The sequence below is a fragment of the Panthera onca genome, chromosome C2, assembly GCF_046562875.1.
Source record: "Panthera onca isolate mPanOnc1 chromosome C2, mPanOnc1 haplotype 2, whole genome shotgun sequence".
Taxonomy (NCBI): domain Eukaryota; kingdom Metazoa; phylum Chordata; class Mammalia; order Carnivora; family Felidae; genus Panthera; species Panthera onca.
In genome coordinates, this window is record NC_138347.1 from 28,228,032 (window position 1) to 28,372,210 (window position 144,179).

The 144,179-nt window shown below is 38.9% G+C and overlaps 3 long non-coding RNA genes across 4 annotated transcripts; 1 reads left to right on the forward strand and 2 right to left on the reverse strand.

Annotated features, from left to right (window-relative positions):
* Window positions 1–6,471: 6,471 nt before the first annotated feature.
* LOC132683870 (uncharacterized) lies at window positions 6,472–15,116 on the reverse strand. Its single transcript, XR_009612429.3, has 3 exons — window positions 14,935–15,116; window positions 14,243–14,386; window positions 6,472–6,825 (listed from the first exon to the last, which is right to left on the reverse strand). It is a non-coding gene; the product is annotated as an uncharacterized LOC132683870 (long non-coding RNA).
* Window positions 15,117–18,261: 3,145 nt separating this feature from the next.
* On the reverse strand, window positions 18,262–72,243 carry LOC132683869 (uncharacterized). 2 transcript variants are annotated; one of them, XR_013557753.1, is made up of 5 exons: window positions 72,104–72,243; window positions 70,190–70,479; window positions 34,093–34,384; window positions 19,445–19,517; window positions 18,262–18,660 (listed from the first exon to the last, which is right to left on the reverse strand). It is a non-coding gene; the product is annotated as an uncharacterized LOC132683869 (long non-coding RNA). The 2 variants fall into 2 exon arrangements; XR_009612428.2 differs by having other exon boundaries at window positions 70,055–70,479.
* Window positions 72,244–72,335: 92 nt separating this feature from the next.
* On the forward strand, window positions 72,336–81,106 carry LOC144617352 (uncharacterized). Its single transcript, XR_013557754.2, has 3 exons — window positions 72,336–72,582; window positions 72,663–72,787; window positions 80,671–81,106. It is a non-coding gene; the product is annotated as an uncharacterized LOC144617352 (long non-coding RNA).
* Window positions 81,107–144,179: the final 63,073 nt, after the last annotated feature.

Below are 144,179 nucleotides of genomic sequence, written 5' to 3' on the forward strand. Positions count from 1 at the left end.
GTCATTGAAGGAATTCTACACCGCTATTTCAGTTTTCTTTATTATTTTTAGCCACATTTGATTCCCTCTCTTGTGACCTCCCAAGTTTGCATTACTACATAGTACTGTGTTGAGACTCCAGAATACAAGGGGACAATTGTCACATTTCCTACAATCAAGCCTGCCAGGAACTTGAATGTCAAAGACACCTTCATCCCATGTGAGGTGGATAGTCAGGGTGCATTCTGGAATGCTACAACTCCATCTTTTCTGGGGTCTTTTAACATGCAGCACTAAGAAATCTCTTACAGTTAAAACAGCATGGGTCCCAAACTACAAGGTTATAAATATCTTTAAGACCACCCATCCCTTTCATTAGCAAGAAGGGATAATATCTCTATGACAGATTAAAAACACACCCACATTGAACTTCCCTTCACAGAATTACTGGTCCAACCCTTGGATTTTTTTCTGACTTCCCTCTCACTTTTCAACTTACATTACTTCCTTTCTGAAGCCTTTTTTTTTTCACACTGACCTAGTGCAGAGGAGTGATCTTATTTTAATGGGAATAAAAATAGTGTCCCTCTCCAAAGCAAAGCTGGTAAGTGTTGATAAGTGATGTCTTTCCCTCCCTTCTCTCCCTGTTTTATTTCTTAATGTATATTTCCATTTCATCCCCTCCATTCTCACTCTCTCAAAGCCTCTCTCACATTTTGTTTTATATCACACCTTTAATACAGATTCCATAAGCATCATGTCACTAAACAATAGTCACCTAACTTTTGGAATAGGGACTCCACACACTCAGAAGCCATCTAGCACTTGCCAGAATAAGGGTACATAGTACTTCTTGATGGTACCAGGTTTACACTAAGCAAAAACATCAAGGAATCCAAGGTCTCCAATGGCCAGATGGATCCCTTTCTGCTTGAAGGATCATCCTGGTGGGAATACAAACAATTGAGATGATAATGACCCTGTCCTCACAGCCTTTACAATTTAATCAGGAGAGAGAATCATGCAGAAAGTACAGTTACAAAGGCAACCAGATGTCAGAGGATAAAGTCCAACCTCCTCAGACTTTACACAAGCCCTTTGGGATATAAACCTCTGTGCCTCTGAAGCCTCCTCTGTGACTAATCCTGACCCAAGTTCCTGTGTTCTCAAGGGCATCAAGACCCTTCCTGCTTCTACACTTTGTATCTGTATCTCCTTCACTTGGAGAGCCACCCGCTCCCTCATTGGCCTGACAAGCTCCTTCTTCTCATTTCAGATTCAGATCTGTCACCTTCTTTGGTGAGTCTTCCTTATTTACCTAGGTAATGCAACACATTTCACCATTTATCTCTTTGCCCATGGGGGCAGGCTGGAACTCCATTCTTACTGTCTCCAGCATTTAGTCTGGCCCCTACTAGGTGTTTAATGAGGGTTAGGTATTAAAGTAGCCAGAAGCACAACAGAGTAATTAAATGCTTATGTTCTGCTTTTAGATAAATCTGAGTTCACATTCAACCCTATACTTATTACTTAGGTGACCTTATGGAATTGCCTGAAACTTCAGTTTTCTCCTCTATAAAAGAAATAATATCTGTATCAGAAAGCTGTTACTATGGCAAAAAGTGACATGTGAAGGAATGCGGTGAGACTTGGAAAATGGAAGTTAATATTGTCATTATTTTTAAATAGCTTAAATCTAATATAGTTAAATTTCACATACCTATGAATAAAGTAAAATTTCATATATTTGTATTGAGGATGTAATGAATAGGAAGAGGATGGGTCACATGTAAATAAACCAAGTCAGAGTTTCTGGAGGAAGGGGATTTTAAACTTTAATGGTGTCATGCAAATGGAGGTCATGGAATGAAGGGGAAAAATTACTGGAGGTAAAAATAATGATACCAGGAGTAGATAAGTAACATTGAAACATATTGAAGGAGAGTATGTTGAGAAATAATAATAATGCTGAGAAATAATGGTGAGAAAATGACCAAGGTGGAACATGGTCCCCAGTGAAAGCTCTTGAGTCATGAAATGAAGTGAGTTTTGACGATTTCAAACACAGTTACGTATAGGTTCTATTGAATCAGGAAGAAATTTGAAGGCAGAGAGAACAAATAAAAGACCATAGTATCCGGGAACCCCATGTGGATGCCAAAGGGTTGTCCCTAACAAATGCTAAATGAGTTCACGTTGGCGATTTTGGGTGGAGGGTTTTTCACACTTGCTGACGAAAAGCCACTTATTGACTGAAGTTGAAGCAACCAGAAAAACAGTTTTATTTGAGAATGCCTCCAAGTGAGTTAATGGCCAATCCCAAGGGGAGGAGAGTAAGCACTTTTCAAGCATTTGCTGATCAAGACTTTTGCATATCTGAGCTCCTGCACATCAAAGAGGACTGCCCGCTGGGTTTGCTTACCCCTTTAACTAAGTCCTTGAATTTAAGGACAGAAGTTCCTATAAATGGAGAATTTCCAATAGTCAGAAATTACATTCAGACCAGTATAGCAGTTCTTCCTGTTAGAAAATGGCACAGCTGGTGTTATTAATCAAGCAAAAATACTGCCCACCTAGAACCCAGTGACCTTCACCGGGTGGTTGCAAAATTGGCAGGTTTCAGATTTCAAATGAGAACTGCCTCCTAGCTATCCTGAAAGACTGGGATCCAAAGGTCAGAAGTTCCTTTACCAAGAGGTCAGGTCACTAGGGTCGGGATGTCCAGGGCTGTGTCCCAAAGGTCAGAATGCTCTGCCAACAAGACTTCAACCAGAGTGTGGAACTGGAAGAAACCCATGCGTGAGGGTGTAGCAAGAGAAAGATCAATAGGCTGATTTGCCAAGGTTAAAGAAATATGGGCCATGGAATCTGGCAAACCTAAATGTGTTGGGAAACATGCCTTTAAGTTTAAGTTGGGTTCATAAGAATTTGACTTATTTCAGAGCAATAAATGTGTGCTGGTCTTATCTAAAGACCAAGGTGTCAATTTTATTGCTTGTTGCACACAGTCATGACCACTGGTGCCATTTTGAGATGATTATATTCGTTAGAAGCTGATGACATTAAGACTGGGGTGCCGACAATTTCCTAGCGTTGTGTGCCATGTATTTACAGAGATCAAAATGAGGCATTAACGACCTCACGGTATTACCTTTAAATATGTATAAAGTACATTTTAAGCAGTTTATGCCTGAGTTTTTAGTTGTGTTTACCTTTCTTTCCAAGTTATTTTGAAGGGAAAAAAAATAAAGTATCAATAAAGTATCTTAATTTTAGGTCTTTTTTATTTCACTTCATATTTTATTGTGAAAGCTGTAGCACCAATAGATTGGATAAAGACAATAATTTGGAATAACTCATTAAAATAGCCAAACGAAAATTTACAAGAAAAAAATACCACATGTATACCACATTTTTCACTTAAGACACACAAGTCCAAGAAAGCGGTTATTATGAAAACCTTGTATTTTGTTCTGTGCTTTTTAATTCACAGAACATTTTAATATATATCGTTCCATTTGATACCCACTAGGCACCAAATATAATATATAAGTAATCAAGTTAATTGTGAAAAATTTTGGTATTAAATGGCGCTTGGACAAGTTAAAGACAATGAACTATAGTTCCCTTTTTGGCATGTGATTTCAATTAGCTCTAATAAGATTATTTTATCCAATGTGCATTGTGTAAAAAATAAATTCATATGACCTAATGTCATTAAAATGTTATCATCTTTGGCTCTTCTCTCCTCTGGAATGTGCTAGGCATCATGCAGAATATTGCAAGTTTGCATAATACAGAACGGCCGCATAAATGTTGAGATGTAATTCTGTTGTCTTTTCAAGATATACTGCAGCACGACTAATGACTATACATCTCAGCTTTAGCAAGATCCAATTTTCTCTTCTAAACTAAAAAGTCACTCCCAAGATTTAGGCTTTCGTTTGACAAAATCGTTCCCTTAAAAATACAGAAGAAACGCCAAGACTGTAAACTAACAAAAATGTGTGGCGACAGACAGTTGGTGCCTCATAATGCACTGGTGTTTCATTAATCACTGTCACAAAGTGTACATTCCGATGTGTATGTGACTTCCAGGGTAATATATTGAGTAGTGAAAGTTGCATGTGATGATCAATTTAGTATTTCAGGACAAGGGGAAAAGTTTGTATTTGTAAGGACGGATAATACCTGATCAGATATTAAGATAATGTTCTTATCTTGACAGTCCCTTCTCCAAATGACCTGGAAGACTCCTAAAATCCAGGCTGTTATCCTAAGAAACATGTTTAAAATACTTCCCTTTAGTCAGATTCTGAGGTTTCTTGGGAGTAGAACCAAACATTTGATAAGTACCTTTGTTTTGTTTCAAAATCTCTTTTGGGGTCAGATGTCTCCACTCATAATGTTTAATTCACTTGAGATAATGTGCCACCAAAGCATTTATCATGATTATGGTGTTTAACCCAAATTAGTGAGTGAAAGGATTTAAAATGATATCATTTGCTAGAAATTTGTGGGATTTTTCTTAAAGAAAGAAGTCTAACTCAGCCAATCAAATACATTCAATGTTCTCCTAAACTCATATTTAATCTTACATACATTTAAATTGTTTCATCTTCTTAAAGTAAGTTCTTAACTTTTCAACTAAGTAAATCTTCCCCAGAGGTAAAATCCCAATTCAGTGCCCATTTCTCTTAGGAAGTCTTACCTAACTGCTCACTTCCACTTAAAATATAGTTTGTACCACCTGTATTAATCATATTTCACTAGTTTATGTATATGTCACATATGTTGGTCATGCTTCCCCAACTAGATCTTAATTCATAAAGGAGAACAAGGAAGAGAATCAGTGCTAATTGACCTGTTATAAACAATGGAATGTGCTACGTATTTTGTATATGTGATCCCAGATTACAAGATCAAGGTTTTACACTTCTTGTTGAATTCCAAAATACAGGGCAAAACTGGTATTCAAGAAATGCTTGTTCATTTAAAATCAGTCTTTAAAGTTATTTCCTCCCAAAGATGTTATTAATGCTAGTTCATTCTATTAGCCATTAGTAAAGGTCTTTCTAAGATTAGCCAATTTTCATATTCATAAGAATTTTAGTCTCATTTTTATAAAAGCTAACAACTCAGAGGAGGTATCATGAAGTGAGACAACGACAATAACTTTAATGTGTTTTATGATCTTTTTCTCTTCCTTCCGTCCCTTTCAAGGACTTAATGTGGAAGAAACCGTTTACGACACATTCTCAACACAACTGTTAAATTATAAACTCTTGACTAAAAATGCCTGGGTTCAAATTCTGACTCCACCATCATGAGCAAATTATTTAAACAGTGTACAGCCAGTTTCCTTTATCTGTAAAGTAGAGATAACAGCACATTGTCAGAGGTCTCTGTGAGGATTAAATAAGATATTGTGTACCAAATGGCTGGCCCTTAATAAGCACTCAATAAATATTAACTATTTTGTATTGTTACAAATTGTCTTTCCTCATTTCCCCATCTAAAGACTTGAGGAAAATAAAATCACACCTTATCCAAATAAGTGAGTGAAAATGTAATAAATACCTCAGATGCTTCATTCTCATCAAGCTAATATGAAAAATGGAGTGAGGGGCACCTGGGTGGCTCAGTTGATTAAATATCAGACTCTTGATTTCAGCTCAGTTCATGATCTCATAGTTGTGACATCGAGCCCGAGTTGGGCACTGTACTGAGTATGGAGCCTGCTTGAGATTCTCTCTCTCTCTCTCTCTCTCTCTCTCTCTCTCTTTCTCTCTGTCTCCCTGTGCCCATCTCCCTCACCTGTGCTCTCTCCCTCTCTCTAAATAAATTAAAAAAAAATAATGGAGTGAGGTAAAGTTTATCAGACCAAAGATTAAACTTATACAGTATATGTCAACTTATCCCATACCTCACTTTGATCCTCTTGTCTGATATAACCTATTTCTCATACTTGGTTCACTCTGGTCCAATTTACTAATATAGATAAATCACTCATATGAACGTTCCCCACCATTGTCTCATTCCTGCTTGCTGAAGAGGATTTGACATTTCTTTCTGAGTGTCTCCCAATGCCTTCTGCCATCTGAGGAAAAGCCTCTTTTTCCAGATTGTTTCTTCTGAACTTCTGTCATGCACATTCAGAAGCAAAGTGGTAGAAATAAAACAAACAAACAAACAAAAACAGGGCCCAGACTGGGTCTGGGGAAAGCTCTCAGGAAGCTTCAGAAATGAGAAACATGGGGGAAACCGCAGTGTGTGAAACTAGAGTAAAACTGGATTTAAAAAGTCATGCCGTAGACTTGTGTTCTCTTTGTGGTGTTCTAGAAAGAGAAATAAAGATATTTGATTATTTTGAAATGACTTTTTAGTTTCTGAGTTTTTCTTTAACGACGGTACATTCTGAGACTGGACCACAGGCTTCATGGCTTTATAACTATTACCCAAGTTAAGCGCATGGCTAAAACTTACCATAAAGTGTAGGAAGAAAAATTTGAGGGCACACATTGTTGTAGTCATGTAATAAGACGATTCACGTTGCTCAGCTTGGCTAAATAGCTTTCAGCCCTGGGCTCAAGCAAGCAGCAATCAATCACTCCTCTCCACCATCTTAAACAGCTGCATTCACTGAGTCACTTTATCCATCTGCATGTTTAATTTTTCGTACAAATTTCAAAAACACTTAATATTTCTCTTCCTTTGTATTTCAGCTCACGTGTTTCTGCTTCTGTATATTTAAGATGATCTTTAAATCCATAAGCACTTTTGGGAAGGTAGTCTTTTTCCACAGCAATCATTATTAGCCTTTTGAGTCTTGAGAATAAATGGTTCCTAAGAAACACACACAGAGTATAGGTGCATTATCATCTTGAGAATTCTAAACTGGATGTCTCCCCATTCTCCTTCTAGTGCTTTCTCCACAAATCCTGCAGTTCATTATCCTAAAAATGAATTTGATTGCTAAAGGGTAGCAGACTATGCCACCTCAAAATATGCCAGTTTGGTATAAAGATTGTTTTGAGCTGAGGGCAATTGAGAAAAAGCAGATACAAGAAAAGCTCTATGCCCTCCCCCTATTTATCTAAAAGCAGGACATAAATTGTAAATATGTCTCTCCTCTCCTCCCCACCAGGAAGGACAGAAGTTAATCACTAGAGACAACTCTAGATCCTTATCAGCCCAGAGATGGCACCAGATGAACCCACATAACAAATGTGTCCAACTAGCCTTTATCTTCCATTAGTTCCCCAATACATTTGCCTTCCCCCAATATGCTTCCCTAAAAGCCCAAAGTTGTTTGTCCTTTGTCTTGTCATTTCTCCAAAAATGCATTGTTCTTCTGGTAAGATGTCATATAAGCCCAAGCTCTAATCACCCCTTTGAGTTACTCATCCCTGGGTACTTCCACGTGTAAGCACACATGAATACACTTCTCTTTGCTTTTCTCTTGTTATTCTTTTGTTAGTCCAATTTACAAGGCCTCAGCCAGTGAAACTAAGCTAGGTAGAGGGAAAAGTTTTCCTCCCCGACATCACCATACTCATGCTTAAAACCCCTGTTGGCTTCCTATACTTATGGAATAACCCATCTCTGCAGATGACCCTTCACAATGAGCCCCAACCTGTCTCCCCAACCACTCTTTTCCAGCACTTTCTGTAGGGGGCCACACAAAACTTTTCCCTACTGCTTGAAGACACTTTACCTGGAAACTGGGGAGGAGCTGCTCTCATATAAACTGTTTCTTGTTTCTAAAATGTTCTTCTGGGAAAATGTATACTGCTAATTACGCATGACTCACTCAACACTTGACTCAGTTCAAGTGTCCTGTCAGTGGTGGCTTTTCCTCAACTTCTCCAGGTAGTGTTAATATTCCTGGGGCACCAATTTTTTATTATCTCCTTTAACCATGACAAGAACCAAAGAGAAATTCTTATTAGCCTCATTGTACAAATAATAAACTGGGACTATAGAATGTAAAGGACTTGTTTTGAGGGTACAACTGGCAAATTTGCCCCATTGCCCCCACAGCCAAGGAGCTGTCCCTCCTCTGTGCTCTTGTAAATTTCTTTTGCAGTCTTTAGCAGGAAGTATTGAAAATATCTATCTCAGTCTGTTTCCTCTGCAGTTCTAACTGGATTCCTTCCTGAAGTTAAGACGTCCATAGTCCCAGGACTACCTATAGTTTTTGGTGTTCATCTGTTTCTTGAGGCAGTGCAGCAATCAATCAATGAAACCTTTTCTAATTGAAGAACGAAAGGAAACATGAGCTGATAGTTTAATGAGCACCTATGCTATTTACCAGGCATTATGCTGATTCTACAAAGCTCATTCAAACTATTTAATGAGTTTTATCAAAAGTCCACTTTTCTATCAAAACTTATTTATATTACATAAAATATAACACAAATTTCTAACACTTTAACCAGATGAAGTAAATCTGCTAAACTTTCAGGAATTAGAGGCTTGCTTAGGACTTATTATGCAAATTGTTGAAGATGCATTTCTTATGTGTTAATAAAGAACAAAATCAGTGAAAGCCAACTAAGAACCAGAGCAAAAAAAGTGCATTCAATTTGTTCTCTTTACACAGATGTAAACCCATCAGCCTCCATTTCTTTTTCATTTATTCACGTAGTGGCAGTAAACAGGCAACCCAGTCTTCTGTGTGTTCTGTTGTATTTTAGGCTCCTTTGGTGACAAGTGGAAGACCAGTTCAACCAGCCTAAGCGAAAAGGAGATTTAATTATAAGAATTCAAGAGGGTCTCACAAATTCTACCCCTCTAAAGGAATTGGACTCAGAAATAAAAGCTGCTAGGCAGTGACTCTCTCTCCCTCTCTCTCTCTCTCTCTCTCTCTCCATGGTCTCTTATCTCCACAATTCTCTTTGCTGGTTTCCATCATTGCTTTTTGTCATTTCTCTGTTTCTCTTTCTACATAGTGGAAGATGGATAGCTCACCCAGGGATATTTTACATGTTGTGTGTCTCTAGCCATGTTTATAGACTAATGAGATGCCTCTGAGAATCAGTTTCTTAGAGAATCTGATTGGCTCAGCATGGTCAGGTGTCCATTCTGGGCCAGTTGCTAGCAGTCAAAGCAACACACACAAAGAAAGAATAACCTAGGGGTGAATTTCTCAGAGAAAACGAGTCAGTGTTAACTGAGCAGATGCCGCAATAATTGTCCATTCCATACATGTTCTTATCCAGCTTTCTTCTGGCACGGAAACCAGTTAGAATGTCTGTATGTTACAATTTTGCCAAATACTCAAAATACACAACATTGAGGCATCAATTTCTCAATTTGTAGTAGATTCAATCCTAAAAATTTAGACCACTATTTTCTAGCCACTATAAAATCATTAGGAATGATTGAATCCATACCTTATCTGGTTGTTAGGTAATTGTCTCCACTTTCCCAAGTAGATGGATGTTTTCAGTTCAATGTAACTACAACTAAAGAAAATGTGCGGAGGAAATGTCTTTTCTTATTACATTATAATCGTGTTTGTGTCATAACAGAGTGGCTAAATGAAAGGGACATACTCAAATCACTGCAGGACCAAATTAGCAAATTGAATAGTTTTGGTGTGTTCACAGAATAACCGATTAAACCATGTATCCTCGAGAGAGGGTTTCCAATACACAGAAACATCGAATAGGAGGGGCCTCTGCTCTGAAGATGTAATTGGACATGGATGAAGGGGTAAGTCAGAAAATGCTCACCTAAATCCCTCCCTAATTTTGCCTAGTTCAAAATGATTAGCCCCTCGCCTTTAAATACAGAAATAAGTATTATCGACTTATTGTTTTTCACAAAAGTAAATTTGTATAAATAAAATTGCTCCCCAAATTACCAAGTTTCCAGTCTCCAAATCACCACAATTGCTGACGAATAACTCCTATGACTAGGCAATAAACTGAGTGCACGATGTCATCTCCGCCCCCGCCCCCCCCCCCCCCCCCCCCCGGCCATTGAAATGACAGTAAGGTGTTTAAAAGAGAATGAATTGGTAACATCATAAATGGGGGGTTATAGAAAGTGCAAGAGGTGGCCTAATTAGGAAATGAAAGCAGATGGGGATCGCAGGGAAGTGTACCCCCAGGGTGAAGGAAGCCACACACTCAACGGTAATATACACTTGTTGAAGAATGCTGTATTTCAGGGAGGACCCTTCTTAGGTGAAGTTCTGGAAAAACTCTAAAGAATCAACAGATTAGAGGGAAGCAAAGGGCTGTGGAATAATGCCAGTCAGTGTCTAACCAGAAAAATAAAAACCTTGGGGCACCTGGGTGGCTCAGTCAGTTAAGCATTCAACTCTTGATTTTTGGCTTAGGTCATGAGCTCCCGGTTTGCGGGTTCAAACCCTGCATCAGACTCCGGCTGACAGTGTGGAGCCTGCTTGGGACTGTCTCACCCTCTCTCTGCCCCTCCCCTGCTTTTGCACTCTCTCTCTCTCTCAAACACAAACAAACAAACAAACAAGAAAAACCTTAAAATGAATATAATAAAAGGGGTGGGTTTTCTCTGCCTGGAATTGTGTGGCAATTAAAGAAAACCTTTAAAAGTTATCCTAAACTAGAGAAATCAACTGCTACAGAGAATGGGTTATCCTGATCATGGGAAGAACTGGAAATGCCCAAGATCTTGAGACGGTGATGCAACTCAGAGATTGGCAATTGCAGTAAGCCTCTACCATCCCCAAGGGCTAGAAGAGCCAAAGGACAAGGGAGTGTTAACAGAGCCCAAAGCTATCGCCTTCTAGCAGAAGTTGAAATGGCCGCAAGCCTGCGCAGTTGAAGCTGAGACCATAGAAGAAAGGACGGATTGGCAGGAGAGGTATGAAGAAGGCACTGCCACTTCTGCAAATTCTGCCTGCGATACTACAGCTGCCTGGGACACACAAACAGTGATAAATACCCTGGTTTCTCTTTTTCTTCCCACCCTCCAGTCTTCCACCTGTACTTTCAGCTGGAGGAATCTATCCAATTGACAAGGAAGCCTAAGAAATAAGGCTCAGGTGCCTGGGTAGCTCAGTTGGTTAAATGTCCAACTCTTGGTTTCAGCTCAGGTCGTGATCTCATAGTTCGTGAGTTTGAGTCCCGCATGGGGCTCTGTGCTGACAGTACAGAGCCTGCTTAAGATTCTCTCTCTCCCCTTCTCTCTTTGCCCCTCCCCCACTTGTTCCCTCTCTCTCTGTCTCTCTCTCAAAATAAGTAAATAAACTTAAAAATTAAAAAAAAAGAAAAAGAAGTAAGGCTTCTGTTCTGTGGAGCAGGGCAGGAGGAGACTGAGGAATACCTTTGAGATCATATAGCCATATGGCAATCTAGGGACAGTTTTCAGGTAAATGCTTTCCAAAGGAACTAACTCCCTAACAAGACAGAATTCGGGACCCCAGTGGGAGTTAATACCCTAGAGCAAAGCCTCGTTCTCATTATTATTTTTTTCCAGGAGTGGGGAGGAGGTCTACCCCTAAATGGTAAAGTGCACCTGCTGTTTTTTACACACACAAAATTCCTGGCAGAGAAAACCCTCCCCTGTTATTACATTCATTAATTGAACCTTTTACTCACAACTTCGAGTGGACAAACCGAAGAATACTACTTATTTGAGGAAAACCAGGGGGTCAAAAAAAGGGGGCTTGAACAGAAGCAAGTGACCCCTGAGAAACAAATAATCCATGGAATGGAATTAGTCTTTCAGAGAGATTCAAGAATATGTTGCTCACAAAAAAATAAATAAATAAAATAAAACCAAAAACCAAAACCAAACAAACAAACAAAAAAAACCCTAGCACATCAAGAAGAGATCACTATGAAAAAATACACAAATAGAAAATGAGCATTCTTGGAAATTAGATGTACGAATGGCAAATTTTTAAAAATAATATAAGTCAAAATAATTCTAATTTGAAACCCAGTGCCAAAGCCTCAAAGATTAAATATATAGGTTATATATGTTGAACGGTAAACTGAGGCACATTAAAATTTACACTACTTTCTTTGCACAGACATCCATTCAAATTAGGCAGCACCGAACAAAGTTAAGAGTGTTCCCCTGACAAGCTGGGAAAGGCTTTTGCAGATGGAAGCAAAGTAAGGGAATTATTTGATTGGCTACCGCTTAATCAGTTGCCCAATTTGTGGAAGCCTAGTTGGATGTTTGCGATTAGATGTTCTTAAGTTTCATTTTCTCGGATTCAAGTTCATTGACCCTGACTTAGGTTTCAGTGTGTTATACAGGCTACCGAGATCTTAGACCACCTCAGTTTAAGTTTCCTTGTACATATGTGATTAATATATATGTAGCTTTGTATAGAAATTTATACATGTAATATATTTAAATGCATATAAAATGCATGTTAATTTATAATATATAACTTTTTAAGATATACTTTGTGTTATATATTATATATATTTGTATTATATATTATACATATATATGTAAAGAAAAATTAATAGACATGGAGACTTAATCAAGAGGTTCAATATCCTAAGAGAAATTCCCAACAAAGAGAACAGAAGTGGGAGACATTAAGCAGGAGGCAGAGAAGAAGAAGCAAATTTGCAGGAGCTCAAGAAATGCCCGAGTGCCAACTGGGCATAGGATGAGGTATTCATATCTATACCAACAGGAACTAGTTATATCCTTCAGCGTTCTCAGTCTGAGGACAATTAAAAATGTGAGGGTATAAAATAAAGACATTTTTGAACACACAATGAGTTATCTTCATTTACCTTTTCTTATAAAAAAAAAAACCAGCTGTGGTTTCTTTTCAAAACAACAGAAAAGAAATTGAAAAAAGGGAAGCCATGAGATCCAAGAAATAGTACACCCAACACAGAACTACAGTGAAAAGAGACTCCTTCAAAGCAGGCTCTGTGGAAAGTGAGAAGAAACAATGGTCAAACTTGGCAAATGAATATGGAAGGTTTTAACCACAATGTTTTCATGTTGACATATAATGCAGCTAAAAGGCAGGATCTTTGTGGGGCTGAAATAAAGGTTTATGCTGCCTCTTTAAATAAACGAAAGTAACAGAAAATTAGAAACTCAAGGAAGATCAAAGAACTCTATAAGGAAGCCTTGGACTAAATATGAAGAAAGGTGCGATGTGGAATAACTTTGAGGTCCTCATGGAGTGGAAGGAAAGAGATCCACTTGACCTTCATGATTAAAGTGGCCCATGTTTAGTGAGATAAAATTATATCATTCTACCATGTTCCATGGTGGTTAATAATTGCTGCAATTAGAATATTGAAAACACTTATTGGGTCTGAATTCTAGCCTATAAAGTATAGATAAATGGTTAAATATTTAATTAATTATAACGGTAATGCAGAATTTAAATAGTACGAATTTGGTCAGTGTAAAAATAATGACATAGTTTACAGAGCTAAGTAAGTATAGAGAAAAAGTAGGAAAAATTGTGTAAAGAAGCACTAATGTTTCTATCTTAATAATGGGACCTACGGAGTAATGAATATCGATTTTGATGAATAAAACATGAAGTTTAGTAATCATGTGACAAAAATTTAAGGGGCGGAAGTCCACTGGAAGTTAAGAGAGTATAAGTTAGCTAATTCGTCAGCTTCCATATAGAAAAATAAATATTTTAAGGTATAAATTTGAGGGTTGATAATTGTTAAATAATTTTAAGCGGTTAGTGTAAAATAGAGGTATGAATGTGCAGTTTAGCACAGGAGTTCCAAGTTGATGGCCCATAAGCTAATTCTGCAAGAATCCATTTTTGTTGTTGTTGTTTATTTCCCATATAATGTTTGTAAAACTTGAGAAGCTTAACCAAAACATTCAGATTTCTAATTTATCTTAAAAAAAAAAAAAAGAATGTAAGAAAGATCTAGCAACACTGAAATTGCATTCCTCCGTGGGAGCAATCGGCCAGAGCTAGCAAACAGGCTTCCCTTAGATGGAGCCTGTGCTATGCCTTTGGCAACATTCTACAGGCTTCCAGGTATGTTACTTATGCCCTGCTTTCTTTGTTTACACCAACTGCCTAGCTTCTGTGAGAGTGAAATCTTTGACCCCTCACTGAGAGTTACAGAGTTAAATATCGGAAGAGTTATACCTGTCTCAAGGTTGGTACCTCTGGGGAAATGAGATCAAGGGTGGAAAGATTTTAGTTTGGGAGATAATAATCTTTCATTTAAGGACAGTTTTAACCAGCTCTTTTATTTCTATGTCTATTTGTCCATGTATTTCTATGTCTATGCCTATATCTTACCTGGCTCTAGTCTGGCCACAGACTGAGTCAGAGATAATAAAATTTCAGAAGAAAATGAAGAGACCTTATGCTTATTGAAGGGTCAACTATAAGTAGGAAGATGGCTTTCAAGGCAATGGTTCAGTATCTGGGGGTTCACAGATACTATAAAAAATAAAACAAAAAAAAATTAGAACAACCTATCTGCCTAGTGGAAGTAATATACTGTTTCTCTGATTTTGCTTGTGGCCAACTGTTAACTCTCACAAATAACCATGTGCCCCTCTACATTTCCCAGCCGTCCTTGTAGGATGTTGCAATTATGTGACTAGACTCTAGCCGACAGGATGTGGGCAGATGTGATGTAAGCCGCTCCCAAACCTGGCCCATAAACTCTTCCCAAGCAATCTTACATATGTCTTTCCCTTCCTCAGCAATTTGGAAGCCAGGTGTTCAAGATGTCTCAGCTGCAAGACAGAGGGAGCCTATCTGACCCATATTGGACTGTGATGTGAACAAGAAATAAGCCTTGTTGTGTTAAGCAATTGAGATTTGGGGATTGACTGTTCCAGTAGTTATTGTTAATTACCTAAACCAGTGACTCTCAAACTTAGCATGTTTCAAAATCACTAGAAGAGCTTGTTACAATACAAACTGCTCACAGGTGACTTAATATGAAGTCTCCTACATATTAGCATTGAAGCAATACTTACAATAACATGAGTCCACTGAAATGAAGACGTAGGATGAATGGATGATGCCAGATTTCCGAGATCAGCATAATGGTGCTTGTATCTACACTGAGGTGTTACAGGCAGTCTGGAACATGATGACTTCAAGTTACCATGAAGCACAATTTCAATTACAGCATAATTATGATCTGGGAAACCAGAAGGCAGATGGATCAGCCTCCTGTGAGGTCACCTCTGTTAGGGAAAAGCCCAGGTCAGACTACAGGTGAAAAGTATAGAAGAGAAAATGTAAGCAGACACTGCAAACACATACCACGGGGAAGTCACATATTGGAGTCATGATCAGTGTCACAACCTCATACCTACATGTCAATCTCTAACAGTTCCAAACAGGACCTTTTCATTTCTGACTAGGAGCAATCATAAAAAGTTTCCTGCCAGGGGAAGGAAAATACCCAATAGGAATCCCATGATTTTATGTCAAGAACACTGGCAGAAAACAAATGAATTTCTAATGACCTAGGAGCGACAGACTCAACCTTAGAGGTTAAAAGCAGTGATTAGACAAAATTCAATTTTCTTCTTTTCTTTTTTCAGATATACAAAATGTGCACCTATGCGGTGGGTATTTCTACAGTACTTTTCACAACATTGATTTGATTATGTTGCCTAATTTGTCACTGTTCCTTCCCAAAAAGATAGTTTTCCATCAGCCTCTTCAATAACTTCATATTCTTCTTGGATCCCCTGCCATGAGCCACACAGGCTAGTCTTTCTACTTATACAGAGAGATAATAAAACTCATTTTTCTTTTTGTCTTTGACTTACTAATATTTAATTTGTTAATTATCTCACCATAATATGATAATAAATTATCCATGTTTTCCAGACACTACTTTTTCTGTTTCATTTCTTTCCCTTGGTTTCTTGCATAGATCTGATCACAGAAATTCCTGCTTGGACAATGCTGTTAATATTCTTGAGGAGAACTTTGTTACTGCAAGTTATTAATGGAGAGTCAAATGAGAACGGTATGATTACACTATTTGATTTTTCCCATTCTATTTGCAATCCAATGGGATATTCACTCTTGATGTTATTAACTCTTCACATTTAAATTTTAATCCTCATTTATAAGCCATCTGTTGTCCTTAACTCTACAGGTCAAAAAAAAAAAAAAAGAAATTAGATTTTCCTCTGTCCTCTTGAGAAATGTGACTACAGGAAATGATGAGCAAAAATGAATTTTATTGCAGTCTTGACATTCAAAAATTTTAAATGTCTCAAAATATTCAGAAAAAGGTAGCCTTTAATTCTACTTCATTCATACTGTCTTCACAATAAGTATTATTAACCATCTGCTCTCTACAAAGCTTTGTGCTAGGTGTTGAGGAAGATCCAAACATCAACGAGACACAATCTCCTGTATCTTCTTAGAACTTAAAAGTAATATACACTCATAAGTAGTGATGGTCTTGATAGTAAATGTTAAAGTCTTTAAGAAAAGGAGAACTTAAAAGCTATATATCAGAAGGTAGATTATTTGGAAGAGGAATCAGTGACAGTTGCATGGACATCTGCACTAGTTCTTGAAGAATTGTAGGATAGTGATTGTACAGGAAGAAAGTGTAGATGGGAGAAGGCAGTACTATATGGAGCATGTTTGGGAATGGGGTAACTTCGGAGGAGGCTATCAAGACAGCATAGGGTATCATTAGGAATAAGGTTGACAAGAGGCAAACTGGTACCAGATTACAGATGTTTAAATGTAACATTCAGGAATTTAGAAGTCACCCTGTGGTCCTGAAGGGCGTGACAGAGTGTATGAGAGTGGCAGTTTTGTTTTCAGAAGATTGATCTGGTAACAGGCATGTAAAATCTGAAAATGAGATTCAAGAGATATTGGTGGAAGAGAAATTGTGTGGGTCAAGCAGACAGAGAAATCAAAGATGACTCTGAAGTTGAGAGCCTGACTGACTGGGTGGGTGGTGACTACGCGCAGCAAAAAGCAAGTCAGAAGAAGCAGCTTGTCTGGGGAAAGGTGTTACTACAGAATAGCTGAGTTGAAAATGCCGGTTGGGAACCCAGACAAGGCCAGTGCAGAAATAGAGCTGAAGCTTGAAAGAGGGCTGGTTGTTAGTGTTGAAGATTTGGAAAGAGATTAAGACCAAGGGAGGGGAGAGGCAGTAATTAAAATCACCGAATGAAAGAATATGGTGACAGAAACGTAGAGAGCTAATAATTATCTGGGACTAGCATTACCCGATTTACTTCATTCACTCACACTAAATTCAGAACAGCTCCTAGAACCTCCATCATAGAGAGAACGGTCAACAATGTTGAATGTTACAGTAAAAGGTAGATCTGTGGATTTCTGTTTGCATTTGTGATTAAAGTCATGATTCTGAGAATCTACATAAGCAGTCTTTTTATTTCCTCCCGTCAAGTGTAGAATTTGGCAGTTAGGTAGGTCATTTGACATAGTCAGAAATCTAACTGGGTAACTCCTAACTCACCTAACTGGAGTTTGAATCATTCATTTGGATTTTCTAGAAGTGAACACATTGTTTTCTAACTCTGTGTCTTCTGGCTACACTCTAAGCTCCTTAAAGGTAGGGCTTGGGTCTTGCAAGGGCAAGGCCCTTGAAGGAAGCTTGATACTTGCTTTTGTTACGTATAGTAGTAGAATAAAAATTGGCCTCTACTCTGTGAAATCTTCAGCCATTTGCAGGAGTAATTAAGAATAAAAGAAGAGAACCAAGGATTCAGCATAATGTGTGTGCCAGGACCAGTAGAATGCTAAAGAATGGAGAGTTAACAAAGGTAAAGATGACCCTCGAATTTAACAGGAAGTCAGACTTCCCCTAGCTACTGGAAAGACATTCTTTATGGATTAAAAAATAACTATTATTTTCAATTTACAAATGAGTTTATAGAGGCAGACAGGTTAAGTCACTTCTGGAAGATCCTAATGTGTCAGCAGGAAATCAAAGCCTGAAGTTCAGAACTTGCTTACCACTAAAGGGCTCTGAGCTGTAACCTAATAGAGAGGTTCCAAACTTTCCTAAAACTTCGCTTCTCAGGTCATGGGTCGTTATGCTTTTCCCCCCGAGGTTAGTTTTACATGAAGAATTCAGGGGAAACCTGCACTGTTAAGTGACAGAGAATTACAAATGCTATTATCTTTTTAGAAATCATATGGGGCTTCCTTTCTCAAAGCTGAAGTGGGAATAATCCATGGGAAGATAAAACATCCTCCCCACTACCATCCTCCTCCAAAATAAACATTTACTGCATAATGAACAAATGTGGGACAAATACATTTACTTGCAAAATGATGAAGGCGATTGTTGCTTCCCTTGGAAGAGGTTTATTAGATATTGGTTGAAAAGGTTCATCTCTTGAATAATAACCAGGCATAAACTGTGTCCATGTTACCGTGCAGCTTCTTTTCATTTTTAGCCTCACTGCAATCTTGAAAGAGGGCAGGGAAGAGTTAACCTAAGGCCCAGACAGTCCCCTGCTGATCTGTAATGAGTGAGAGCTGAAGCTGAATGTCAATAGCTCCTTGTGAACTTGGGTAACCCAGCTGAGCCCTCTGCTTGCCAGAGCTGGAGGAGGTAATCAGCTTGACCTGTGTGACCTTCCTGAGGCTGTGCTCTGTCCTGCATCGAGAAGCTTCTTTGCATATGATTCCTACATGCTACTCAGTTGAACTTCTTTTAGGAGAACTGATCCTGAGTCAGCCTTAAGAGGAAACAAAATATAAATTAGTCAATGCTGGTTGCAGGTTGCACAATATAGTAGATGCTTTAAAAAAAAAAAGGTAATAGGAACACATCCTGGAAACCTCAAAAAGATTTCCAGGAACAGCTATGACATCTGCCCTTCCAGCGTTATTAAAATAAATTGAAGGTTATGTAACAGTTCTATCAGCACTTCAGATTTCTTGTGGAGTTGTGTTTCATCAAGTGCTTTCACCTTTCTGGGTTTGGTAAGTGGATTTACTTTTGTTTTATTGTTTACTCATCACTGTTTTCATTGCATAGTCCCAAGGATACCGTACACACAGGGTTTACAGTATAGACTCTAAGTATACTTCATAAGATTTTCTTTGAATTTCTAACAGCATTTTGTCCTTATTCTGTTCAATAAATGAAACTTGAACAATAATTCAACTTCTATCTGGGTCTAAATATGCTGTTATTAGAAGAATATTATTCACTGAGAGAATGAATGTAATTCTGCTGCTAAACTGCATAACTTACATAACCATATCGAAAATGGCACAGTACTTCCCATAAAAGTAAGAGCGATTTGAATCACAAAGATTAACCTATCATAGACTATACAAATCCATACGTAAGTCCCATAACAAATACAGAGTTTATATTCCCAAGAAAATGGGGCTTAAATGTAACAAAAATGTTCAGTTAACTTATGCTCATAGGGGTGTCCAAGTATTCCAAATCAAAGGCACATTATTCCTCGAGGAGCTAGAAGCTTTACTCCTACCCTAAAGCAAACTTACCTCCAAGTATATCTATTATGCATATTCAGTCTTTAGAACTGAGGAATCCTTCATCATGACAAATGAATTTTGCCTGGAAAAAATAAATGTGTAAGCTGTAGTTTTCCCTAGTTTTTATAATAATGAAGTTTAAAATTCTTAGTAAAGAATTGCTCCAGAAAGGTGATATCTTTATCAAATACAATCAGCCACCGTCATAACTTTGCAGGTTAAAGGAACGCAGAAGATACTGCTGCTGGGTGGGCAAAGGAAGCCAGTAAAGTGGGAAGTCACAATCTGTCGTCAAATATTGTAAAATACTTTGTCGCCTTCTTTGGACAAATGCACATGGTGAAACTGTGGGATGGGGGGGAGAAAAAAGCCTCCAAACAGTTCTATATTAAGCTTAACATTATACTCTCAGCTTGGTCCTAAGAGAAACAACACAATTATGAACCCTCAGATGAGCCGAGGCAACAGATGATAAAGATTACTTGAGGGAAATGACACCTATATTTTTGACCAAAACTGTCAAACACACACACACACAGAAAAACTACATAACCACTGCACTTTACCCAGACTTGCCCATTTCTGGCTCAAGCGTCGTGTTCACTGACAGCTTGCACATCTCTGGATAAATATCTTAAGAGGACAATTCCCAAAGGAGGTTGATTTTTCAAAACACATGCCACGTGCCCAAGTAAATCATGTATTGAGACTGGACTCTGACAGCCAACTTAAACGAATGAAATATATTTTCCTTGCCGATTTTTAAAAGCTTGTCAAGATTGGCTTGCATGATAACTCGTTATTTTAAGCAAAGTCTAAATTTGTATATAGAGTTGGCCTCTAGAAAGTATCACGTTTGTTTTGCCCCTAGAATATTTTCTTATTACAAAGATGTGTGGAATTAATCTCTGTGAAAGTAAATGTAAAAAGCAAATCTTCTTTATCTCATGGAATCGCATTATAACTGCACAGGAGCACTTCGCTGCTTTATTTGGAGTGACGTTTTTTGCTCCCCTGTCCCATGTCACCAGCTCTACCACCCACACCTCCCTGAAGGGAGAAGAGCTCTGTCAAAAGACTGCCTGGTAAATCAAAGAGCGCTTCGTGGACAGTCATACTGTGTGTTGCACCAGAATGAGCCCTAGTTATGCAGCATTCTCCAAATGACTTTCTGCTGGCTCTCTTTTCAATCAAATGCCTGATACCTGAAATGAATGAGGAGACTTCGGAAATTGCTCCAGTAGCTAGGTTAAGCTAAACAAATACACTTAAGTTTTGCCTAGTTCCATAGTTCTATAGCCAAATGTGATTTGCACAGATTAGCTGCCAAAATATACTTTTCAAGCGATCTTTACTGAGCTCACAAACATGACCATTGTGCTAGGTACTAAGCAACATGAAGACTGATAATGCTACCATCCCTCAGACATTTTTAAGGGCCGTACATGATGGAGACTCTGTCACACTCTGTGATGAGTAAGGGGAAAGAAAGACAATTAAGATAAGATGTCCAATCTACAGGAGTTTCCACTCAAGCAAGAGGAAAAGAGAAGTAATAATTATAATAAATTGTACACAAACCATAAAAGAATTATAAGTCATGTACTGAGTACCCAAAGATGGGAGAAGTCGTTGTTGTTGTCTGTTTGTTTTTTCTGAGCCACTCAGCAGAGGTGGCCTGAGTGAGGCCTTCAAAGATGGCTTTGAACTAGGAACTGGAGATGCCCAATGCTACTTGAGGATCCATATATTAGTAGGTAGCCCACTACTGGAAGTGCTGAGACTCACCCTGGGTAAAGGGGAAGAACAACAAAAGCTAGAAGACAGGGCAACCAATTTTTATACTGTGTTTATTATGAAAGATTCCTAACATTCACAAAAGGGAGAGAATAATAAAATGATCCCTCAAATAAATGCCCATCACCCACATTTAAAGATTATCAAATTGGTGGCACATTTGTTTTATCTACTTGTTTTCTTTTCTTCCTGAGTTTTTAAAAAAAAAATTTAAGTGTTTTTTATTTATTCTTGAGAGAGAGAGAGAGAGAGAGAGAGAGAGAGAGAAAGCATGAGCGGGGGAGAAGCAGAGCAAGAGAGGGACACAGAATCCAAAGCAGGCTCCAAGCTCTGAGCTAGTAGCACAGAGCCCAATGCAGGGCTCGAACTCACAAGCCATGAGACTGTCACCTGAGCTGAAGTCGGACGCTCAACTGACTTAGCCACCCAGATGCCCCTCTTCCTGAGTTTTTTGGGTTTTTTTTATTTTTATTTTTTATTTTTTTACCATTTATTTATTTTTGAGACAGAGAGAGACAGAGCATGAACGGGGGAGGGGCAGAGAGAGAGAGGGAGACACAGAATCGGAAGCAGGCTCCAGGCTCTGAGCCATCAGCCCAGAGCCTGACGCGGGGCTCGAACTCACAGACCGCGAGATCGTGACCTGAGCCGAAGTCGGACGCTCAACCGACTGAGCCACCCAGGAGCCCCTTCCTGAGTTTTTTAAAAAGGATATCCCAGACAGCTATAAGTTCACCTCTTCTGATTTCAATATGTGTCTCTAAAATGAATGGGCATTATCTTATATAATCACAATGCGGTTATCATGAACAAAATTAGTGATAATTCTGAAGTATCACCTAATAGTAGGGCCATATTAAATTTCCCAATTTTCCTCAAAACTGTCTTTTTACATGGCTAATATTAAGTTGGTGATGGGTTTTGTTTTCTTAAGCTCAAATGCCATCCCATGGAGTTGGGTAGTATCTCATAGGCAGTGGGATTTGCTGGAGGGCCTGGACTATTTCTAAATCCTTATTGAATTGCCCTGTACCTAGCACAGTTCCCAGCCCAGGATTAACCCTACACAAATGTTTGCTGAACTGCACTGACTTGAACTGAATAAAGCTTTTAAGTAGATTGGCATCTCATCAATACTCAGTTTTAACACAGTGTTAGTGGCACTAGGAAGGGGCATTGGAAAGCCTGTCCTCACAAAAACTCTGTACGCTCAAGGAGGTGGTAAGACATGTGGTCAAATTGTAGGTGTCAAAGTCCTACAAACCATAAACTGGAACTTCATAGAACAGAAATTTCTCAGTTTATAGATTTTCTGAAATGACAAGTCTTTGTGCCTTCTGGGTAGAGGCCATACTTTACTTACCCTTGCATACCTGAATAGACTAATATCCGAACAAACTAATATCAAAGATAGATGTTCCTCAACCAGACCAAAATATTTCCTTCTGATGATTAAAATTTTAAAAATATTTCTTTCAACAATATTTCGGGTGGGTTTTTCTTGGACTAGCCTGTGTATTCTTAGTACCTAAGTTAAGAAACCACCTGAAGAGAGAGAACTCTATCCAGGAAGAATGGTACTGATCACTGTAGCAAAGTTTCATTGCCTTATACTTTGACACACACTTATACATTTCTTATCCCATTGTTTTGCTTTGTTACTCACAATTAGTGGAATATTTGAATAGTATTGTCTAACATTTAATAGGTAAGTAAACTGAGGTCCAGAGTAAGGGAGTGCTGTAGTCAAGGCCTTGAAGCTATTTATTGGTGGAGGCAATTTGAAGTCAAGTCTTTGGATACCAAGAACAGCGCTGGTGGTTTCATGTTTCAACAATTTTCTTGATTTTAATTTTCCATTCTTAGCATTGTTTTGATTTCAACTGTTCGATGGCACCAAATCTATTGAGCAGAAGAAGCTGGAAGGCAGCGAAGGCTCCCTGTCTTTGTGGGTGAAACAAATAAATAAACTTTAAGCAGTTTGGAGTATCTTTGATAGCTGACAATGTCCTCTTCATATAATTTTTATAGATTCTTCAGGATCCATTATTATTTTTGAAGCTCTCTTCCAAGAAATAAACAGAATCCTATTTCCCCAATACAGTAGGCCTCTACTTGTAATTAGTGATGTGTTTAATTTGTTCATAGTATCCATAATATATGTATTATATGAATAGATAATCAGATATTAATACTGCATTGACTTGACATTAAATTTTACTATGAAAATCTTTATAAGATCGGGTTATAGTATTAAAATAAAATGCAGAGAGCAACAATTAGTTCTGGTTCAGTTATTCCATGGCAAATTATCTTCAATTATTATGAATAAATGTATATGGATCTTGCATTATTAATATACAAACTATGAGTTCTGCATTCAGCTTTGTATTGTTGTTCCTTGTATGACATCCATTTTGGTCAGCTCGTATTCTTATTTCCAGTGCTACCTGAGTTTCCAATTTTTAAAAAAAATTTCCCTTGAGGTATTTTATTTTAGAAGGTTTTCCCAATTTTTGAAAATGGAATTGTTTTGCACAAGTACCTGTAGAAAAGACTGTGTAATTGTCAAGTGCTGTGATTTCTAAAACCTAAAGAGATTGGTGTAAGATATGAATAAAGATTATTTTGGATTTTCTTTTATCTAAAAAGCCCTAGAAATTTAATTGTAAGATCAATTGTCTCCACTTATGAGTCAAGTCTGCTTATGGGGGCTATATTTAGTTCCAAAATCTCATTGCAGAAGCTTCTGATTGAGATCACACTCTGTATTTTCACACAGTGATTTCTCAGGACACTCCACCGAGATAGGTGCTAATTTCTATTCTTCTTCATTTCCTACAAGTGGAATTAGAGTGAGAATGTTCAACCAGCCTTTTTTTTTTTTTTTCCTTTTAAATTAACTTTTAGCACTTGGAACATTCTTGGAAATGAAGGAAATTCATCCACCTAGATCAGGGAGGTGTGCAGATTTACAAGACTGAAGTTTTTTTCCTCATTTTGTTACAGGATTTGTTACTGATGGGTACCAGGGGAGATGTCCATTGACACTGAAAATATTCTTTAAGGAAGGGGAAGGATGGATGCTATTTAACTTATCAGAGTTGTTGCATTTTGAAACAAAAGAAAAGATTTTCTAGAAGAGTGGAGTTAAGTTGTACACAAAACGTATATTATACACAGTATGGGGGGGAGGGTCCTCTGGTAAGGTTCAGGCAGTAGGAAGTTTATCTTACAAAAAAGATGGTATTTGGGAGGGATGCTGAGAGGCTTACAGTGACTATGTTTCATCTCTTTCTGTCTTGACCACAGCACTGAACCAGAGGCCTTGCATAAAGTAGGTGTTCAATTAAAGCTTGCTGCATGAATAAATGCATGAGCCCAGGTTTATTCTGAAAGAAAATTTACATTCATATGACATAGTATCTATTGGAAGCTCTCAATTTCAACCCCTATCTCCTCTGGATATCTAGAAGATGCCAGTGTGAGCTTTCTAAAATGCAAACCTGGTCCTGTCATTCTTTTCGGTGATCACCTTCAGTGGCTCCCATTTGCCCATAAGAATCAACCCGAATCTCACAGCGTGACATGGGAAACCCTTGCCTGGGACTCCAGCTTCATCTCTTACTCCCCCTTCCCCACATTCCACCTCCCGCCCCTGCAAATAAATTAGATGCATTGACTTGTATTCTCTTTCTGTGTTTTCGTGTATGCTGTTCCCAGCTTTCATATTTTTAAGGTACCTGGCTAATCACTACCTATCTTTTAGTGTCAGTTCAAAGCTCACCTCTTCTGAGAAGGTCTCCCTGAAACCCTACTTCCTACGGCCTGGCTGTCTGTCTAGCTATGGAGAAGGTTCTCTGTATCCAGTGGGGTTCTCCATATCTAGTGCGGCTTCCTGTCCTGGGTCTCTCCCTGATTTGCTCTCTGAATAACCCAGGTCTTTTCACCTTTAAATTCAAGGCACTCGGCATTATAATACCAGGTATACAGTAGGAGCTCAAACATGTTGGAGAAAAAAAAAAGGGAGCATGGGAAAGAGAAAAAGGAAGAATGTGAGAAGGTGGGGGAAGGGAAGGAGGAAGGGAGAGGGGGAAAAAATTACTATTTGTTCAGACCATTTTTCTAGGCTCTCTAAGCCAGAAATGAGCTCTAAGTGGAAAACAATGCCCAAAATTAAAACAAACAAACAAACAAACAAACAAAACTTCTAAACATAAAACATACATTTTAAAGAATTAGCTCTTATATTTTGTAACTTGTTCATAAGGCTTAAAAGCAATAGTTTTGATACAATTCCTCTTGAGTGGCTACATGAGTTAAAAAACAAAAGCAATAATTTTCTCATTAAAGCCTGCACTTTGAAATCAAAGAAAGCATAATTATTTTCAAGTTTATTTGACTCCGATGTTAAGACATAAAAACAATTCAGAAATAACCGAATTCTCACTCTAAAATAGTTTGCTTAAATACCAAGTAAAAAGTCAATTAGTTTGCAGTATCCGGTGTGTTTTGGGGTCATGAGATCAGTCCATTTTACTTCCTCTTTAACATGGGCTGGAGGCTCTTAACTATTTATGGATTTCACTGATCAGCAGGCTCGGCGAAACTCCAAGTAGCTCCGTATTTTAATAGAAGTGGGGTTTTCTTTAAACAGGGGTGCATTTAAAAAGAACTTCAGATAGGTTTGAATATTTTCCTTTATGATATGTAAACGTGCTATCATTTTGAGAAAAATACGCAAAACTAGTCTTGCTAATTATAAAATCTAACACTACAATATGAATTCCTAAGGAAAAATTAAGACCTGGTGCTGGGCGTGGGGCGAGAGCATGCGCAAAACACTGAACACTGGCAGACTGTGAGTAGATGACCCCATTTGCTCCTCACGCACACTCCTACCCGTCTCCAAACTGCCGAGATTATCAGAGACCTCAACAAAACAAACAAACAAACACATACACTGTACAGGGCCGAGAGGATTGGGGTTTGACTTTAAATGTGCCGGTGAAGGTAAAACTCCTTGGACTGATTGTTCATGTATGACAATCTTGCTTTGGTTCTAATACTGCCCTTCACCCCTTTGCCACCTGTCCGCTTACAAACATTGAGCCCGGCAGTCGGGAAATCTGCCTATCTCTCAGATGAAGAAACCCTGCCCAAATCCATCCAGCCCAAGGCTGTTCAGTGCAGAACAGCAAGGCTACGGCAAAACTGAGAACCCAGGCCCTGGATTCCCAGTTGGTCGGACCACTAGACCACATTGCACCATCGGAGCAAAGACAAACATGAATTGTTCCAGGGCCGCCTCTGTTTGTTTATGAATGTGTTTGCAGCCGTTCTGAAGCTCTGTTGTCCTCATTTCTCTTTCCTGTTTGCAATTTGTAAGCATTTCTGTCTTCCTTTCCCCTTACCTAACCTATTTCTATGATACCTAACCTATTTCTATGATCACTTTCATTCTTCTGTTTTAAATGGATTATGGAGCAAGTGAAGAATAAACTAGAACCCAGTAACAGGTTCTGGTTGTCTGGACGTTTCTACCAGGGCATTGATACCTATCTTTCTACGGATGTTGTTAAGGAAGTGCATCAGTACCAAAGAGTATCTTACAAAACAAATAAAAAAATAAAAGGTGCTTAGAGCAAAAAGCAATCTCCAACTTTCTCTACACTTTGTGAGTCAAAGAAACTCAAGGCAGTGAGGAGGTGATGGAAGTTAGATCATCGATTATGCTTCTTTTAACCCAAATGCAATGGTGAATTTACCCAAACTTATAATGATGTAAATGAAACCTTTATTTTCAAAGTACCTATTTAAACACACAGGGTGTATCCAGTATCTGGAAAGATAGACCCACAGGCAATTTGCAGCTTAAAAAAACATGACCAATGAGACAAAACTGAAAAGCCTCGAAATAAAGTAGGGGGAAAAAATTTAGCACATCATGATTGCTAACACTTGAGGGAAAAGCAGACACGTTTTAGAGGAGGTCAAGAAGGTAGACAAATTGCTGTTGAACTTTGAACTTGAACCCTAAGCGTCCAAGAGATTTTCAGCTTAGGACACTGGTTTTATTTATATCTAATTTCATCTGACTTTATTCCTTGATAAAGGAATTACAGGTTTATCTGAACACTGTAATTAAAAGCCATGGTCAGGTCAATATTGGGCTCATGAATGTAACGAATATATAATATTTCTATCAGAAATCAAAAACATTCTCGTAAAGGCAAAATTGTTTTCTCTAGTCTGTAAATCTTAGAGCACTTTTCTTATTCTCTCTTGGTTTCTAAGGTCTCTTTCTATTTCTCTTGGTTTCAAAATCTGTGTTTCTGGCCTTGAACCCAGGAGCACGTGAGGAGGGCCGCTCAGTCATTGAAGCATCCATCTGGTCACCATGACAAACTGGTCCTATAACTAATAGAGCCGGACCCCTAGGTCTTTGCCCTTGTGTACCTGTAATCTGTGGCTAGTGGCTTCAGCCTGGGCTGAGTGGCAGCAGACAGCCACAGTGACCTCTTATGAGTAACCTGGCCAATAGCCCTGACCCAAGGGTGGGGCTGGAGCATTTCAGTCACGTCCATTGCCTAATCCTCCCAACTCCAGCAGAACCTAAAAGAAGCAGGAATGGGGATGACTCTTACCTCAAAAATGGGTGTAGAAGGAAGAAGGAATATGGCCAAGTAGCCCTAGGGGGTTAGAGGTTCCTGGCCTCCATGTCTTCCCTCTTGGGACAGGCAGGACACTTCAGCTCTAACCGATGGTTAAAGAGGATAAGACCTTTGGAACTGGGAGCTAATGGCCAGATTATTCATTTGTCTTAAAGGAAACAATTTAATTAGGAGCTAAACCACTCCTGATATCCACTCCTGAGAGGAAAGGGGCTCTCAGGATCCCTAGGAACAGAAAGAAGAATGAAATTCCACAGTTGGTTAAAGATTTTAGGAAGCCAGTGCTCCCTGTGACACACCCTGGTTATGATAAAATTGTCAGCCTAATTCCTTGTAGTGGGAAAGCTAGAAAGAGACCAGAGAGCAGTATGCTGGTTTACTAATTCCCATGAGAAGTTTTTGGTCCCTTTCATGTTCCTGATGGCTCCCTGAAATATTTTCACAGTTTGGTCTTTGATGATCTTATCTGGTCCTGGAGAGAAGTCCCAACAATTGCACATAAAAGAAATCTCATGAAACCTTGCTATCATAGAATATTCTTTTGTGTCCTGGTGTCCTTGGTGTTTGGAATCCCAGTAACTACACAATTATGAGCAGAAATTCCCCCACTCAAATTATCCTGGTCATGGCCGTCCAGAATGGACACACCTGGAAGAACCAGCTAGTAGAGCTCTGAGTTCTCAGTGGGCATGAAGAGAAATAGAGAGACAGTGCTATTTTGCTAACAGAATTCCCCTGAGGCTCACTTCTTGGTGACTTCCAGCAGACCTCTATCAAATTCTCTGATGTAGCTACCCAGCCCAATTCCTTGATGTCACATATGGTCTGGAGGAAGCTAGTGCTATCCCAAATAAAAGGGGAGGAAGATTCACTTATTCATCCCCTTGACTCAAATGCCTAAAGAAAGAAGAAGCCCTTCTAAGGTCGTAACCCCATTCCGTCTTTGCTTTCTCCTCTTCCCTGGGCTTCAGCTCCATTTCCAAATAAAGACAAGTTGGAGAATCTGGTACTTTTTCATTTCTTTCCTAGAATCTAAGGACATGAAGAACCCATAGAGACTGATTAACTGCTTGTTCAATTAATTCATTTATTCATTCATCCATTTAGCAGGCATCTCTTTAGGACTTGCTTTACCGTAGGCACTTTTGGGGGGGGGGGGGGGAGGAGTGTGTTGAAAATGCAAAGACAAAAAATATCAGTTTTTGCCCTGGAGAAGCTCATATCCAGTGCCGGAGGCAGATATGGAAACAAATGCTTTGGGTGTGGCTCATGACTCACCAACTGAGGTGTATGTGCAATAAACATCATGTGTCTGTTTTTTCGTTTGTTTGCTTGTTTTGTTAAGGAGATTAAATGCTACTCTGAACTCTCATCTTACAGAGCATCTGAGAGGTTCAATTTCAGTCATCACTGAGGATCCCTTCCTGCTTTGTCCCTCTGTCACGCAAAGGTCCTGTGGTTTTTTTTTAGCCCAGAGCATGTGAGGAGATCCCCTGCAATCTGTCCACACAGACTATCCTGGATGCCCATGGTCTAAGCCTGGCTGGTTGCTTCAGGTCTAGAAGCCCCATTACTTCCATGATACAGATAGGCTACTGGATCCTTGAGGACCTGGGAGCCAGATCCCTAAGACCAGGTTCTTAGATATGAAGGTAGCCACCCCTTCCCAAAATGTGGTTCTGCTATCTTGTAGAGGCCCTGCCAAGGTCCTGCTGCCCATAACACCATCCAGCTTTGCTCTCTTCCTTGTCTGGGGGCATAGTTTTCTCTGTCTCCCCCATCTGTATTTTCTCTACCCTCACCCTAACAGAATCTGCTCCAGGAGATGATATGTTCAAGGAATGAATAAAAAGTAAGAACTTAGAGATTATTCTGCCCCTGAAACCCAAGAGTGAGTGTCTCCTCAACTGTTCTGACCGTGGCTCATAGCCTCATCCTAGTCCAAGGCCAGTATCAGAGTATAAGCTTGAGTAAGTGATGCAGGAAGGGAGTAGCTACCTGTGGAGCATTTGGGACTCAGAGAAGTTGATGTTTCCTTGAAATATGCAAGGGCACGGGGATGGTATCTGGGGTCAAAGAACAGAATGTGGAAAATAAACAGAGATAAAAGAGCCTTGTGTATTCCAGCCAAGGTGAAAATACTTCTGTAGCTAGTGAGTGTGTCTACACGTGTATGTGTGTGTATGTGTGTGTGTATGTGGTGGGGGTGATAACAAGAAACGAGGCTAGAAAAAAAGGTTGTGACTAAATTCTTATGGTAAGTAAGGGGGTTTTCAAGGTGAGTTTCTAAGGTAAATAGTTTAGGGTCATTGCCTACACTACAGTATAGAGGGGAATCCGTGAACTTTGGAAGCTGTCAGCTGTAGCTTGAAATCCAAGCTCCAATGTTCTCCTGCCATCTGGCCTTGGGCAAGCCATTTAACCTGTGCTTCGATTTCTATGATCTGTCAAATGGGCATAGATGATGGTAACATCTACTTTCAAGGTTTTTTTGTGTGTGTGTGAGAATTGAACAAGACAGCATATGTAAAGCATCTGCATAGTCCTAGGCACATAGAAGTATTAAATAAATGTTAGCCCAGTAATATTACACTTGTAAAATTATTTTTATGCCACTAGATTCACAGCAACATGGAGAGGTAGGGCTGGCATGTATTACAGTACCATCAGGCAGCTTATAGAAGCATCCAGGGATCAGAATTTAAAGTGCTCATTGGACCAAACATACTGGCAGACATAAGATTTCATGTGACATTATGGATGACAATGGCCCCAAAGGTCAGAAGAGATGTACTTCAGGAGCAGCAGGTGGAGGGTGACGGAGGTGATGATTTCACCAGTGGAAAGGCAGTGTCTGGCACCCAGACACTACCCAAGTTGTTTTGAGATTCCCCAAAAGAACATGATAAAAACAAAAATGAGCAATCAAAAGATGGCAAGTGGTGTCTTCGTTTCCAAGGTCTGCTGTAACAAAGTACCACAAGTCAGATTTAAAACAGTAGGAACTGGGTGGCTCAGTCGGTGAAGCATCTGACTTCAGCTCAGGTCATGATCTCGCAGTTCGTGAGTTCGAGCCCCATGTCAGGCTCTGTGCTGACAGCTCAGAGCCTGGAGCCTGCTTTGGATTCTGTGTCTCCTTCTCTCTCTGCCCCTACCCCACTCACACTCTCTCTCTTTCTCAAAAATTAACATTTAAAAAAAATAGAAATGTATTCTCTCACAGCTCTGAGGGCTAAAAGTCCAATATTGAGTTGCCAAGAGGACCATGCTTCCTCTGAAATCCCGGGTAGAATCCTTTCGTGCCTCTTCCTAGCTTCTGGTGGGAGCCAACAATTCCTGGGACACCATGGATTGCCTCTATTGTTACATGGTGTTCCCCCGTGTGTCTGTCTCCATGTCTTTTTTCTTCTTCTTCTTTTAACGTTTATTTCTTTTTGAGGGAGGGAGAGCATGAGCAGAGAAGGTGCAGAGAAAGAGGGAGGACAGAGGATCTGAAGTGGGCTCCATGCTGACAGCACACAGCCCAATGCGGGGCTCAGACTCAGGAACTGTGAGATCATGACCTGAGCCAAAGTCAGATGCTTAACCAACTAATCCACCCAGGCACTCTTCTTTTCTTCTTCTTGTCATGACCTCAGTCATATTGGATTAAAGGTCCACCTGCTTCATAGAACCTCACTTTAACTTACGTCTTCATCATGTCTACAAAGACTTTTCCAAATAAGATCACATTCACAGATGCCAGGGCTGAGGACTTCAACAAATCTTTTTGGGGAACATAATTCAACCTACAAGTGATGTTATGGAAAGAGAACTGGGCTGAGAGCTGTGTCTGTGGTAAAGTTACCTCTTGGGGGGTCAGGTGTATATTTGTGAAATTAGGAGTGGCTCTAAAATGCTGTGATTGTCTGAGCCTCTCTTGATCCTAAAAATGAAATACATCTAGAGGCAAAAACTGAAGTAACTAATTGAAACCGTGTGTTCAAATCAAAACTGCAGTTTGAGGAACCAGGGATTACATAACTAATAACCTAAGCCCTTACTGACCCTGGCTACATTAGGAAGCAGTGCTTATGAAAGAATGCACTTCATTTGAACAATTTCTTCAGTCGGGCAGAGGATAGATTTTCTTGTGTAACTGACATTTCCCACTCCTCCCTTAAAATGTGCTTTGGTAAATACATTTGAAAGAAACAAATGAAGTGCAAGAAAATTTAATTTACTCTCTAAATCTCATCTTCCTATACAATGGAAGTATAGGAATTGTGAGTGTTGGAATAAAACTGTTTTCAACCCCCCCCCCCACCTTAGGTTAATTGTGAAACAAAGACCACTGAAGACCTTCCACTCATCATTTACATCTGCCTTCTCACCTTCCTTAACTTTCATCCCCGATTACAGTAATATATACATAATATATATATGTAGTTTTCTCAGTAGTACAACTGATGCGTGGGTCATGTTTTCCAGTGTGATTTTTGTCCTCCGAACATGCCACATTGTAATGGAATCTTGCCTATTGATATCCAGCCAACAATTCCCACATCATATTTTCTCATCATTACATGTTTTATGATTTGATTGTATATTTGAAGGGGCAACTGCTAGGATTCTATCTTGGGTTGACACTTACCCAATCTTCCTAATAAGGATATAAAAGTTTGGTAGATCTTAAAAGGTAGTTCAAATGGGAAGAGAATTCTTTTAGGGGGATAGTTTGAGAAGAGACTTAGGGGCTGAAGAACATAGCACATTTTTGAAGGAAATTGTTTTATTTCATTAGTGATCTAGTCTCAGATGAGCCTGTAAAAGGCATGGTGGGCCCCAATTACAAAAGGGCTTTGTCTGCAAGACTGAGAATGTTGGAATTTATTCTTTAGGCAGCAAAGAGCCCATGAAAGTTTTGGGGAAGGTGGCTAACATTTGAGTGTTTTAGGAGGCTATCCTGTTAGCAACACAGAAGGTGGGCTGGTGAGGGAGAATCTGCATTTGCAGAGACCATCTGTGAGGTCATTACAAAAGTCATAGCAAGAGGTAATTCCAGCCCGCACCAAGCTAGTGATGTTGGGAGAGAAATGGAAGGTATAGATATAAGAGACAGGGCAGACCCAGAAACAATTGGTCATTGGCACGAAAGTGGGACTTCTGGTCCTAGCAAACGGAGGAATGATGTGACCCCATGATGTGACCATGAATGTGTGAGAAGGACTGTGTTCTATTTTGGACGTGTTGAGTTTGAGGTGACTTCAGGACAACCCAGTGAAGATGTTCCCTGGGAAGCATGAGGTCACTATCTCTGCTCTGGCATGTTTATAAAGAAGAATCCCAAGGGCACAGACTACAGCTCAGTGTCCTTTGCTGAATTCAGATGCCCTGCACTGTGTTTACTGAACACGTAGGGGTCACACAGAAAATCCAGGTTGATCTTTACACAGCATTTTTCATCGAACATGCAAGAAAGTCATTAGCAACTCCACCTATCTATTCAGCCATAGATGTAGAAAACTTGTAGTTCTAACATTCTTAGTGTAGCAACTTTTGAACAGGACATCCTTCTAAAATCAGCTTTTTACTGGGGAGTGAAAAGTGATGCAGGAATAGCCTGAAGTCATGTGTTCCATATCCCAAGAAATGGGAGTCGATTTCAGAAGCCTGAACTCCCAGATGCCTACTTTCATCAGGTTACTTTTTTTTTTTCCTTTGGTAGTTGATATATTAACATTATACATTACAGTAGTTTCAAGGATCCTGTTTGAGAAGAATGATGAGAAAAAGTGTTTTTTACCCATAAAATGGTGGTAGGAGGATGGGGGGAGAGAAGGGTGGGTTAGATGCCAAAAGCGATCATGTGTTCTAGATATGCCCTTGGTTGGTATGCTCATAAAAATAATTTACAGGGGGAAAGTTGACATGGGGCCACTTTGTGTCCTTACAAGCAGTGCCTTTTGACTTCAGTCAAGAGAAACAAAAATATGAATAGGGCAGAGGTAAAGAAACAACATGACATGCTGACATGTGGAGACGCAGCACCAAAAACAGTTATCTTGCCCCATTTGACAAAGGAAGTTCATTTGCTTTTCTGTCCACTCAGGCAGGATGGAATTGGAGAAGGTATTCTGCACCAGAAGCCAGGATCTCTGGGTTCCAGTTCTGACTGTGCCCCTAAAGAGAAGTTCTGCTACTCACCTTGGGTAAATCACGTCACCCTCTGCATGGTGGCAGTTTGGCTATAATTTTCTCTCCTTCACTCGTCACCTTCTCCATTGATTCTCCAACCCTTCAACCTTCTTTAAGTAATCACTCATGAGATACATAAAATACCTCTGTATTTTTGGATGTTGTATATTTCCTACTGAGAGAAGCTCCTCTTCTTGTGGCGAATAATGAAAATTACAAGTGCCTGGCTCATTTGTGTCAAGATGATATGAGGAAACTGAAGGTCACTCTCAGCATACTTTACCATGCCTCCCAGGCATTGCTGATAAGAAAAAGACAGAAGGACAAAGACAAAATTAACTTTTAATTTCCCATCCAAGCTACAACTAACAGAAACAGAGAGACGGGGAAGACTGTCTTCTAATATACAAGGGAGAATTATATATTAAATATCTTATCTGATTTAACTTATCAGAGATAACCAAGCATGCGACTATTTAAATCTATATTTATAGGGAAGGTCTCTAGCTCTGAGCTCCAATAAATTTCAGTGACACATTTTCATATCTAGTATCAGTCCAAAAATCTTTTGGCCCTAAATTAGATGAATAAATAAACAAATCAGATACATTAATTTTCTCTTTGGAGTAGTTTTCTTTCCAAGCAATCACTCAAGTTATTTACATGCTGATAGAAGACATTACTTAACATAATGAGTAATTTTCTCACTCTGCAAGGTATTAGCCACCAAACAGGCTTCAGTAATTTTTTTTTTAATTCTATAGCCTCACCAGGTATCTTAGTAAAGAACCTGATTTTTTTTTTGTATCTGACTTATTTTATGAAATTGGATCAATAATTATGACAGCTAAAGCATTAGCCATATAAGCCACCAGACAGTATGTCGAGGATATATATTAACTATGGGCAATGAATTAATTTTGCAGAATACCCAACCCATAAATGAGCTATGAAGCTTAAAGAAAAGGACTAGCACTTTCAAATGATAGATTTCAAGACAATTTTTGTGTGAGGTCTTCTTATAGAAACTTTTCATCTTCGCAAAGCGTGTCTTAATTCCACCCATTTTATGACCGCAAGCAAGGCACATCCTTGGCTTCAAAAAAGTCCAATTCAGCAACAAAGTTTAAACATATATATAAATGAATTAATTATCACTTTATTGCTTACAGATTTATTCTTTATTTTACAAATGTACAGTTTACTCTATTGCATTTAAGTCTAATCTGATTTCTATAATAATGATTGCTCAGAAGCCCATTTATTGTATAAAACAGGTTTTACATTTGCTCTAACGTTTTCAATACTCAGGATTCCTACTGAATAGCAATGCACCACTCAAGAAATATGTACGATACCAGCTTTAGATTTGACAAGCTCTGAAACAGGCAAAGGAATAAGCATTCCTCCAAAGACAGTAGTCAAAAGCTACATAATAATTCTACTTTATCCTAAGTCAGTGCAGTGTAGGAATTCACAATGAAACAAGAACTCCAAGGGAAATAATAATCTTGGACTCTATAGTCCAGGCAGTATACATAGCACATACAATCTGACTATCCAGAGTTTCAATCTTCAAACTTCCCCTTTGCTGAGAGAACGTTAAATATTCTTTTAGAAGTCCTAGGCTTAGTCTTAAACAGTAGAAATAGAGGTGATATTTAAACAGAGAACTATGCGAGGAATTAAAAGTATTTTCATTTTATGTTTAAACAAGGTGTGTAGGTTTCTGAAGCATGGACTTTTACAAAATAACATTTAAAATTGTTATTAGTGGTAATAGTCCATCGTAGAAAATAACAGATAAGCAAAAAGAGTAAAATAAATGTCGTCCATAGTTCCAAAATTACTAATATACATACATTCTAAGTTGAGTTGTGTCCTCCCAAAATTCAAATGTTGAGGTCCTAACCCCCAGTACCTGAGAATGTTCCCTTCTTTGAGGTAGTCTTTACAGACACAGTCAAGTTAAAGTGAGGGTATTAGATTGGGTCCTAATCCAACAAGACTTCTCCAAAAAGGAGAAATTTGGTCACAGACCTACTGCACATAGGAGGAAGGCAATGTGGAGAGATATAGATAAAAAACACTGCCTACAAACCAGTGAGACAGGCCTAGAACAGATCCTTCCCTCCCAGCCCTCACAAGGAACCAGTCTTGCTGACACATTAATTTTGGACCTATAGTCTCCAGAACTGTAAGACAACAAACTTACGTTGTTGAAGCCACCTGGTCCGTGGAGCTTTGTTATCGGCAGCTCTAGAAAACTAATACACTGTTCATCTTTTTGCTGAGTATATATATATATATATATATACACACACAGACACACATACATACATGCATACACACATATGTATAAATATTTTTGAGTTGATATAATAATTTAATACTGTTTTATAATTTTTTTTCATTTTACATGTAGGAACATCTCCCTATGTCTTAAGATATACTGATGATGATGATGATGATGATGATGATGTTGATGATGAAAAGGTTAACTTTGAACGAATATTTATTAGGAACCAGGCACTGTTCTAAGTATTTTAAGTCTACTATTTTAATCTTTATGGCTTCCAGAAGAACATAATTCTTATTGACTATATAGTATTCCATTATATGAACATATCTAGATATTTGAAGTGTATCTTATTATTAAATATTTAGATTTATTCCATATTTTGGCTTAAATAAACATCTCTACCATAAGCATTTTTATATCATAGTCAAGATGCATACATATTACCTTCTTGGGATGAGAGTCTATGGATTCATAAATTTAAAAGTAATTTAGCAAAATGTACATATTCAGATAATACATATTTTGTTTTAAATTATACGTAAATATAATATATACGTGTGTGTGTGTGTGTAGAGAGAGAAAGAAAGAAAGAAAGAAAAAAGAAAGAAAGAAAAAAGAAAAGAAAGAATTATCTTCTAGGATATTCATACAAATTTTACCAATTTTTATTCCCTCAGAAATAAAAGGAAGTACCTATTTCCCTTTATCCTCTTGTTCCTTAAAGCCCAGTCAATTTGTAGGTAAACAATTATCTTACTGCCTTAATTTGTGTGTTCCTGACTTCTAAAAACTTGAACTTTGAAAGTCTGTGCTTTAGTCCTTCCTTTTTTATTTTTTGGTGAATGTTTTGTTTGTTTACTTTTAGTCTGAAGTCACAGCAACAGTCTTTCTCTCTAGGTTATTTTTATGATCCTTCGATTTCCCAATGTCTTCTCTAGTTTAAGAGTTAACATCAGTCATTCTTTGGTCACTTCTAACCCACAATGCTTCTTGTCCATTCTAGGGTTTCTGACAACCTCAATCAAACAGAACACAAACACACACCAAGAGATAAAAAATAAAGGTCTCTACAATGAAGGAAAATGCAGTCATGAAGTTCACGCGTATTGCTCCAAAACAGACCCTTATAACAGAGTTTGTTTATGCAAATTTTCATGACAAAATAGAAGAATCCGAGAGAGAAAACGAATACATTCTGCATCATTTTGCTAAGATGACTCTGACGCTGGCTCACATTAAATGCAAACACTCTTACTTCTTGTCTGAAATTTTCTCTCTGCACCATCTCTTCTGTACCCTCACTTCATCTTTCTTACTCCCTTCTCCAGGATTCAAATGTTACTATAGAGATTTAAATATGATTTTTTCTGCACTGCCTTCATTGATTTTCTCCTCACGTGCTCTATGGTTCCTTTTTCAGATGCTAATATCACACTTTACATAAATCTCCCGTTGAATGTCCCTTAATTATTTACTTCTATACCTGTTTCCCACACTGGACTGTGAACATCTTTAGATCCTTGTGCCTTTCAGCTTTGTAGTTTTAGTGCCTGATCCCAGACAAAGGCTAGCAAGGAATAACCACAGAACTGGTGATGTCATTCATGGTAGGGGTATATTTGGATTGAGGGTGGATCCAAATATTTACTCTTATGTCTAAAGCTAAATCGTAGCTTTGTTGAAATTTGTTGATGTGCAGAGTTACCTCTTTGGAAGGCCACAAACATACTAGCTTACGCACAAAAGAATGATATGTTCCCTAAAGGACTTAGTTATATATCCATCCATGCATATGTGACAATTATAAATATCACTGGTCTCCGTATCTCCCCTGGTCTTAGGCTTTTGTTGTTGTTGCTTCATCTGTAAAACAAGAGTGTTGTGACACGATCTCCAAGGGGCTCTGCAGTCCTAAAAGTCTGTGGTTCTCATTCTACTTAGGCACGACTGGGTGTGAAGCGTCTTCGCTGCCATTTTGGGGGCAGGTTGAACCAGAGCTGCTCCTGTCACTGTCTCGAGTCTCAGAGATAGCATCCTGTTTACACACAGCAGTGCTGCCCTGCCTCTGATAGCTGATCTTATCAGACGTGGTTACTTCCAACTGTCTTCAGGAGCAGACAGCTGCTGTGTCCAAATTTGCCTGCCTCACCACTGGAGAGTGTAGTAAGACGTCACATTCCTTTTTGGGCTCCTAGACTGCTAGCCAAAGACTTGAGAAAATGCGAACTCACAGGGACAGAGAACCACATGTGAGGGCTGACCTGGAACCCTGGCTGCTTTACATTTTCATGAAGTTTGCAAATTCGTTTGGCGGCCAGGTGGGGCCAGAATTGAAGGATATCGTCAAAGGCAATTAGAAACACATTTAGTAAGAACAAATGAGCCTAAAGAAATTGAGGATGTGGCACAAATTTATAATCTGATAATAATAATAACAATAATTATTATTATTTATAAGCATATAAAGTCTACAGATGGGGATTTAAAAATTTTTTTTTTTAATGTTTATTTATTTTTGAGAGAGGGATAAACAAAATCAAGTGGGGGAGGGGCAGAGAGACAGAGAGACAGAATCTGAAGCAGGATCCAGGCTCTGAGCTGTCAGCACAGAGCCCGATGCAGGGCTTGTACTCACTAACTGTGAGATCATGACCTCAGCTGAAGTTGGACGCTTAACCAACTAAGCCACCCAAGTTCCCCCAGATGCGGGTTCTTTTTGGTAAATATGTAGATACAGTAGAGTAATGGTTCAAAGTGAATACCATAAGGAGCTGGAAAAGAGAGGGCAAAATACCCAATAATTTGGAGGCACCCTGCATCCTTCTACTGCTCTGCATGCAGTGCTGGCTAGATACTTTCAAGGTCTGGGTACTCTTCTTAGTGCTAAAGCTTGGGCCAAACATTAAAGACTTAAAAATGAGGAGAAGAAAATGATACTGCCAGTTGGAAATGGCGAAGACTTATTAATCATATTATCAAAGTGATTTTCACTTACAAGGAAGCTCTGATATGCATGTTGATGTTCAAGTTGACTGTTTTGAAGATGGAATCAAGGCATCTATCTTGCCCAGAGCAAAGCTGAGTGACACCACGTTAAAAAGTGATCACTTCCACCTCAACCTGGGTTGAGTCCCTGGGGCCAAAGGAGCCTTGAATCTGACTGGGCCTTCCTGAACAGCTTCTATTATGTGTCTCCCTGCAGTAGGACTGTTTGCAAAGGGAGTGACAGGACCTGAACCGAAATGACCTTGTTTCCAAAGGAATACCAACAGCTCCCTGAGAGGAAAAGATTTCCCTGATTTATGTTGAATTAAGAAGTTTAGATGTTAGCTTCTTGCCGTGGCTCCAAGGCGATAAAGAATTTCTTTACATGGATTCCGGCAATACAACAGATTTAATTATACAGATTATTTTAAATGGCTTTTGTGATGGGCAAAGAGTTGTGTTTGGCATGGCAGAGGACTCTAAGGCCTCTGGGAAGTCTCCATAAAGAAGTCGCCCATGACCTAACCTTCCAGAGGAAAGAATTACTTTGGGTAAAACACACATGTCATAAAAATTTATCACAGACGTGAAACCCAAGTCATTGGCAGTTTCTCTAAAGTTTCATTAAATAAATTTGAATAGTATTGAATTTTCATAATAAGGTCTAGTAAGAAAAAGAATATTTGGGTATCTCCATTGAAAATAATTTCCTTGTTCATATTCTGTTTTTTAATTTTTTTTTAAAGTTTATTTATTTACTTATTTGGAGAGAAAGAGAGACAGAACAAGCAGGGGAGGGGCAGAAAGGGAGGGGACAGAGGCAGGCTCTGTACTGACAGCAGACAGCCTGATGCAGGGCTCGAACTCATGAACTCTGAGATCATGACCTGAGCTGAAGTCAGATGCTTAGCCAACTGAGCCACCCAAGTGCCCCTCTTTGTTCATATTCTTGGGCAATGTTTTACAAGGTCATAGATAATGGGAAACATATTACAAGGAGATCAAGTCCTTGATTTTTAATAAGCACTTACAATAGGTATATAAGCTAATGATGGAGTCTTACTTGGTTATAAACGATTGCAGGATATTTTGTAATAACAACCACACCATCATCTTAGTATGTCTGCCAAGTACCATGAAGCATCTATCAAATATATTTCCAGCCTGAAGTTGTTGGGAAAATGTAGTTATTTTTAGAGACCCTTGAGAAATTTATTTTCTCAGATACCAGTTTTCTAGCACTTGGGGAAAACCTTAACTAAACCACTTGGTACGGAAATTACTAAAATGGAAGAGATGCCACAGTGCTATGCTGCCCTTTCTGTTTTTAAAAACCTATCTCAGTGCTATTCACTGAGATAGGGCAGGACATATCTCTTGAACAAAGTTTATCGCCTGAAATGCAAAAGCATTTTTTTCCTTAAATATTGACATTGACCTTTTTGTCTTTCCTATGGCAAAGTACATAATCATTAACACTTTATTAAGTGCGAGAAACTGTGTTAAGTATGTTGTATACCTAATACTGAAAAAGATCCCATTATATGAATGATAACATTTGGCCCATTTTTACAGCTGGGGAGACTGACGCACAGGGTGTGAAGTAACTGACCCAAGGTCATTCAGGTGATTAGTGGTAAGACAAACAGCATCCCAAACCCAGGCAACTGGATTCAGAGTCTGAATGCATCACCACTATATTGTTTGCCTCATAGATACAGTTAGCAAAAGTTATAAGGATTCAGGTGTTTATGTGTATGTAGGGATGTGTTAACTATTAAGGATTCTATTTAAGGCCTAATTCATAGAAAATAGGCTGCCACTTTGCTACCTTATCACTCACACTGCTAAAGATGAAAATCCTGGTGCCGTATTTTAGCTAACTTAAAAAGGTTTAAGTGCTGTTTCAACTGGGAAAAGTAAAAACTTGAACTGTATTTGAAATAAAAATGTAAGGTGAACACAGCTTGAAACATTAAAGGATAATCCATTGTCTCCAATTAGGGTTTTTTTTGTTTGTTTGTTTGTTTTAATTTGCCAGCTTACAGAAAAGCTGAGAGATTGGTATATGAAATAGCCATAGAACCTTCATCAAAAAGGTTAATATTTTGCCACATTAATGCTAAATATTTGAGTAGATATCACGGAAAAAATAAGAACAATTTTCCAATTTCTCACAAAACTTTCTCCCAAAGATTCTCCTAAATCTTGATATTATCACATTTAGGAAAATTAGAGTAATTATAATTCCTTAATATCATCTAATAGTTAAGCTGAATTCAAATTTTCTGCAATTGTGCAAGACAGATATTTTACAGCTATTTTTTCCAAGCCAGATCAAAACAAGTTCTGCTCATTGCATTGGCTTGTTATAACTCTTGTCTCTTTTTCTAATTTACTTTTTTGGGTTTTTTTGTTTTTGTTTTTGTTTTTTTTGAGAGAGACAGAGAGAGAGAGAGAGACCCTGCATGCACATGGGGAAGGGGCAAAGAGAGAGGGAGAGAGAATCCTAAGCAGGCTCCACAAAAAGCATGGAGCCTGAGATGGGGCTTGAACTCCACCGTGAGATTATGACCTGAACTGAAATCAAGAGTCAGATGCTTAACCAACTGAGCCACCCAGGTACCTGTCTAATTTACTTTTGAAATTGCTTCATTGGACTTCTATAAAGCACTTCTTAAATATCCCTTAGAATAAATGAGTGTTTTTTTTAAGTCAAAAGCAAAGAATGCATTTAGAGTTGTTATCCTTTTTAGAGAAATTAAAACAAATAAAAGATGGCCATCTGTCTTATAATTATCTTTTAGACATCCTTTAGAAATTATCTAGTACAATGACTTTTGCTAGCCTCTTACCATGGTCTCATCTTTTCCAGCCTATGTCTAAGATGGAAACTAATGAAACAAAGTTAATACTTTGGAAATTCAGAGCTGAAAGATCAAAAACATTGGTTGGAGATCAAACTATGTGACCACCGCACTTAACACATAAGAACCAAGTTCCAAAGAGGTGACATAAATTGCCCTCAGTCACAATTACAAATTAGCAGAAAATGGAACAAGAACAGAAGTCCAGACCACTTTCCAGCAATACCACAGTAGAAGAAGATCATATTACCTGGCCCCTGTCCTTTGAAAAGATTGCAGAACAAATGACTTTTCAGATCCTATGCTCTGGCACAAAATCAATAAAGCTCTTCTTGATATTCCAATCTGCATCTGTGACAGCACATTTTATCAAATGAGTCTGCAGTTAAGCTCCAAAGACCCAGTCAAACCTGTGGACTGACCCAGTTCACCTGCATACCTGATAAAGCTCCATACAGGACTACGGCCCCCAGTAGAACCTTGCAAAGTCAGCCACTAACAAAAAGGCTTAAGGAGACCCAGTGCAACATCCACCCCCAGTCTGTTTCGTAAACCCAGCTTTTCTTCTTTCATTGGGGAAGTATTTCTTCTCTTTCCGTGTTTCCTGTGGTGGTCCCACACTGCCAATCAGGACTTGTCTCCACCCAAAGGAAAATCATAATCGAACTTAGCTAATCATGGAACTTCATTCCCCTATTCACAATGATTTACAGGGTGCATGCGTGACTCAAGCAGAGCAAACTCAGCATATGGGAATTGGGAGTAAGGCTATTCTCTTCCTTTTGGATCATATCCTGTAAGGGTAGGGGTTTGACAACCTTTCCTGCCACATGGTGAGAAACTTTAGGTCAACACTGGAAGAAAAAGCAATTCATACAAATCTGAGGTAAAGAAAAAGAACCTTAATCACACCCCTTAGGCCTACTTGGAATTTTAAGTTAGCTAAATTAACAAATTCACTTTTTTCCTCTGTGAGATGTTAGATTTCTGTCATTTACCTCCAAAAAGGGTCCTTATGAGTACAAAGTTCTGCTTTACAGAGAATTGTGAAGCCCTGAGGTTTCAAGGCATATAAAGATAGTGGTTTGTACCCTGATATATCTATTTATAATTTTGAAAGCAGAAGCTACATATGTACAGGGTTGCTCTACCCAGCAGTGACCAATCGGAAAAAAAAAAAAAAAATTGTGTTTATCCTTTTTTTTAGAGACAGAAGTGCCAAAGCCTTCATAATTTAAGCCAGGATGAAAAATCACCTTGGAGTCACAGAAATCAGCCTGATTTAGATATGGCACCTTGAAATTACTTGGGGACCTCCGTTAGAAGGATATATCACCTTGGCTAAATCACTGAGGATTGCTCCTCCTGAGAAATGTGGGCATGAGATAAATCTAAAAGGGTCCAGTCAAGATCAGTTACTCCTCCTTGGGTAAGTATGAAGAGAAATAGGGATTGGGGCGACAAGAATGCAAGGCTCAGGAGTTAGTTCACATAAGGATTGATCTGCCCTGCCTCACTCCCTCAGAACTAGTTTGCCTTTAAAAACTCGGATTGCTGATGGGGCACCTGCATGGCTCAGTCTGTTAAGTGTCCGACTTCTGCTCAGGTCATGATCTCATGGTTCATGGTTCACAAGTTCAAGCCCTGTACTGGGCTCTGTGCTGACAGCTCAGAGCCTGGAGCCTGCTTCAGGTTCCGTGTCTCCCTCTCTCTCTGCCCCTCCCCTGCTCTCTCTCTCTCTTTCTCTCTCTCAAAATAAATAAATGTTGAAAAAAAATATTTTAAAAACTGGAATTGTTGGGGCTCTAAACCACCTTTGACCAAACTTAGAAGTGAAGAGGTAGAATGGCTGCAGCCTTCTGGTCTAGCAACCACTGCTCTAAATGTGTAGGGTGGTCTTCAACCATGAGAAGTAGCAGCAGATGCAGCAGCAAAGCACCAATCCCTTCCATTTCTCTCTCTAATTAACAGTACCTGGAGTTGCCCCTCTTTGGACTGGGTAGGGAGTTGGTAGGTAGAAGAAAGCAGAGAGACCTCAAGAGAAAAGTACCAGACCTCCAGTTAAGAAGGCATGTGGGTCCTACAGTAATTAATTGGAAATGAAGGAAGAATGGCTAAGTGACTGCCTTTGTATCTGGATTTGGGGAACAGTTTGCATTTGTTAGAGACATCCCTAGCTGCACCTCTATAAAAAGATATATCTAAGGGGTGCCTGAGTGGCTCAATCAGTTAAGCATCCAACTTGATTTCGGCTCAGGTTTTGAGATGGAGCCCCACGTTGGGCTTTGTGCTGATAGCGTGGAACCTCCTTGGGATTCTCTCTCTTTCTCTCCCTCTCTGTTCCTCTCCCACTTATGCACCTTTTTCTCTCTCTCTCCCCCCTCTCTCAAAGTAAATAAATAAACTTAAAAAATTGTTAAAAATATGTATCTATGATAGATAGATAGACAGATAGATAGATACAACATATAATCAATCCCCTTTGCTAAAAAAAGATTTTGGGTATTCAAAGTTTAAACCACATTCTCTGATATTTGATCTGCCAACTATGAGGTGTTTAAGAGTGTATGGCCTCAATTGAGGCCAACACTGGGCTCTCTTTACTAGGTTCTGGGTAGCCCTTCTGCAATATATTTAGTGCAAATTTTTGTACACACACAGTTACAATCCCAAGGGAGGCAATTATAGTTTATAAACCAGAAGAGGGAAATAACAAATTATTTGTTTTTACCCATAGGCAGTAGATACCTCTAAGTAACTATATATAGGGAAGACAATACTGCTGCTACATTCTCATCTCAATGGATAAATTTTATTTAGAAACCAAGCTGTGAACTTCTCTCGACTATTGTTTTACATATTCCTCTTCTCGTTTACCTATGCCACTGTTCCATAGCCTGTGTCCTTTCTAATTTTTTAGGTACTTTTCACAATCTGTAACAAATTCCTATTGTCTGGTTTTTTTTCCCTTTGTTATTCTATCTACCAGAAACGTTTATCAGGCTGCCCAAGTGAGCTCAATCTTTCTTCAGCCATCACTGTCAGACTCCCTAACAGAGATTTCTCATGTCACCCGCTGGGATCTTGCTTCACCCTCCAGTCTGAATGTTCTGGAAACAACATTATTTTGGATTTCAACATATGCAATTAATCATGCACATTTATGACCCGTAATCTCCAAGAAGGCTTCAGCATGTACCCAATGAGAGGGTTCATGGACTAGCAGGCAAAATGCCAGTTCAGACTTCAGGATACTTGATACTCCAGTATTTCTAGCTCTAATACATATTGCCTGAATCTGTGTAAAGAGAGACACGGAAGCACTTTGCCTTTGGGGAAAGATAGGAAGCAGAGAGATATTTTTAGAGCACCCCGGCCCAAGCCCCCAATCATCTTCAATCTTTTTCATCCTGTTCCTTGGGATTGTTCCTTTCCCCCTTGACTACTCCAACCTGAAAGTTGGCTCAGCCTAGAAACAGTGCTGGGCACAAAAATCTTAATAGGGTGGATGGTCATGGGTAGAAAGGTGGTTGCAAAACATATTAAGGGGATGGGTTGAGGATAGGACCTGAAATCTGGGAGAGATTTCATTAGTCTAGTAACAGAAACAAAGAGTGAGACAGAAACCAAAATCATTACTTATTATAAATTCAGATTCGATCTTGGTCCAATAGTCATTTCCAAAGTTACTATTTTACAAGATTTTATCTCATAACTTTATTATTTTTCTTTTACAAATTATAAAAGCAATGCCCGTTCCTTATAACAAGATCACATAGTACAAAAGTCTAAAAAATGCAGAACTTCCCAAATCTAATGCTCTGGAAGGAAAAATTGATTACAACTGGGTAATTTTTTATTGCCAGCAAATATTTTCTTTATATACATGTATTTTTTCAATAGGTAATGCACACATATAAGGGTTTTTTACTGAAGTGGGGTTAGAACTGTTTTGTTCTTTTGCATGAGTGGGATAACAATAAACATATGCTTCAACATATTCCTTACTCTTATTCTAGTATGAACATCATAATTGTTCATTTTTCAGGTATACAGATTTGAAGTCTAATGGGTAACTCTCTACAGATTATTATTTATAATTGATTCAATATTTAATTAATTTGTCAAACAAACAGCAAATAAAAAGCATGATATGGGGCTTAAATTCTATTAGGGAAATAAAGCCAAGCCAAAAAAATATGTAAACAGGAAAAATATCAGATAGCAATAAGCTATTCAAATAATGAAAGTACATTGCTATCATAGAGTTACTGAGCATCCCCTTTATATTTTTATGGTATCTCTTCAAAGTCTCATCCACCAGAAAAAAAAAAAAAAAGGATGATTTTTATATCATGGTTTCGGTACAATTAAGTCCTCAGGGTTCAAAAATATCTTCCAAATGCTAATAATCGGTGCATAAACTCTAGTAGGCTTTGAGCAATGGTATCCTGTAAAGCTCGTACAAGGAGAGCCCAAGTCAATAACTATGGGTTTGATTGACCTTGGCAGTATTACATAGGGTCATATTTTTACATGGCTGAACTGTTCTTGTCCTAGAACTACAATGTCCCAGGTACAAATAGCTTTTCTTCAGCACCAGGCATGCGTGTCTTATCTTCCCACCTATTTTCCCCCCACCTCATTCTTTCATTACTTTTATAAAAGAAACACTGTTACAGAGTATGTAAAGAAAACTCATCTCCATTGACGTTTTTCTTTCAGGCTCTCCTCTCTTCAAGCGATCTTATAGTTGAAATATTACACTCATGGACTTCTGGTTTATTCTTAAGAAAGATTTTTATTTGTGAGTTTATCTTATTGTTTTGCGGTTCCAAAATCATACAGAATAACCTCTTTTCATTTTATTCCTAGGATGGACAAGAGCTTGGAAAGGGATGTGATTCTATCAGTAATTCGCCTAGGAAAAATTCCTATCTTTTTTCTGACCTGTCCTGTAAAGAAATTGCAATGTCATCACAAAAGGGAATGAAATTGCAGTCCATTCTTAACTATCAAAATATTTCCAAGAAAATATAATTTTTGAAGAAAAGAGTAAAACTCATTCCCATGAAAGCAATCTTTTTATCTCCATGCTTCAACCCAGCACAGTGTTGGGGGGTAGTGGGGGAGAGTACTGAACTAGAAACTAAGAGTCAGGCAGGATACCAGCAATGTCCCAAATGGCATATTCAAGCAGAGTGATTGAGGAGAGTTTAAAGATGGAGCAGTTTACAAAAGGGTAGACAGGGTACAGTGAAACCAACAAAAGATGGTGAAATACCGAGGGGGCTAGTGTTGCCACCTCTAGGGCTGAAAGGGCAGAAGAAAGTGAGATAACTGTATATGTAGATGCAGAAGAAGGTGCGTGGGTCTGCTGGAAGCTGCAGACATCATCATCACCATTATCATCGTCATTCCGGTTCAGAGAATGAATATCTCAACCTTACTTTCCCCCAAAATGGCGTCTTTCGATGGCATCTCCCCTTGGTGGAGCCCAACAGGAAGCCTGAGGCCAGGAGTGCTGGTGCTCACAATTCATACAGGTCAGCCTCCCATGGTGGCGAGATGTGTGGTGAAGGTTGCGATGGAGCTTCCAGGAAAAGAAAATAACCTAGCACAGCAGATCTTGCCACAGGTGAAATCTTGGGGTCCTGAGACTTTTCTTCCCTCTCTGAGCTAGATGGCGGTTGGGGATCATTCCAAGGACCAAAATCCTGTGGATATGTTTTATGTGAAGAGGGAGATGTTAATGGCTAAGAAGAATAGTTGAAAATTATACCAAAAAGCTTTTTAAAAATTCTCAACATCTTTCTTTCATATCTTCTTTAATATATATTCAAAGGGTGATTTTTCCACATTACAAAAAAAAGTTTAATGGGTAATTAAAATGTTTTGTGTGAAGTATGAATGTGTTACATGGAGTAATCTAAGTGTGCCATTTTGGAAAAAATTATTTAACTTTTATGTGGCATTTTTTGAAACACCAAGATAAGTCTGAAATGTTTATAGTGTTTATTTGCCATTTTCACATTTTTCTAGATGTAGTATGTTTATCGAAATTAAATAGCATTTGGGTGCCTGGGTGGCTCAGTTGATTGAGCGTCCAACTCTTGATTTCGGTTCAGGTCATGATCTCACAGTTTGTGGGTCCAAGTGCCGCATCAGGCTCTGTGCTGACAGTGTGGAGCCTGTTTGGGATTCTGTCTCTATCTGCCCCTGCTCCCCCTCAAAATAAATAAATAAACAAAAAAATTATAATACAAAATTAACCAGCATTGACAGGTTTTGGTCTCCACTAAATTGTAAGCTCCCTGAGAAGGGTCCACATGCATTTTTGTGTCTCCCAGTGTCTGTGCAATGGGTTTAGCAGTAATTTCTTAGAGTTATTTGTATGCTGGGTAGTTGCTATGTGTTAAACACTATGGTAATGCCTTTTAAATAATAGTGTTCGGTCCTCAAAACAAATATAATAGTTTACAGATGAGAAAACTTAAATTCAGAGAGGTTAAACAAGTTGCCCAAGTCACACAGACAATAAGTGTTACGGCTGAGCGCTAACCTGGGTCTGGGTGACTGATGTATTTTTGCTTTTAACAAGTATATTGAACTGCCACTTGAAAGTAAGTAAGACAAGAAGGTGTGCAAATGGCTTTCTATCCTGTCTAGTAGAGAAGTGCCACAGACATCGTTGTCGGTATTATTGTAAGCAATATTATCATTCTGCTGAGGAATATGAAAAAGTTTATACCCTCAGGTACATTAACATGTGGTGCAGGGTATTAGATACTTACTCAAATGACTACAACGTAAGATAGAATAAAGCAAGGATCACCAGACAAGTACATACGAGGGCGGTGGCCCACCGAACAATAGGGTTTCAACAGTTAAGAGATGAAAGGATAGAGAGAACATCATGAACAAAGGCAATGAGGTTGGAACACACAGGGTGTGTACAGGAATCAACAAGGAATCTAATGACTGGAACATTGGGAAGTATAGGGGAGCACTCAAAGAAAAGACTGGAAAGGTAGGTTGCACGTAGTGCCTGATCTACCCAATTGTACGATCATCAGTACATATTTTTAGAACTTGTTGACAAGCGAGTTCATCAAGTGCCATGATGAAATCTAAAAACATGTTAGCTACTGGATTTCCCTGATCTAGCAATTTTGCAATCTTGCCAAAAAGAAAATGAAGTCAGTATAACAAACCACCCCCAATCCTGCTCTCCTCCAACATTATTTTCTACACTAGAGTCAGTGTGAACCTCTTAAAATTCAAATCCAATTATGTTACATTTTCCTTAACATACTTGGCTGGCTTCTCATTCTCCAAATTTAACATGCTGGCCTCTTCAGCCATATCTCTCAACAGACCCCATCATTAAAAGTTTCCAAACATACCGAACTTCCTAAATGTGCTCTTCCTCCTGGTGGGACCCGCTTCCTTCTTACCTCTGTCCCTGGTTGAGCCATCTTCTAGGCCCCTATTTAGCTGTCCCTTCTGGGATGCCATGCCTGTGGCCTCCTTCATAAACTTCACCTTGCAGAGCTCCCCTATGTCATTTGTTGAATACGTCTCTCTGTGCATTTGCCACAATATTTTGTTCTGTTAGATTTCAGAGGCTTTTTCTTATTTATTTAAAAAAAATTTTTTAATGTTTATTTTATTTTTGACAGAGAGAGCATGAGCGGGGGAGAGGCAGAGAGAGAAGGAGACACAGAATCCGAGGCAGGCTCCAAGCTCTGACCTGTCAGCACAGAGCCCAATGCGGGGCTTGAACTCACAGACCGCGAGATCATGACCTGAGCTGAAGTTGGATGCTCAACAGACTGAGCCCCCCAGGCACCCCTCTTATTTATTTTTATATTCCCAGTTCCTGAAGCAAAGTGGGAACACATAGGTATTCACTGAATAAATGGATGAATGAAGGAAGCAGCAACATTTTTCTTGTAGATAAACGTAGTTTGAAAGTTATAGAACCAAGAACTTTCATGTTGGTCTGTTCTTAGATGGTAAGACTTTCAGCAAGGATGTGAATAGCTCACATCTTCTCTCCCTCCTTTATTCAGTCTCTGAAATGGTTGTTGAGATAACCTCTGTATCTTTAATCCATCCAGGTGGCCATAATATGCTCCCACCTAATTTGTATGCAAAATTCGTGTTCTGTTCTTTTACATGAAACATCCTCAAAGGTGCTTTCCCCACAGCTTGTGAATTTTTGAAGATTTCTCTTCTGAAAGGTATACTCTTCCTCCTCTTCAAGACTGTGTCCCATCCCATTAGGTTTAAAGATTACATTCTCTGTTCTGTTTTCTCCCAAGAATTACCAGAAATCACTTAAACCACTCTTCTTTGGAATCATAGTTGAAAGATAAGTCGGCATTTCTTTTGAAAATTCCTTTTTTCTTCTTTCTTTCTTTCTTTCTTTCTTTCTTTCTTTCTAACTTGTTTTATTTTTTATCTTTTTTAAATTTACATCCAAATTAGTTACCATATAGTACAGCAATGATTTCAGGAGTAGATTCCTTAGTGCCCCTTACCCATTTACCCCATCCCCCCTCCCACAACCCCAACAGTAACCCTCAGTTTGTTCCCCATATTTATGAGTCTCTTCTGTTTTGTCCCCCTCCCTGTTTTTATATTATTTTTGTTTCCCTTCCCTTATGTTCATCTGTTTTGTCTCTTAAAGTCCTCATATGAGTGAAGTCATATGATTTTTGTCTTTCTCTGACTGACTAATTTCACTTAGCATAATACCCTCCAGTTCCATCCATGTAGTTGTAAATGGCAAGATTTCATTCTTTTTGATTGCCGAGTAATACTCCATTGTATATATATACACCACATCTTCTTTATCCATTCATCCATCGACGGACATTTGGGCTCTCTCCATACTTTGGCTATTGTTGATAGTGCTGCTATAAACAGCATACCTCGTATCCCTTGGATAAATACATAGTAGTGCAATTGCTGAGTCATAGGGTAGTTCTGTTTTTAGTTTTTTGAGGAACCTCCATACTGTTTTCCAGAGGGGCTGCACCAGCTTGCATTCCCACCAGCAATACAAAAGAGATCCTCTTTCTCCGCATCCTTGCCAACATCTGTTGTTGCCTGAGTTGTTAATGTTAGCCATTCTGACAGGTGTAAGGTGGTATCTCATCGTGGTTTTGATTTGTATTTCCCTGATGATGAGTGATGTTGAGCATTTTTTCATGTGTCGGTTGGCCATCTGGATGTCTTCTTTGGAGAAGTGTCTATTCATGTCTTTTGCCCATTTCTTCACTGGATTATTTGTTTTTTGGGTGTTGAGTTTGAGAAGTTCTTTGTAGATTTTGGATACTAACCCTTTATCTGATATGTCATTTGCAAATATCTTCTCCCATTCTGTCAGTTGCCTTTTAGTTTTGCTGATGGTTTCCTTCATTGTGCAGAAGCTTTTTGTCGAAAATTCCTTCTAAGCCAATCTCCGTTATCCTCAGAATTTGGTGTTAAACCATTTGGGAGGGGCATGGTAAATTCCTCCTAATCAGTGCTTTTCAAACTGCATGCTGCACACTCTCTCTATTTATATATTACTTATACACTGAGCAAAACATGATTTGAGACAACTAATTTCATAATTTAATTTAATGGTTCTCATTTAAGAATGACAAATCAACTAATTAAGAATTGAGTGTTATATAATCCCTTTTCAAAGACAATTTCCTAAACAGTTAAAACCTTATCTTCATTAGATTTTATTCTTTACTATTGTTTCTCCCTGGCATTCAACAAGTTTGCTTTTTTTTTTTTTTTAAATTCATCTTAATGTAGGTCTGCAAAAGGGAAGGAAGCAAACTGCTGGTCCCTGTTCTTCTTATGGACCAGGAAAATGGAGGAGTTGGGAAGACTCCCAGATCCAAAGGCTTAAGTTTTACTTATGCAAGTATTTGTGTAAATTAAATAGACTGGTCAAATTGTGTAAATATATCCTGTTATCCAGACCTTATTTTGAATTATTTTAATCATCAAACCTGCTACTATCTAATATCTGCTGACATCTGTGATTAAGGTTCTGGAAGAATTACGAAAACAGATTGGGACACAGAGATTATAAGGTCAGGTCACTTGATGGGGTGAGGGTGGGTGGGTTTGGGAGGAATGTCTTATGACCTGCACAGTCAGGAGTCTCTCTGCTGCATCTGTCACCTTCTAGCATGGGGTCATCTGAAGGTGAGGCAGGAAGGAGGGAGAAAGTCACACTCAAATAGTTGAGTTTGGAACGTGGGGATCTGGTAGCTATAACAGCCTGTGACTTGTTCAGTAGCATTCAGAGTGACTCATCAGGCACACTTTTCTTAGGTCATTTGTTTATTCTTGAAGCCAATTTTACTTGTTCTGAAGAAAGAAAACATTAACATCTCAAGGACCTATTGCTAGGGCTCATGAGTAGGTAATCAACTCAGACATTCTGAGCCCACATTTGGCCTTCTGTAATTGTAGATTAATATCAGCAGAATACCCGAATATTATTCTGTAAGTCCATAGTGACCATGAGATCAATCTTATGTGTGTATTCATATGTACATGTGTATGTATCCATTTAATGCCCAATCCCCTAGGTATGAAGTATAGCCTTCTTATTTGGAAGCAATGTGGCTCCATCCCCCAGGTATGGACCTTTTTGTGGCCGTCTCGCTTTATCTGACAGCTTCCAAAGAATATACAGTCTTTCTTCACACAGCATTGTGCCTGACGGTAGATGCTAAATAATTATCTCATTTAAACAAAAATTATTTTTCCTACAGATAAATCTCAATTAACCAAGATAATTCTTTCCAACGATACTTACATCAAAGCCTTCATTATACAACTAAAAATCATACAAGCATAATTATTATAAATGAAAATATTTACTGAGTGCCTCTCTGTGCTAGGCATTCTACATATGGTCTTTTAAATTCTTACAACCACCTTTCAAGGTTGATGTTATGATTTTCAATTTATAGATAAAGAACCAGGGATTCAGTGAGATCAAACAACTTGTCTAAAATCATTTAAGTAATTGTCAAAATTCTGGTTGGTCTTCAACTGCATCAAATTTCAGACCTCCTGTTCTTTTCTAGACCATTCCTGTGTAGCAACTTCATTGGATCTTGACAGAGCAATAGTCTCCTCTCTTCTCCTTATACTAGGAGGGGAGTTGATCCCCAAGAAACTTGGCAAAAATGGAGGATGCTTCTACTCCTCTGGGTAGATCCTCCCATCAAGTGGCATAGATGTCGTATGGCTATTGCTGAGCCATTCTTCCCTCATTTTTACTTGCCAAATTGACCCAATTATACGACCAGTAAGTTGGCTCTAATTCAGCAAGCCCAGACCCAGCCAAGACTCAACTTGAGTTTGAGTCCTGTTTCCTCTTCCCCATTCATCCACCCATCCACTCATCTATCCATGTTCAATCAACAAAAATTGTATTCCAGGCACTACACGATGTGCTAGGGATTCATTTGAAGAAACAAATCTTGCCTTCAGAGAGCTAAGGGTCTAGTAATGGAGAATATAAATTTGTGCAATAAAAGAAGTATGTCTAAGGGCTAGTAAAGCTACAAGAAGGGCAAGATCAACTTTTTGTGGATCAAGAAAGTTTTTCCAGAAGAAATGTTTGAGCTGGCTCAGCTCCCATGAAAGCACTGAAAAATCAGGAATTTTCCCTGACCCAGGCCAACTTTCTCCAAAGCATTCCCCCCATCCTCAGAGGATTTTTGAACTGAGGCACCACTTGCTTTCTTGTCAGTGCATCATGGGACAGAGTGTTCATGAGAGGCACTTTTCATCTCTGCAATACCGTGGAGAATCTTTGCTTATGTGGAGGTGCACATTTGCTTGGGATTTATCATCACTCTGGGACACAGTGTTAACTCCTCAAAGTGATCTATAATCTTTTGTATGACATCTTGCATGTGTGCTTCAAGACCACAGCCCTCACGTTCCTGAAGATTTTAGAGGACTCTCCCACAAACTTGTGATGACATGCCTAAGCTCAAATTAAAATCAGTCTGTAGAATGATGGCCTGCCAGGACACAGTGGAGGCAGGCAAGCATCCTGGTGCTTTTTAAAGCACCAGAGCAGGGAAGAATGTGAATCTAAGTGGAGTAGTTGAAAATAGCTGTATGCTTGGCCATTAGCAGCTGTGGCTGCAAATCAAGGGCCAATCTCATCTAGGCAGTGTAGACAGGCCTCTCCGACATGCATCATTCTTATCTGAGCTCCACATATACATGCTTGATTGGTGATAGAATGATTAGCACTGTTTTCAAACACAAAACCAAGTTATGCATGTGTGTTAGTGAATATTATGAAATGCCTGGGATAAAATCATATACCAAGTCTATTCATTCTTTTGAGTGCTCTCTTATTTTATTTGTGGAGTACAGACTACATGCAATATAAGAACCGTTGAAGTTTTCAGATTGGTGTTTCCAGCACTATACTGTCACTTTGATTTAACATGATTCATTTGCACTAGGCAATCACATTTTCCCTAATAGATCTCTATTGAATAAAGTTCAAAAAATAAGCCCAACTTAAAAAAAGAAATGCACAATATTTAAATTCCAGTGTATTTAAATTAACAAATCCCATGGAAATGTACAATTTTATGAACATAGTGAATCTTGAAGCAATTTTAAAATTTGGTGTTTCCATACTGTGGAATACTACTCTGTAAAATGTGTTTGCCAATTGTTATTGAAACCATTTGCATTAGTTACCTTTCAAAAAAGAGGTAGAATATGAAAGGCTGTTATTAACTTTTCAGGTGATTTCATTGGGAATCATTATCAGAGCTTCCAAAAAGTGGTCTGAAGTAGGGATTCCCAGTTCTGGTCCTGAATGAAGGAGACACTGGACACCGTTGGGTTAGGAGATAGTGGGGCTGGACGCTGTGATGACTAGCTTCTTGAGCATAAAGGTCAAGCCTTTTAGTTCATCACTTCACACCCAGCTCCCCAGAGGGGATTGGCATAAAGAAGAGGCTTGGTATACATTTGTTGAACGGGTGTGTGAATTAATATACTGTTGAGAAGCCAACTAATGGCCAGAGAAATAGAATCAGTCATGTCTGGGGTAAATATGGTGAAAATGCATAGGGGTTGGGGTCAGGATGAACTCTCTGATCATCAGTTTCTTTATCTCTAAAACAAGAACAGTGGCTTCCTCACAGGGGTGCTGTGAGATCAAATACAATAGACACATAAAATGTTGAGAATAATGCTTGACACTTAGAGGCCCTTTAAATACCTGTAGCCTCTATCTCTACCCAGCCCTATATGTACTTTCCCTTGTCCAACCCTTAGCCTACATTTTGTATATATGTATGTGTGTGTGTGTGTGTGTGTATGTGTGTAACAGTATATATATATACATATATTCTGTTATGGAAAACACATTGAGTGGGAAATCAGAATTGGATATCTGTCCCAGCCTAATCTCCTAATCTCTGGGCTTTGGTTTTCTCATCTGTAAAATGAGGGGATTTTACATTCTCTTTCTCCAGACCCCTTTTACCTCTAGGTTTTAGCTTTTAAGCCTCCTCATTCTCTTTGAATTCTCATAAACAATTTGAAATTATCTAAATTAATAAATACTATGCACAGGCTTGACAGACCTACTAACATTTATACTGTTATCTTTCCACCTGATTTTAGGTATCAGGTAAATATCAGGTAAATCTTATTAGAATAATTACACTTTGGGTATTTTTTTTTTCTCAAAAATCTTAGCCAACTGAGAGTTAGCCTAAGTAAGGCAGATAATCTATGAGTTAATCAATATTTTGATGTTTTAGAGAGTAATTCAGAATCTTTGAAGCTTTCATTTTCATTTTCAGGCTGTTATTAAATTTTGTGCTAGGACACTGTGAACACAGGGGGAGGTGGGAGGGAGAGTAGATAATTGTTGGTGAATAGAGAGTTTTTATCAATAGCATCCTGAATAGCAGAAAGTTCCCTGCAGCAAGAGGAGAGTTATAATGGCATGGCAAAACAAAAAAAAAATTCAGAAGATTTATTATATTTTTCTTTGTCTTAAAGTCTACATATAAGCAGTCATGACCATCTTGAATTTCTTCAACAATGACAGTCTTTTTGAAAGAGTTGTTCTAGGTGTAGGAAATATTTGAAATTTTTCAATCTCTTCATAATTCTGAGTCACTGGAATTTGTGTTCAGGAAGTGTCAGTCTTCACTCATTAGAAATGCGACAAGAAAAATAATGCTTCTATTATTAATTCATGGACTGTAAAAGAATAATTAAATTCTCTTTATGTATTCCTTCTATCCTGTAGTATTGTTTTATTACTATGATTAAGTGCGTGACTTTATAAAAAGTCTTGCTGTCCAGGATGATTTTAGAAAACTAAATGACTAAAAAAAATCTAACACAAAAGTGAGAGTAGGAAGAAATCATCTTTGTCTCCTTTGGGGTGCCTACAAAAAGAGATTCTACCGGAGACAAATGCCTTCAAATTTTTTAACATAGACTATTTTCTTTCTTACTAGGAATTGAGTTGTTGGATCAAAAAGCATAGCTGATACAAGATGGGGTGACAAATTATCTGAAGTTTACTGAGCACAATCCATGTGGTTTTGGTTGGAAAACTCTTTTTCCAATATAGAAGGTAGGGTTACTTGATTGAAAGCTTTTTTTCTCCATTAAGACACTGATTTCAAAGCTCACATATTCTGCTTAATTCCTTCATCAGATACTACTTGGTGTCTAATAGATGCAGTTATTAGAGATGGCCCTCTAATTAGGACTTTTGAAAACAACACATTTTGGCAAATCTCGTCTAAAAATAAGTCAGCAAAAGGCAATGGAATCATTGAGCCAGTTTCATTTCTTGAATTTTCTTTTGCATGTTAAAAACTTCAAAGTTAAAACAGCTTTTAATTGCTTCCTGGAATGAATCCTGGACCTATAATCAAGCACACGGAGATCCATGTTTCATATTGCTTTGGGAGACCCGTAAAAAACAGGTCCACCTATATTTATTTTTAAATTATTGCGACCTGAAATCATCAGTCTGAATCAATGAATTTGCTGGGGAGTGGGGAGAGAAAACATTGCACTTATGCAAGATTGTTTGTTTTTTTTTCTGGGTAGTGTTCTTTGAAATGATTATGGAGTTAAGGGACTCAAGTCTTTTTGTGGCTTCCTGGGGTGTTTCATATAGATATTTTTTCTCTTCGACATACCCTTTAAATAAACTTCCACAAAAAGTGCTTTCTAAAGCTGCTTTGTAAATGTTTAATTTTCACCTTTTGCATAGTAATGTGTTGTGTTCCTTTCCAGAATTTGAATATTCTAAAACTTTGATGTACTGTTACTTAAAAAACAAAAATGAAAGTATTTCAAATACTGAAGAAAGATTTTGGTGTTTCTGCTTCAATTCAAATACTAAGGACTTTCTTTATCTTTTGTTGCAAGCTTTCCAGCACTTATCCGTGATTTTATTCATTCATTTATCCATCCATTCATTCATTTATGGAGCAGTTACTCAGGTCTTGGAGAATCCAGACTAACATATATGCCCATGTAATTTCTGTTCTGTTTTAATGAAGTGAAAAATATTATTGTAGTTTCACATTCCTATCTCAGAAATCTGCAGTTTGAAAAGAAGACTTTAGTCCTCATACTAAAAAATGTTCTTTCTCTTTATTGAAATGAACTTTGAGGTCACAAGTGCCAAGTGAGTTCCATAGCAGCATTCAGCCTCAAAATTATCTCTAAATAGAGACACGGCAACTTTTAAAATATTATTATTAGGAATCCAAATATGGCATAGAGAATCCTGGTTTTTGATAATCTTTGGGGAACATACTTCTTTTTAACGTTGGAATTTCCTGGGGCCCCTCGGTGGCTCAGTCGGTTAAGCGGCCGACTTCAGCTTAAATCATGATTTTGTGGTTCGGAGTTCAAGCCCCGTGTCGGGCTCTGTGCTGACAGCATGGAGCCTGAGCCTGCTTTTGATTCTGTGTCTCCCTCTCTCTACCCCTCCCCCCTCACGCTCTGTCTCTCTCTCAAAAATAAGTAAGCATTAAAAAAAATTGAAGTTGGAGTTTCCTTAACTTCATTCCCCCATTAAAAAGGAGAAGAAAGAAAGAAAGAAAGAAAGAAAGAAAGAAAGAAAGAAAGAAAGAACTGAGGGAAGAGAAGAGAAAAAAAGAAAACAAAAACACTCAGAAGTTCAAAACGGTGAAGTTTGACCAATGTCAAATAACAGGTAGATGACAGAGCAAGAAAACAACTGTATTCTCCTGAGCACTGTAATCTTTCATCAGTGCATTAGACCAAGATTTAGAGCTTGGAGCCTGGAGACCAGAAAAGAGATTTTCTTCAATTTATTTTTTTTGATAAAAAAAGGAAGCCAGGAATGACCATCAGGAAAGTTTCGTGTGTCAAATTCCCCCTTGTCCAGCCCTCATACCTAGTCCAGGGCTCCAGTCCATCCCTGCGGTTCTTCCTTCATGGATGATTCATTTTGCCTTGACTGGTAGAAAATAATGATTTCTTTGTTCTAGCCGAGTTGTTATGCAGATACAAAGAGGACTACTAGCATAAGATAGGAAGTCTCAAAAAAAGAGAGAACACACTCACGATAAGTGTTTTGTAAAGCCCAAGCCAAGATAATCTAGTGTGACCGGGTAATCTCTGATAAGCCTCCCAAAAATATAAAAATTGAATTAATTTTGTTAACTAATTGGCTTGCTGAAAATAATGAAATTTCGATAAAATTGAGGCTGTCCTGAAAAGAACAGAATGTACAGTCACCATAAGCAGAAGGGACACTAAGATGGAATCCTAAAACCTGCTACTCAAAGCATAGTCCTTGGACAAGGAGCAGGACCTGGGAGCTTATTAAAAATGCAGAATCTCGGGCTACAACTCAAGTTTAACAAAATCAGTGTGTGCACTTTTGATGATCCCCAGGCAATTTGTATGTACGTTAAAGTTTGAGAGGCACTGATTCAGAACACCAGGAGAAAGGCTGTTTAAGAGAGTCTAAAGGCTAGCCATCATAGGATGGATGGTCCCAGCCCTTCTATTTTTCTAGTTTCTTTTGCCCATAATTTTTTAGTCTTCAATATAGGAGCCCCTTGGGTAGCTGTCCCTGTGACTCATAACATTCGTGAACCATTGAAGGTACTATGTTCTTCAGAGTGGGGCCTCCTGCTCCGTTACTCAGTTGTAAATGGTTATTTTATTGCAATTCTCTTGACAACCAAGCGAAGCAGAAAACCGCACATGCCTTTTTACTTTTCTCAACATTTCTTAACATCAAAAAAGGCCACTGAAGTGAGTTCTTGATTAAAAAGTGCTAACAGAGTAAAAAAATGGCATTGAGAGGTTCATAAAAAAAGAAAAAAAAACGTATTAGTCATGATTTTAACAATGAGGGTTACCCTAATCCCTCTTTAACTTTTTCAGGGATTGCTAATAATTAATAAAATTCACAGATTTTTTGTTTTGCCTTCTGTCCCTTCTACTATTTACCGATCTGATCCAATTACTAAAAGGTAATGGAATTAATAATGATTAGGAGGATAAGCGAAGGGTATCAAGGGTCCCCGGACTGGTTAATTGAGAGGAGTTGTTAAATTATCACTGCCACTAATATTTATTGAGTTCACTCTGTACGTAGACGCTGTGCTGAGGGCTGAATATTTATTATCTGGCTAGGTCTTCATCTTCCTGGGACCAGTCAGGACTCACTATAGACTGATGTGGTTCCAATAGATGGGCTGCTGGATAATGCCAGGTTTTCCTCATCTTAATAACGTCTGGTCTAACGATTTCTTTCTTTAGCATCTCTGTATCCTTCTATATCTTGAAACACATGTGCATTTGATTCCCCTTATTTCCCACAAAAAAGGATGCAGATTAAGAGATAATCAAACACTACAATTAAAAATTTGACATAAAGACTTCCTGTGCTACAAAAACACATTATTAATTAGCTGCCTCACTGCTTTGTGCAACAGAGACTCAATAACATATGTATTCTGGAATAAGTATTAGTTTTTGAAAAGTGTAAATATATCTGTAGCTAATGTTGAATATTTTGATCACATGTAAACACGTGAAGTATAGTTCCTCTTCTGGAAACCAAAGGCACTGTTTTGTTCATTAAAAACAACTTGAAATTTGGATTTGTCACATTAAAAAAAAAAAAAGCTAAAAATGTTTGGAGAACCTGGGTGGCTCAGTCAGTTAAGCAGCCAACTCTTGATTTTGACTCAGGTCATGATCTCACAGGTTGTGGGTTCAAGCCCTGTGTAGAGCTCCACACTGTCAGCGTGGAGCCTGCTTGGGATTCCTTCTGTCTGCCGCCTTCTTCTCTCAGTCTAAATAAATGAATAAACATTAAAAAAAAAAATTCCCTGTGTCCCTCTCCTTCACATTCTCTCTTTCTAAAAAATAATTTAAAAAAAAAGCTAAAAATGTTTGAAATTTGAAAGATTTAAGACACAAATTGAAAACATTTGAGAAGTTTTAATTATAACTAATGGCATTACGGTGTTAGCTGTAAACCAGATTTATTGTTATGAAGCAATCTTTTTGTTTATTAATAATATTTTCATTTTATTACTTATAACCTAGATTTGAAAAAAAAATAAAATAAAATCAGGGACACCTGGGTAGCTCAGTCGGTTGAGCGTCTGACTCTTGGTTTCTGCTCAGGTCATGATCTCACAGTTTGTGAGTTCCAGGCCCACATCGGGCTCCATGCTGACAGTGGGGATCCTGCTTGGGATTCTCTCTCTCCCTCCCTCTCTCTGCCCCTCCCCCAACCTCTGTCTTCTGTTTCTCTCTCAAAATAAATAAACTCAAAAAAACTAAATAAAATAAAATAAAATCAGGTAAAGCATGCTATAACTAGAATATATTTTTAAAAGAATTTTTTAGGGGCACAGGGGTGGCTCAGTTGGTTAAGCGTCTGACTTCAGCTCAGGTCATGATCTCACAGCTTGTGGGTTCCAGCCCCACGTCTAGCTCTGTGCTGACAGCTCAGAGCCTGGAGCCTGTCTTTGTATTCCGTGTCTCCCTCTCTTTCTGCCCCTCTCTTGCTTGTGCTCTGTCTCCCTCTGTCTCTCAAAAATAAAAACAAATGTTAAAAAAAAATTTTAATATTAAAAATAAAAGAATTTTTAAAAATTTATATAGTACCTAATCTTGGTATCCTGAAAATAAATTCTAGTTTTATATTACGTAACACATAGTCCAGCAACGGTGAATTTTATGTCTGCTTTATCATAAAGTGCCAGAGACACTAACTCCTTTGTACTTGACTATCAGTGAGCCTGAACTAGGTGCCTGGGACTGTCCCAGGCTTAGGACTGAAGACCTGCCTCCTGGAAGATTCCATCGTCTGAAAAACTGGACAATTGGGCATACTATCTGAAGCATGTCAACTCTGTGTATGTAAGGTAACTTATGGAGGCCTCCTGTTCTTTGTCATTGTCTGCCTCCTGAACAGTCATATTCCAGAGTTCACGCTTTGACTATGCTGACCACAGTGAGTTATGATCGCTAGCCTTTAAAGGATTCCAGTTGCTTGGACTTGTTTTCTCCTATTCCTTGTGTGCTACAGCCACTTGCTTCAATATCACCATAGCTGATCCCTGCTACCACCGTCCCCAGGTTTTTTCTTCATTCTCTCCAGGGAGGTGGACAAATAACTCAGCTAAATGCCTCAGCTATGAGCGCTCGAGATGGAATTTTTCTGCCAGAGAGGTAATGAGTGAAGGTTAGAGCTGATTCTCTTCTCTCACCCGGGAGAATACTCTCCCCATTTATAATGTTACTTAGTGCTATAGACTGAATGTTTATGCACCCCCTGCCCCACTCCAAATTCATTTGTTGAAATCCTAATCCCTTATGTGATTCTATTGGGAGGTGGGGCCTGTGGGAGAAGATTAAGTCATAAGAACGGTGCCCAAGAATGAGATTATAAAAGAGACGCCAGAGAACTCCCAGGAAGTAGGCCCTCACCACACACAGAATCTGCTGGTAACTTGATCTTGGACTTTCCAGCTTCTAGAACTGTGAGAAAGAAATAAAGGAAGCAAGGAAAGAAGAGACAAAGAAAGAAATTTCTGTTATGTATAAGCCACCCAAACTATGACATTTTTGTTATGGTAGCCAGAGCTAAGACACTAAGTAATACAATATATTTTTATGAAGAGAAAAGACTGTTTGGCCCTCACTTTTCAAAGAATGCATGCATTCTTTATATCTTACAGGTATTTATTCTTTAAAAAGAACATAGAGTTGCAAGACCTGGTTCATCATCGCCTCTTCAAGACACTTAGGGTATTGAGTCCTCGTATAGGTGAGGATAACAGCACCCACCGTTTTGGGGGGGCCTCTTATGTTCTGGTCACACCACTAGGTTTGTTACTCACATTAATACACTTTGTCATCACCTCAAGTCAGTGAGTAGGTATTATTACATTCGTTCCGTAGATAAGAGAAATGAGATTCAAAAGTTTGAAGTAGTTTGCCCAACTTCCCAGGAAAGCGGAAGAGCCAGAAGGCGACAACAGGTCTGCATGAAACTCTTGAGTGCATTTCTTCGTCTGTAATGGGAAAAGCTAGGGGTGGGCGATTTATATAACATGTGCCGTTTGACCAAATTATCCTGTTAAAGAGTCTTGAAAAGCCGATTAAAACTGCTGATTGATCTGTTGAAAAGCATTATACCTGGGGAGAACAATCAGCCAAATAAACAAGATGTTCTGATGAACAATTGCCCTCACATGTAATGATTACTCTTATTTTGATAAGTAGGTGATGCTAACTCTGTAAGAAACCTCATAGTGGTTTATTTTAAATTAACCTCCTCCTGTTTCCTATTTGGAAAAACTATATCCTTATTTGTCATTCAAGAGCTGTTTGCAGGCCTCTCTTTCTAATGTTTCTTATCAGGAATTGTTTTGTGATGGCTGATTGCCCCAAATCAAGGATGACAGGATAACTTTGCCTCAGTTAAAACTACTTGAGTGATTGGCAGAAGTCAGGATATGCCAAAAAAACAAACACCAGATGTGTAAATAGTGGCATCATATAAAAGTTGTTTGTCATATATACACACATACATACGTATGTCATACAAACATATGTATGTATTTATATACATATATACATATGTGTATATGACATATGTACATACATATGTATGTATATGTATGTATCTGTATACATATATATGTATATATACATGTATGTGTGTGTGCATATTTTTTTTTGGTAAGTAGGCTTCATGCCCAATGCAGAGCCTAATGTGGGGCTTGAACCCTCAACCCTAGGATCAAGACCTGAGTCAGACGCTTAACCGACTGAGCCACCCAGGCAGCCCCAGTTTGTCGTATTTGAACATGATAAAAATATACTCATTTAAAATGCTCTAATTTCATTAGTGGGAAGGCACATGACAGTTATTTTTATTCCAAATCATTGTTAAAACAGGTTTTGAACATGGAACTTCTTTTGTTAACCTACATTCACTTAAATCTTAGGTAATATTTTTAATAATTGACTAATTTTACCTGTTAGTTACATTGTAAACCACTATACAAACATAGCACATATTCTCAAGTTGTCATAAATTGCCAAATGTTTGAACTGGGAAATAATCTAGTTCAACATTCTTATAGCAGAGGAAAGTGAGTACAGAGAAATTACATAGCTATTAAGTGTCAGTGTTTGGACATTGACCAAGGCATTTGACTCCAGGGCAAATGCCCATTCTAGTAAACCATATAGTGTCTCTGAAATGGCAAAATTATCATTTTACTTAGGTAATACTTGTTATCTATTAGGATAATATTTCATGACATGACACAGAAAATTGTCATTCTAATAAGTTAGGAAAATCCTTTACAGTCGGAACTGTGTTATATACAGTTTGATTCTATATAGTGCTTAACCCATTTCAGGGGTGCTTCGCATGTTTTTGATTTTTGAATTTTACTCAAACCCTTCCTATGAACATGATCACATCTAAGATCAAAAGGGAATATTAGCTGGTGGACAGTTCTTTCTTTTCTGTCCATCCATATAAAACATAGTTCTACATACACTGGAAAACTAATCTATTTTTTGTTACATCTTATATCAAACTAGGATTTTGTGATCCTTTACTGAAGAAAAAAATATTCTATCCTCCATTCCTGAGGCACAGGGTTGAAAGCATTTATAAATTGAGTTAGTTATTTTGGTTGCTTGAACATCAAACACATACATGAACTGAGATATTTTTTCCAAGATATTTTGCATCAGTGACCATAAAATCACTTAAACACAGTGATCTTGAATAAAAAATAAACATTATTTTCCTCTGTAAGCGGACTATGTAGAGGAACAAAGACCTATACTATCTACTTAATACTTGTTCTTAAATGACCCTTATGGACTTTCACGTTAGCACGTCCCCAAAGCAAATGGAATTGGGGAAGGGACGGCTTGACACCTTAGCTGTTACTACTCTCCTGTCAGCTGTCACTGCAGCCTGAAGCGTCCCAGCAAACGAGAACCACTCTTAGCTAAGCCCAGTTGCTGCCAGAGTGAGTGAGGAAGGCAGGAAAAGATTGTGTTACTCAGTGACAGCTGAATCTTTCCAAGAGAATTAGCTACCTAATTCCTCTAATGAAAATGTACCTTTTATATAAAATTGGAAGAGGAATAAAAATGGAAATAGAATTGGTGCTTTTACCAAGACTCCACAAGCTTCCTATTCTGATGCTAAAGCAATTAAAAAAAAAAAAAGAAAAAAAAGACATAACTATCTATATAGTCTTTGATCCAATAGAAGCTTTAAAATTTCCATGCATGTGGTTATAAGTGCTCAGCCCTCTTTGCTAACTCTGTGTTAAGCATTCCTAATCCAAACCATAGAAAATTTAACAATTGCGTTTCTCGGAAGAAATTTCTTATTTTATTTCTTCCTTCTTTTTTCACATGGGATCTCATAATGACCTTCACGGGAACTATTACAAAAGGGTAGCAAAGTCATCTATAAACTCAATGACATGCCATCATGAAATCTCTCACTATCTTTTCTGCTTAAGGATTTGAGAGTTAAACTGGATGACATTTAAAGTCTTTCTTGCCCCAATGTCCTGTGAAATTCAAAGTTTAACTGTATAATTACATATCTTCTCTGCTTCTTAAAATCAGGTCTATCCTTTGCTTATGATCTTTCTCTCCATGTGAATAGTTAGTATCTCATTGTATGGGTATGGTGAAGGATCATGTTATTTTCAACACTTTATGCTAGCACATTTAGTGTAACCATCATGAGCCATTAATACAAACATTATTCTGCCCTGTAGAAAGATTGGGTTCTTTTCTCTAAATATTGCTCTTCACCAACAATAAGAATACAAAATCCTAACTAATCATCTAGAGAATACATCCTTATCTTTCTGACTTTGAGAAATGCTTTTAAAGTTCAATATATTTTATTTATCTTTTGCCTCGCTCGTTTAGGTTGCTCTGTATTCTAAGTAGTTGTTTCCATATTTGGGCCTCACTGGGATTTTCTGTTTTAAATGATGTATTTCTTCCAGATTAAATCATTGCCTGAATAGGGACTTATTTTCCAACGTTTTCATCTTCAAACTTTGATATATGGGAATTGCAAAGAGTACAGGATTAAGCCACTAATGAAGTCTTTTCCTCTTCCTTCAAGATACTCTAGGGTGTTATAAGTTCCGATAGTGGGACTCTCTTAATGAAATTACCTGTAGTTCTCATCCTCTGAAGGCAACAATTATAGAAGTAAGATCCCCAATCATCTTCTTGTCTCCTCCACAGATCTGGGGATATATTGTTCTATTTGTTGTGTGAACATCAAGCTAGGGAGTTCTATCAGGTTGTGAGCTGAGAGTATTGACCGAGGAGTGGGGACCCACTCTTAATTTCTATCTTCTTAGAATAAGAATTGAAGACCATGAGGTATCTTGTTTTCAATTTAAAAAAACTCTGTTCTCTTTCATCTTGTAATACCATTAGACCTCATATGGGACTGGTGGAATCTTATTGCTAACTTCCCCCCACCCCCATCCATCTGCATTTATACTAAATGATGTGTTTATGAAAATAGGTAAAATTTTAGTCTCTTGTTCCCTTATTATCTTGTATAGAAGTGTTGTAATTTACCTTTACTAAATGGTGGAACAGCAGATCCTTAGCCTTTTCTTCACTTTGGGAGACTGATGTGCTCGGTTTCTACTCCTTACTTATTTATTAATCATTTTTTCTTAATTGTATGAAAGGACTGTTTTCTTCTCTAGCAGAGAGTATGTATTTCCCAAGCACCATTGAATTTATGACCTCTTTTTTTTCTTTTTAAAATTAAAACTATTAATTTATCAAAAGCCTATTGAGTTCTTATTATATCTTTTAAAACCTTAACATGCTTAAGTCTTAGTACAGTTAATACTAGGCACTTAATAATAAGAGTAACAAAGAAAGTGACAAAACTGGAATTTATAATATCAAATATTCTGAAGAAACTTTGTCCTAAACATTGCTGATCACCTGTCCAACATTGGTTCATTTCTCCAATTCCAACCACACCAATTTCTTCCTTTCTTCTCATATCTACCTTTCTTTGCAGGTGTGTACTTGAAGGGAGTTGAATCCAATCCCCGTCTCAGGGGGAGGTCCTAACGGGTCTAAGACAGACATGATGGTCCCATTGATTTTGTCAATGACTGGTTTAAGCTAATGAGCTAGACATCTACTGGGAATTTTTTTTTCCTCCTGAGAACTGTACATGGAAAAGGTGGCCCCATTTTTCTGCACTGGCCACTTGTCTTTTCTTTTTTTAAATTTTTTTTTTAATCTTGATTTATTTTTGAGAGAGAGAGACAGAGTGTGATCAGGGGAGGAGCAGAGAGAGAGGGAGACACAGAATCTGAAGCAGGCTCCAGGCCCTGAGCTAACAGCACAGAGTCCGATGCAGGGCTCGAGCTCATGAACCGTGAGATCATGACTCAAGCTGAAGTCGGACGCTCAACTGACTGAGCTACCCAGGCACCCCAGAACTGGCCACTTTTCTATCTGGATACGTCATCCAGACCTGCTTTAACCATCTTGCGCCTTTCCAAGAACTGGGTATAAAAGAATCAAAGGCACTGAAGAGTTCAAAGCTGGGCCCTGACTATACCATGTCTTAGGGCTACCCAATCTCTGGACTTCTTGCTATAAGAGGTAATTAGTATCTTTATTGTTGGAGCAAGTTGAATCAACATTCTATATGGCTTGAAGCTATAATTATCCTGATAAAAAGTTATTCTATATTTATATTTTTTCTGGAATGTCTAAATATAAGATTTTAAACAGTATACTCAGTCCTCCTTTGGGATATTAGGTCTTGTAGAAAGCTATGAGGAAAAGTAATGAGGAGTAAGAATTAGGTTATATTTTCATAAGTGTAGCAAAACATTTGGATACGACCAAAATATTTAATCTAAAAGGTCCTCACAATTTCAAAAAATTGGCTTTAGAATATAGCAATAAAAATTCCATGTTTCCTGATGTTTATAACTTCTGATCAAAGACCATGAGAATATGGAACGATGGAGTCCTCCAGTCCCCATTGACCACTACCAGACCCACAGGAACGTCCCAATCCAGCATGGAAAATCAGGAAGCCTTTCTGTGTGCACTACAGGGATAAGCAAGAGTGAGATATTTCATTTTTGCTTTTCCTTATGGTGTCACTTAGACAGGGAGACCATCATCAAGTGAAACACCCTTCAGTTCCCAAATGAAGAAAGAAGATCTGTATCATTTCACCTTAAAACACACAGCAGAAGGAACTTGATGCAGTTCCACATCTAGTTTGGCAAATCTGCTGGCATGAGAAGTCTTAGTAATGGATTTGAATGCATCCCAGAGTTTATTGTGCCAATATCAATTGAATTAAGACTTCAAACCTTTTCAGGGAGCTTCCCATCCTTCATTTCAAATGAATGCACAGACTGCTTTCAGCTACTGAAGTGCTGACCCGAAATGAAAAATGACTACCTCTCAGCTAAGGTGGATCGCAGAAACCCACAACATCAAATTTTGATCAGGATCCAAAATGATTTTTTTTTTTTTAGTGTAAACCATGATTTCCACTATTTCCAGAATTTTACAGTGGGCTGCAGCGGAAAGAGCACTGGGCTGGGACAGGAATCCTGGACTCTAGAATTTTGTCCTGCTGCTGTCACCTTACTTCTGTGTAACTAGACAAATAATTTACTTCCTTGAATTTCATATTAAGAAACTGACAATACAGTGACAATGATCAGTTTTGCCAAATAGTTTCTAAAAAGATGGTCAGAAAAATCACTATGATAAACACAAAAGTACTATAAAAATATCTGGTACCATTGTTGCTGCTGCTATTGTTCTTCTTATTGTTACTATTACTTTTATTTGTGAGGAGATTTGAAGACCTTTCCAAACTGATTGCATTCGAAAGGACTGAGATGCCAAACTTTGGTGTAAGGATACCTGGGCCTCCTTATGGACCCCCAGGTGTATACTTCCCAAGCATCATTAAATTCATGATCTCTTTTTTTTTTTTCTTTTTTAAAATTAAAACTGTGTCAATTTATGAAAAGTCTATTGAGTTCATATTATATCCTGATCTCATCCGGGGCACTAAGGATACCAGGACATGTAAGAAGCTTATAATCTAGTAAGGGAAAGGGCCCAGCTAGAAAATACAAATATGAGATGGTAAGTAGGAAGACCATGGCAGGGGTAGGGAGCTATAGGAAATTAGAGGCAAGATACCTATTCCAAGCTGGGGTTCTTGATCTCAAGTGCTGAGGAACATTACCTCATTTCTCCCTAGTAACCAGTTCTCATTAATTTTCTCAAGTTTCCCAGAACCGTACAGTCAATGTGAATCCCCATACAGACTTCCAAGGTTCTACAGATTTCCCCCACCCCTGGCAGGTTTTTAAACAGATGCAGGAGAAGCCTCACTAAATGATTAATTTTCGTCTCAACTTTCATTATGCTGAGAGCATTTTTGAGGGCAAGGGATATACCAGAGCCCTCTGAATGCCAAAAGGAGAATGAGGTTGCTGGCTGAGGGTGTGCTGAATAGGTTAGGAGGTTATGCCTGAAATAGCTCTTTTCTTTCCTCCTGAGAATTGTGTAGATGGCATGTTTTGTGGGAGTCTTTAGTTGGAAGAGAAGTTGAGGCAGGGAGAATGTGCATTATTTGCAAACTTCTACTCATGAGAATAAGTGAAAAGGAAGCAATAGAATTAAGAATCCTGATTCATAGCTTGCTGATTACCACTTATAGTTTAAAAACAATTATTCCAAATATATCTTTTTGTAATTAGCAGACTTATAACCAAAGCAGAAGAAATGGAGTGTTTCTTTCTACCATCCATTCCTGTAGTTTCCGCTAACACGCTACTATGAAGTTGAGAATAAACGCACAAAAACATATATCCCATCTGACTCACTGGTCATATCAGTATGGCAAATTCCATGCTACCATTTGGAGCTTTTCTTACCTCCTGAAATTGAAGTCAGGAAGTGAACGCGTGTTTAGATGAAAACTTGAGCTTCACAAAAAATTTAGTCCACTATTTTGAGATCTCACACTGCTTAATTATGCCGTGAATAGTGAACGGACTCTTACGGACAGATTATTTTACTGGTGGCCCTAAACCAACTTCCTGTGGGACTCACTGTCTTCCCGCCCACACTGGTGTCCTTCCTGCCATGTTTCAGCAGTCATTCTTACGATTGCAATGGGAAAAGAGGAACATGGGTGTTGGAAACCCAGTGAGTTCACCTCTGTGTTGTTCAGGTTACTATTGCTGCATACCAGTTAACCCCGAAATTGGGCAGTTTGGAATGACTGGTGTTTTTTGCTCACAATTTTATGAGTCGGTGATTTGTAAACTCTTCACCGGGCAGTCCTTGCTTGGGGCTTCTCATGAAATTGCGGTCAGTAGTTAGTTATTACTGTCATCATCCAAAGGCTCCACTGGACTCGGTGGCCAAGACAGCGCATCCATACGGCTGACACTGGAAGCAGACTGTTGTCTGGACTGTTGTCAGCTGCAGTGTTTTGACCAGAATGTCCACATGTAGCTTGCCAGCGTGGCAGTCTCCGGACAGTTGTATTCTTATATGGCATCTCAGGGCTGTAAAACATGAGTGTTCCTGCCAACGAGATAAAAGCCACATTGCCTTCTGTGACCTAACAAATCACGTTAACATTCCTTCCGCCACAATCTATGGGTTACAGGGAAGCAACAAGCTGACTTAGTTTCAAAGGAGGGGATTTAGACTCCACCTCTTGTTGAAGGAGTAGCAAGGCTCTAGAAGAACTTAGGGGATGAAAGATATTGTGGTGGACATCTTTGGAAAATACAATGTACTAAAAGTGGTGAAACACTGCTCGGCATGAATCTCAATTCTATTTATTATTTCTGTTGTTGAATATTCTATGATACTGCTAATGTTGCTTTAACTCACTTTAATGGTGTTTCTAGTTCTTTCGATGTTTACTTTTCTTCCTTTTTTGGCTAAAAAGAATCACTTAGTGGAATCCAATTTGCTGGTTTCAGATACAGGTTAGTCTCTCTAATAATGTGGGTCTGTATTATTAAATTGTAGCAGATACACGATTTGTTAGAAATACTTGCTCTCTTCACTTCCCCTTTCCAATCAGGTGGCCTGCTTGTCTTTACCCTCGGCTTGTCTCACTGTGATCACACTATGTCTGGGAAAGAATTCTGAAAGTTTCTGCAAATTGCAGAACTCCTGGCACACTTGGGTTTCCCAATGTCTGCTTTTCAGAGCCCCCGTCTAGATACAGAAATACTATGGTTCAAACTGGCCTGTAATTTAGCCTTTGGATTTCTCATATTTTTTAACCTGGGCTATGTACCCGGGTGTTGTTTGAACATCTGGAACTCACCTGCTCCTTCTGATTTGATAACATTATTGAACTTGACCTCTGGTATCAGTCCTTATCTTGTGAAACCTTAGTTCTTAACCCTGGATAGATCACCTTAGGCATGAGAGTAGGAAGTCTGTTCATAGTTTTTTTTCTATAGACATTTCAGGATCAAATGTTATCTTAATATAAGATTGCTTTGTGATAGCTGAACACAGTATTTTATATTCTCATTAGAATCTAGGTTCTCGTGTTGACTAAGACCTTAGCATTAAGAATTAGATAGTCTAAGAGTTGAATCCTGGGCATGTAACTCCCTAGGTCTCAGCTTTCTCATCTTCAAAATGCAAATAATATGAGAACATATACTAAAGGGTTGTTGTGAAACATATAGGAGATAGTGAAGTTCTGCCACTTCGTCTGGTAACTACACTTAGTAAATGTTCAACCATACTAGTTGTTATTATCATCATCCTCATTATTTCAAGTAGGAGCTTTACTTTTTTCAGCTTTGTATATCCAGCACCTATGACAATACCTCTCACAGTAAAGCCCTCAGTGGTGAATAAATAAATGCGTATCTGTTGAATCTTTAAAAAAAGATAAATTGGATGAAAAGTGTAATTTTTTTTTTAATGCTTATTTATTTCTGAGACAGAGAGAGAGCATGAGTCAGGGAGGGGCAGAGAGAGAGGGAGACACAGAATCAGAAGCAGGCTCCAGGCTCTGAGCTGTCAGCACAGAGCCTGACGCGGGGCTCGAACTGACAAGCTGTGAGATCATGACCTGAGCCGCAGTCGGACACTCAACCGACTGAGCCACCCAGGCGCCTCCAAAAAGTGTAAATTTTTGTCAAAATCAAAATTATTCTCATGACACACCTACCATAAAAAAAAGTTAGTCGTACCAGGATTGGCATCACTGGGATGATCTGGAACCTGTGGTGTGGAACTGAAGAAGCAGAGAAGAAGAAGGCAGGTTCAACAGTGGTGGAAGTCAGTCCAGCCAGACCCCTGGAATGCTGTGTCTTGAAAGACACAGACGGGTGGAGGGCATCTGGATAGGCATATGACATCACAAAGCCCAATATTATGACAAGGCATCGCAGGAAGAAGTCCTGAGTAGGGGTTGGTGTCTGGAAAGTATGTCCAAGACTCAATCATAGTCAAGGACCAAATATTTATGCCTGGAAAATCCCTGAAAAGCCAGGCAAGACCTTGGTCCTAATATACTCAGTATTAGGCTAAGGGATTAGGCTTAAGAGAAAAAGGCATGAGCCCAGAAATGCGAGGGCGACCTGGGGATTTAGACTCAAGAATAAGGCTTACATGCAAATGCCAGATCAGAACCAAACCAGCAGAAAGGTAGAAATCATGCTAAGTCCTTGGAATATTGAACTCGAGTTCACCAAATGTCCTCTAATCAAGATCAAAATGATTTTTAGATCCCGGGGCAGGACTGAATCTGCAGACAGAGGCCATATGACACCAGATGTGAAGAAGGGAGATTTGAGAAATCATCACTTTTGAATGAGATTTTCCTCTCGTTTTGCATCTGCAGCAAATCTCTGTAAGAGCATCATTTCAAACATTCTCTAACTTAAAATTTAAGCTACAAATAATTTACTTTTGCGTTGGTCTATGGTGGTACATTCATATGTCCCCACGGTAACCTACAGATATTACCCTTTCTCTCTCTCTCTCTCTCTCATAATTTATTTATATATAATTCATAATTCATGTACCATACAATTCATTCATTCAAAATGAATCAAAATTCACTCAAAATCAATCTACAATTCAATGATTTTTTAGTATATTCACAGAGTTGTGCAACTATGACCACAATAGACTTTGGGAACATTTCATCACCCCAAAAGAAAATCCGTATCCATTAATGGTCAGTCCCCATTCCCATCCCTCTTCTCTGAACCCCTGGCAATCACTAATCTACATTCTTTCTCTATGGATTTGCACATTCAGGACATTTCATATAAATGGAATCATACAATATGTAGTCTTGTGACTGGCTTCTTTCACTTAGTATAATATTTTCAAGGTTCATCCATGGGGGTGCCTGGGTGCCTCAGTCAGTTAAGCATCTGACTAGGGCTCAGGTCACGATCTCCCAGTTTGTGGGTTCAAGCCCCATGTCGGGCTCTGTGCTGACAGCTCGTAGCCTCAAGACTGCTTCAGATTCTGTGTGTGTGTGTGTGTGTGTGTGTGTGTGTGTGTGTGTCTCTACACGTCCTCAGCTTGTGCTGGTCTCTCTCTCAAAAAATAAATGAACGTTAAAAAAAAAAAGGTTCATACATGTGGCAGCATAAATCAGTACTTCATTCCTTTTAATGGCTGAAGAATATTCCGTTCTATAGACATATTACATTTTATTTATCTATTCATCAACTGATGGACATTTGGGTCATTCTTATTTTTGGGCTACTATGAACATTTGTATACAAGATTTTGTGTGGACATATGTTGTCATTTCCCTTTGATACATATCTAGCAGTATAATAGATATCACTCTTTACAGTTCTTACAAAACTAACTGATGTCATTTAAAATTTATTTTAACAAATTGTTTGATAATTTCCTCTTCCATCCTAGGTACTCCTTTTTAGTCCTAAAACACAAAAATCAACAAAATGGATAAAGTACCTGCCTTCATGGAATATATATTCCACCAAAGGACTGTAACCCCTTGAGAAAAAAATTTGTAATTCTTTTATTTCCTGACCTCTCCACAGTGCCTAGCATAGTTCTACTCAATAAGTTAACATAGAAAATTAATTTGCATGCCCACAACCTTTGGAAAAACCATAAGAATGTTTAAATAGAATTTAGTGCATCTCTCATCTACGGGACTATAGAAACTCCAATCCCTTTTAAACTCCTCTAATTTGTTAAGGAAGCTCTCATTTTATGTGTGCTCCTGAATGTAGCTCTCCTGCCTACCATGAGGCATCCACTATTTCCCTCCCCATCTTGGAATGTGGACTCAAGGGGACCCAAGCTCCTACTTTGCTATCCTGACAGTGAAAACACTTGTGGCTTTCTGTTCAGGGTTTTCAGAACTTCTCCTGATGCTCCTGTTATGTATTTAGGCCTCCCTTCTGTTTTTCTGAATGCCAACCTGTTCTACAGCTACCTCTTCCAATGTGAAAAACATCCTCCACTCTCCTCAGGTTATACATTATAAAGACTACAGCCATACCCCCTTATCTATGGTTTTACTTTGGACAGTTTTGGTTTCCCATGGTCAACCATGTTGGAAGCAGATAACCAGAAGGTCAATGGTAGCTTAACACTAAGTCCAATGCCTATGTCATTCACCTTACTTCATCTCACAACAGTGGCATTTTATCATCTCATGTCATCACAAGAAGGGCAAATACAATACAATAAGATATTTTGAGAGAGACCACATTCATGTAACTTTTTGTTACAGTATATTGCTATATTTGTTCTATTTTATTGTTATCGTTAATCCCTTACTGTATCTAATTTGCAAATTAAACTTTAGCATGTAAGTATATATGTATATGGTTCAGTATGATCCTCAGTTTCAGGCATCCACCGGGGGTCTTGGAATATATTCCCTGTGGATAAGGGGGAACTGCTGTATTCTATTACTGAGTGTCCATGGCTAGCCTTTACTTTAAAAAACTCATAGAGACATTTCTGATCCTGGGATTTTATTGCTGCTTTCTTCTCTTCTCTTCTCTTCTCTTCTCTTCTCTTCTCTTCTCTTAGACCCAGAATTGCTGGGGTGGGGAGGTCAGACCTGTCCCCGCTTTGCCTTCTGACAACAGCCAATTATGGAATCAGTTTTGTGCATCTTGAATCTCTGTTTTCTCACAATAAATTTCTCTACTTGTTGGTCTCTGGTTGCTCATGCAAACAGACCCTTGAAGGATCCTTCTTGCAAAGTTTCCAGACATCAGCAAAAGGTCTGAATTATGAGGATGAGCAGATTAAGTCTCAAACTTTGTTCCTGCTGTAGTAGCATTTAGTGTAAAATGTGATCCTACAACATTCTGTTCAGCATGTCTTGCGACCACCCACAAGTGAGTCTGTTTCAATTGTGGCTTTGTATCTATGAGTTTGGAAATAGATTTAGGAGTGGGCCAACAGTTCAGGTGATTTCAATACGATCTGGCAGCACTCTCAATCCAGTGATTTAATTTGTATCTTTTGCAAGTCACTAAAATGCTCTGAAATTCAAGCTCCTCTTTTGTAAGAAGGGGGTTAGAGCGATAATGATAATAACTTATGTTTGCTGTATACTTCTGGGAACTACACACGATTTCACATCATCAGCTTGATGATCTCTCACATCAATTCCATGAAATAGTTGCTATTTTTCTGCAAGGTAGAATCATTCTAACTAATATACATGGATTATAAAAAGTCATGCTTATTACTTTTAAAATGAGACACAGACAGGATTCATTCACTTCATGAAACTTTCTATGCTATTTTGTAAATAACTAATTATGTAGTCAACATACTCTTTCCATAGAAAACAGATTATAATTGTTTAGCAAACATAGACCCCTTCCATAAATACTCTCATACACATGTAACTTAGGCTCCACAGACTATTTTGACTTCTGCTAAGATCCACACTTCCTCAGTTTTATTCCACACTTGAATTCCACCCAGGAGATAAAATTCAGAGAGAAGAGCTCTGAAAAAAACCTAAACTACCACAACTCTATTAAGGCAGACTGAGCAATGACAACTCACAAGGTCCAGCCCAGGACCATCTACCTTGTCTCACTTTCCCACCCAAAATTGGACCAGTGTTCCCACGGTGATGGGTCTCCCTTGAAACTTCAGTGAAATAGATCACAGGGATAGTACAAATCCACTCTATGGGCTTTCTTTCTTCCTTTAGTCTTTGCCATGAGACCAGCAGGCTCTGGACTTTTATTTCCTTTTCATACAAGTACCTGTATTATTTTCTTCTTGATAGTGAAAAGAGAACCACTTGGTTAGGCATCAACTTGGTGCATGCTTTACTGCTTGACTGCATGCTTTACTAGCTGCTCTGAGATATTTGGCCAGGAATTTCGTTTTGATTAACACAGTCTGTTATATGATTGAAGAAAAGATTAATTTGTTAAGAATTATAAGCACAAAGTGGGTTGGGGGGAGCCAGGGGCCAGAAGAATTGTTGATAATCATAAATTTTTGCATTAAAATTCTAGCTTATTAAGTAATCAGCATGGGGGTGTCTGATTGGCTGATTAGATGCAGAGGCAAATGATTTGTTGCTTTTTTAGGGAAATTTCCATCAAAGTAGTTCCACCTAGAGAATTTAAATTAATGTATTATTTTAAATCCATGTATATTTATTTCAAATTGAGTTATCCTGCATAACAAAGGAGTTGTGGAGTTTTTTGGTGGGTGTTTTTTTTGTTGTTGTTGTTTTTTGGTTTTTTTCCATCCAGAATACTCTTGGCTTCCAGGATGGTGAAAGGGCTGAAAGAACCTTTTTCAGGCCTTAGCTCCACACCAATGACATAGTTTCACTCTTTCTCTCTTCTTCCTCCTCTCCTTCCCTCTCCCTCATTTTCTCCTCACCAACCAACCAAAATCCTGAATCCTAAAGTTCCAATCTCCCTCCACAGGCTTATTAGAAAAAACCTTGGGTGGAAGAAAACTGACAAAGTGTGGACCTGAGCTTAAGGCAAAGTAGTTAGTCTGTGTTAGTATTTCTTACAATTCTGTTTTGTTTTGTTTTGTTTTTTTCTGCAGCTATATCCTTTGAATTTAATTAAAGTGATTCAGTTGGTAGTAGTTCAACCAAGGAACTCACATTTTAGCTCAAACTTCAAAGATGAGAAAGGTGAACAGTGGTGGTTAAGATGATCCTTAGAAGGGCCTTGGTCTCTTGAACAGTTACATTTAAAAAGTGGACTGGGGGCGCCTGGGTGGCTCAGTCAGTTAAGTGTCCAACTTGAGCTCAAGTCATGATCTCATGGTTCATCAGTTCAAGCCCTACATCGGGCTCTGTGCTGACAGCTCAGAGCTTGGAGCCTGCTTCAGATTCTCTGTCTCCCTTTCTCTTCTGCCCTTCCCCTACTCACGTCTCTCTCTCTCTCTCTCTCTCTCTCTCTCTCTCTCTCAAAAATAAACATTAAAAACAAAAAAAAAAAGGTGGACTTGGAAACAAGCTATCCCCCTTTATCCCTAGCTAGAATTTCTTCAAAAGGGCTACTGAGTCAAGCTACAGGTAGCTTTTGAGAGAGTTCAAAACCATCCCATCCCTTAGGAACATTGAGGACATGTAGGGGAAGGACATGTAGAGTCAAGGACAGTCTTCCTTATCTGCATATGCCTGAGCTAGGATCTTTTCAAAGGCACCACAGGAACTTCCCGCTAAGATTCCATTTGGAAGGCTGAAAAAAAAATCACAATTTGCTAATCATGAAGGCTCTGGCAACACCCCCAGGGGTCTGAGCCAAGGAGGGTAGGAAACCACTGTGTACCTCTGCTCTATTTGGAACCTGGAGAGCAGCTAATCCTACCAGACCTCACACCCTTGTTTATTCTCAGTCCCTGCCCGACATTCAAGTCCCTTTGACCATCTACCCTCTCCCCTACTCTCCGTCCCTAACTTCCCTTCTGCCTGTGCACTTCTCTCTTGCCTTTACCATCATGGCCTCCAATTTCCCCATTCTGTGACACCAAAACCCCTCCACTATACCTTCTTGTACCTTCTTGGCTTAACTAAAACCTAATAGTCCCCAAAACTAATATTTCCCATGCAGACCTTTATAATGAAAAGGAATGGTGGTTATCTCCTCCTTCCCCCGTTGAAACTTTTACACTAAACCATTATTCCCCTACATGTCAAAGTCTGCCCTTTGGGGCTGAGGTCAACTAGCTATTCTCCTTGTTAGTGCCTTTTACTGACATCCAGTTTGGGCACCTGGAGCACATATTTCCTTTTAACTTGTGAACTTCTTAACTTTTGCTATTACCCTAGTTAAGTTAAATAGCCATTTAGGTGATATTTCCAAAACATTTTCCTCACAGTTTCATCTTTAACTCCAAATCTTCCATTTCCCCTGTACTTGAAATACCTTTCACATATAGCCACATAGTGGCCCTTGAAACCATCCCCAAATACTCCATGTCTGAAATGTGCCTCCTATTCATGGACCAAAACCTCTTGACATTGCTGCTGCCTCCAACGTTTACTCCCATTCTGCCAACTGAGCTGGTTTATATCACCTTGACCATTCCATTGTCTTTCAATCAGTCAGCACTTCTGGGTTAAGCCAGGCCCATTAGCTGCCAGAACTTCTTTTTTTTTTTTTTTTTTTTTTTAATTTTTTTTCAATGTTTATTTATTTTTGAGAGACAGAGACAGAGTGTGATTGGGGGAGGGTTAGAGAGAGAAGGAGACCCAGAACCGAAGCACGCTCCAGGCCCTGAGCTGTCAGCACAGAGCCAATGTGGGGCTCGAACTCATGAACTGTGAGATCATGACCTGAGCCAAGGTGGGACGCTTAACCGACTGAACCACCCAGGCGCCCCTAACTTCTAGAACGTCTGATGTGATGCACCTACCTAGTGAAACCCCAACACTAGCTCAAGTCAACAATCCATCTCCAATGCCCTAAAAATCAGTTTGCTGAGGGCTGATACAGAAAATCATTCACTGGGATCGTACCAGCAACTGATGCCATGTTCCATAAAACCTACTTCATGCTTTCTCAATTCTCCCCCAGGCCTGATGTTTGTGCCTTTCATATTGCCATGCTTTCCACCCTAAACGAAAATGACATGATTGGAGTGTCTCCATCATTTTCAGGAAAAGGTCCTCATATGATGTTGGGATTGTTAGGAATTGATCTCTTGGGTTCTTATATCCTGGCCAACTAAAATCCTTCCTGCAATAGAGTTCCCTGAACAAAATAAATAGAGGTGAGAAACACACTCAGAAGAAAGGTATTATCTGCATAATATCTGAGCAGTTATGGAAGTTGTCAAATCCCTGATAAAATAATCCTGAGTTTATTCATTTTCCAAATATGTACATTTAATATACAAAATATGTAATAGTATATGTATAACAAAAATATAATAAATACAATGATTTAAACAAATCTTATTAAGAACTTATTAGAGGCCATTCCCATTCCTAGTAAACCCTGTGTGAGGGAACTATGTTTCTTTTATTGCTGTGTTTTTTCCCAGTGCCTAGGGCTTATAACTGTGTACAGATTCTAAAGTTATTTGAATATTCAGGTCTTCAATGAAATACTGTAAGAGCAAATCACACACCTTTTCTTGACATCCTCAGCTATTCCAAGATGGAAAAAAAATCAAGTAATCATAATTGTATGCTACTTTCCCTTTCCCTATGATCTACATCAAGTCAAAAAAATATATCTATAGGATGGATAGTTCCCATTTTGGCAACAATTTCAGATGTTTCTAATGCCCTGGTACCTGGCACCATGATTCTGGTGCCCAGAATCATTCCCTGTTGATCGGATCCAGTTCAAATAATGTAATAGACCTTCCCTTGAAGGCATTTTCTCTCTGCCCAAAGACTTTGGATCATATCCCTTGGCTCTCAGTGAGTCTGGGAGCAGCAAGTGTTGTCCAGGACCTTATAGTTAATGGTCACTAGCAAAATACCCTTAGGAGTCATACTTCACTTTCAACCTTACTCTCTAAGGCAGAGTATTCCGAGCTTTGTGAGGCTCAAAATGTCCCTGTGCCCATCAGGTAGAGTTTCTGAATCCTTGGAAGTTAGACTTTACATACAGCTGGGCTATAATGAGCTATCTGCTACCAAGACATATAATCATGGTACTGCTCTCCTGCCATACGCTGGCAAGGACCACTTTTCCCCAGTTTCTCCAGAAGGTATCCATGAGCATTTATTTCAAAGCATTACCAGTCCATTTACATTAATTAATCAGATGTGTGGAAATGCACCGGTGTTACTTTTCTTTTTTTTTTTTTTTTTATTTTTGGGACAGAGAGAGACAGAGCATGAACGGAGGAGGGGCAGAGAGAGAGGGAGACACAGAATCGGAAACAGGCTCCAGGCTCCGAGCCATCAGCCCAGAGCCTGACGCGGGGCTCGAACTCACGGACCGCGAGATCGTGACCTGGCTGAAGTCGGACGCTTAACCGACTGCGCCACCCAGGCGCCCCCCGGTGTTACTTTTCTAAAGCTGACCTCAGTGTACCTCTGAATCACTCTTTGATCACTAGCAAAAGAATAGTAATAATAATAATAATAATAAAGTATGTACCTTTAAGGTAGTCTATCTGGTCACATCCTGTTTAAATTATTCTCTTTGAGGTAAAAATTTATGCCTATTCAGGATTTAAATTTATTCAATTCATGGTTTAATCTCCTTAGCATGGTTGTTCTAATCTCTCAAAAGATTTCTTTGTCCTTTTGCCATCCTGCAGGGCGCAAGAGGAGCTCATCTAATGTCATAGTGTCATCTGTGTGGGGTGTATGTGTAAGGAAGGCGCCAATCTTCATTTGATCCTCCAAATTCCCATTAGATGACTGAAATGTCTCTTGCTGCATGGCCTATGGTTATTGGTTGTCAGCCTCTGCTCTTGCTACACTGGCTGCTGCTGCTATCACTTTTTTCTTCATTTTCACCCTTACAAATTTGTCCCTGCCTTCACCTTTACTCACAAGGACTGAACACTGTGCTGTCCTTATCTCCATCCCAACATCTTGCAGTCCCCTGGCCCCCTCAGCATTTTAGCACCCCCACTAACTTTTGTAACAGCTTCCAAAACTCTTCCTCCAGGCCTGCCACATAACACAGGGCTCAGGGCAGAAGTATAAATGGAGGTCCACATATCAAAATTCTTAACATTACCAAGCAAAAAATTTATTAAATATAATATATTCTATACTTTGACCTGGACAAATATACTTTTATAATGACTTAGGTCATTTGAATGTAGAAGCATTAGATTTCTCACAGTTCTACACTGAAATGTGTTGAAAGGGAAAGCAAGACCCAGTTTCTGGGGCACTTTCCATTCTCCTCCCACCAGTGGCTCCTTTCCTCTTGACTTTGAACACACCTGTGTGGAAATCCCAGCCCACATATTTAAGCTCTCATCTACACCCAATGCCTACCCCACCCCCACAAGCTCACAAATAACCATGTCTTGGCCACCACTCAGCCCTAGGGATGTACACACGGGTAGTGCGACTTGCCCTCCAGAGACGAGAGCCAGGGAGAGATGTACAAAGCCTGACGATTATCTTGGTAGAATTTCTAGCACCTCAAGGATCTAGAGTACAGCCCAGAATGTAGGAGTGGAGTGAGCTCTGGGTGGGCAAGTCTCTTTGGTCCCAAGGACTTCTAGCCTTGTAGAATAAAATTTGGTCAGCGAAAAGCCAATGTGTACCCCTTTAAAGTAAAGCGTGAGCCCCATAGCAGGGGTCTCAGAACACTGTTGGTCTCCTCCTGCTACAGGAGATCATGACAGTTGAGAAGGTGGGGAATATCTCAAGATCTTGCTTTCTGCCTCACACATCATTTCTATTCTTCTGTGGCCACCAAGGTTAAAGAGAGGCACTCACAGTGAAAAATGGGACATATCCTCTTTTAGTGCTAAGATTCTCAAGCCATTTAATGGTCCCTACCTGCCCCTATGGGTTTCAGACTTATGTCTGAAGTAAGCAAAAGAATCAGCACCAAACTGGCATCTCAACTTATTTGTTCTTCCCCCATCCCTTTCCAGATTTCTCCAGCTAGCCCAGAGAGGGTGTCATGGTCTTCCACATAATAGGAAGCTACCCTTATATCTTGCATTCTTCATGGTTAACTATGTTGATGATACTCTTGTTGTGTATGTATTTGGGTTTTATTTACACATGCAGAGTTTTAAAGGGTTAATCTATTCTAAACTCTTATTACAAGAGTCTTCCATTTTTCTTTCCCCAGAGCTAACTTTAATTCTTTAGCTTATTTTTTCTGTATTTGTAAAATTCTAACAGCATTTAATATTATCTTTTACTTTTTAATTTTAGACATTAATCTGAAATGATTGACCAATTTCTCCCCCATTTCCCAACCTCCCCCAATGCATACTTCTGTCTATATAATAGACTCCTGATGGCAAAAATTCCTATTCTTATATCTTCCCCCCAAACTTCTGTTTCCTTCATAATTGGCATTCATATTTATAATAGAGGATCATGAAGTGACAGCTCTGTTCCTTGCATCAAACAATTCTCTAAATTCAAAAGATCCTACTCAAGATGACTGAAGATATTATCCTACCATGAAGAGAGAGAAATTTTCCCGAGTAGAATGGATGCCACCATGAAGTTAAAGGGAGTCTCTGAATCTTCTCTTCTAGCAGCATTGGAATCTCTGAATGGTCGTGTTATTAGGATGGGATATATTAGACAGAAAGTAAGATACTTGAGTTTATTTTCTTAAAGTATTTTGAAGTGGGAGCAGGAAAAAGAATCAGCAAAAATAGCAGACAGAAAATCAGAAGACTCCAGAAGCATGGGAGCTAAGAAAGTAAACATTCAGGGAGTGATCATTCTGTCAGATGCTCAAAGGCCAAGATCTAAAAATCCAGTGGGTTTAATGGTTGAATTGCCAGAGTTAGACAGCAAATGTGTTTCAGCACATTTGTGAAGATAAAAAGAAGCCTTCAAGGGATGAGGAGGGTGGGACTGTAGAGTGAAAATGAAGAGTGAGTTTTTTTGAGAAGTCTGTTGAAGGGAGAGGAAGAGAGGAAAATAGGAGACAGAATGAGAAAATATGAGAGAAAAGTTTGAGATAATGGCAGGGCAAAATGTAGACTGGACAGTAAGTGATATTTACAGCAGAGTGGAAGATATCAATAGACAGTAAGATATTGAAGATGCAAAGAAAGTAGATAATCAGAGGTTCAAGGTCATAGACAGAGGTCAAGGGGTTACTTTTGAAAAGGAAGACTATCTCACCCACTGAAGCCAGAAGTAATAATAAAAGGCAGCTGAGGGGATAAACTGAGAAAGAATTCAGTATAGCTGAGGATGTGGGGAAAAGAGCTGTTTAAATGAAGAAAGGAAAACGATAGAGAAGGCTCATATCAGATGACTTGGCCATTCTTGTCAATATCCATAGTTTGACACCAGAGGCCAGGAGGGACAGACTTGGAGGTTCAGAGAATTTTAAAAAGTTATAGAAAATTCATAGTGAATAATTTTTCATAGGAAATCAGTAAGAGGTATACATTCCTACCAGAAGAAAAGTTTTGTGTGATGTAAACTCCTGTCCATCATTCTTTGAGGATGTTTCAGGCTAACCTCATAATATCCCTTTCAACTTGTCTCAGGAAGTCAACTCAAAACCATGAACAGTTTATGTAGACTTGATTCTCCATTACAGAGACCTAGAAAGCTAGGTTTGAATTCTTGATGCTTTCTAGCTATTTCATTTTTTCTACATTGCTTCATGTTCTCCTATGGAATCATTATATGTCATTTTTGAGGCTCAAGGGAATCTGTTATTGTGTACACAGGCACTGCCAAGATATTTTCAGGTGATTCATACAGGATCAGTTTTAGAGGTGACAGAAGGCACAGAGAATGTTTGCAGTTGGGTAAAGATAAGTGTGCATTACTAGGACTGAGCATGCAAGAACAGGAGAAAAAGGAAATATGGGATGAAAGATCCATGCCTTGTGAATCTAGGGCTATGGTTCCCAACTAGGAGTAATTTTTCCTCAGGAGGTACTTGGCAGTGGTGGTCACAGCTAGGGGGTATATTACTGGCATCGGGTGGGTAGAGACCAGGGCAGCTGCTGACCATCCTGCAGTGCCCAAGACAGCCCTCCACAACAAAGAATTATCTGGCCCAGGATGTGAAGAGTGCCAAGGTTGAGAAACTCTGGTCTGGAGACCCTGGAGGAAAGCAAAACTTTGGCAGGCACAGTGTCCTTTTTATCCTGTGCCAAGCAACTGACAATGATCCTTGAGGACATTGATATTAATTATAATATAACATAAAATATTCTCATTATTTCCCCAAGAGACACGATTAAGTAATGCTTGAGTACTTACTGACTTAATTCAAAGAAATTATACATATTTTAAGGTGTGGCAAAAGCCAATTTTTGTACTGTGTCCACACTGTGACGTCTTTGGCTGTATGCCACATAGCTCATGATCGGATGGTAGGTTGGGAGTGTATTATCTATACTGACAATAGATACCAGAATTATTATGGAATGGCACATCATACCCACTGGTTGCACCCTGGCCTAGTGCTATTATCTAGGTGCTAAGAGGTCAGGTCCAGAATCTGAAAAACTAACACATCTTCTATTACTATGTTCCATTACAATCTCGTATTTGCCATGCCCCTCCACCCCTCTCCAAAAAAATTTCAAACGTATTACAAGTCTAGAAGGAAAGGAAACAGGGGCACCTGGGTGGCTTAGTTGGTTGTGTCCAACCTCGGCTCAGGTCATGAGTCACAGTCTGTGAGTTCGAGCCCCGCGTTGGGTTTTGTGCTGACAGCTGGAGCCTGCTTCAGATTCTGTGTCTCCCTCTCTCTCTGCCCCTCCCCACTCATGCTCTGTCTCTCTGTCTTAAAAATAAATTTAAAAATTTTTTTAAAAAGGAAAGGAAAGATAATTTTGTTTTTTGTGGCCCAAAGATTCTGAGGTATTCAGCTCAAGGGGAAAGAGCTATGAGATAAAAAAAAAAAAAAAAAGAAAGGGAGGGGGAGAGAGAGAAGAGTTCCATATGGCGTGTGAGGAGAGGAGGGGAGTTAAGGATTGAGAAGAAAGAAGAAGGACCTGGCAGTTTAATAACCTTTTCCAGCAATGGATTTATAGAACTTAGTGGTGCTTCAAGAAAATAGTGTGCCTGATGCCTTTTGAAACAGGAGTCTGTTCTCAGCTTTTCATCTTCTATGCCTCCGTTATATGTAAATTGGGTTTCATGGCATATTAGAGCTGTGAAGATAATTTAATATGCCAAAATGCGTTATGGATCATTTGTGCATCAACTCTGCAGTTTAAACAGCAGTCACTGAATCGGAACTCAAAACTTCCCTTGCCAAATCACAGAGAACTTGAGGATGAACTCAAATGAGCGCAGCACCTGTGTCTGAAGAGAGCCACCGCATTCCTCCACCTGTTCCAGGTACATACCGCAAATGGTGGGTGTGCTTACTTGTTTCCATTGCAATAATGCAAGCAAGACTAAGAAGAAGAATTGTCTTCATGCAGTGTTGTCGATAGAGTTCCTAATTCTCTTACTGTGTCATCTTTGCCTGGTCATCAGAAACAGAAGTTAAGATGAAATACAGCACCTAATTACACTAACCTTTTCAAAAGCAACCTGCTAGAAAATAATTATTCCTGGAGAGCAGGTCCATCTGACTAAGTAGAGTGCTCCTGGTTTCTCTGTATTATCAGCCACGTCTGCTTTTTGAGCAATCTCAGTTGAAGAATAAGCAAATCATCATCCTTGTCGTCGTCGTCATCATCCCTTGCGATTATTTTAAAAGAAATTCTTTAAAGACTAGACTTTCAGGGATCATTTCTACAGTTTGTTAAAATGAATTCTTTAGTCCTTTCTTTTTAGAAATGTTTCTTTTCGAAATAACTGGTTTCAATTAGAGAGAAAAACACTACACTCTGCCTACTCCACAGATGTTTTTGTAAACAGAAGGTGTAGCCCCTTCTGTGGCTCTGTCTCAAGTTCTATATCAAAGGCTGGATCTGTTATATAAGGCGGAAAGACAGGGAGTGTTTGATCTCCAGTTTTCTTTTTTAGTTTTAATACCTATACTCACATAAAGTTGGTTTGAAATATCCCATGCAAATGATCGCAAAAAAAACCCTCAAAGATTGTGGATGAAACACGGTTTTAACAACTAAGTTCATTTCATGAGATGAACTGTCCCTTGTCTTGGCTAATTATGTAATGCCATTTGTACAAACTCACTTTTACGTTATTGTCCCATTAATTCTAAGATCTTTTATTATACATCATGTTCTGCTTCTATACTCCGAACTCTCACTTTAACTTATCACGTTCACACGAATGAAGGAACCACGGTGACAAGGACGGACTTGGGCAATGTATGGGCTGGGACCACAAAGGAATGTTTCTCCTACACATTCGTCTCACTTGTGCTCACTGGCCACATAGTTAGAGAAGTAGTCAGAAGCTGACTAGGTCACACACAGACCTCTTGAACACATGACCACAACCTGAAGGGAGAAGAGGACTTTAGGTGGATAGCTATAGGGTTGATTCAGGGTTTCTTATATGCACAGAAAAACTCAGGTCCCAAAGTTATGGCTGCCCTTATGGTTATCAGCTCCTCAGCTGCTCAGCTAGTGATGGTGGCGACACGTTTGTCCTTGGTGAGGTTTTTAATGATTTCTTCTGGGGCCATTTTGAAACATGAAAGCACAGTAGCCAGGATATGAAAATTACACATGCTGTAGGTTGGTGTGGGGACAGATGTTGGGAAGTCTTCATGCGGCACAGTGCCATAGAACTTCCAGTGTTGATGAACGTGTTCTCTATCTACATTTAATATAGTAGCTACTAGCCACGTGTAGGCATTGAGCATTTAAAGGTGCTAGCATGACTGAAGAACTGAACTTGAAATGCCATTTAGTTTTAATTAATTTAAATGTACGTTGCTACCTGTGGCTAGTGGCTACTGTATTGTACAGTCTAGTTCTAGATATCTTCCTTTTTCTTTGGATGCTTATTCACTTTTTCACAAACACCATCTTGCCTTGGACCATTATAACTCACCACGCTCTTCCAGAGAATGAAATATGGCAAATGCTCCCAAATGTATTTTGGAAATATATCCGCTAGAGCATTTCTGCAGTATTTGAGCTACTAGTTAATGAATGAACTATATACACTGGTTGAATAAAGCTAATGATAGCTATTGCGGATGGATTCCAACACGTTTAAATAATATAGCTGGTCTTATTCTGACCGCCTTTGAATTCTGAGTTCTGTGTCCTTAGCTATCCTCTCTGAGCTCTATCCTGAACTGCAGGATTAATTCATGTAATTCTCATTAGCCTCGGTGCGAGTTACCTGTGGAAATCTTCTAAGCAACAATGAGGGAAGCAGCCTCCTTGCCTTTTCTGGTTTTTGGCTAACCTGTATTGTTAAGAAACCCCTCATGCATTGTGCCACACCCGTGCTGAAGGAAATCACAGGTTCAGGAGGTGAGGCTAGGCAAATTCTGTGTGGTAAAGTTGGGTTAGCTTCTTCATTCCTTGACTTGACATTTGTGTCTGGTAATATTCCTCTTAAAAAGCTCTAATGGACTGCTGTTCTGAGCCTGCAGAGGATTTCTTCAGTTCTCAATTAAATGTTAGGCAACATGCTGTTAGAACCGCTGTGGTCATAAGCACGGATATTAAGCAAATGTCCTTTTTGGTGGTTGTGTCAAATCATGCCCATGACAATTACAATTCAAAAATTAGGAACTGATAGGATTAAATAATAAACATAAGTGTTAACAGACTTTGCTCCACATGACATATGTGATTTTTGTTTACCTGATGCTTCCATGTCCCACATGAGTGAAGGGCGGGAGTTCTTGGTTTCCAGACATCTTTGGTCGCAGACCCCGAGTCACGTGATGCGAGATCAGCATATGGAGGAAGGGGGGGATTTTTAGAAGCATTCAAATGTTTGGTCCAATAAAGGACAATAAATGGAATAGAACATGAAAGAATTAGATTCACATTCTGTGAGGGATGGGTTTCTGCATTGTTCCAGGCCCAGAGAGAAAGCGTGGATTCTTCTCTCTTCCCAAAGCAACTCATCTAGCCTTCTGCTTTGACAAACTCTTTATCTCCTTAATCTTAGGAGCCCAAAGACTTGCTAATTTCCACATTTTCTTTAAGATCTTGTTTCTTCATAGCTTTTCTGGGGTCCAAACATACTTGCCAAACTTTCTGCATTCAATTCCTCCCAATCATTTTCTACTATGTCCTTGGTCTCTCTCCTGCTGAACTGGAACTAGATCAAGTTGTGACAATTTCTGTAGTTGGTTTTTGAAACCATTCCTCTGCCTGATTAGATTATTTTTTCCAGATGGTAAATGTTATTCCAACAGTGCTATGGGCAGAAGAAAAGGCAGAGCCATCCATTTAGGATATTAATTCTACTGACAAATTCTTCATGTTGTTATGACAGAGTAGGGACTGAGTCACTCTTTTCAGTGGATATTGACCTTTAGGGGAAATCACATGCACAATGGAGTGCAAAAGGTGGGAAGATGAGATCAATGTGCTCTCATCTGCCTTGGTCATCAGGGTTAAAGGAGAGTGAAATTGGTAAAGTTAGTTTCCTCTAAGTTCTCCTTTTCTACCCAAGAGAAACTTTCCTTGTCTCCACTTAGCAGCCATTGTCTACAAATACAGAATTGACTCATTCTTTGAGCCCACTTGGGCTGCTATAACAGAATATCATAGACTAGATGGCTTACAGAAAGGAAAAATCTTTTCTCACCATTCTGGAGGCTGGGAATCTAAGATCAGGGCACCTGCAGATTTGCTGTCTGGTGAGAAATCCTAGTTCCCACTAGAAATCCCCACTTCTTGGTTCATATCCTTACATGGCACTGTATCCTCATATGGCAGAAGGAATGAGGGAACTCTCTGGGGTCTCTTTTATATGGGCACTCATTCTATTTATGAGGCCTTCACCCTGACAATCTAATCACTTCCCAAAGACTCTAACTTCTAATAACCATTCCTTTGGGGATGGTTTCAACTTATAAATTTGGGGAGGACACAAACTTTTAGTCTATAGCACTAACTTTACTGGGTATTATGTGGGTCTGGAGAAGTTTCTTCCACCTGCCACCAACAGGTCATGACTAGTCTTCCTGCTTACCCCACTCAGCTCTGTCTGCCTTAAGAGGCAGAATTATCTCACTTCAAGAGGTGGTAGGCATTACCTGACTTACCGGCTAGAAAAAATATTGTTTGGAAGGGGATAACAATCTTTGATCACCGAGGCATAATGCAAATGCTACCCTCTTAGAACAGGAACTCTTCTTCGAATTCCACAATGTCAAAGAGGTCACTTCACAAACAAACGTGTGAAGCTCTAAAGAAGAGAGCAAAAGGGATTTTCTTCTGCCAAAATAATACACAAGCATTTTACCTCTGCCTTCTTGGGAATCACACCTTCTGTAGGGAATTTTCCATTTCCAGGGCTTTTCTTCTGCCACGCTGAGAAGAGCTGGCCACAGCGGGAGAAAGGCAGCAACACAGTAGTGCTGTGGGAGAGAGATCCGGGTGCAAGCAGGCCTGCAGAATCTCACAGGCCACACCGTGCAGGTTGTAAGGCACTTACTTCACCTACACGTAGGGTCGCCTCCATCCAAACAGAGGCAACTGCATTAAAAATTGAAAGCAACAAAAATTGAATGCATCATGTCAACTCAGGCCTCGGGCACGAGTTATTCAGCTTGCTAAGTCAATTCCATCTGACTTAATCTGCCTTTCGAAGGCAGTGGACAGTGAGAGGAGCAGTCTGAGTACTTTTCTCATTTTATCTACTTGTGTTGCTCTTTGGAGTCCTTCCAAAATGTCTGCAGGTTGGGTGCTAAAAGACCCCAAAATGAGTCCCCCAGAATAAGCATGATCTCAGCACATCACGCTGTCTGCACGCCCGCTTTCTCATCAGGTTATCCTATCCCTCTTTGAGGACAGATCAGAATATCCTGGTTTTTCTTGTTGCCCTATCTTATTACTTGCAAATGGCAATCTAATTTATTGTCTCCCAAACACCATGCATTCCTTAGCTATCTCATTTTTTCTGATTTATTTATTTTCATCTCTCCCCCCCCCACCCCCAGATTTTATTCATTTCCATTTTCCTTAAAGTACTTCATTATGTTATCTCCTTATTTAGAGCCTCTTTGGATGGAGGGAAGCAGGAAGATGCAGAGGACAGCAATAGCTTCGTGACATTATTTGGAGGGTAATTTTTATGCTGCTAATGAATCCCTAGATAACCTCTGGAAAGTCAGTGAGCCTCTTTCAGTCAGAATTTCTTCACCTTGAAAAAATGAGAAAAGAACAATGCACCCCCTGAGGTGACCATGGGGAATAACACAAAATGAAATCAGGGGCACCTGGTTAAGCTTCCAAATTCTGCTCAGGTCATGATCTCACAGTTTGTGGGTTTGAGCCCCACATTGGGCTCCATGCTGACACCTCAGAGCCTGGAGCCTGCTTCGGATTCTGTGTCTCCCTCTTTTTGCCCCTCCCAGGCTTGCGCTCTGTCTCTTGTTCTCACTCTCTCTCTCAAAAATAAACAAGCATTTAAAAAAAAAGAAATTAATAAAGTGAAAGTGATTTACAAATAAGTATTTGTGAAGATCACAGGAATCTGTTCCCTTGCAGATCAATTGCAATCTCTCTTGTTTTGGAACATGACCATTTCTACAGGGTGGAGGGGGAGAGACCTTTAAATGTGTTAAGAAGTTCATCTCTTTGATGCTTTGTGGCCATAATGCCCATAAGGAAGGTCATAATAGCACCTTCGACAAAATCAACTGTTTTCATTTGTACCTTAATTATAGTCAGGACTGATTTAATGATTGGAGCATGCTGCTAAAGTTTCTACTCCTACCACAAAGTATCTTCCTGATTCAGATGTGAAAATAATCTAAATCCTCACCTTAGAAATGTTGTTCCTTTAGGCCTTAAAGGCTTTTGGTTCTTTAGTAATCCTCAAACTCAATGATAATAAATAAATATATATACACATATATACTTAATATATATTAATATGTGTTACTTTATTTATGTACATATCGCTCATCTATATCATATATATCACATCCATATACATCATATGTAATGTATGTAAACTCTCATATGTCTATTATCTTTCTTACATATGTATAAGTAAATACACAACAAACATACATATGAAAGATAACGCTTTATGGATTATTGTCAAGTAACTAAGACTAGAGAAGACTAGAGAAGTTGAGGAATTAAAAAGAAGGTAAGAGGTCAATAAATAGCTTGCCTACATTATAGTTTTGCCATGGATTCAATTTATTAAAAATGATTTTTAATATTTAAGTGGACTAAGATTTCTAGGAAAATTATGAATGTAATACAGATAGCTCCTGCATACTCAGTTTCCCCTAACATCGTACAATAATATGGTATATTTGTTACAATGAATGAATCAATAATGATGCATTATTATTAACTAAGCCCACTGCAAACATCACACTTCATAGTGAAAAGCTAAAAGATGAGGAAAAAGACAAGGATACCTGCTCTCCACATTTTCATTTATACAGTGCAGGACATCCTACCCAGAGCAGCAAGGCCAGAAAAAGAAATACAACACATCAGAATCAGAAAAGAAAAGTACAATAGTCTCTATTTGCAGATGACATAATACTGTACATGGAAAACTCTAAAGACTCCACCAAAACAGAACTAATAAATGAATTCAGTAAAGTTGCAGGATACAAAGTCAATATACAAAAAGTAGTGAGTTTCTTATTCTAACATCAAACTATCAGAAAGGGAAGTTAATAAAACAATTCCATTAATAGTTGCATCAAAAAGAATAAAATGCCCAGGAATAAATTTAACCAAGGAAGTGAAAACTCTGTACACTGAAAACTATACAACATTGATGAAAGAAACTGAAGACACAAATAAATGGAAAAATATTCTGTGCTCATGGATTGAAGGAATTAATACACCATATACTAAAATCAATTAAAAATGGATTAAAGGCTTAAATTTAAGATCTGAAATTCCTAGAACAAAACATAGGAGGTAAGCTCCTTGACATCTGACTTGGAAATGAATATTTTGGATTTTACACCAAAAGCAAAGGCAACAAAAGCAAAACTAAACAAATGGGACCATATCAAACTAAAAAGTATCTGTACAGCAAAGGAAACCATTAACAAAATGAAAAGGCGACTTACCCAATGGGAGAAAATATTTGCAAATTATGCATCTGATAAGGGATTAATCTTTAAAATATATAAAGAACTGACACAATTCAACATCAAAAAACTAATCTGATTAAAAAATGGGCAGAGGAACCGAATACACATGTTTCCAGAGAAGACATACAAATGGTCAACAGGACATGAAAAGGTGCCCAATATCTCTAGTCATCAAGGAAATGAAAATAAAAATCACAACGAGATAGCATCTCACACCTGGCTTTCATCAAGAATAGCTCTCATCAAGAAGACAGGCGATAACAAGTGTTGGCAAGGATATGGAGAAGAACAGATACACTGTTGAAGGCAATGCAAATTTGTTCAGCGATTATGGAAAACAGTATGGAGGTTCCTCGAAAAATTATATACAGAAACACATTTTTATCCAGCTAGTCTACTCCTGTGTATGTATCCAAAGAAATGAAAACAGGCTTTCAAAAATATATCTGCAATCCCATGTTTATTGCAGCATTATTCACAGTAGCCAGGATGTGGAAACAACATAAGTGTTTGTCAATGGTAAGTGAATAAAGAAGATATGGCATATATATATGCATGCCACATCTTCTTTACACACACACACACACACACACACACACACACACACAGACACACACACACTGGACTATTATTCAGCCATGAGAAAGAAGGAAATCCTGCCATTTGTGACAACATGGATGGACCTTGAGGGCATGATGCTAAGTGAAATAAGCCAGATAGAGAAAAACGAATACTCCGTGATGTCTTTTATATGTGGAATATTAAAAAAAAAAGGCGGGGGGGGGGGGGTCCTGGGTGGCTCAGTTGGTTTAGCATCCAACTCTTGGTTTCAGCTCTGGTCATGATCCCACAGTCATGGGATCAAGCCCCACATCGGATTCCACGCTGAGCACAGAGCCTGCTTGGGATTCTCTCTCTCCCTCTCTCTCTGTCCCTCCACCACTTGCTCTCTCTCTCTCTCTCAAAATAATTATATATATTTGTACACCCAAGCTCATATAAAGAGAGTGGAAAAGTAGTTGCCAGTAGGCTGAGGCAGCAAAATAGGGAGAAGTTGGTAAGAAGGTATGAACTTCCAGCTGTAAGATGAGTGAGGTCTGAGGATCTAATATATAACATAGTTGATAGCATACTATGTCACTGAAATTTACTGAGAGTAGAACTTAAATGTTCTCATAGAAAAAAAAAAAGATAGAGGTGCCTGGGTGGCTCGGTCAGTTGAGCATCCAACTCTTGATTTCAGCTCAGGTCATGATCTCACTGTTCGTGAGTTTGAGCCCCACATCAGGTTCCGAACTGGCGGTGCTTGGGATTCTCCCCCTCTCCCTCTCTCTGTCCTTCCTGTGCACACATACATACTCAAATAAATAAACTTAAAAAAATAAACATAAATTTGTGAGGTGACAGATGTGTTAATTAACTAAATAGGAGAATCCTTTCACAATGTTCATGTATATCAAACCACAATGTGTAAGTATCTTACCGTGCTGTCATTTTTACCTCAATAAAGCTAAAAAAAAAATATTCCACACTTACTTTGGATTTTCTTAGTTTTTACCTAGTGTCTTTTTCTGTTCTATGATCCCATCAAGCATACCATATTAAATTTATTCACACTGACTCCTTAGGCTCCTCTTGATTATAATATTTCTCATATTTTTCTTGTTTTTTGATGACTTGGACAATTTTGAGGTGTACTAATCAGTATTTTGTAGAATTGGTGTTTGTCTGTTGTTGTTTTTTTTTCTAATACAACTGGAGTTATGGGTCTGTGGGGAGGAAAACCACACAGATAAAGTGCCATTCTCATCATATCGTATCATACCAAGGGTACATACCATCAACATGACTTACGGCCAAGAGGACTGTATCAAATTGGAGAGGTAAATGTCCCTATATAATAGGCAGCTGCTATGGAGCTCCATCTGATGGCTACTCTATGGGAATTCTGCTCAGTGTTTCTTGATCTTGATTTTTCAACAGAGGCTAAAAATCTCAATGTTTATGGGAAATATCCAACTTTTAAAGATTGACAACCAATTCAGATTTAAAACACAATGGTTCCATACTTGTATGGGCCAAGTAAAATGTCTGTGGGCCAATGTTAGTCTACGGTCATTGGTTTGTAAACTCGTTTGTAAATAGATGGTCATCATTAAAGTTTTTAAAACAAGAAAGAATCATTACCAGATCTGGCTCAGTTTGTTTCATCCTTTACAAATTATTTCTATTAGTGGTAGGAGTGAAAGAGATGGGCGGAACATAACTGGAGAGCCATTGTTCTATCACTACAAGGGATAATAACGACTTGAGCCAAGCTATGGGTAAGGGGATTTGGAGAAGGCGATGGCTTTGGAGACATTTTAGAGATAAAACTATGAGGATTGGTAACATGTTGGGTTTACCCAGTGGAGGCGAGGAAGACATCAAAGATAATGCCAAAGTTTCTGATTTGGGAGACTAAAGCAATAAAATGGTATGGTCCAAGGAAGAAATATAGGGGAAAACTAGGTTTGTAGGAGTAGAGAGAAGTCTCCGAGTTCCCCAGTTGGATACATTGAATGAGCAGCTGGAAACACAAATCAGTATTTGCAAAGAAAGATCTAGGCCAGAAATCTAGGTCAGAGTGTGTCTTCAAACTGCAGGTGATAGCTGCAATCATAGCAGGGTATAAGAGTACATATAAATCAATGAGAAAAGTACATAGCCCTTCATATAGGTGGGTACAGAGAAAAGGGAGCCAGTAAAAGATGACATTAAAGATGCACCTTGTTCATTCAACCCTTTCTCTCCATTGTCACGTGTTAAAGGGTTTAAGAGTGCATACTTGGAGCTTTCACATTTGCTTCCTACTTGATCATCCACCTATCGCATTACCTTTTGGTTTCTGGCCTCCATGCCTCTGTGCCTTTGAACATCTACTCTCACCCAGAGACCCCCTTCCATCTTACCATGCAGAAGACAACATATTCCTTGTCTTCTTTCCTTTCCGATAATTTATTTTCTCTCTTTGCTTGGTTTTATTTTTTTTACAACCTCTCCTTGGGTGGAGAACTGTGTTCCAACCTGTGGTTTGCTCTTTACAGGCTGTGTGGTTTTGGACAAGTATCTTAACTTCACTGAGTTTCAATATAGCTATCTGCAAAGTGGAGATAATCTCTACTTCCTGGTGTGGCTACGAGAATGAAAAGCTTTAACAGCGAACTACCCATTCCTGTGCCTGGTCCTGAGCATGCATTCAGTAAATGAAGACTCACTCGTAACTCTCACTGCTCTTCCTAATCCCTTACCATTTTGTTTGCATCTCTCTGTTGTCACTGGCTAGATACATTCTTACTGCTTTCTTCCTACTGTAGTTCAAGCTCTTTGAGGACTAAGAATGGAATGTATCTGAATTTATATTTGAGCCCTTTTTCTAGAACAGAGTGTGGTGCAGTAAATAACTGAAAATATCTGTATATGTAAACACCTGCAAATAAATATCTCAATAATTATCTGGAGCATGGTAGGCCTTGACAGATAATATCAAAAGAATGAAAACGGATTATGATTTTTAAAACTCTATTCTAGGAGTGCCTGCGTGGCTCAGTCAGTTAAGCATCCAACTCTTGGTTTTGGCTCAGGTCATGATCTCATGGTTCTGTGAGCTCGAGCCCTGCATCAAGGTCTGCACTGGCAGTGCAGCCTCTACTTGTATTCTCGATCTCTCTCTCTCTCACGCACAATAAATAAACTTTAAAAGTAAAAGTAGGGGCACCTGGGTGGCTCAGTCAGTCACGCGTCCCACTTTGGTTCAGGTCATGATCTCACAGTTTGTGAGTTCCAGCCCCACATCTGCTGCTCGCCGCACCCCCCCCTCCATCGACTGTCAGCACAAAGCCCTCTTCAGATCCTCTGTTCCTCTGTCTCTGTTCCTCCCCTGCTTGCACCCACCCTCCCCCACCCCAGCAAAATAAATAAATATTGAAAACAAGAATAAGAAGGGGAAAAAAGTAAACTCGATTCTAATGTAGAGAAAGTCCAGGGAAAGGAAATCATCGTATCCTGATTGTATGAATCACAAGTAACAGTTAAATTCTAAGCCTTTGGGGTTCTAGCATATCACCAAGGGCTGTGCTCCTTTCTGAGGTAAAATATTAATCCATGCTATCACTGGAAGGAGCAGCACCCTAACCGACTGACCGGGTAACCAGTCTAAAATCCTGCCTCCTCGGCACTCGTGGTCGGGAGGAATATGAATCGCAAGAGCCTGGCACTGGGGCCAACATGGACTCAGGATCTGTTTTCCTCAGCCCCCACCTGAAGTGCTGCTCCAAATCACGTTTCCCAAACTGCCTGCCCCCCTCCATGTTTCATTTGGATTTCATTCACTTCCCTAAAGGCAAAGAATGAAACAGAACTATGCCCATTGAAAGAAAATTGGTGTCAGAAGAGGCAGCAGTGGACTGGTAGAGAAAGCACCAAGGGGAAAAGCAAACGAGACGGACTGTGGTCTTGGTTCTGCAATATTTTAACTCCGTGACTGCAGAGCATGCTGCTAACATCTCTGAGTCTCGGTTTCCTTGTCTATAAAATGGGGATACTAATGAATTTTGGGCTGTCTTCCCAAGATTCTTTCCAGATCAGGGCAAGCAATGGGAACTATTTGAAAAAGTGAGTTTCTTTCTGAGTCTTCAGTGGGCCAATAAAAAGAACAATGAAAAGAGGGGCGCTCTGGGGCACTTGGGTGGCTAAGTCGGTTAAGCAACCGGCTCTTAATTTTGGCTCAGGTCATGATCTCCCAGTTCGTGAGTTCCAGCCCCACATCGCAAGGCTCTTATGCTGACGGCGGGGAACCTGCTTGGGATTCTCTCTCTCCCGCTCTCTCTCTCTCTGCCCCTCCCCTGCTCGTGCTCTCTCTCTCTATCAAAATAAATAAATAAACTTAAAAAATATGAATTTAAAAAGGAGTGCTCCATCCAGAAATGAATAATGATGGACTGTCACACAGGAAAGGGGTTTGCTGGGTTCTCAAGGGTAAATCTAGTATTTATTTGATCTTTGATAGGTGCAGAGGGAATTCTTTCACCTGTCTGGAATACCCCTCACAAGTACTTACTTCAAAGGGTCTCAGTTTTGGGGTGTCTGCTTGGACCTAGTTATTCCTTGGAAATACCTTTTTGACCCCAGCCTTTCGGACGGCATTACGTATCAGTTGCTTCTGTATACTCACAGATTGTCAAGAAATGAGTTTGGCACCATTTAAGCTTGCATATAAAGCATAAGTGTAAGAATCTCGGAAAATAATCTGTCAGTTGTATGTAATAATCGTCTTAAATAAGCAGTCCGAGGCTTATCTAAAGCTCGCCCGAGCTAAACAAAGAAAGCAGTCAGCAGTGCCTCAGACGCTGAACTCTGAACCCTGGTCGGACCTTGCACTGGGCAGCCTGGTAACAGGAAGGCAGCAGGACATACTTTGAACCAGGGGTTCTAAGGCTGCGGTGGGGTTATAGACAGGGTGACAGCTGCATTTTGCAGCCTGAACTTTGTACCTAGACACAGGGGCATTTAATCTCCATAACAGGCACTTTGTTTCATTACTTATTAACAGCTCCTCCCTGAGTAAAGTTCTTTGTTAATGGAGCTTTAAAATCCGATCCCTCTCCCCTCGATTCCTGCCACGGGGATGGGCATTTCTGCTTGTTTGCACTCCCCGCCCTGCACAGGGGCTGATCTTTCCACAGGGATGCCTTTTCCTCTGTTCAGAATGGGCCCTGTGGAGGTGCCACTTTGCCATTACTGCTCCGAGGGCCACACGCTGCAATCTGGCTTCTATTCGGAGCCGGTAACCATAGTCCCGGTGCCGTTCAATGTCACACCAGGCAATGACTGGTGTCACTTCACCTCTTCCTCCCATAGCACCTCTTTTTCCTCTTTGCTCTTTTTGTCCCTTCTTTTTCCCCTTCCATCCCCCCCCCCCAGCCCCCACTTCTCATTCCTTTCTGCACGTTCAGCCGCTCAGTGGCACTAAAGTGAAATAATGGTGACCCTGTCACATACATCATTTCCCCTGCCAGGGTAGTCAAGCCATGTTTTGTTGCAGCTGGAAGTCAAGGCAATTGAAGTGCACATCCAAGTATCCTCCTTCTCCAATAAACACGTTTGTACTTAACTGCGCCGCACCAGTGACTGATACCCAGTAAGCTTGAAGGCTTAGCTATTTAAAAAGAGGCCCTAGACTCCAGAAAAGGGAAAGTGAGGTTGTTAGGGAGGCAAGCATTAATTAGTCTCCACAAAATAAATACCAGTTCTACTGAAAATGCTCAGACTTCCATGCCCGCAAACCAGAGACTGTATAGACTGTCTCAATTGCCACATTAGGTTCAATACCGATCAATAAATAAGCTTTGGTTTCTGGAACCCAGGAAGCAATGACCACAGGCTATTCATTTAGTAACTAACAAGGACCGAGGAGCCCCCTGAAGCTTCGCTGGAGGGTTGGGGGAGTGGGGGGTGAAGAAATTAACCTTTCACCACTTGGCTACTTTGTCTATTTTGGGAGTAGCTGAGCTTGGTTCAGACAATAATTCACTCTCTTCTCATTTTTCTTTTTATGTTTAAAAATGCCTGTGTGTCTAGCTCTCATTCACAGAAGGGTCAGCACTGGAGTCAGCCCTGTCTGGGCACCATGCATCAAAACCTGCCCATCCTCCCTGCCCTCCCTCACTCCCCCAACCACACACAACCCCTCCAGGGTGGTTCCATCCCACTCGCCTACCTGTTTCAGTCCCCAGCCACCAAGTCCCTTGATGCCTAAACTGCTTGGCCAAGATGGTTTTGAAAGCCAGAGTCTATGTTTACACATCCCTGCCTTACTGTTCTCTAGTTTTCCCCGAGTTTTTACCTTCTCTCCTCACTCTCTCTCTCTCTCCCCTTCTCTTTTACTCCCTTCACTGTTTTTTGTTTTTTTTTTTTTTTTTTCTTAGCTTGTTCAAACACATACTCATCGCTGGAACACAAGTGAAAACATCCTGGAGCTGGTCTGGCTTTTCTATGTGCATTACCCTCCCTCATCCCTACTATATTTTTGCAAGCCTGTGGTGCCATAGGGCTGTGACCCAGTCATTTATCCTGGTATCTGGATTTGGATTATTTATAAGAAAAGAAAGGAAATTAAAAACAAAGAGAACTCCTTTGGAAACACTGAGCCTCCAGCTTTTACGTCCAGTGTCATCCCTGGATGATCCGCAGACCCTACATCTCTCATTTTCTGGACTTGGCTTTCTGTGTACCATCCATGTCACAAGCGGGATGGCAGGAGTTTCACTGTTCCCACATCAACAAGGTTTTGGTACTGAAATGCTGCACTCTGGGACCTGGGGGCTTGATCCTTCCTGCAGCATTCTGTCTGCTCACTACTTTGTTCTTGGAGCACTCCAGCACCCGCAGCTGGCTCTCCAAGGGCCCCTCCCAAGGCCCTGGATTAGGACTGCACCTGTTTGGGATTTACTCAATCTGAAAAATAGTAGGACTCCTCAAGAACACCTAATTACCTTTGCTCTGAGAGCAATGTAGTCAGATGCTTTGGCAGCACACTTAGGACAGTCAGGGTCGGCCTCCAAGTTCAGTCCAATTATCATAGACAAACCACCAATTATCCCAAATAGAACACAGCAATTGAACCTTGATTTATATCCCCTCCTCATTCCCCTACCTGCCTCTCAATCCCAGAATCTTGCCACCTGCACAGGCAGGAAGGTTTAACAAAGTACAAGCAAAGGTTATTGTAGTTTACATAGCTGACAGCTATAAAATACAAGACAAAATTAGTCTGACTTTATATCCTCTCTAACAATCCAAGCTTAAAGATGGGAGACATGAAGCTTATTGAATTTGCCTTTCCCTCTTTCTGTTTGAGTAAAGAGGAATGGCGAAGCAAACACGATTATCCCATTTGGTTCCTAGTTCCTGACCAACGATTGAGAATTTACAAACTAGTATGAGTTCAGTATTTCATGAAGTCCTATGTAACAACGACTCCCCCCGTCCATATCCTTTAGCTCGTCTCCCATGCAGGGGCACACCCAAGAGCACAGGAAAGAAGAAAGGGGGAGAGCAGACAGTTATCTTGCTGTAGATTAGAAGGAGCGCTGGACAAGATCAGCAAAAGAGGACAAGTGTCTGTACCAGGATCTCTACCAACTGCCTGAGTGACAGAGACTTGCACTAACACTTGGAGTGATAATTATTTTTACCTGTAAAATGATGCTTTGGAGGATGCAGCCACTGGTTCCCAGACTGAAAAGTTAAAGGAAAAAGTGAAGAAAAGGAAACTAAAAGGACCAACACATTGCCACACTGAAAGCAGGAAGGTCACAAAGAGAGGGAAAGAACATTCTCCAAGAGGGATGCTATTGGTTTGCTTTCTCTGAGACATCACGCCAGTATCTCCTGTAATTTCCAAACAAATCCCCTTTCCCTTCATCATGTTCAGATTCCTTTTATAGAGAAAGTGCACTGATACCATAAGAAAAAAAAAAGAAAAAAAAACAGGAATGGAGGGTAGTGGTAAATTCCCCTAGCATTAAACCATTCACAGTACAACTAACTACGGCTTCACATCATCAATCAACTCCACAGCCCCGTAGTTTCCACCCGTAATTTCTTCCTTGTGCTAATTTCGCATTTATCTTTGGCATAAATTAAGGTTAACTGCCTTTGCTTATCCAAAGTGAGTTGCTCTGGGTGCGAAAAAAAAGAATAACATATCATCTTAAAAGGTCATCTAGGTGCTGGTTCTCAAGACCAGTGCATGCTTGAATGCCTAGTTACTGGTTATCACCTTTTACATTAGTTACCCTACTCCTAAAAATAGCACTCCAAAATCATTTGATCTGAAAGATGCAAACTTCATATATAATTTCTCATCTCTAGCTACCTTCATCCCTTATCTATTTCAAGCTGCTTTTCAGATTCTCACTTTAAAAAAATTGTTTTAATGTTTATTTTTCAGAGAGAGAGAGAGAGAGAGAGAATGAGCGAGGGAGGGGCAGAGAGAGGCGGAGACACAGAATCTGAAGCAGGCTCCAGGCTCTGAGCTGTCAGCACAGAGCATGACTTGAGCCTCAAACTAGGAACCATGAGATCATGACCTGAGCCCAAGTTGGACGCTTAACTGACTGAACCCCCCAGGTGCCCCTCCCATCCTCACTTTTAAGCTATCTATTTCCTTTTCAGTCACTTCTTCTATTTCTGAAGTCAACATAAAGGTGGAAAATAGCTCCATTTCCTTTCATGCTTCCTTTCTGCACTTCAAGTCTTTGAAACACTTATTTACCGGCATAATTCTCAACATAGTTTTTCATCTTTCTGGATATAGGTTTCAGTTCTCTGTCCATTGCTGATAGACAGTACTTTCCCTGAGATCTGTCCATCCATCTTGTAGTAGCAACAGTCCTTTGGTTCAGGCTTCACCTATTATATTCCTTAAGGGTCCAAAGAAGTTAGCAAAAACATATTAGCTTTGGGTTGTTTTGGTCTGAGAGGAAAGAGTAAAGAGAAAATCTGGACCATTGACCTACTTACTCTGCAGAACTTCTACAGGGAAAGAAGAAAGGAGTCCAGAGTCCCCAGAAAGAAAAGACATTTGCCATTTATTAGGCACATATATATAGCAGGCACTATGCTAGGCTACAGAATTTCTACGTATATTTCTACCTGGGGATAGAAAGCTGAGCCAGAAATCTGCACAGAACATACAACATGTACCAGAATTAGAGATTTAGCCAAGAACCAACCCAATCTAAACTTTTTTTTTTTTCCTGGCCCTCAAATTCCTCCACAAATTAGCTTCAATGACCCTTCCAAATGTACTGTCCATTGTTATGCATAATGTACCCTCCCCTCAAGCCACACCATCACATTTTTCTGTGCTTATTCTCTTTTATGGTGGAAAATGTCATCTTTGGAGTCAGCTGGATCTAATGGTCCCGATTCTGTCATTAGCCAGCTGTGACATTTTTGAGCCTCAGGCATTTCATCTTTAAAATGGGGCTAACGATTCTTTGCAGATTTCAGGTAATTTAATGTTGAGGCTTAGAAATGTTCATAAAGGACTTGGCTTCTAGCTGGCATTCGGGAGCCATCCAGTGATCTGTTACTATGTCATCACTATGATTAATATTGAATGCTTCTCCACCCCCATCATCTTCCACATTGTCCTCATCAATCAACAGTGTAATAGTCAAGTTTTCTTTGAAGATGTTTCACTCCTGGTTCAAATCTATAGATTTATTTTCTTCAAATATTTCATATTTGACTATACACTCATAGATCTAGTTTAAATCCTTTAAATCTTCAGGAATCTTAAATTCCTTGAATGCACTGGCCAAATCTTTTGGGTCTCTGTTGAGCCTGAGCTTTCAATAATGGGCAGTAAACACTTGTTGAATTTTAACCTGTTAGTGTTTGTACTTCGTGAGCTTCTGAGGATCCAGCACCACATTTCACACACAGCATGCTATAAGCTCTTAATTTTAAAGAAGGTAAAATTATATAATGAAGTTACCATAAAAATATAACATTGCAGGGGCGCGTGGTTGGTTCTGTCAGTTGAGTGTCGACTTCGGCTCAGGTCATGATCTCAAGGTTCCTGAGTTCAAGCCCCACATCAGGCTTGATGCTGTCAGCTTGGAGCCCACTTCGGATCCTCTGTCCCCCTCTTTCTCTGCCCTTCTCCTGCTGGTGCTCACTCTCTCTCTCAAAAATAGATAAGCAATTATAAATAAATAAATAAATAGATATGTATGTATGTATAACATGGCAATATAATAGCTCTGATAAGATATGTTTAAAAATACCTAATATATGGGTTCACATGTTCTAAGAACTTTCCAAACCTGGGATTCAAGTATGCTGGGAACACACTTCAGTATCCCCTTTAACAAAGCAAAAAGCCCTATGATTAACATAAACGAAAAATGCTCCCTGTACCTGTTTTCCTCTTAAGTTCTCACCAAAATGAAATAAATCAACAGAATGTTCTGGGAGCTGGCCCTATATATAAATAATCTGTGGTTTGCCTTTGGTTCAATGTACTGATTTACCCAGCACATGCGAGATTATAAATTACCTTGGTAAAATAGAGGTGAACAGTTTGAAGTGACGACCACATTACACAGTATAAAGAAGGATCTAGAAATATTTTTATTTCTACTATAAGGCTCTTAAGAAAACTTAAGGGGCGGTGACATGTAAAATCCAGAATGCAGATAAATCTTCACTCACCTGCTCAGAGATTAGCAAACCTTCCTCCCTGAACTTTACAAGTTTGATCCACACCCAAGAAACACACACCCTTCTCTGCCCCTGGGATCTGCCCCAACAGCTTTCTTACCGAGGACAGGCTATAAGAAATTCTTTTGTTCCTCTTTATGTGAATCACTTTGTCTCACCATTTCCTGAATTTTTTCAGGAGTTACTTCAATAGGTTATTTTTAGGAGCACGTTGGAAGTTGCTGGTAGTTACTACATTATCTACAAAGCTCAGAGTCAAAACCTAAAGGGCAAAATTTCCCTCTGGTGCCAATCAACTTTCTAATCTATGTAACCAAATTTCTATTAGTCATTGGGACTATTTCCTTTCACAATATTTTGAGTTTTTTCAAGTCTTTGTTAACCGTTCTATCTACATATCCTTTGCCACAGGTCCAGTTGGGAGGGGGGTAGTTTGGAGGATTGGAAAATCTCAAACTTCTCTAACATATAAAGAAATGTGTGTAAAAAATGCATTGCAGAGATAAGAATGTAACCCTCTGAGTGAGAAAACCTTTACCCAAGAGCGTCAAGTAATCAGGAAAGTCAAGTACGTCCACATATGATTGGTTTGTCTCATCCGGTTGGCTTGATATCCGTCTTGAGTGTTTTGTAACATAAAAATGCTACGTATCTAGAAGCATCGTCTACATTTGGAGGGTCTATTCTGGGTAAAAAGAAAGGGCAATGGACTGAATCAACCCTTCAATCAATGAGTATTATTCACCGCCTACTGTTCTAAGCAGGCAAAGCAATGCACGCTTGACCCGAGGAGCATCCAGACCAACATAACACCCTGTGCCCACAGAAGCAGTTGCGACTAACAAAAAGAACACACACCTAGGGGTGCCTGGGTGGCTCCATTGGTTAAGCTTCCAACTTCGGCTCAGGACACGATCTCATGGTTCGTGGGTTTGAGGCCCACATCAGGCTCTCTGCTGTCAGCACAGAGCCTGCTTCAGATCCTCTGTCCCCTTCTCTCTCTGCCCCTCTCTGCTCCCTCCCCCTCTCAGAATTAAATTAACATTAAAAAAATCTTTTTAAGGAAAAAAAAATAATACACACCTAAAATGTGATCATACACCAAAGATATGGATGGACACACCGCACAATTAGCTTCTGGTCTCTGGTCCAGCTTCTTAGGAAAGACATTTTACTTCTTTAGGTCTCAACGTTTTTGTTTTCTTTATTTTATTTTTATTTTTTTGTTTTTTCTTGCAAAAGTTAAGAACACAGTGAAGAGGTCTTTCAGATTTTCTTGAGATCTGAAATTCCACAATTTTATGAAACAGAATACAAGACAGTATATAATAAATGCTAAAACGTTGGGGTACTTACAACTGAAAGTTAGACTCAGGAATTTTAATCCTGGTTTATCATTAATCAAGGAAGATCAGACACACCAAAGCCTGACTGTCCTCATGCTCTCGTGGCTGTGTATGATCTTTGGGAAACCCGATGAAATGACGAATGTGGTAATGGTGTCTATTTCTGCCACTGGGAAGTCAGAACTGGGCCTCACCCCATCATTTTCTATTTCACTGCTACATTCCCATCACATTGGTTTTTTTCTGTTCCTAGAACACAGAAATCCTCATTTCCACCGTGCTAGACAGAATGATGGTTTCTCAAAGATATCCACATCTTCAATTCTCTTACGTGGCAAAAGAGACTTTGCTGGTGTGACTAAATTAAGAATGTAGGTGGGGAGGTTATCCTGGATTATCTGGGTGGGCCAGATGTGTAATTGCAACACTCCTTATAAGTAAAAGAGGGAGGCAGGAAAGTTGGATTCAGAGAGATTTGAAGATGTTACCTTGCTGACTTTGAAGATGGAAGGCAGGACATAAGCCAAGGAATGTAGGTGGCCTCTAGAAGCTGGGAAAGGTAAAAAAAAAAAAAAAGAAAAGAAAAAGAAAAAAAAAAATCTCCCCTAGAGCTTTTGATAGGAAAGCAGACCTGCCACACCTTAATCTTAATCTTAGCCGGGTGAACCCATGTTGGATTTTTGACATCTAGAACTACAAGATGATAAATTTGTGTTGTTCTAAGCCACTAGGTTTGTGATAATTTGCTAGAGCAGTCATAGGAAACTAATGCACCCACCTAGCTGTTTACAGTACGTAGAACGCCCTTTCTCTGGAATCTGTACATGGCTGGGTCCTGTTTGTCACTCTTGTCTCAACCTGTATGTCACCTTGACCATAGAATCTAAAGAGTCACCCAGGCCTTCATCTAATTCTCTGCATTTTTCTGGGGTTTTGTTCATTGACTGTTTCCTTCTAAGTTCAGCTTCATGAGAACAGGGAGCTTATCTGTCTCAGTCACGACCCCATTTATAATATTTAAAATAGTGTCTACACTTTATCAGTATTTGTTGAGTATAGGATTTAGGGGACCCAGTAAGTGTTTTGCATCCGAATGTCACAGAAAGTTTTAGGACATAAACAAAGGGGCCACAACACATATATTTTCATTACCTTTAGTTATTGCAAAAGCCATCTGTTAGCTCCAATGAAAAACCCAGCCTCTTCCCTCCATTTTGATTCTCTTTCCCTATTTCCACCCGTCTCACAGAGAAAAGTCGAGAAAATATGAGAGTGGTCTGGACATCTCCCAAAAATAAACTCTGGCATAACGATGGTACATACTATGTCTAAAGGTCTCTGGATTCTTAAGGAATAAAGGACGGTATATAAATGTTAAAATACTAGAGTTTCTTTAAATGGAAATTTTCATTTTTATTTGTCTGTTTGATAACTGCACAACATTGCCACCCCAGCAAAATTCTTTTGCAGCAAAAAGAAGAGTGTTCCCCCCGCCCCGCCTTAAAATTTGTTAAAATGACATTTCCCTTGGGTTGCATTTCCTCAGACCTGTGCAAAAACATCTCCTCCCAAGATAGAAAGCAGTGCGCAGCTGTAACCCTGGGAAGCATAATGCTGTGCTCGGAATATCAGATTTTTAAATCTACCAAAGCTGGAAAAGAGATTAAGAGTTAAGGCTGAAAGTCTGTCTTTAATGTGCTCTATTATGCACCAGGCATTACAGTTAATATGTCCCTTCAGATTTTGATGGCCTACTTTTCTGGGCTTACAGATGCGGCAGTACACATTAAGGATCGCGGTTCAGCAAAGATTATGAATTTCTTTGCCTCCATTGATTGACCTCATACCCCTAATGTTATGGTGCTGTTTTGTCGTGTGTGAGGAAGAACGATCTGGGTGGTGAAGAAAGGGTGAGAGAAAGGGAGCAAGAGAAATACTTCTGTGTGTGTGTGTGTGTGTGTGTGTGTGTGCGCGTATGTGTGCGTATCTCACCAAAAATAATACATCATCAAAAGGGGGAAGAGAAGATAGACTTTTCAAAAAAAATTGCCCCCTGTGTCTCAGCCATACATTCATTTTTTGATTGTTTTTCAGTATTTTAGGAGTATTTTCTCTTTAATTGCATTTGAAGTTTCTAATGGAGGTCTTTAGGCCTTTGCTTTTATTTTTCCTGTGACCAGAATTTGCAAACTGGTAGCGACAGTTCAGTTGGTGTGTATAGACATGTTTTGTTTGGCTCCACATTTCTTATTTTTTTTTCCTTAATTGGAATACTTTTAGGCAGATACATCCATCCACCCTGGTTTCAATAGATTCCAGCACTCGCCATTCTCTTGCCTCTGGTTGCTTCACATATTTACTTTCCAGATCTTCTTGGACCCAATGCAAGAGACCCTGATCTAGTCTATATCTGATTCATACGTGCATCTTGAAACATCTAACTCTATATGCCTCCATATGTAAGTGCTAGACGGTTTACTTTGGTGTTCCTATTAAGTAAGATTATGACTCATAAATATGGCAACCTAATTTTTTCACTAACCAATCAAAATTCCTTCTGATTTAGGAATTTAGGTAGTGGAAAAATCTTACAAATTTCAAATTCAAATCACAAATAGGTTTAATCACATCTTGTCTCTTTTCCTGAAAAAGATCTAGGATGGCGATGAGATGTACTTGTAAAGATCCATGACGAATTGATTTTATTTAAAAGCAGCAAGGGGCGCCTGGGTGGCTCAGTCGGTTAAGTGTCCGACTTCAGCTCAGGTCACGATCTCACGGTCCGTGAGTTCGAGCCCTGCGTGGGGCTCTGGGCTGATGGCCCAGAGCCCGGAGCCTGCTTCCGTTCTGTGTCTCCCTCTCTCTCTGCCCCTCCCCCGTTCATGCTCTGTCTCTCTCTGTCTCAAAAATAAATAAAACGTTAAAAAAAAATTAAAAAAAAAAATAATAAAATAAAATAAAAGCACCAAATAACATAAAGTCAGGATTCTCTTGGAAATTCCTGACCACATTGATACCATGTGCTTGGCAGAAGTTGGGCATGAAAGACTGTTGTTTGGTGAACTTTGTCAGAAATGCAGTTTCCAAGCGGGAGACAGATGTTCCATTTTCAAAGCCTTTGACGCTATTGACAGAGGTAAGATTTCACACTGGGCCAGGGAAGACTGGGAATCCGTGTAGCAGTGATCAGCATACATCTGCTTCTAAAGTGAGTCTAACTGGGCAGAGGAGCCCACGAGAGATGATGCTTAGTAGAAAGTGCCAAGTGGAAAGTAGAAGAACAGGTGGAGAAGGTGGAGCAGGTGTTGAGGCCTGTGCGGTAACTACCAACCGGGGCAAAGTCAGCAGTGACTTGTATATATGGGAAGGAGAAGAGGAAGTGCCTTTGGAAGAGCCAGAAAAGTCTGAAGAAACACACAATGCCCTTTCTTTGGAGTCCGGTTATTGTCTCTTTTTCCATTTCACATCCAGTTAATTCACTCCCCAGTTCAAAGTTCAAGAAATGTTGGGATATACATTCTAGGTCAAGCCAGGTCCAAGCCACCATCATCTCTCGTCTGAACTTGCAAAGGTCTTCTCCAGCAGCAGCCAGAGATGGTTTTTAAGAAAGAAAATAGAGGCACCCCTGGGTGGTGCAGGCGGTTTAGAGTCCAACTCTTGATGTTGGCTCAGGTCATGATCTCACAGTTAGTGAGTTTGAGCCAGGCCTTGGGCTCTGCATTGATGGTGTGGAGCCTGTTTGGGATCCTGTCTGTCCTTCTCTCTGTCCCTCCCCCCACGTGTGTTCTCTCCCTCTCTTCTTTCTCTTTCCCAAAATAAGTAAACTTTTTAAAAAGGAAGAAAGAAAGTAGAACCACATCACACCTTTTCTTACAACTCTCCAATGGATTCTCCTTATTCTTATGATAAAGCACAACTTTTAACCTGCCCTTCAGGATCCTATGTGATGGGCTATCTACCCGAGGGTTTCTCCAGGTTGGCTCTACTGACTTTTTAGCTGAATAGTTCCTTGTGAGCAGGTTGTCCTCTACACTGTAGGATGTTTAGCAGAGTTCTTGGCCTCTACCCACTAGACGCCAGTAAGTACTGGCATCTAGCCATCTACCCACAACTCCCCCCAGTTGTGACAACCAAAAAACATCACCAAACATTACCAAATATCTGCCCCTGACTGAGAGCAACTGATCTATCTGGACCATGCCATGACTCTATGTTAATTCTGCATTACTCCCCCGTGCCTCCGAAGCACTACAACCAGTCTCCTCTTCTCCAGCCATACTGTCTGTCTTTCATCTTGTCAAATGCATTCTTCCACCACCTCTTAGTCTCCTCAAGTTGCCATAACAAACAACATGGAGTAGGAGCCTCAAACAACGTTTATTTCTCATAGTCTGGAGTCTGGGACACCCAACGTCAAGGTGCCAGCCAATACAGTTCCTGATGAGACTTCTCTTCGTGGCTTGCAGATAGCTACCTTCTTTATGTGTAGAGAAGAGAGAAAGAGAGAGAGAGAGAAAGAGGGGGGGGAAGAGAGAGAGAGAGGGACCTCTGTTTTCTCTTCCTCTTCTCATAAGGACACCAATCCCATCACTAGAGTACCATTCTCATGATCTCATCTATTCTTAATTGTCTCCCAAAGGCCCCACCTCCAAATACCATCACATTGAGGCCTAGGGCTTCAACATATGAATTTGGGGGGGACACAAACATTCAGTTCATAGCACACAATTTTTCCATTTCCTTGTTTTCTATTCCTCTACCCCCAACTCTGGACCATCCAATTCCTTCTCATCCTTCAAGATGGAGTCTTTCCTGATCCTGGTAGTTAGCTTCCCTACCTCCAAATATCACATGCTTTCATAACATCTGTTGTTCACTACATGGTACGTCATCATTGCTTTTTAAATTAGCCCTCCTGTTATTCTTTCTGCACTGAAAGTCTCATCAGGATAGGAGCCATATTTGCACAGCTCACCACAGCTCCTAGTACAGTGCCTGATGCACAGCATTCCCAAATGAACAACTAAAGACAGAAAAACAATAAGCAAGGATGAAATACTAAAATACTGGAGAACCAAGAGGGATATAACCACAGGTAAGTCCTGAAGCCACTCGCTTGGGGATTGTTTGCTAGATGGTGTTATAGTACATAATAATGGCTGGGTCTGCAGTAATGGTAATAGCTAACATTGATTGAGTACTTAGTTTATACTAAGCCAGGTATTAGCCAGGTATTGCACCATATATTCATTATATCAATGAATCCTTAAAATAATCTGACCAAATAATAGCCATTAGCATCCCCATTTTACAAAGAGGTTAAGTAAATTGGTTAGGGTCACACAGCTACTAAGGGCAGAGCCAGAATTTACACACCAAAGGTTGGACCCAAAGGTAATTATTCTATACCCCTACACTGTATTGCCTGTCATGAGTTAGGGAGCAGGAAGTTTGAGTCTCAGAGCTTCTTCAAACTGTATGGTGAGAGAAATTTTTAAGTGTGTCTGATGTTTAGATGTCTATATTCTCAAGAACAAAGACAAAGGAATCATTCAAAAGCAGAATACTAATTACCAGTTAATTCTTCTCAGTATTGTTTGGAAGATGGGAGTTGGGCATGGAGACATCAGGGAACAAACAAGGGGATGAGGAAGTTGAAGACTGTCTCCCCAGCACATCACATCCATTTCAAGTTACATTTTAATTAACAAACTTCTCTTAAAATGTGTAAACATATTAGCCATACATACCTCAGTACAAATGATCTTGAGCCCATAAGAAGAAAACCATCTTCTGAAACTCTGTGTATGTATGTGTGTGTACACAATGCATGTGAGTATAACAACTATAGACCGTGGGGCCCTTCAGTGCAGGGTAGAGATGAATGGAATGACTCAGAGAAGAGTTTGGGAAACCATAAACTTGGATAAGTCTACTAAATACTTGTTTCCAGAAAAGTAGGTGGGAGAAGGGCACTGGATATGAAGTGGGAAGATGCCAAAAGTAATTGCTACCCACTTTGCAATTACTCCCAGGGCCCAGAGGCTGAGAAAAATCATCCTGAGGGCTACCTTTGGCACTGTAAGCCTGCAATAGAGTTTTCATGAATAATTCACTTTGCCAAAGTAGAAGTAACCACGGTTTGTAGTTCACTTTCCTTCCATTAATTTAATCTATGACTTTCATTTTGTCTCTCTGTAAAAACAAAAGGGAGACTAACATTTAGCTGTAAGCCAGGAAAGTGATTTATTAGGCAACACTTATAAATCATTATTTATGGCACACTAATAGTTTAGCAAAAATCTTTTAAAAATAAGAATTTTACTGGGAACAGATTCGGTAGAAAAATAAGAATTCCATACACAGTCGACTGAATGTATTTCTTCTACAGTTACAATTGCATCTACCCAATTTTTGAGGCATGTACTCAAGTGCCAGAGAAGGCTCAAAGTATAAAGTCCATCTGTCTAATGGAGGTTTGGCCTATCAATCAAATTTGTCATTACTTGGATTAAGTTGTTGATATGAGCAGCTTTTTGGAAAAGAAGGAAGATGGAAATGCCATAACAAATTATGGTAAATTATAGGGATTTGGGGTAAATGACCTTATCCCAGTAGAAATCCAACATCTTTTTGCTTAGACTCCCTTCAGGACTGATAGAGAGAAAATATTCTTTCAAATGTGGTGCCTCCGTCCCTTTGGCATCCTCCTGCGGCACCCGTCCTTGTCATCCTGATACCATCCCAGGGCCCTGGCTATCAGTGCCCTCACGACTAATTAAAAACTTGCATAACAGCAATGTTAAAGGGCTCAGAGTCCTTTCCCTCGGAAAGCAGGACTTCTGGCTCCAAGTTTGGGGCTTGGTGCTATCAAGCTAATTCCATCACATAGACACAGGCTATTTTTGGGCAAAGCCAACTCCAGTGTCTCACTCCCTATAGTGGGAACAGGAGCTGAACTTGGCTGACCCTGGATGGCCTGGACATCATGGCTTCTCTTGGGAAGTTATGTCATGCAGTTCAGAAACACAGTGTGGAGTGTTGCCTGCAAAGTTCATGGTACTGGATAGCCATAATACATGTAGAACCTCTCCAGAAATGGATTTTCATGGTAGTAGAACTCCTTACTTCTTTTCCTCTTCTTTTCTCCTCTATCTCTCAGAAGAATGGAAGATGGAGAGATAAGTGAAATGGCAAGACCGGTCCTAGGCCTATGCACAATGGAAACATACTGATCTCATTAAAAACAAGTTTAGGTACTTGATTAGTGATTTGGGAAGGCCTTATATGTCCCTGGTAAATCATTCTGTCTAAGATTGGGAGCCTCTTGAAGGGAAGGGAATTGCATCCCTAATTGTGTACGTCTATCTCTCTGGGTCAGTATTTAATTGGTAAATATAAATTATTTTACACCAGTAAGAGAAAGGAAAACATAATGTAATTTAGAAACATTTGGCATAAACACATGATTATCAGACATCCGTGCAAAGTGTGTGCTATTTTTCCATGAAAGACAAAGCATAACAGGAAAGAAATGAAGAAAGGGAGTTAGTAAACTATCACCCAATTATTTTTCTTCTTTTCCTTCGGGGAGGTAAAAGAGCAGCCCTGTCCCGGACCACTGAGCCCCCTCATTCCAGGGGCACTTAGACATTGATTACATGCTGGCTGGGGAAGAAATTAAGCCCGGCTGCTACTAGCTGTTCTTCCAAGTATGTTCTGGAACTCATGGGTCCTGCCCTCTTAACAGTTGCTTCTCTTGCTCCCTATCCCTGCTAAAGTAAGTGGGGTGGGCCTGCAAAGATGACAAGAAAACCTTAAAGATAGGACGAGAATGCAAGTTCCCCACTTGATTTGTTATATCTGTTTACTGAGGAAAGTAAAATTAAGTTATGTTCCTACACTTTTGAATAATGCGAAATATAATGGTAAAACACTTTTCAATTTCAACAAATTTGGTAAGGCTGTTGTGGCACTAAGAGAGTATCAAGACTGGAGTGATTATTTCCTAATTGTTTGAAACCTAATGGATTTTAATCATGAATGAAAACAGGCTCAGGATTTTTGCAGCATATATTGTCCTCATGATATAATTAATTGTATTGTAAAATTATTATATAAGAATGTCATTCAACAAATGTGGATGAGCCCTTACTTTACATCCTGGACAACATGAAGCATGGAATGAAATCTAATATACAATAAACACATGGTTCCTGCTTTCCATGAACTTAAACTCTGATACCAGAGAGAAGGCATGACATAATATATGCCTTTTACAAATGTTATAAGAAACATAGTTCCAGGAATGCCCCAGAAGTTAAAAATTACTTTCCAGCAGCATTATTACGGAAAGCTCTTGGGAGAAAATAGCATTTGATACTAAACTATCAAATAATATTGTGTTCTCAAATTGATTTATGCGTATGTCTTACTTCCTCAGCTGCACTGTAAGGTTCTTGTGGCTAGACAGTGGATATTATTCTTGTTTTTTAAAAAAATTCTCCGTCTGTTATTCTTTGAGCAAGGATCAGCTGCCGAGGAGAGGCACAATTAATTGTTTTTTGATATTTACTAAACGGTAAGATAAAAGTCAGAACAAGTGCCCAAAATTCCATCTGTACCTTTTAGCTGCCTAGATTCCAACAGAGAATTTGATAGATTCCAGGAAGTAGCAGATAACGCTAGTTCCTTTCTTTTGTGTCGTGAGTTGGGAAAACTGGATTCTAATTCTCACTTTCCCACTAACTTAATCTATGAAGTGGGTCAGCATTCAATTATCTCACCTGAAAATGAGCCTGCTACCATCTTGAAGGTTTAATAAGTATCATCTTATGACACAAAAGAACTGTAAGGTGATTGGAAAGACATTATACAAATACAAGATGCCATTATTGCTGCCACAACTCGTGTGTGATGTTAAGTTCATTCTTGAACAATAGCGCAGAGATTTCTTTAGAAGTATGTCATTGCTTTAATTTTTTATTTCACTTTTATGTTTCATTTGGCTCATCTTTTTGAAGTCATTTTCCTTGTTTAAATAGTTTTGTATTGTACCTTTTCTCTCAAAATGGTTTTATTTTGATGGATTTAGCTTCCCTGGAGGAAGCTGAATATGGAAAAACCTAAGAATCATTGAGCTGCTAATAATAATTATCCTCTGCCCTTTTAAAGCCTCTTTTATCTGAGGATATCAAAGGACTTTTCAAACCGGTATCTATAATTACCTTCATCATACAAAAGAATAACTGCCAGTGAGGCTGAATGACTTACAGGAGGTTGACAAAGGCAAAAAGCAGAACCCCAAATTCCCTTCCCCCTTCCCTATTTCCTGTCTCCCAGACTTCAGGACTCTTAGGGAAGACTGAGGTCTGGCTTCAGCTCTGAGGAGATCCAGAGAAAGAGAGCCTGTCTTCATGATATGTAGCTCTAATGAAGACCTAAACATGCTACCCTCTGACAGCTCATAACCTGAGAACATATGAACACAAGGGGCAAAACAAGTAGGAAACAAATGGAGGGGGAGCTTCCTTTGAGGTATAGAGGCTAAGAAACGTTTGTCCAGTGGAATTTCAGTCAACCTACCCCAGTAAGTGGCCTGTTCTCCACACTACTTTGCCTTTACAGTTTTTGTTTTTGTTTTTTCTCACCTGGGGAAAAAAAAAATCGAGTTTATACTTGGTAGAGGGCAGGGTTCACTTTTTCCTCAGCCGGCCAAGTTGAGAGCTAGCAGGATGAATTTCTGGGTTCCCCTTAAGGGTATAATTTAACCACAGTGTTCACTAAGATTCAAAGTGCTTTAGCAATTGACCGTCCGTTCTTTATAACGTTCAGATTTTCTCTCTGTGTTCTATTTGCAGATAGAATGACATATCTCAAACTGGCAAAGTTCCCCAAAGAATGGGAAAAATGAATAATGTGAGCAGGGGTTGGTGAGCCAGGGCATTTTGATTAAACATGGGGTCTCAGAACTGGCGGAAGGTCTGGCTCTGACTGATGGCAGAGAGGGCTCTAGGGCCTCCCTACTAAATGGCAAACTAGGGACCATAAAAGAGATAATGTAGCAAAGAGCTTCAGCCATCAAGTTATTCTAAAAATGGAGTAGGGCATTTTATACGTGGAGAGAAGGGCACTGATTGTTATCTGAATATTGCTAATATGTCCCATAGAACCTAATTGGAATAATTTTTTACTATTAATTTGAACAAGAGTGCTGAGGCTCTTTATATGTATAATAAAGCTAATTTCTACATTTAATAGAGACAATTTTATTTTTTAATGTTAGCAAAATCAGAATCGTATTAAATTTTAGAAGTGAATCAAACTTTTATAACTTTAGGATTTCTTCCCGGGTTCGATGTGGTGATTAAAATGCTCTCATTTCAATCCCCTTAGATTAGATTGAATCTGTGGTGCTATTTTTCTCTGAGGCATATCTTGAGTGTTTTTAAAATGTAACATTTTCACAATAAGCTGTTTCCTACAATAAATTCATTTTTATACTTGCTGTTATACTTCAACCGAATGCTAGTGGTTTGTATTTCCCTGATCAACAGGAAACTGACGATGCTTGACTGACGTAAAATAATGGCTATTACTTATGAAGCGTTTACTACACGTCTAGTCTTGGGTTAAAATGCATTTAGCGTCATTTAATCCTTAAAACAGCAATATAAGGTAGACACTAGTATTATTTGCATTTTATAGATGAGGAAATAGAGACTTAGAAATTTAAGACATTTGATTAACGTCCCACAGTTAATACGTGACACAGCTGTCATCAAAACCCAGGTCCTAGGGACTCCCAACCCACTCTCTTGTAGACTGCAACTTTAACCTGTTTCGTAATTGATTCTTAAATTTCTAGTTCTATGACCTTCACTGTGTCTGGCTAGGCCATCACAGACCATGTGCCATTGCTATCTGTTCAAACATCTTCAGCCAGAATGTTGGGCTGTATATATTTGATCAAGTTGGAAACACCAAAGATCAGTAACCCATGCACCTCCTGCCTTACATGGGGGTAAGGACCCTCTGAATACATCTTTCAACTTTAATGAATGTAATGTTCTCCCGAAAAGAGATGACCTTACCAAGTGTCACTTCTTGGTAAATAAAGCTCTGCCACTGTTGACTTTTGATTCATCATCACACTGATATTTAGTGTCAGTCCAGTGTGCTGGACGAGGCAACAATCTTGAGCTCTTATAAAGGCAAACAGGTGGCTGGTCACATTGGACAGATTCCCTTTGGCAGAGGTAGGGAAACTACAACTAGTATTTAGCATTTTAATTGACGTTGGTGCCTGCAGAACCACTTTCCTCTGTAAAATTCTTTTCAAAGGAGGGGAAATCAAAATAGAAAGTAGTATAACTTCTTCCTATGTATGTACATGTAGCTCCTTCAGGAGATGAGACTTCCCTTTTCCTTGACTCAACCGTAGCATTCACATGCTCCCCAGCTAGTATTCAGTCATCAAAACTAATACACGCAGGTGCTTTACATATCAGGGAAAGTAAACATTTTTGTCAACTTTTTAAACAACTTTCCCCACAATCACCGACACTCTCCAAATAGAATCTGCTGACTTCAATGGCAGGGTCAGTGTTACAGAGTGACTCATTGCCGGAGAGAACAAACAGGCCCAACAAAGGCTACTTCGAGATGTAAATGCTGTTTCCTTATTGCTTGTGAAAGCTACAGCTTTCACAAAATAGAACCAGAAAGCCTGTGTTTGGGGGTTCCTGCTGTCTCAGATATCCCCGGGCCTCCAGAAATGTCCACACCCTCTAACAACTGTTCCCTCCCTTTCCTCTCCCCACTCCTAGAGTGCACCAGATGCATTCAGTTCCTCAGTGAAAATACTCCTGAACCTGATCCAGTCCGGCTCTAACCCACGCCACTTCCCAGAAGCTAGCCTTGCCAAGGTCTCCAGTAACATGCTCCCTGCCAAACGAAATGGCACTTCTCCATCTCGATGCTCCTTGACCTATGTACAGAATTTGACACTGCTGATAACCAATTACACAACTCTCTCTTCTTGGCTTCTGAGCCTCTTTCCTCATTTAGTCTGCCTCTCACCTCATCTGCTTTAGAGACCTTTCCCCCCTCCTCCCCTAGCTTCCACTTTCCATGGGGCTATCCCCATTGCTTTGCAAATTAGCTATTCCATGTACAGTTGCCTCATAGATGGCAGGGGTCATGCTGTATTCACGTTGGAACCCCAGTACCTAGACAGTGTTTGCAAAATAACATGGGATCAAAAAAATATTTGTTGAATGAATGCCTGTATGTAATAGATCAATTTCTATATTCACTTCTGTCCTGCACACTGCATCTGGCAGGAAGACAAGTTGCATGACCAATCCGTATTAAACAAATTTATTGCGTGCCTTTAACTTTTCCCAAACCCAACATCCATGTGTCAGTAAAGAACGCTGATACAAAGCTCCCAAGTAAAACTCCTCACTGACTCTGGTTGTTTTTCAATTCTATTTCCAGTTCCTAATTAAATCTGCTTTTTCAGTCATGACATTTTCTGAATCTGATTTGCCTTCTTTTCAACTCTTCCAATGGATTTTTCACAGAATAAATTTTAAAAAGTACTCTGTGTTCAATTGGCATTTTGTATAGTAGCTACTTGCTCTAATGTATTGCAAAGAGTAGCCAATTATTATTTGTTGAGTGATGGCCACACGAACAACTGGATTATGTGTACTGTTTCTCAATTTGGTCATTAAGGTGGTCCAGACAAGTGAATTAGCTGTTCCATTGTCTGTTTATTTTAGTCATTTTAATGACCAAATCATATTATCTCAGAGGCGATATAACCAAAGTAAAGCAATTTGTTATTTCAGTGAAAAATAATAATTTAATCCAATAAACTGTTAATTTCAGTTTATGGTTATTATATAATCCTTTATCTCCTGTTTGGATAACCATAGGCTCATCTCTCCAGAATCCCAAATTACAATATTTATTTCCTGTAATTACGTCTTTCGTTCTTCTGCCAAAGTTATCTTTCTCACCTGCCATTTTGTATATGCTGGACTTTTCTGAGGCCATAGAATTTTTTTTTTAAGTTTGTCCTATAAGTTATGTCCAAGATCCTCTTGCTCAATTGCAAAGTTTTTCTTTCTAATTTTTTAAAATGTCTTGCTATTTTCTCTCTTCTTGTATGCTCTGTGATTGAAACACATCAGGTGTCTGCTTACTACCCCCTTCATATGATCATTTTATTTATATCTTCTTCCATTGGATGGATGGATGGATAGATAGATAGATAGATAGATAGATTGATAGATACACAAATTCACATCCTACAGATACTAAGGAATTGTTCAATACAGTCTGCTAGCACTAAGACCTTACTTCTAATAACAGATATTTTCTTTTTATCCCCCCATTAAAAGCAAACCTCTTCTACATTTTTAGCAGATCAAGGCACTTATGTTTGAACCCTGTTGTATTTGTGGTTTACAAAGTTGTCCATCCTTTCATGTATTTCTCTGATTATAAACTCTAAAGGAAAGACCTGATATTTATTAAACAGATCCTAAACAGTTTCCAGCACTGTAATATGAGGATATAGACAATTAAAACATTATTTATGTCTATTAGCAAATCATCGTGTATGTATCTAAAACTATTAGGTATCTGAAGCTACAAAAATCAATTACGTCTTTCATCTTGCTAGATGGAATATGTAATAAAAATGGACCCCTTACATTATTCAATGGATCATGTTAGATCAATAGTTTTTCCTATTTGGTAAAATGTGATGTCTCATGATTTTTTATAGCAATCTGTATAATTATAAAAGATGCACTTTGATTAACATCAAAGAGTAGTAAGTGATATAAGGCACCATAATGAGATGCAAGAGAAGTCTATGTTGATAATTCTAATCCATCTGAGTTTCCAAAATAAACAATTTTCGGAAACTAAAGAGAACACCTTTTCAATTTTCCTATGCTTATCATTTCTTCTCATTGATTCTTTTGTTGTAAACTATGTACATCCCAAATTTCTTTCTCTGCTTGTTATAGCCACATTCTTTTGTCCAACATTTTAAATCTTCAATAAAATATAAATGAGCAACAGCTTCCTGCTAACCACAAATTCCCCTTCTTGTTTTGCTTTGTCTAAATGTTCTTCTTGAATGCCCAAAGGACTTTCTCTTCCTGCTTGGCACAGTCCGAAATTAGTTTGAATCACATTATCCTTACAACCAGTGTACCTGCATTATGATTCCAAGGGTAATTTGTGTCCTTTAACCATAGTGTGCTTATCATCAATGCTTCAAGGGACTACAATCTGGCCTTGATCTTGCTCAGTTTATCAAGGCTGCTTGGGGGTAGAGCTATTCATGGGTACAAACGATACTGGTTTTATTCCTATGACTACTCAGAAATCTATTTCTCAACCAAACCAGTGATTTTTAACAGTGTTTTTTTTTTTTTTAAATCACACTTATAAGGCAGTGTTGATACAAAGGTGTGTGTCTATTTTTCCCCATTAAGTTCAAAACAAACTATTCTTTTTAGCTTCTCTCCTTGAGCTTTAATTCTGACTAAATTCAGCCCTTGAGCATCAGTTAAAAATCTTCTGCCTTTGTGTGTTTTTTTGTAAGTGTGTTGTATGTATCCTTTTTAAAGTCTCATTAAAAGATTAAGACATACTATTATTAGTTGAAATTAATGGGTAAACTTTGCCTTGCTTATTGCTCATCCATGCTTTTATCTTGTTTCAGCTAGATAACTCTAACGTTGGGTCGGTTGGTCTGCCAAAAACACTGATTATAGACCCTTGTTTTATGCAGAATTCACACTGTCTACAGGGTGTGGTACAGAGACACTCAACCGTTCTTGAGCAGTTGTAGCATTACTATACTGTTTCGTGAATAAACAGATCTGCTTTAAGAAATTATTTGTGATCTACAAATTTGTGTTTGTAACCAACTATTTTCCCTGTTTATCTCTGGACAACAACCTGGAAGCTATCCTCTCAGCTTAAAGTCATTGTCACAACTGTGCGGAAGACAGTTAACATTCTTCTCAGCTCTTCGCAATTCCTGGTCAATATCTTTCCTCGAGTGAAATCCATGTAAACTTCAAACAACAAATCACAAGGTGAAAAAGTTGTCAAAGCCCTAATTTCACATCATCTGCGGAAAAATAGGATTTTATGAATTCTACTTTTTTTTGAGAGAGAGATAGAGCACAAGTGGGGGAAATGGACAGAGAAAGAGAGAGAGAGAGAGAGAGAGAATCTCAGGTAGACTCCACACTCAGCACAGAGGCTGACACACTATCCCATGGCTCTGGGGTCATGACCTGAGCCAAAATCAAGAGTCAGACGTTCAACCTACTTAGCCACCCAGGCGCCCCTGAATTCTACTTTTTATATGCTAAATTCAGTCGAGTCAGCTTTTTGTTAGTGTTTATTTTATTTTTGAGAGAGAGAACATGAACGGCAGAGAGAGAGAGGGACAGAGGATCCGAAGTGGGCCCTCCACTGACAGAAGAGAGCCTGATATGGGACTCACGAACCATGAGATCATGACCTGAGCGGAAGTTGGATGCTTAAGAGGCTGAGCCACCCAGGCACTCCCAGTCAAGTCAGTTTTGAAGTGACAATACCTCAGAAAGGGAGATTTTAATCCAGAATGTGTAAGTTACCAAGTTGCTGTCACACAAATTTCCAAGGCAGTGGTTCTCTCAAGATGCCAATTATAGTTCTCACTGTTTTATCCAAAAGCTTAGATCTCAAAAGACTTGAGCTCTAGACCAAGCCCTGACACTCTCACTGGCTGGATGACACAAGGCACGGCAGCTAAACTTGTGCCTCAGTCCCCTTTCTGTAAAATTGGAGGATTGGAGCAGAGCAGCAACCATCAATTCCATCTGGCCAGATGGGTCAGAATATGGCATTCTGGGTCAGAATATGGCATTTTACTCCCAGCACCAGGTCTGGCAGGGCCAAACCTCCAGCCTTCGTCTTCTATCTCGAGCAGCTGCAGCCAGAGGGAGGATGTGGCACAAAAGTGTTAGCCAAATTTTCCTACCTAAAATGAGTTATTGGGATAAAAATCAACTCATATCATTTTTCAAGGGACTGAGGTTCTGAAAATTAAATCTGGGTCTATGCCACATAAAAGATACTACAACTTTGAGGAAATTTGATTATAACACTCTATGAATGAAATATGTAAGAAATATTGTCACGTTGATCACTTTTACACAAAGGCGGTAGAACAGTAGAATATTGAGACCGTCTTACTTTTCTGGAACACAGCCCCTGACTCGTGAAGCCGCACCCATTCTAGTGAAGGATACATGGTTTCAAACAATTAAAATGCAAGAGCTGCCTGAGGTTGAGATCATCTGTGCACAGGGCCTAGGGGAATCACCGGAGAAGGATCTTGAAGCAGAAGTTCATTAAGAAAAGAAAGGGGGGCATCTGGGTGGCTCAGTCAGTTAAGTGTCCAACTTTGGCTCAGGCCATGATCTCACGGTTTGTGAGTTCAAGCCCCGTGTCGGGCTCTGTGCTGACAGCTCTGAGGCTGGAGCCTGCTTCAGATTCTGTAACTCCCTCTCTCTCTCTCCCCCTCCCCTGTTCACGCTTCGTCTCTCTCTCTCTCTCTCTCTGTCAAAAATAAAATAAATATTTTTTTAATTATTAAAAAAAAAGGAAAAAAGAAAAGAAAGGTGGCATGGGACATCTCCAAAAAAGAAATAGATTGCACAAAAGGTCTGTTGTGTTTGAAGAAAGATGAGAAGCCCCTGAACCTGGAGAATTAGAAGGGTGGGGGAGTGGAGGGTGTACCATCAAAGTAAAGATTGAAGACATAGGTAGAAAGTAGGTTCTTATGGGATAAACTAAGGAGTCTATAGGAAACAGGAATCCCTGACGATGTTTGTTTTTACAGCATTTATTTTTTAAATTTACCCATTTTTTTCTTCTTTGAATGACTACAGCCACTTTCTAAGGAAAGAGGAGCAAATCAGATAACCATTCTGTCTGTGCTTCAACGGGCTCAGCTGAACAAGTCTGTTGAGCTCTAATGTGCATGAGGCTGGGGGAAGAGGTAGATGAATTACTCTGAAAAAATGGAAGGAGAAGAATTCAGAGTTATTTGATAAGAAGGAGACTAGGAACAGAGAAATGAAGGAAAGAGAGAACCCAACAAGACAGAGAAAAATAAGCAAGCAAGCAAAAAAAAAAAAAAAGGTTTATAAACATGTTAGGAAACATCCACCACATAAGAGGAAATGAAGGGTCTTTGAAGAACAATTATTTCTCTGCTCCAATTGAAATGATTTACATTGTTAAGATTTAGTCCACTCTTGAGTCTTTCTCCCAAATCTCTAAGTCCATCAGACTTGTATGTACATAAATATTCTATTGCTTGTGCAAATCAAGAGGGAAGCCCAGTTAGTGGCACATAACAACACATACCATTAACTGAGGCTGAGGCAACTTGAAAATTTAACTCCCACAGGCATATGTAAAACTCTTGGGGAAGGTTTTAATCATGTGGTCATGGAATTGGGAAAGATGAAGAGTTTTGCCAATTTTATCTAGAAGTCAAGTGCAGGGGCAGTGGAGGCCTACCCAATCTCTGCTTATAGTAGGTTTTTCGGTAAAAGAGTCGCGTGAACAAATTCACTGATAGATACTTTAGCAGTATGGGAATGGACAGAGACTATGAAATTCGAGGCAGTGGGCTAGTGCACCAAGTGGTCCTCCTGATATCGAAGCAATAGAAAGCAGTGTTTGAAACAAAGGTTGGCGCCCATAGGTGCAACCGTGCATCTAGCTTGATAGATCTGGGAAACAGTACTTGGAATCCGAACATAGAGGGGCAGGGGCTAGTGAGGCAGGTGATGGGTTCAATTTAGAATGCGCTGAGTTTGAAGTGACTATGATGGAGTTAATTAGAAAGGCCCATTAGGAGATTGTCTATACACCTAAAGCAAGTTTGTACTCAATAGTATTGGATTTCGGAAGAATGAAACATAGACACTGAACTTATTCCCTCTTACTGAGTTGTGTGGTTTTCTCCCACTTTCCTTCCTTCCTTCTTTGCTCCCTCCCTCCCTCCATTCCTCTTTCTACTTTGCTCCCTATTCTTTCAGAAAGCAATTATTAAAGAAAATACAAAGTTTCTTTTTTTTTTTTTTTAAATAAAAGAGGAGAGTGGGGAGGGGCCGAGAGAGGGGCACAGAGAGAGGGAGACACAGAATCCAAAGCAGGCTCCAGGCTCTGAGCTGTCAGCACAAAGCCTGAGTGGGGACTGGAACTCACAAACCTCGAGATCATGACCTGAGCCAAAGTCAGCCGCTCAATTGACTGAGCCGCCCAGGCGCCACAAACTTTCTTTTTTTAAAATGCTTATTTATTTCGAGAGAGAGAGAGAGAGAGCAAGCATGCAAGTGAGCAGGCGAGGGGGAGAGAGGGAGGGTGGGGGAGAGAGAGAGAGAGAGAGAGAGAGAGAGAGAGAGAGAGAGAGAGAATCCCAAGCAGGCTCCATGCTGTCTCAATCTCATCAACCACTAGATCATGACCTAAGCCAAAATCAAGAGTCAGATGTTAAAAAAAAAAAAAAAAAAAAAGAGTCGGATGTTTAACCAACTGAGCCACCCAGGCACCCCCAAAATAAAACCTTTCTGTCATTTGAAGCTTTTTTCTAAACTATCCTTTTTAAAAAATTATTTTGCATGTTAATTTTATCTAAAACTTGATGAAAACATCTGCTCACATATGTATTAAATGAGTTGTCATGGTTTTGATATGGTGAGACCTGTTACCTTAATTTCTTTTAGGTCTTTATTGTTCTTATCAAAAGAAAATTGCTTTTGTCATAAACATTTTATAAACATTATACTTCTCATATTCTTTCTGTCTTAAGAGGAAAATTAATCTTAAAGCTATTCCTTTATCCATATCTGTCTATTAACATTAATTTAATTCCCTAAAACTGTCTTCTTATTTTCCTATTATTCTTTCTTTTTGCTCTTCTCATATGAATTAAGGCTTTCCCAGGTCCTGTGACTTTGAACTACCCAAATGTAAATGACTGATTGGATCATGTCACTATGCATTTATGAAGCTTTAATTACTTTTTGGCTCTATTATAGTCATCTTAGAGTTGTTATATAAATGCTCCATAAGAATCATTTAAAATTCAATTTATTAAGTCAGACATTTTTCCATAGTTAGAGCAAAATAGAAAAGCATGTTACAACCACTGTCCAAAGGGGTTCAAACATACAACGTAATCACTGTTTTTTCTTTAAGTTACAAAAGATTAAAGCCCTTATTAACATATTTAAGTAAAATAGAAAACATTTGAATTTGTAAAAACAATTAGAAATCATTTTAAATTATCCTTTTAAGAATAAGAATAATTTTAAAGACATGATTTCATACATATGACTTAATAGTATATAAGTATACTTATATAGTATATAAGTATATGCTTAATATACTTAATAGTATATATTTAATAGTATATAAGTATATTTCATACATATACTTAATAGTAAGATAATAAAATCATGATACTTATACAAGTGTGATGTTTTTTAGTGAAAGGAGCTGAAATGTTTGCAAAAATTGGTGAGAGTAATGAAGATTAAATTTTATTAAGTAACAATAAAATAACTACCATTCCAGTAATGACTGAAATACTTATTGGTATTACTATTGTCTCCACAGAAAATTGACTTTTGAACATCATACTTCAACTTTTTTAGCAAAAATTCCTGTAGATCATTGCTATAGATGCATTCCAAACATTTATAATGCTAACAACTTACATTGATTTTTTTTTCTTGTTTAAACCTGAAAGGAGCTGGGGCCTATTGTAATACTTTTATCTACTCAAATCTCTAATTAAAATGTTTTTTATTATGTAGTTGATACAAAAATTGGACGAGGGGAGATTGGGATAAATTATCATGATGTAGATTTTAAGATACATTTATTCTGGAAAAAAAATACATTTGAAAAGGGTAGTCACTACATAGAAGTTATCCAATTATATGTGAAAAATAGCTAAACAAGCTATCACTTGTTTGAATTCTATGTTTCTTCTGAAGAACTTAGGTATTTTATTATATGCATAATGTAAATCAGCAAATACTTATTTGGCCAATAGATACTTACAGAATATGCATAGATAAAATAATGGAAGTAGTTATTCCTATTAAAAAGAGTCCTCAAGAAATTTTCCCAAAGTCTCACACAAAGCCAGTAGTAGAACTTAGAAAAAGAACACACAGTAGTCCAGTGTAGTGACTCACTTCTAAGACCACACTATTTTCAAAAGTTTCACCACATATTTATAAAGGGTATCCGACATCTCCTTCTTCCCAAAGTCTTACCGTTGGTCTAGTGGTGAATAAATTCTCCAAAATGCAGTCGAAGGTCTTATAACCAGTACCTCTTCCATAAACCTTTCACAAAAAGGTCACTACCATTCCAGCTCACCCTTCTTTTCCCTTATATATTTATATGTGTCACTCAACGCCCTTCCTCCTGCTTGGAAAGCCATCAAGAACTTTTATCTTAGGAGTCAGTTGCCAGTTCTGTTTAATGAACCAGTCAGCAGGATTCTCGACGGCCATGAGTATAAGCCTGTCTGTGCCCTTTTTTTTCTCAGACTAAGAATGGCATTACCTCAAAAGCTGGCCATTGGGAAATAGTCTCAGAACTGTTCACTAGAAGTTAGACAGCCTCGGAGCCCTCCCAGACAGCCTATCCCTGGTTGTGCAGGCATTCTTTTTAATTTTGGAGGTCTATTGACACTTATATGGTTTTTATCAGGACAAAAGAAATCCCTAAAAACTTCTTTTTACTTGGGTATTATCTAACCCAGAATGTGGATACTGGAGGTGTTAACATGTTTTGGTTAACCTCCTAAGCAGAGGAGATAAATGCACAGAGCCTTCAAACATCTATTGTTTCAGTCCTCCCCCGTCCCTCCTCCAGGATATTATCATATTTGGCAAGATGGGGCTCAATTGCACTTAAAATGATGGAATTAAACAGTCAGTCCGTCTAATGCTTGGAATCTATACCCTCTTAGAAGCGTAGTTAAATTGAATCAGATATTAGGCCATAAAATTAATAGTTCTACATTTTGGAACTAAAACAGATTTTTGAGTTTCATTTGACATTTTAAGAGTGAGTTAAAATAAATATGTAGTACAACACCAGGCCCATTAAATCAAAATATTTAGCAGTCATATTTTATATTTTAGGGTTTTATAGTGTTACAAATTGCTAAGCCATATTTCAATTTTAGTACATTTGCATACTGTATACAAAATGATAGGAAACAAGGTAAAGAAAGCGGTGTGGGCATTTGGAACACGGGAAGAAGTGCTTATGCCACAAATGGTTTACTGCTAATGAATTAAAGAAAATATATGGAGTGTGTAGTTGGTTGATGCTGTGGTGCATCTTTTTAGAGCTCAATCATCCCTTAAATTGTAACGGCAAGTTTCAGATTTTCTATATCAACTTCTCAACAAAGGGAATATGCATGGATTCAGATAGGCTGTCCCTTGATTTTTCCTAGACAAGTTAACTATATTGTAGATGAAGCGCTTCAGATTTTATCTCACTGCTCATCAATTTCTTTCATTGTCATATATATTTGGAAGGGCTGTCCCTATTCAACAGCCCCCCTCCAAGTCTTCCTATCTTCAGTCCCAAATACCCCCAAATACAATTTTTTGCTTCATGTTGCAGTTCTGCATATTTTTTTATTTTTTTAATCTTTCTTTAATGTTTTTGTTTTTTTTGATATAATTTATTGCCAAGTTGGCTAACATGCAGTGTATACAGTGTGTTCTCGGTTTTGGGGGTAGATTCCCATGATTCACTGCTTACATATTTTACAGAAATAACTGCAAATTTCTGAGTCAAAATAATTTTAATATTAGACAAACTCTTAATACCTCTGTTGCTAATTTTGATAAATAAATACAAAATTGAAGCTAGTTTGGTCTAGCTTTTTTTATACAATTTTTTATACAATTTTTATCTAATTTTTTATACAATTCTCAATTTCATGGGTTAGTATATGGCATTCACTCAAATATCACTTCTCATGCTTTTTATTGAGGAAAGAGAAATTGTGTTTTCATTCATCTATCAAAATAGTAGGTACCCAGATCATTGATTTCCTCCTCACCTATGGTGGGACTGTCAACATAAACTTTTCTCTTTTTTATACCTTGCAAGTTTTCTGGAGCAATACATACTCTACCTTGCATTTTTCTGCATTCTTTGGGGAAGTTTTGTGGGGTTTTTTTGTTTTTGTTTTTTGTTTGTTTTGTTTTGTTTTATTTCATTGTAGTTGTGTATAAAATTACCTTTATGGCTGAGAAAACAGGATAGGAAGGCAATAACAGGAGTGTATCTTCACTCTTAAGACAGAAAATTTTGGTTTCCCCAACATAGAAAAGCATAGAATGTGTAATTATCTATTTTGAAGCAGCAGGTATGGAAGGAACATTAACCTTTATTGAGTACCAACTTTGACCCTGTGCCAATAGACGCTCACATAGTCTCTTTTTAATTTAATTCTAAAAATAACTCTGTCAAGTAATTTCCCAAGTTTTAAAAAATATATACATATGTACTAATTAAAGAAAAAAGTTAGCAAATACTAAAGAGAATAAAATGTCCTCTGTTACCATTTAATGAAATTTATCCCAATTTACCATTTTAATGACTTTCCTTCCTTTGTTTATTCTATGAATGGATATATAATCCTTATGGAGTTCCAATAACTTAGTAATTATATATGTTAGCTTTTTCATTTCCAAACATTGTAAGTATAACCTACTTCTGCGTTGTTATATTATTGTCATATATGGTTAAAAACTATTCCTTGGTATGAAGTGGTCCACCATAATTAACTGTTTCTCATGGATTTTAAGTCGTTACTAAGTTTTCACTACTACAGATATTTCTAGAATAAAAATTGTCATAACGTTTTGTTTGTTGCTGTTATTGTTTGTATTTAAGATTCTTCCTTAGCATAATTTATCAGCAATAAAATAAACCAGAAAAGGTGTAGTACAAAATGGCAATAAATTAAAGTAATAATTAAATTTTAAATTTGCATTTTAAATTTAAAAAACAATTGTTTTGCAGATGATACTAGCAAAACTATTACTCTGTTACTCTTGTATGGTGCTGGTAGTATCTTAAACTGGCACAAATCTTTGGAAAACCATCTGATGTGTAACTTTTTGTATCCAATGAGCTAGTATTACATTTCTGAGAGTCTCCCCAAATAAAATAGTGTAAAAGAGAGAAGTAGATCTAACACAACAATGATCATTGCAGCTTTGTTGATTTCTTTATTAATCTTGTGAGTGAAAATTGCTCTTCTATTATTATAGGAACAATGCATATTCATGGAAAATGATTTATGCAGTACATGAGAACAAAACATAGCCTCCAAGCCCGTTCCCTAGAGGCAACTGCTCCTAACAATCTCTTATCAACCTCCCCGAATTTTTCTATTCGAATCTATGAAAACACAGATTTCTTTTTACAACAGGTCACACTGTACAAATTTCTCTTCAATTTGCTATTTTCAATTACTGTAATGTCTTACACATCTTTTCATTTCAGGACATACAGATCCAAGACATTCTTTTGAATGGCTAGGTAGTTTTCCATTGTATGGCTGTACCATGCTTTATATATCCAGTACTCATTTTGAGTCATATGTATTTTTCTCCATCATAAAGAATGTCTCAAAAAAAAATCCTTCTATATTAATCTTTCTACATTTACAAGTATAATTGTAGGATCTTCTTAGCAGTAGAATGGCTAACCGGAGGGTATATACATTTTAAATTTGCCTAACTGCCCTCCAAAATCAATCTACATTTCCAACCACAGAATTCGACAATGCCTGTTTCCTCACACCCTTTACAACACTGGGTATTTTCAAACTTTTAAACCTTTGCCAGTGTGATAGCACTTCATCTTTCCACAAGTATTTGTGCTCATTAAGGCACCTGGAAGGAATTCAGTACAAGAAATGCCACCGGTTACAAAGAGATAAACAATATAGCAGGAGGCAAATATATAGCTTGAAATCACACACTCAAAAAAGTTTGAGTCATTAGAGGTGATTACACTTCAAATTTCTCATCTGTTATTGAAAACGTTCATCTTATTAACTTCACCACACACACACACACACACACACACACACACACACTCCCTTTGGGAAATGACAAACATTCATTTCACAGATGAGGAGACCAAGATCCAGAAAGAAAAATCTTTCCATTGTCACACACAACTATGTCTACACAGAGCAAGAGCTAAACTAAGACTCCACTACAGGTGCAGTATTATTTCCAAGGCAACATGCAAGTATAATGTATAATGTGACTTTATATACAATGTAGACCATGGTACAATAAAACTCCTTGCTTCTTCATTTAATCAATGGAAGTCTCTTCTACCTAGCACAGTAATAACTGACAGGCATAATGAATATCTGACAGATTAACTTCTGTTCTCTTTAGTTTTTAGATTTCATGTGTTTAGTGTTAAATGTATTTTTGTTCCAATTATTTGGAATTAATCAGTGATGCATGTTAGATTTGGAAACCAGGATACGAATTTCCAAAGCAATCCCTAGTCTTCCCAGATGCAAAACATTTATTGCAAAATGCTGAAAGAAGGCAGACACGAGGAGAAAGAAAGGTCTGATTAGGTCTGATTTGAACATGGTACATAATGTTCTGTGTCCTCTGTATTCCCATTTTTTTTATTACAACATGAGCATTTTCTCAAGTCATTAAATGTTCTTCAACTACTTAATTTTAGGGGCTCCTGGGAGGCTCAGTCGGTTAAGCGACCGACTTCAGCTCAGGTCATGATCTCACAGTTCATGGGTGCCAGCCCCACATCGGGCTCTGTGCTGACAGCTTGGAGCCTGGAGCCTGCCTCCAGATTCTGTGTCTCCCTCTGTCCCTACCCCTCTCCCACTTGCAGTCTGCCTCTCTCTCTCTCTCTCTCAAAAATAAATAAACATTAGATTATTTTTTTAATGTTTGCAAAAACATTTTTAATTTGCAATTCCCTTTTAGGTTATTTCCATGTTTCTATATCACATTACTGCCAAGAATAATATTATATGTAACTTTTTTGTCTATATTTCTAATGATTATCTTAGCAAACATTCATAGAAGTGGGGTTCTTGGGTCCATGGACATAAAATTTTTTAAGTGCTCAAATGGCTTTCCTGAAAGACTAATTCCAATTAAAATACCTATCAAGAGTGTATTAGCATGTTTGTTTCACTTCACCCTTCCAAACATTGAGCATCCCCATTACATCAAAAGACTTTTGAAAGGGACTGTCTGAGTAATAATATTATACATCTTCCTATTCCACCCTCCTTCCCATTTTCCAAACTTTACATTTTGTTATTTTACTTTTATATTTAAATGGATTAATTTGGCTGGGCATATGCGACTAACACATGCAATGATTTGACAGCCATTAAGTATAAACCTGTGTGATCCTGGAACTTCAGCAGGAAACCAGTGAGGGAAGATATCATTTCAATGCAGGTTTCAGAGGATGAGCTTAGACTATACTGTGAAAGGACTGGTAGAATTCAGGTTGGCAAAGAGGAGACAAGGTTGCAATATAGGGATAGGAAATCATCAGGCAGAGACCCAGAGGTTCAGATGAGCAAAACATCTGCTAGAAACAACTGTTTTGACAAACTGCATTAAGTTGGATAGGGCCGATTTGATTCTAAAATCTCCTTGGTGATTTTCTCCTTCATCTCACATTAAGTGGAACTCAAACCTTTGAGTGGTACCTACCTCCTCCCTCAAACTTACTGAATTAAATATTATCAAGAAAGTGAATGCCAGCGAAGCAGATAACATTTTTAATTTTCAAAACCATATTTCCTCTGGCAGGAGAACATCCACTCTCTGCGGACGTTTGGTTTGATCATAATTCTCACAACCCATTATGCTACACCTGCTGATTTAAAGAAAACTCAGTATACTTGAGCTTTTTCAGTTTGTTTCTCTACATTCTTAGTCAACATACCACTAGGCAGAATCCTCCTTAGGTTACAGAATCTGAGCTGACAGTTTTCAATTTGGTGCTTCCAATAAAACTTCTTTTGCTAAATATAAGGGTTTTTTTTTTCCTCAGTGAACAGAGGGAAGAGAAGTTTTTATAAGCCTGTTTTTAGAGATTATGTCTTAATTAGCTATCTCAAGTATAGAGTACACCCCATCCATCTGTAAACTAGTATTCAAATCTGACCACTTCATTATGTTCAAACAATTAGATTTAAAAATATGGAAAATACAAATCAACCATCTGGATATCTGATCTACCACCAAAAGTCAGAGTCCTAAAAACACTCTGGGTTTACATTCAGTTTCCTCCACTTATTTATTCATTCATTTTTGTACTTTCATAGACCATGTCCAGAAAGGATTTGTGGCTTTGCATAATTGGGTTCCTACCAGGCCCCATTTTGTGATAGAGGCATGACAGCCTTTTTCTCATTCCTCAAAATGCAGTAGGATACACAAATGTTCATAGAGGCTTCATTTATAACAGCCCTAAACTGAAAGTAACCTGAATGTCCTTCAGTGAATTCACAGCTAAACGAACTCTGATACATCCATTCAATGGAATACTATTCAGCAATTAAAAGGAACAAACTGTTGGTACACACAACAACTTGGATGGGTCTTAAGGGCATCATGACTAGTGAAAAAAGCCCATCTCAAAAAGATTGCATACATACAGATTTCCATTTGTATAACATTCTCAAAATGAGACAATTATAGAGAAGACAGATTAGTGGTTACCAGGGAACAGAAACAAGGGTGAGGCATTGGTAAGGCTTTAAAGGGAAAGTATAGGGGAGAATCCTTGTGATGATAGAGCACTTCCACACCCTGGTTGTGGTGGTGGTCACACAAATCTTTATATGGGGGCAAATCACATAAAGCTATACACCCATATACATTAGCACATGGAAAAAAATTGGTGAAAACTGAGTAAGGAAGGACTGTAGTGTAGTTAATACCAATGTCAATTTTCTGGTTTTGACATTATACTACAGTCGTACAAGATATCCCCATTGTGGGAGACTGGTGGAAGGCTCAGAGTACTTTATGTCCTCTTTTGCAACTTCTTGTAGTCTATAATTATTTTAAAATTAAAAGTTTTTTTTTTAATGTATCACGATCTTCAACCAAGTTACCCTCCCCTGAGACCATTAGTGCCCCACCTCACCCTCTGACCCCTGCTAGGAAGGTCTTCCTTGGCTCCCCAGACTAGGTTTATCTCCCAATGTTCCATGTTCTTACAGCACTTCAAATTTGTTTCTTTGGGCCCAGCAAAATGACTACTGAATAATTCCATCAGTGTAACATCGGTTTAATACCTGCCTTCCACAGACTATAAATTTTTAAAAGGCACCCGGTTCATTACTGTATCTTTAGTACTGACTATCTGCCTTAAAACGCCATAGGTGCTTAGTCAATACTTGTGGAAAACAAGGAGCGAGAGTGACACAGCACATGAGCAAGCATTTCTGTAAGTCACAGCTGGAGAATTTCAGTCCGAGCATGAAGATGAGATCATGGGGAAAGTCAGTACATAGCTAATAAGTAGTTCATCACATTTTATACAGATGTCTGGTACCATAGATTATAAATATTAATGTACACCATGCAAAACAGTCGGTTCATTTAGAACCAATCAAATGTGATTATTTGATTATTTCCATCTTGTCAAGAAGAGCATTTTAGCTATTTTATTTGGCAATGGCAAAACACAGTTTCTATTCATATTCTATACCCTCTGGGGTATATTCCCAAAAAAATATGTTAGAACAATTCTGATGAGGAGGATACGCCTTCTTTCAGTGGCTTTCAAAGTTGTTACTGGCCCTAGGGCTTGGATCAAGGGTATATCTGGTCACTGGCACTCTATACCTCTTTTCTTGGCCCATCTCCTATCATCAGGTACATACTTTCTCTCGACTCAAATGATCTCATACCTTAACACCATCTTCTAGCTATTAAATACCTCTAGTGCGGCGTGCACGCACACAAATACATGCACACACACACACACACTCACCCACGTACGCACGCGCGTGCACACACACACTTGTCCCTTCTTCCTTTCCCACCAAATCTCAATTCTTAAGTGTTCACGTCAGCTTTTAGGAGGAAAGAATCTCTGACTCCATTGATTAGGGTGACGAGCATGCATAGATCTCTAGAAAAGTAGGTATGTTTGAACAGACTGGTTATCTTGTTCAGCTTGCTGTCACTCTCTCCCCCTCAGACGCCAGAAGAACAGGGATGGTGATTGGAGCATGGCACCTCATTTCTGCAAGTTTCCCAACCCTTAAGCTATAATCAAAGGGAAAGTGTAAGAGACATCTGGACATACAAAATTTTGCAATGATAATATGTGTGTTTTGGAAGCAAGTACACAAAAAGACATCTATGAGAGCTCAGCGTCTTTCACGAAATTAGTTCAGAGCTATATGGTGAGGCTAGAGCTACTGGCAGAAACCAAAATGCCAAAGGGCACCAGGAAAATACTAAGAACTTCTAAGATAGGTTCTTATGTAAGACAGCTTGATTTTACTACGTTGGTGCTTTAGTTCAGTGTAGCTAGAAGACAATGGCCATTAAGTACTGCTGCTTTGTCAGACATCATTATTTTAGCATCATGAATTGAGCGCTTTGTGATGTTTATTTGGTTTGTTTACAGAAACTACACAGTGTTTTTGTTGTCAGTAATTTGAGTTATCATTTCAGAGAGTGGTAGAAACAGGTAAAGACAAACTTTAGAATCACAACATTGTTCATTAATACAGGAAAGAAAAAAATCAAAGCAAATTTGCTAATTAGAATTGTCCAGAAAACTTTTTTGCCCAGAATAACAGATTGAATTTTGTGTTTCATTTCTCACTTGGCATTTTTCTTTTGAATGAGACAAGGATTATATTTGAAAATATTGCCATGCACTGACCCATAGTGGTAGCAAATTATGGAGAAAGGAAAAGACCATGTTCCACTCTTTTATTTTCTCGTTTTGTTTAGGTGCAAATCTCTTCACTCAATTTTAAACCATGCAAATTAATCTCTTTTCAAGTATAAACCACCCATCTGTCCCTTTTGTTCTCCCTGAAGTCATTTTGGATTTCACTGTTGAAAATAAAGTTAACATCTTTAACCTACGTAATAACTATACAAGGAAAAAAAAATGAGTGTAGGACAAACAAAGAAAATGAAAACATCAATATTTATTCTCCTGCATTCATGACACTCATTATCAGAACCAGAAAATTATCACAACAGGAATAAAAACACAGGCTCCAATAGACAAAAGGATTGTGCTCCAAAAAAATTTTATTTGCAAGTAGGTTGTCTAAAGCATTAACACTTTTAATAGAAATAAAGTTCTACATCATAGTTAGAACTCTCAGGGTTTCTCTGTATGCCTATATGGTCCATCTATTTAGTCCAAAACCATAGGAATCATAGTCACAAAATATTTCCAGGGTGAATAACAAAAGAGAAGAAAGAGGCCGGGTGGCTCAGTCAGTTAAGCATCAGACTCTTAATTTTGGCTCAGGTCATGATCTCAGTTTGTGAGTTCGAACCCCTCATTGACCATGTAGAGCCTGCTTGGGCTTCTCTCTTTCTCACTGCCTCTCTCCCGGCCCCCAAATAAATAAAATAAAATTAATTTAATTGAAAAAAATTTTTAAAAGAGAAGAAAAAGAGAACAGAAAAGGAGAAGTTTACCACTCTCTGTGGTACAGGTCTGAGCACATTTTTGAAATAATGAAGTCCGCTTTCAGCCTCCTCCTACCTCCCTAAGTGACATCCTATCCCACTTTCAGGTACCTTCAGTTTTCAGTATCCAGGCACTTACACATTTACATTTACCCCAGATCCATATTATAGAAATCTAGACATATTTAATCCCATGAACCATGTTCTCCATGGTAAATATTTCCTGTCAGCTGACAAAGGGGTCCATTCTTTCAGGTGGTTTGTTCATTATGATATTCCCTATGTCTAGCCTAATGCTTGGCATACATTAGGTGATTAACACATATTTGCTGAGTGAATAAATGAGGGATGGCTAGTATTAACACCATGTGAAAGAGAAATTTCTAATTAGAGAAAACATCTATGTGCATTGGTTTTGAGTTCTTAGTTTTGTTGGAATTCATCCATAGTGAATGTTGTCATTATTGCATTGTAGGGAGCTGATATAAAAAGTTATACTATTACCTATCATTTAATATGGATAGAATATTATATTCTATTTTTCATAATGGCTTTCTCAAATTCTTATAATAATGGTAACAATAATAATAGGTAATACATATAACACTTACAGCATGACTGGTGCTCTGCTAAGTGCTTTCGTATCTTAATATATTTAGTCCTCTCATTAACCCTAAGGGCATGTACTATCATTATACCCACTTTAGAGACACGCAAACTATAGTTTTAACAACTTTCCAAAATCCACAGCTCTTCTGTCTAGCAGTCAGGCTCAAAGCTGAGGTCTAAGCTCCTTGGCCATCTTTGGGGTGGTCTGGTCTCCTTTCCTGTTTACCATTACTTATCCCTGATATAAAAGATCCTTAACAAGAAGGGATCATCCCAGATAAATGGGCTGTGTTCCATTTGTCATAGTCAGTGGCAGCATCAGCACTGTCCATTGACAATGCGTGCGACAACAGGAATAAAGGAGGAAGTGATAGTATGCAAAGGAGGCTGCTGTCACACTTTGTAGATTTCTCAACATTTTTCTAGCACTAGAAGGAATTAACAAGTTTTAGCCTCCAGGACTGATAGTTGACATAGGAAAACTTTCTTTTTAAATGTTATGTTTAATATGGTTGATTTCTGTATCATTAAGACAGGCAGCTCGGCATGATAACTCTAGTTAAGTTTCTTCCTTATCAGTTGTATCCCCCTTCTGGAACTAACATTGAAGTACCTAATTAGCCTGGACTTGTAGACTCTCAAAATAAAATTCAAACTTGCATTTTGCATTACTATATACTCTTAATACATGTTTTTTTCTTTTATTTCACTCTTTGGGCATTTATGTGCTATATGAAACAGAGAATAGTACTTTAGCGAGATCTCTCTTGAAAATAAAATGGTTTGGCTTCAAAAGCTAAAAACCGTGATTGCCATATTCCTTGTTTTTTTGTTGTTGTTGTTGTTGTTTACAACAAATTCTTTTAGATTATTGAAATCACCATGTATTATCTAAGTCAACTTTTCAATAAATTTTTCAGTAGCATTCTTCTTGCTGCCAGTTATATCTTTTTTAAATTTAATGTTCTACTTCCCATGTTTAAAACAAAACAAAACAAAACAAAACAAAAAGAAAAAAAAAAAGAAAAAACAAGGATGGGCTCCTGGATGGCTCAGTCAGTTAAGCATCCAACACTTGATCTCAACTCAGGTCATTATCTCTCAGTTCATGAGATGGAGCCCCAATCAGGCTCTTCACTGATAGTATGGAGCCTGCTTGGGATTCTCTCTCTCTGCCCCTCACCTGCTCATGCATCCACACATGTTCTCTCTCTCTCTCTCTCTCTCTCTCTCAAAATAAATAAATTTAATAAAATTTAAAAAAAAAATTTAAGCTATCTACTTAAGTCCAAACAGTTTCTATTCAACATAATCTTTTTGCTGTTTAAAAACATTCACCTACTCATTTTAGAACCTGGTCTATCTGTTGGTTCATTAATTAGCTTCAGTGCATGCTACCTGACACTTTTTCAAATCACAACTCAATTTCATATCACATTTTTTTCCCCTCTGAGAATTTCAAACCAACTTACTGATTTCCTTTCTAGAGTATAATTTTTTTGGTCACAAAATAAAATCACTTGTGGATTTTTAATTTTTTTAAAGCTCATATATTTAATTTGATTGAGGGAGAGAGAGGGAGAGAGAATCTCAAGCAGGATCTGCACTGCCAAAGTGGAGCCTGATGCAGGGCTGGAACCCACAAACCATGGGATCATGACCTGAGCCAAAATCAAGAGTTGGATACTTAACTGACTGAGGCACCCAGGCTCCCCAACTTGTGAATTTTTAAAACAGTGATAAACAAATAGACAAACAAACAAAAAAATATATAAACATATCCATAGGAACAATGATAACCTTGCATAATGCTATGTTAACTCAAGTTCACAGAACTAAAGAACATATGACGTTGGGCTAGGACTGGGAATCAGGGGCTCGCTGCATTCACTCTTGAGTTATTCAGATACTAGAGGGAAACTTCCACTTGGGTTGTAGAGTCACATCTTTCTTTGCTTTTTTTTTTTTTTTTTTTTTTTTTTTTTTTTTTTTTTTTGTCAATTACAGTATGAAAACCAAAAGCTGTCAAAAAATAGAATGCAGCCAGGGCACCTGGTTAGCTTAATCGGTTAAGCGTCCAACTTCAGCTCAGGTCATGATCTCACAGTCTGTGAGTTCAAGCCCCGCGTCGGGCTCTGTGCTGATAGCTCAGAGCCTGCAGTCTGCTTCAGACTCTATCTACCTCCCTCTCCCCTTCTCCTGCTCACACTCTGTGTGTCTCTCTCTCAAAAATAAATAAACATTAAAAAATAAAAATAGAATGTAGCCATTTGCTTTAGCCTTAGAAAATATAATGCATAAAGTTTCCCAAAACAGCTTCTAAGATGAAAACAGGAAAGAAACATCTTGCTAGGAAAAGAAGAAAAGTTGTATCTGCCCACTTTCCACTACCTCCTATCTTTTGGAAGCCAAGGAAGGACACAGAATGCATCTTAAACCCAAAGACCTAGCCTGAAACCACTCATACTACAATATGGATATTTGGCATTTAGTTGATTAATTAAATCAGTATAGGTATTTAATCTGGATGAATCCCCTGGCTTTTGGTCTGGATGTTTTTCATCTGGAAATGTGTACAATCCACTTCACCTGTTCTGAAGGAGAACAATCAAAGAATTAGACCCCTTAATCAAGTAGATGCTAATATAATGAATTATTCTACTTTATTTACTCTCTGGACTCATGGATCCTTGAGCCTTCCTTTGATGGTGCTTAGCTGGCAGTACTTTTGCATCAGTATTCTGAACATCAATATTTATTGAACATGCACTGCAGCAAATGAAGAAGGTGCAGAAGATTAATCTCACTATGGACTGATCACAGTAAATGACTTATATGGCTTCTGTGGAGGGGCTTAAAAAATAAATCCATGATTACAGTTTGTTTTATTTGTCAAGTGTAGGATACAAACTTCTCCCAACTAAGGTTTTGATTAATTAAATGTGTGCTTCTCCACCTTAGAATGATATGGTGTTGTTTTCTGTTTCAGTGAATGGATTTTTGGTATTGTTTTATTTTTTTTTTTTAAGTTTACTTATTTTGAGAGAAAGAGCGTGCACAAAGGCGGAAGGGGCAGAGAGAGAGGGGGGAGGGGGGAGAATTCCAAGCAGGCTCCACACCATCAGCACAGAGCCAGATGTGGGGCTCAAGCTCACCAACTGCGAGATCATAACCTGAGCTGAAATCGTCAGAGGTTTAACTGACTGACCCACCCAGGCTCCCCTTTGGTATTGTTTCAATGTTGGATCTGTTTCATGATAAAGAAGTGAAATAGCTTTGGTTGATGGTGTCATCTATGGTGAGCACTATGGTGGGGGTTTTTTGTTTGTTTTTTAACAAAAGAGAAATAATGAACAGCTTGCTTCTAGAGAGGACTTCCAAAATAAATAGAATTTAGGAATCAAGTTGAAAATGTTTTGTGTCATGAAATGAAAGTTTAATTTGGAAAAAGATTTACCTTGAACAAATATATCACACCTTTAAAGATGTTTAAGTACTGGATGTTATAACAAGTCACTGAGTTTTTATTGCTGCCCTGTTAGCAACAGTACCAATCTGTCAGCCTGGACTTTGACCCAGGCCCTTGGGGACTCATCTTCCAAACGTTTGACTATTACAGTGGAGTTTGAGATTTGAAACAAAACACTGCAAATGAAAGTCGCAAACTGTGGGTGTTGGAAAGAAAGAGATGTGTTTTCTGAGGCAATGAGTTTTTTAAGTTTTGGTTTGGGTTTGGCTTTTGTTTTTGTTGTTACTGCTTATGCCATAAAAGTGAAAACAAATATTATTTCCTTTCAAGACAATGAGTAATTCAGCCACTTACTTTGGAAATCCTGACACTAATGTGCTGCATTAAAACAAATGTTTTAGTACTCAAAAGGCTCAAGAGAGTGCTAAGTGAAATATGAATGGTTTATGGGAATTCATAAATTCTACATTAAATGCAAAGAAACAACCCAACTTTTGAATGACAATGTTTAGAATTGTTGACTTGGAGACACAGTATATCCTTTATTTCTGTCTTTCAGGTTTTAATTATTAGGCTTGGTTATAAAAAGGAAACTGGGCAATTTAGAAATACCCAAAAGATTATTTTTCTGACTTTTTTCCCTCTCTGTGTCTTTGTACTTAAATCATAAAATGGGAAAGATTCATGTGAAATATTAAACCCAAAGAAATGGTGCAGAAGTCTCTCTAAATTGATACCCAGAAAATTCATTTCTTTAGCTACTATGTAATATGTAAGACATTTCCATTGGTATCTTGGGCCAGTCTCCTCTGTATTTGATCCAATGGAAGGCCCTGGAAAGACACTTGATCCTGCACAGGCCAGCAGCTTAGGCCCGTGGCAAGAGAGTGCATAATGTGTGTAGCAGTTTTGTAAATGAGCCCTGCTGTTTATAAGGTGGGTCTTGGGGAACGTGCATAGCTCAGAGTGGGCTTCAGCCAGTGTTGTCTGGGCATTGCATGGGTGGGGGAACCTGTCAAGGGTGCGGGTGCCAATGAAAGCCTATCCAGATTTCATTCCCCAAGTGTCAGCCCAAGAGACAGTGGTTTTTTTCTAACTGACACACCCAGAGGTACCCCTTTGCTCTGAATGGTCTACCCAGAAGTCTGAAGTGGTGCCTTTAGTAATAATGCACATGGAAAGATAGTCTGGCCATTGCGATTTTGGCTGGTGCAAATGACCATTTCTACCAGATGCAATTCAAAATGCTTGTCATGAAAATGACAATAGCTCCTTTTTTGTGTTTTAAATAAAGTAAATTTTATCTATTTTTGAGACAGAGAGAGACAGAGCATGAACGGGGGAGGGGCAAAGAGAGAGGGAGACACAGAATCGGAAGCAGGCTCCAGGCTCTGAGCCATCAGCCCAGAGCCCGACGCGGGGCTCGAACTCACGGACCGCGAGATCGTGACGTGAGCCGAAGTCGGACGTTTAACCGACTGAGCCACCCAGGCGCCCCTAAATAAAGTAAATTTTAAACTTATTATTGAAAATTAAAATATTTTCTTTAGGTTTACAACACACTTAAGTGTCTGTGATACACTAGCCATATGAACTAATGTAGCTAAAACTAATAATACAAATACTAACTAAATAAAATGATAACACTTTAATATTTTTAGATAAGTTTATCATTTATTATTTCAAAAGGTTACTGTCGGGAAAGCAGCTATATAGATCAACTAGGGAAGTGGTTAAGAATACAATCACAATAAGGCCTGGGTTCATAGGCTGGCATCACCTTTTGCTGGCTGGCCACCTTCGGCTGGGAACTTAGCTGCCTGAGCCTGTTTTCTTACCCAAAAATGGAGCTGACAATAGTTTCTAACTCATAGAGATAGAGTAAACATAATCCATATGAAGCACTCAGCACAGCGCCTGTTGGGCACACAACAAGCACTGAATAAAATGTTGGCTTGAGGCAAGGTGGTAGGCACAATTTTTCAGACTGTCTCCAGAGATGTCCTACCTTATTCTTAATCTCCAGAAACCATGAATTTGATGAGCTATCACTTCTGTGATTATATGTTATGTTATATGGGACAGCTGACTTCAAGAAAGGGAGATTATCTATGTGGTCGTGAAAGCAGAGAGCTTTCTCCAAATGGTGGCTGAAAGGGACACCATAGAAATTTAAAGCATGAGAAGGACTCAGTGCCCCATTGCTGGCTTTGAGGTGGAGGGTGCCATCCCGGAAGGAATGCAGGGCCTTCTCCAGGAAAAAGAACATCTCCCTGGGGACAGCCAGCGAAGAAAAGAAAAGAAATCTCAGTCCTACACCCACAGGAACAAGATCTGCCAATAACCTGAATGATGTTGGAAATGGATTCCTTCCTGGAGTCTCTACAATACAGCCTGGGCAGCCCAATGCCTTGATATGAGCCTTGGGAGACTGAGCAGAGAGCCCAGCTGTGTTCACGTGTCTGTTGACCTTCACAACTGTGAGATAATAAGTGTGCTTTGTTTTCAACTGTTAAGATTGTGGCAATTTGTTACACAACAGAAAACTGATACAGGCCGTCTGGGAGTGGCTTGACATCAGGAAAAGATACCTGTTTTAGTTGTTAAAGTGAATTTCCAAGAAGAGAAGGCGTTTTTGTGTTTGCTTGGAGAGATACCTTATGGGAGAATTTTAATCAATAAGTGGTAACATTTTGATTTGATTTTCCTAATAGTATACAAAAGTAGAGCATACTATAAAGAATGAAATGTCAGCCTTTCTAAGAGCATGTAACAGTGTTACCACTAGCCAACAAGAAAAACAGGAGTTACCTCTAGAAATAATTTCCCCAGATAAATATATGGAATAAAATCTTCATTCTTGATCCTCAGGGAAAAAGTCAATTATTTTGTATTGGCCAAAAATTTAACCCTGGTTAAAAGACAGGGTAGAGAAAAGGTGTTACATGAGGGTAGTACCTAGGATATTACCGCTCAAGAGCATCTCAATGTAGTCAACAGCTAATACTCTAGTTCACCTAGTTATTTGTTTCTTAGGGGAAACTGCCCATCCTCCTGATGGGCTGGTTCACATGGCGGTCTGTTCTTCCAGAGGGCTGACATTTGCTTCATGTTAGCCAATCAGAAGGCCCCAAACTACACGCAGTAATGTCTGTGCATAGTGACTGATTCAGAGTTGTTCATAGTATCAAGCACTGACAATCGGGACTAATCAGAGGAAGAAAGGAAACATAAAGAAACAATAAATACCCCTCGCCTCTGTGGCTAAGTGTTGACTCTATCATATATCAAATTCTTGATTATCTAGCCACTGCTTTATCAAAGTTCTCTCCTCTTCTCTTCTTTTTATTTCTTCCTGCAGCTTACTTTTCAGGATTTTACCATGCAATTATTATTTTAACTGCTTTTGAGATTGGGAAAGGGCAGGAAAAAGAAGAAAAGTATCTCTCTCTCTCTCTCTCTTTTTTTTTTTTTTAACACTGCCTTTTTTTGAGAGGTGGTAGTTTGGGAAGAGCTAACTTGGGTATTGTGTTTAGGTATCATGCACAAAGATTCTTTCTTTTTTTCTTTTTTTTTTTTTAATGTTTATTTATTTATTTTTTGAGAGAGAGACAGACCACAAGCAGGGGTGGGGCGGAGAGACAGAGTGAGACACAAAATCCGAAGCAGGCTCCAGGCTCTGAGCTGTCAGCACACAGCCCGATGTGGGACTCGAACTCACAAACCGTGGGATCGTGACCTGAGTCATGGCTGGAAGCCCAACAGACTGAGCCACCCAGGCGCTCCTATTTTTGTGGCTCTTTTCCAGAGAACTCAAAGGGCTAGATTACCCCTCTACTTGTTAAGTGAAGTCTCTTCAAACTGCATATATTCCAGGAAGTGAAAGCTTGGGGTTCAGCATCTCTCTGTGATTTGGTCACAAGTGAGGTGACTGGCTAATTTGGCAAATTGCTGCTTGAGCTTATTTTCAGTTGAACTTCTGCTGAGAGAAGAAAGAACAAGCAGGCGAGCAGAGAACATACTATATGCATCACTGAAACTTATTGCTTATCTTTATTGCATTTGAGTAAATGCTCTTTTTTTTGCTGCTGCCAAGTAAGTCATCATATTTTAGTTCTGCACTGAATCCCTCGGCAGGAGACGAGATTTGAATAGATCCAGAGTGCAGGAAATAAAAAGAATGCACATTTTGGCTCAGATGCTCCTCTCCCCAGCCTCTCTCCCATTGCCTTCATTGGTCACTTGAGCTATTCACACTCATCTGTGTGAAACATTTTCTAGAAACAATCCTGAGGTTATGAGTAAAAGTGTTATTCTAATCAAAACAGATTTGTGTTTATTCTTCTGATAAAAAAAATACATGCTCATTGCAAAAAGAAATACAGAAGTGTATAGAAAAGAGATTTACCTGAAGTTCCCCCTCTCAGAGACTCATTAACATTTCAGTGACCATCACATAACATCTGTTTGTGGATACCTTCCTATATGATATTATTTAAATATAGTCATAAGTAATACGATTCTTTCAATTCCATGAACAGCTTTATTTTGTATTGAAATATAATTGACGAACAACATTCTATTAGTTTCACGTGTGCAACATTGTTTTTTTTAATTTTTTTCAATGTTTATTTTTGAGAGAGAGAGAGAGAGAGACAGAGTGTGAGTGGGGGAGGTTCAGAGAGATCGAGGGGGACACAGAATCTGAAGCAGGCTCCAGGCTATGAGCTATCAGCATAGAGCCCAACGCGGGGCTCAAACTCATGAGCCACAAGATCATGACCTGAGCCGAAGTTGGACACTTAACCGACTGAGCCACCCAGGTGCCCCATCACGTGTGCAACATTGTGATTCAACATTGTTGTACACTGTAAACTGATCGTCATAGTAAGTGCAGTGACCATCTAGTCACCCTCTGTCACCATACAAAGTTAATACACTATTGATTGTATCCCCCGTGCTGTACATTGCATCCCTGTGACTTATTTATTTTATAACTGGATATTTGTGGGGTTTTTTTCTCAGTTTATTTTGAGAGAGGTGGGGAGGTGCAGAGAGAAAGAGAAAGAGAATCCCAAGCAGGCTCCATGTTGTCAGCACAGAGCCCAATGAAGGGCCTGATCTCATGACCACAGGATCACAGCCTGAGCTGAAATCAAGAGTTGGACACTTAACCGACTGAGCCACCCAGGAGCCCCTATAACTAGATATTTGTATCTCTTGATTTCTTTCACCCATTTTCACCCCCAAACCCCTTCCCTTCTGGTGACCACTAGTTCTCTGTATCTTTGAATCTGGGATTTGTTTTAATTTTTTAGATTCCACTTAAACGTGAAATTGTGAGGTACTAGTCTTTATCTGACTTATTCCAATGAAATAACTT